A 144179-nucleotide genomic window follows, 5' to 3' on the forward strand; every position below is an offset into this window, starting at 1 on the left:
CGGTATTAAACAAGATAGAACAGGTGCGAATCTGAGTAGTGCAGGTAAAAGCTTTAATAAAGATCACGTTAGTACCTACATTTGTTCTATGTTCTTTGAAAAGCCCTTAATGCACTTACGTTTGGGTGAAAGATAGTGAAAAGCAATGCGTTGATAATTCTCTAAATAGCAGTGTTAATGAAGATATAATTCTCTATAAAATAGAAGGAAAGCAACCACACACCGCCGCTGGAGTTCAAACCCATGACGTTCGAGTTTCCCTTCATGTCTTTTACCTACTGCGCTAAGCAGCCAGGTCTTCAATTCGTTCATGGAAATTGCTCTGTACGATGTAAACTTATTTGGAGGGCGTTCAACAGAACCACCACTTCCCTATCGGCAGATGCGAAACATACTCTTCTACCGCCATCTTGACGAAGATATTGATGAACGATAAGGAGGCAACCATGCGATAGCCCTATGACACTTCCAGCGATAGTAAGATAAATCAAGACTTTTTATGAGATAATTCGAAGTGAGCCAATGGCCACTGACAACAAGTTGTCGATGAACTTTGGAACTCATCTTATGTCTCTTTACAAGATCGTTGTAGTGATGTCGGTGCCTCGGCATTGGGAGATTTCCCCTCCCCCTCCGAGCGGGACCCGAAGCGCGCAATCGAAGCCCATATACAGCAGCCTTGTTGCTCCGGAGACAGAGCACCGGGACGGTAGAAATGCATTGCTCTCCGGTTTTGCATATGCCTGTAAAAGACGGAATATTCTTGGCAGACCCCTCCAGACTAAACATCGCTACCAGCGGGCAGTGCCCCCGCGGGGAGAGGTGGTGCATGGTCTCGGCCCCGTGAAAGTAAAACGCACACGAGTGACGCGGCTCGTAAAACAGAGAGAGGGCGCACTTCGCAGGGGGGGGGGGGGGGGGGGGGGCGGGGCTACACTTCGACGGGGAGGGAACTAGAGTTTGAACGGAGCCGCGACAGGCTAGTGGTTTGATTTCCAGCGGTCGTCTAAGGGCTCCGCGTATTTAAGGGCAGTCGTGCGCGCCTGTCCCGATTTTTAACGGCTTGCGAGCCGTGAGTGTACCTTGCGCGGTACTACTAGTACGTTGCGGCGTACTGCGTAACAGCTGCAGTGTTTTCTGTGCGTGTTGTATTGTGTTGAAGGCAAGCAAATACACGCCTTTGGCGCTACCTTGAACTACGCCGTCTGCCGAGTGCCTTCTTGGAATCCGCTCTCATCCCCAGCGGACACACACACTCGAAGAGAACGTTACTCTCGCCATATTATCTGATTCTGCGTGGGGTCAAGCCCTTACATTAAAACAAGTTTAAGGTAAAACCACAAAAAATGGCAAATGAGAAAGGATGTGCGGCCGAAAGCATCTACGTCGTCTGCGCCCGTCGTGAATATATAAGTTAAAGCAACGTTTTATACATTTACTTCACACTGCACTAGCACACATAATGGCTTATACGTGAATGAAATATTTCTACCTCGCATTGCCTTACACATTTTCATGCGTATGTGATAGGTAAGTATCCTTCATAGTCATTCGGAAAACGTTAGGGGAAAGCCGTTGTCAAGTTCTTAACGGCATAAGTTATGACTAATAAGTAGGTTCGAAGGTGATGTGGATGCAATTTATAGTAGTAATCTGCACCGCGAACATTGCTTTGTACGTTCAACTATAGTGGAACTGCAGATAGAAGTCATTTTGCCACAGTCCTCTTTTATGAGAGTACCTAACAGTAAAAGCAAAGTTACAATTTTTGTACCGCATAGAAATATGAAAATAAGGCACTCTTGCACAATGCTGAAATGATCAAATGATCTGTAAATGAACAAATGAACATAAAACTCAAGTACAACAAGATAACGGACTTCGTTTACATCTTGTTGTCTGGTGTGATGTTTAGGTACAAGCAACTGCTTTTAGCGCATCTGGGCACACTTACCATGCTTCTCCATCCTTATGATTGTAGTCATATTTGTACCTGTCTCCATGAGCAACACTTATCTTTCGAACATTAACGCAAGAGATCGCTCCTTTATTACCCTGGCGTAGGAAACTTCGTTGTATCATCCACATTTTGTCACTAGTGCTCAAGAACTAGAAAAAAGAATGTCGCCACCATAAACACACCTCACGAGAAGAAACGTGCATAAAAAGAACCATTTATTTTTCTTATTTGGGCCGAATAATTCCGGCTACTGCTGGATGCATCATAAGGCACTCGCTATTTGCTTCCGAACAATATTCTGCGGGAGGGCACAAGGCAGATCCCAAATAAGGCATTTTATGATTCACCTAATATATTCGAGAGGTTTAATGTGAAATATATTTTTGACTGAATTACGAGAAATAGAGCATTGCATACTGTATAATAGGAATTTCACTCTCCTAGTTTTCGTATATGTAGCAATTGAAAACGAGATAAATCGAGTGAAACAGGCGTCAACAAAATTTTGTCCTACTGCTCTATCAGCAGGGGTGCACCACCACATGCAAGCAGGTATGTACAATGAGTTGAAGTAGTGTGCTTCACGCTCAGTACATGACCTTACCGCGACTACAATGCTCATGGCACCGACTAAGTGGATTTGTCCTTTGTGTTTTTTTGTTTTGGCATGTGGCAGCCTTTTAGCACATTGACTGCATTTTGATAACCTCTACCTGCCTAAGCATTTCAGATATTGGTGAGCCTTCCAACGCTCGGGTGATTTAGAAGAGTTTATTTGCGTTTGTACTGTTCCAATGTCTCGCATGGCTCCAACAGAAATGCTACATCTTTCCGAGATAGCAATCTTTTCTTATATAGATTATTTTTCACTGCTATATATTTGTGCCTATATATTCTCATGCCTAGAAATACAGGTTCAAAACGAGTTGTGACAACAAGAAAGAGATTTCGTGCGTTGTATGGATATGCACCTTCAATTAGAAAATTGAATAATTCAAGCCATAAGCTAGCACGATACAATGGGTTCCACCTTTCTATATACAGAGTGCGTATCTACAAATGTTTCATCATTCTAATGAATATTTAACAATAATAGAGAAAGCAAACTAATTTTAAATTACACGACTGCAAAAACCAAGGTTGATATTCCGCTGTCATTTTGAATGTAAATCACCGAAGTTTTGCATGTTTGATGAAATAAATATCTGATAAATGTCTGACAAACACTCCTGACTGGTCTATAGATAATTATCTGGTTGATGGAATAAGGTGTAAGAGAGGGACCTTGTTGAGTTTAGGCTGCGTTCCGTTTTATTCATTGACTCTGCATCTACAGGTGCCTTAAGTCGCATGGGTAGAATAAATGAAACCACCTTCTAAAACTGGGGTCTCATTTTCACATAGCATTCCTTCCCAAGGCGCTATCGTTATAGCGTGGTTACCAGATGTATTGAACATGTCGCCACGACAAACTGTAGATGCCATCCTATAACTCCGGGTGGGAATTTGTGGAAACCAGTAGTGCTCACAGTAAACATGGCTCCGTCTCTGGCAGAATGCTTGTTCTGCGAGGGCAACTGAAACGTGATCTGAGAAGCAGGCATACTCTTCCCGTGTGACTATTTATTCCCAACATACTGATTTTGTCGTCTGCTCTTCTGGGAATTCGAAATCGGTGAGGTGGCCTGAACTCGCTTCAGGCTGACCTATACAAGTGTTATGTTTATTCTCGTCTTGCGCTGACCAGGCTCTGTAGTTTGAAAATAGGACAACGAATGGTGTAAAAAGCATCAAAATACGTTGATGGTGTGTTCAACGTCTATAGAATTTAAGTAATATATCGATACGTTTTCTAACAATGTTTCCTGCCCTTGTGATAGGATTTGCGTAAGAGAGCGGCTTGAGACTCGGCCTCTCGTAATTTTACCCCTCAATGAAATTTCAATTCGTTTCATTACTATTTCAGTATTTTGGTATTTTATTCAAGCTGTTTTGGAGACAACAGATTCAAACAAGGTGATGTGCATGCCATGGTGCTAGAATAACGGCTTCAGCTGTCCTATACAACATATAATTGGAGACACCTGATTTTGTAGGCCTTTATTACAGAGAGACAAAACATCACACTCAGAGAAAGAGTGGCACCTTGACAAACAGGTGGCACCGTGTGTCCGTGGAGGTTGCATCCCTCATTTGTCGCACATGAGTCGAATGTTCCGACTGCATGCGGGCTTAAGGCAGAAATAGCTGTGCTGCGATATGAATCAGAGCACCGGTGACAGTTTCATTTAGCTTCTGCTAGCGATATGTCAGCACTTGCCTTAAAATAAACAAATTACGAAATGTTGTGTCTGTAGCCTACGAGATCGTTACATCAAATATACTTCGTACTCTTTATTCTCTCTAACTTGAATTCCGTAATAACATCATACTCATCTAACTATTTACGCCATTCCCCTAAATGTAAGGCAAATAGCCGTGTGTTTGTCGTGTCCCTAATGTAAGCGGTGCCAATAGGTGATCGCTGCGTTCGATATTGCTCGTAGACCTTCATCAGCCGCTTACAATAGCTGGTGGGCAGCTGATTTTTGTTGTTGCATCCTTTGTCGCGTTTATAGAATACTCATCATAAACTTCCTTTCCACTCAGCCTCATCTATATGTCTGTTGCCTGTTCCGGCATAGGTTGTTGATAGCCACGGAAAATAGGCGTTTATAACAGGGCAATTTTACGGCCTTATATTCTGCGGCACTCCTGCCTAGGGCGTCGATATACGTTTAGATCCTTTACTTCCACTACTGCTCGATTTTTTCGGGAAAGCTATTGCAGCAGTTATCCATTTCAGCTGAGGTCCTCAGGTGACTCCGTATAATGAAACAAAGGGTATCAGCGAGGCTTGTTCGCAATTAATGCTCTCGCAAGCCCCCAGAACCGTATTTCAAGTAACGCTTTCAAGAAAAGGGGAAACAAGCAAAAAAAACATATCCATGGTGCCCATCACTGCGGATAGCAAACTTCGGAGATAATTTCAAGTTTCTGTCCACTTCAGCATTCAAGGTCAGCGCTTAGAGCTGAGTGCTCTAGTGAAAGTGCTCCGCAGGTGGCTTTGCCCGTTATTCATTTGGCCGTCACAATCACAGAAGCCACGAAAAAAAAAGTTATTATTTTGTGGCCTACTTCTAGCAACGACACACTTTACAACAATGATCAAAGTCTTTATAGTTTGCCCGAAAAGCCTATTTTATTCTTCAGTGTTACCCTTCCGTCCACTAGACATATCCCACAGGAGTTGGCGCATAGAGAAATTCAAGAATAGTCTAGAGGGTCACGGCATCCAAGCAAATTGATATGGCATAGAACATCAGACAAATCTTGATTGCGGGATCGGAAATGAACACGAATTACCGGATGACCTGTAACATTGTAATGTTAATAATTTTGTCCACAGAAATTATTTCATGGTCTGCGGTACTTTGAACTTGACCTTCGTGTCACAGGTTTGAGCTGCTCTACTATGCACATCGATCCATGTACGTTACTTTAAGTTTAATGAGTCTGATTTCGATAATATGTAATAAAAAAGCAACACTAAAAATTGCCTCTTGTTTAGCTTCGAATAAAACTTGTATAAAACGATAGCGGGATTCTGTCCTTGTTGCTGTCGGTGTTGAAACAGAAGCGGCGACCATATGCTCCTCGTCGCTCACGCCTCCAAGCATCGACGCAGCGGTGTTTCGCAAAGCACTCCTCAGATTGTTATCGCACACCTTTTTGAGTCCTTTCTCTTCACCTTCAAAAACTTTCAGTTCGCAACGCAACATCCTTCGCACCGTCAGCTGCAACCAATCGACGATCGTAACGGGCACGGCTGCTCAGTTGCTCTTCTTCTGAGTCAACGGCATGGCGCACCTCTATACAGGGCATCAAAGCTAATTTTCGCCAAGTGTGAAAAATGAAACATTTGAGGTAGGCCACAGAAACTACTTCTATACAGCAGCCAGCTATCTGGCACACCACAGGTAATTTTTAGTTTCAGTTCAGTTCAGTCGTTCAGTCGTGTCCAACCTCTTCGTGACCCTATGGACCATGTCACGCCACGCTTTCCGGTCTCCCACTATCTTCCTAACATCACATAACTTCATCTGCAGTGCCTCGAGGATGCCATCTAACCATCGCGTTCGCTGCTTACCCCTTCTACGGCGACCCTCAACCTTTCCCAACATCAAATCTTTCTCCAGCGACTCCTCTCTTCTCATCAGATGACCAAAGTAGCTGAGCTTTAACTTTAGAATTTGACCCTCCAATGAGCAGTCAGGGTTTAAGGTCGACAATATTGACTGATTTGATCTTCTGGCAGTCCAAGGAACTCTCAAGAGTCTTCGCCAGCACCACAATTCAAACGCGTCCATTCTTCGGCGGTCAGCCTTTTTCACAGTCCAACTCTCGCATCCATACATCACAACTGGAAAGACCATAGCACGAGTTATACGGATCTTGGTTGGCAGACTAATGTCTCTGCTCTTTACTAAGCGTTCAAGGCTAACCATTGCTCTCTTTCCCAGAAGCAGGCGTCTCCTAATTTCATGGCTGCAGTCTCCTTCCGAGGTAATCTTGGAGTGCAAGAAGAGAAAATCTGTCGCAGCTTCCACTTCTTGTCCCTTGATGCTCCAGGACTTGATAGGGCAAGACGCCATGACCTTTGTCTTTTTAAAGTTCAGTTTAAGCCCAAACTTCTCACTCTCTTCTTGTACGCGCATCAGAAGTCTCTTGAGTTCCGCTTCACTTTCTGCCATTAAAGAGTATCATCCGCATATCTAAGGTTGTTGATACGTTTTCCAGCAATCTTCGCTCCAGCTGAAGACTCGTCCAGACCGGCCTTCCTCATGATGCACTCTGCCTATAGGTTAAATAGGCAGGGCGACAGTATGCAGCCTTGCCTCACTGAAACCACTCAGTAAGACCATGCCCAATTCTGACTGTGGCCTCTTGCCCTTCATACAGGTTCCTGAGGAGACAGATGAGGTGAATTGGAACTCCCATCTCTTGGAGAGCTTGCCACAATCTGCTGTGATCTACGCAGTCAAACGCTTTCGCATAATCAATAAAGCAGAAGTAGATGAGTTTCTGGAACTCTCTTGCTTTTTCCATGATCCAGCGAAGGTTGGCGACTTGGTCTCTAGTTCCTCTGCCCTTGCGAAACCCAGCTTGCACGTCCGGAAGCTCCTGATCCACATACTGCTGCAGCCTACCTTGGAGGATTTTCAACATCGCCTTGCTAGCATGCGAAATAAGCGCGATCGTGCGGTAGTTGGAACAATCTTTGGCACTTCCTTTCTTTGGAATGCGGATGTAAACTGACCTCCTCCAATCTTGTGGCCACTGCAGGGTTGTCCAAATCTTCTGACATAATGTATGCAGAATGTTAACAGCGTCATGGTTGAGGTTTTGAAGCAACTCAGCTGGAATGCCATCAATTCCGCTAGCTTTGTTCTTAGCAAGGCTGGCTAAGGCCCATTCAACTTCACTCTTCAGGATGCCCGGCTCGAGATCAGTGATCACAACCGTCTTATGTTGGGTTTGCACATTCGGGTCCTTCTTGTACAGTTCTTCTGTGTATTCCTGCCACCTCTTCTTTATCTCTGCGGCTTCAGTGAGGCCCTTGCCTCGTTTGTCCTTTATCACGCCCAGCTTAGCACAGAAGCTTCCTTTGATATCTTTAATTGTCTTATACAGAGCTCTTGTGTTCCTTAATTGGCTGTTGTCCTCAACTGCTTGGCACTGCATGTTCAGGATTGCATTTTTATCTCTCCTTGCTATTTTCTGAAAATCTGCATTGAGAACCTTGTATCTTTCTCTTTCCCCCATAACTTTTGCCATCCTCCTTTCCTCAGCTATTTGCAAAGCCTCTTCAGATAACCAGTTTGCTTTCTTGCATTTCTTTTGCTTTGGAACTACCTTAGTAGCAACTTCTTGTACTATATCACGAACTTCAGTCCACATCTCTTCGGGCTCTTTGTCTTCTAGATCTAATTCTTGAAATCGATTCCTCACTTCCACAGCATATTCTAATGGAACTTGATCCAGATTATATCTGAAAGGCCTTCTAGTTTTCTACGTTTTCCTCAATTGAAGCTTAATCTTGGCAATAAGAAGCTGATGATCGGTGCCACAATCGGCCCCAGGCCTTGTTTTTACTGCTTGTATAGCGCTTCTCCATCTCTGCCGGCAAATAATATAATCGATCTGATTCCTGTACAGACCGTCCGGTGAAGTCCATGTGTACAGGCGCCTCTTGTGCTGTTGAAAATGAGTATTCGCTATGGTCAGGTTGTTTTCTTGACAAAACTCTACTAGCCTCTGCCCAGCTTCATTTGGCTCACCAAGACCGAACTTGCCTGTAATTCCGGATATTTCTTCACTCCCTATCTTAGCATTCCAGTCTCCTACGAGAAAAACGACGTCTGATGATGGGGTGCGGTCTAAAAGGCATTGTAGGTCCGCATAAAATCTCTCAACGTCAGCTTCTTCAGCAGTAGTGGTCGGTGCATATACTTGGATAACTGGTATGTTGAAAGGGTGATCTTGGATCCGAAGTGAAATCATTCGGTCGTTTTGGGGGTTGTACCCTAGCACTGCTTTGACCATTCTTCTGTTTACTTTGAGAGCGACCCCATTCCTTCTTTTGGATTCGCGCCCACAATAAAAGACATAATGGTCGCCGGAGTTAAATTCTCCCATTCCGGTCCACTTGAGCTCGCTGATACCCAAGATATCAATGTTCAATCTGTCCATTTCTCGCTTGACGATATCCAGTTTACCTTGCGTCATAGATCTTACATTCCATGTTGCTATGTGATACACCTCTTTGCAACATCGGACTTTCCGGTCGCTTCCCGACACATCCACAACTGAGCGTCCCTTTGGCTTTAGCCCAGCCGCTGCATTCGTCCTGGAGCTACTAGGAATCGCCCTTTGTTCAACCCCAGTAACATATGGGACGCCTTCCAACCTGGGGGGCTCATCTTCCAGCGCCATATCATACATGGTATTGTGACTGGCCATAGGGTTTTCTTGGCAGGAAATACTGGAGTGGGTTGCCATTACCTTCTCCAGTGAATCACATTTTGTCAGAACTCTCTGCCGTGACCTGTCTATCTTGGGTGGCCCTACGCAGCAGAGCTCACGACTTCATCGAGTTTCGCAAGCCGCTCCGCCACGACAAGGCAGTGATCCATGAAGGGGAATTTTTATTTTGCAAATAACTAATCAGTAATTAGGGTGATATTTTTAAATTACAAACTATAGCCTTTAACACAATAAATGGATTTGCAAACTAGGAGAGCACCTTCTGATACTGCCAAAGATAGCCTCTCGTGTATAGTGTTTGCAAACTCTAAAGAAAGCCCGCGAAATAAAAAAAAATATCACGTGATAAGCCCATTAGTGCGCCATGATTGTGCTGCTCAAAACCCTTGCTTCAAGAAAAAAATCAGCTGCGGTCTTATCTCCTCGTCCCCGTTCAGTGAGAGGCCGATATATCTGCGATGGGTTCTTCGTGCGCGTCAGATAGTCCGCGAACGTGACGGTCAACATTGCATTAAGCACACCGGGCTGGCTGCAACCATCGCCAACATATCGGCCTCCCGCTGGGACTGGGCTGTCGGCTCACGACCACAGCTAATTTATTTAACTCAAACCACGATTGAAAGCACCACAATCTGGGGGCACGAATTCTTTACTAACGTAATATTTCTGTATTTCGAAGGCTTTCTTCAGAGCTTGGAAAAACGATACGCATAAGGCTTTCTTTGTCGAAGATAAATGAAACGGCGGTTTCAGAAGGTGCTCCCCAACTTAGAAATTCACACTTATTGTCTAAAGCCTATACTTAGTAAATTAAAAAAATATCCTAAATTCTAATTCGGCAATTGCAGAATTAATTTTCCTGGGTAACAAGTAACCAGTTGTTTCTTTGGCCCATTTCAAATGTTTAATTTTCTAATCCTTGACTAAATTAACTTCTACACTCAATATATACTGGTGACTTAAGTCAGCGTTCGCGTGTATCGCCACGCAGCTGCCCACTCAATAATTTAATTCCCAAGGCAGTTCACCTTTCACATTTGACTTTGACATTGAATTTCGCGAGAACATAGCTGCCCAAAATGGTCGTAGTCAAAGTTCCCAGTGATCGAAAACGCAAGTTGACCTGTGCTTTACCTCTCATAGTGAAGCTATTGCCTCAAAACAGTGTTCATGCCCTCAGTCATACGCTCATAGGACCCCACGAAACATAATGGGCTATAAAGCCTTGCACACACCCCGAGGAATAAGTCGCCTCGTTTTTCTTCATGTTACCTTGCTTATATGTTCGTTTCAGCAGACGCTTGCGACCATTTATTGGAATGTGTAGGAATTATGTTTGCGGTCTTTATACTACTACACTAAAGACAGAGCCGCAGCTGTGATGCCTTTCTTGCGTAGAGCGCTTTCGACTAGCGAAAACGCAATGCTTTCCACTCGTAATGGTGTAGGCTTACAGGATGGCCACCACAGGATCGCATAAGAGGCGCTTTAGCGTTAAAAAACAAGCTTCATGCTAGCCATTCTAAGTACTGCACCCGCAGTCAAAAGACGCCGAAACAGTCCCGTCGCGACTCTTCTTTATTATGATGCGTTGCAAATGAATGACAACCAAACTACCGAATAAAGTGCCACGTCGGTAAAACTAAATCTCCTAAAACTCTGCATATTCTCCATATAGCAATCATATGTGCGTCATTTGGTTCCCACATCTTTTTGAAGGTGTCTCACCTCACGGAACTTTATCTAATCATTAGAGGTGCGAATTGTTAGGCCACCATCTCAACACGGAACTTGCAAGCACGTGGTAACTACCAGCATCGCCGCGGATCTTGTCACTGACTTCAATGCCCGGATTAGCGGGACTTGCTTTTTAAATGCAGTGCCAAGCGACGGCGAATGAAGTTCAAGATTTTCTGCTAACCTCTTCTAACCCATTATCGCCTTTTGGCACCTTTATGCCCACTGTGTAGTTGTGATATTTTTGAAATTGAGCTTTTATTGATTTTGTCTCAAATAATTACGGTTCTTAAAATTAGGGCAAAATAGCTTTTAATCTAAAACGAAGAATGCTATGATATAGTTTGGTAGGCATGTATGCTCTAGTGATATTGAAGCGAAACTTTCACTTCCCTATTATGAAGCCAAGATCGCCGTGTATCGCACAAGCCGCTACCGCGCATGCGCCGTAACAATGGCAATCAACTGCGCTGTTCGGCAGGTGTTCCGGCGTTGCGCTCGCTACAGAGGGGAGGAGGAGGGGAGCGACATCCCAGCAGATGCGCGTGCGGTCTCGGTAAAAAGGAGTTGTTTCTGCACCGTTCTTGCATGCGCCGTCATGGAGAGCTGATCGAGCCAGGGCCGCTCAATGGAGGCGCACTTAGGTGCGGCCCGTCGCTTTGCCCAGAAGAGCCGTATTGGGCCTAGTTCTCATCACCACCGCTGCGGTGCCACCGCTCCGGGACGAGTCCGGGCGGAGAGCTGCGCGCGGCGGCCGTGGCTGTGCTTTCGTTTCGGCGTCCGCGTGGTCGGCACTTGCTCAATTTAGGATTATGAGCGGCGTTTCACGCAGTATGTGATGCTTCGTCCAAGTTTGCTATTGATAAGGTGATAGAGGCAAGTCATCATCGATAGGCTTTTCCAAGTCATTCGTGGTCTTCCGTTTACAACGAGAACGAAGGCAGTCGTGTGCTTGGCTGAGTGCGCACCTATTTAGTTGCGTTTCAACCACTGTAATAACGTATTAGATATTGCAATCTTGAAATCGGACATGGTCTGGGGCCATTTTTTCAGCGTTCACTTTTCTGGAAACTTACAATTCAGGACGTAGCGTTCAACGTTATTATTCTTCAGCCTGATCCTCCCTTTTCACTGGAAATAATATTCAAGTGGGTACCATCACCAAAACATACTAGCTAACACAAACTGTTACAAAAGAAACAACACAAGACAGCCAGTTCAACGACACGCCCGCGGGCTCAGGTAATTTTTTTCTCGTTTGATTATGAAGCCGCGTGATGCACAGAAGACACGCAAGCTTATTTTACAAGCGAAGAACTTTTCTCGAAAAAGGTTTACGTGCAAGCGTGATTTTTTCCACTGTCTAATTGATGTTTCCTGTCCAGTTGGTCAGCAGTGGTCGCATTAGTTTGGTTAGTTCCTTAGTGTGACTGCGGGCTTCTCTCTCGCAAATCAACTCCGGAAATTGCACAAAATAGGGAAGAAGGGATGAAACTAACATGTGGCATAGCTTGCTGCTTCTTATGACCTGCGGGCACTTCATCACCTTGCTAACAAAGGTGCATGGTGATTTTCAGATACCTTAGGCGTCCATCATCAAGAATTTTGATAAGTCCAGGGTTTTGCAGGAATCACAAGGCACAAAGTTGATAAATGGATGGGGGCTAATAAAATAAAATTATTGACACTCTAAAGTAAGCACTAGAAGTTATTTAAACTTTGGTAATATATAAATAATTTAAACACGGGCAGGCACTGAAAACTGAATAAATAAAAATGTTTCATGAAATTCTATAAAACTATTCGTATACTTTCTCTTCTAATGGACGTGCAAGGAAACCAGCCAAGAATGCAATCGATGCTAACTTTATGTTAGCTGCTGGTTCACACCACACATGAATGAATCCAAGCTGACTCGAAAACTCTCTCGCAGCAGACGTGATATGGCAGTTGGCAAGGTACTTTCATAATCACGAATGCCAAGTTTTAGAGCTGCCTATTGTTGATAGGTGCATTTGCAGACTGATGCTTGCAAGATGCCAACCTGTACAAAGCATGGCAAAATGTGTATAATCTCAGTCGATATATTCTTTTTTCTTTTTACTAGTGGTACCTTCAGTATTTTCTCCGAGGTGAAAACTGCAGCCCTTGCGTCAACTTTGTCGTTCCCGCCTTTGAATTGCCTTAGGCTGCTAAAAAGCGATACTATAGACCCGCTTTCAGAGCCTGCTTTAGGGCGTATCGGAAGCTGAAAATAAGATTCGGGTAAATGCAATGCACTAGTAAGGAACACAGAAGACGTTATTGTAAGATACTTGATGTGATCAAGAAGGTCCTTAATTTGCGCCACTGTGGATCTGGTTGTCATGATTGTCACTTCGTACGTTTGTTTGGTTAGCCTTTGCTTCGTCGTGCCTCCGTGGACCTGAATGTCTTCGATATGGCAAAGTCCAACTCAAACCAAGAGAGTCGCTCGTCATCTGACAAATAGAGCAGCTCCTCTTGGTGTCTCCATGGCTTCACTTATGCGATGTTGGGCAAGGCATACCATTTTGATATCATCGTCATAAAAGTGATCGTGGCGCAGCTATCTTGAAACACACATGCTTCAGGATGACACGGGGGTTGTCCAGGAGGAAATGAAGTGTAGCTATAACAAGTGAGGAAAATAAAGCTATTGACCTGCGCACAATAATTTTTTCAAGGTTGTTTGGCTCAACATGAGCCCGCGTGAGTAACTTAACTTGTAATGTAGGCAGTTCGGGAACACGGAGGGGACAGCTGAAGGAAGCAGGATATTTCAGTTTTATGTTCTTCCTGTACTCGTCATCTGTGAGGTGCAGTGAGTATACCAGTGGCTTATCACTCGGCTCCCACCGGCTTCCTTTTCTATCATAGCCCCCCCCCCCCCCCGAGATATGTTTTCCAGCCATGCTGCTCGACCTTGTGAATCGCATGGGAACTCATGGTAACCGATCTTTTCTTGCTTTCGTGGTGCACAGCGGCACACAGCAGTTGCCTGGCATGATGCTGCATACGCTTAGGACGCTGTTGACACAGGCACCAATGACACGCATGCAGAACTATCAGAACGACGCGGTTATGCTGTGTAGTCAAAACGATAACACGCGCCAACCCAGCCAGCGCGTTCCTTCCGCGTCGTCTGCTCGTCCGTGCCCGGCGTGCAGGCGGCGCTTTGTCCTGGAGTGGTGGCGCCCCCGCGGAGAATGACGGCGGAAACTGTAACTTCTCCCAATACGCGCTTCCCCAGCCATTGAGGCGCGACGCGACGGGCCGCACCAAGTGCGCCTCCATTGAGCGGCCGTGATCGAGCAGGAGAGGATCCGCCGACATCTCATGCGCAAAACACGAAATCTGATAGTGCCTCGCTGCGGTGACAAAGCGGTTAAGATGCCCGACTACTGTTCCGAAGTACCCAGGTTCAAACCCGATCATCTGCGTCTGCGTTTCGATGGAGGCGAAACGGAGACGCGTCCGTGTACTGTGCAATGTCAGTGCGCGTTAAACAGTCGCAGGTGGTCGAAGTTACTATGTAGCTCTCCATACGGTGCCTCTTTTAGCGCTCTAGTACTACTACCCCCATTCTTTCAAAAATCGATGTCTGAAGCCGATTTAAACTCTGATCACTCCGAGGAAGTTCAGGTGCCAACAGAAAAGAGTGCGGCAAACACTACGCCTTTCATTTCCTTTAACCCTAATATAGAATTCCGGTGAACACTGATACATTCAACGCAACGCTGGTTGCGTTCGACAAGGGGCGCGCGATGTACCATGTGAAGTAGCAACGCTGAGGCTATCGCACAAAGTGTGATTAGTATCCAACGCCACCGCGAATAAAAGGATTACTTTAAGAAGATTGTATCTTTGAAGCACACGCGATATATGGTCTGGACGCATGCCTACCTGATTAGAATGGCATAAAAACGTTCAAACATTTAGACACAGCAAACACAATCCTTTAAAAATTATCCGCTGCTGCGCGATATTCTGTGATTAACTGAGGTAAACAGTCTTTATTTTAACTTCTTTCCGCTGCCGCTCCCACCTTGCTCCCCTCCCTTCAATGAGGGTACAGTTGTTCACAAAAACAAGTGATAAATACTGTGCTGTTTTCTTTTCAGCGAACCAATGAATATTAGCAGAACGCCTATGAACTTTGTTACGTACAATAGAACATGATTTCATTCGTCGGAACACTCGCTTGCCTGCAGCCGAAGCTTGCTGCATAAATCAATTCACAATTTACAACAGGAATATGATAATGTATCGTTAACATGGTTAGGTTTAGGTTGTCCCTATTCGATGGCTAATGCTCAAATGTGTAAGGAGTATATCACCGCAACGCTAGCCGCTTTCGCTCCAACACTACGTTTAAGCCACTCTTAAACTCACGCAATTTTTTTTGTCATGATAAGTATCAGCCTATCTTAAACTAGATCTAATGATGAGCTAAATGAGCACAACAAAAACAAACACCTTACTTCTTTAGCGTTCTCCAGGGTAAGGTGATTACCTAGTGTCACGACACACAGCTTGAAGAATATGATCATTGAGATACACCTCATTTTTCTTAAACTTCCACCGCTATCTTCGGCAAAGGGCAAGTAATACAGTGCCTGAAGATTTGACGCTAACTATATATATATATATATATATATATATATATATATATATATATATATATATATATATACAACTGTCCTTCGCGTATGTTTCTAAATGCGGATGGTATTTTAAACTTGCGTTATGGGTCAATACGGTAGAATTTCCCTGTGCCGTACGATATCTACCCTGCGCACACCCCCTCAGCATGGTGTCTAAGCGAAAAGAAGCTGAACAATGCTCCTCTCAATAAAATTGAAGCCCTTTGTCACTTGTGAACATTTATTTGAAGAATGTCAAAATAGTTTCATTCAACTTTCGAAACCTCTCTTTATCTGAAGAACGTAGGAGGAATGAGCGGAATACATTTATATCAATGTCCTTTTCAAACTTTGATGCAAGGCTTTATGTCATAAGTTGGAGATAACGCTGACAAAGTAAAGGTTCATTTATCTATGGCTCATTGATTTTTGTTTGCAATGAATGATTAGCTGCATTTCTCCAACACACGGCAGAAATCTCTCATACCAGGCGCATGAACCACTGAGAAAAAGCATTCTTTAGAGCTTTAGCGTTCATTGACTCGTTCTTCACTTCTTTGTTCCCCATCTGGAAGATGGCACTGTAGAGCACGGAAGAAGGAAGAGAAAGAGGGCGGCAAAGATGCTAGATATGGTGAACGGGTTGCAGCTGGCATGGAAAGTTATGAATAGCGGGGTTGTATGCAATTAGAAAGTCGTGGAAATGAAAAATAAATGTTGATATTGTTAAGAGAGCACGTTTGTTGGGCTAGTCGGTCATACATACTTAAAAAAAGGAATTGCGCTAAAGAAGACACGGACGAGAAGAGGGCATGGCCCGTCCATGTCCTCTTCTCGTCCGTGTCTTCTTTAGCGAAATTCCCTTTTTTAAGTTTATATTATTAGTTCTTCACACTGAATCAATAACGTTCTAGACTTGGCTCTTGATGCCGGGGACAGTCATGTCCAGGCTTTATTCTCTAAATTGCTGTTAGGTATTATTTCTAAAGTTTTATAAGGAAATTTCTTGGAAGCACACTATTGCTGTTTGCTGTTATCTCCGCCACCTTTTCCCATAGTTCTTCTGAGGACGGAAGTCAGCCCAATAAAAAGTTTTATTCAAGTGTAACACCAATGTCTTCGTTTTCGCCTGCCTAATATTGTCACCACTACGTGACAATATTAGGCAGACGAAATGGACAGCTAGCTAAGTGTTGTTCAGTTTAGTTTTAAACTAGCTCCTTTGCGGAGATTTCTACACACCGCACACGTTCGGGCAGTGTGTTGACATTCTTAATAAAAAATTAAATATCTCCGGAATGCATAGGACACCTAGAACTGTGCGCTATACGCTCCCATTTGATTTTAATAATTTAATGAACAATATCAATATGTTAACTGTGCACACCATAATAAAGAACTTCAGATGATGAATACTTTACTTTCTGCAGCGTCTCTAGATATAGTTGATCTTATTGTTATAATTCACCGAAGTAGATACACTGTAGAACCTTGCCTCAACTGAAATGTGGATGATGCCCAAATTAAATATATAAACTGTATGCTTCTGTATGACAGCCCGCATCCATAGGCGGGCTGTCATATACAAATATACATTGGCAAAGTCGCCGTTGCCTTTACATCAATGTAATAACAATCCGTTTGCAGTACAAGTACTAAAGCTACTTGATTGTGCGGAAAAGAAACATAAAATTTTATTAAGCGCTCACTTTAAGACGAACAAATTTGCACTGCCTTCCTGAGCAAGAAGCTGTAAAAGAAGACCATAATGAGTCCCTAAAAAGAAACATATCCCTACAATCAAGCGGAAGGCATTGATGCGTTTCGACAGGAATTCGCGGAATTGACTTGCTCAAATGCGTCCTACACGACCGCAGACTAAGGGTTTGATTAGTAGTCGAGTTGACAAAACGAGAAAGGGTTTAAACCACTCGCGACCTTTGTCTGTCTAGCGCCAAAGCTGCACGCTTCTAGTATTTTCCGGTCTTTAAACACCGAAGGCGAGTGGGGTGCATCGTACTTTTCCTATTGTTATCATGTCCCGTCCCTGCCTGATCCGGTCATGCACTGCGTCTTTGTTTTCGCGCAGACATTTTCCTCCCTTGAGCACTGAACTCTACACACCTCGTACGACTTAGGAGAACACATGCATTGTTTGTACAAAGAGAAACTGACATGCGGACTACAAAGGCGCGTTTCGTCGATTTCCATTCTATGCTACGCCGTGAACGTTCTTCTGTGCCATCGGAGCGAGTTTTAGCAGCCACGCGGTCAGCCAGCTCAAACCACTCTTTGGCCCGTAATTTGTTTATAATGAAACATTTATTTCTGTTTCTTAGCGCTGTGCCATCTCTTAGAAGTTGCTGAAATAAATTATCGAAAAACAAGGAAACCGAATCCCCATCAATAGATGTTGTTCACTGCAGCATTGCGGAAAACACATGTAGCCAGGTGTGAAATCAGCGCCCTGTATCAAACGCAGGCCCGCCACGAGGCAGTACACATAGAGGTCCAAAGGAACAGCGACTGTAAGAAGACATCGTGCATTAGATCAAAGGCACAAACGATTGACTGACACGGAATTAATTCAACTCTCTTGTTCCATCGGCTGGTGTCTCCTCAGCAGCACTCGGCGCAACCCCATGTCTGGAATTTTTGTGCACTTGGTGCATTCAGCAGAAAGCCTTTATCAATCACACCAAGCGAAGAAAGCACCCATCAGTATCACTTGTTTCGGCATATTTTTAATTAAACAGAGCTGCTAGCTGTATGTTAACAATTGAAATCCGGGCATCATAGATATTCCAAGGTTAAAAAGAGCATCCTACAATGTAAAAACATCTTATTATACTTTGTGGCTCAACAATTGCCCAAATTCAACGTGACAGCATATCAGGCAAGCTAAGGGGATAGCTTGCTATAATAGAAGTGCTGTGTGGCTCCAGTCATCGTGTAGGTGTTCTGTTTCAAGCTGAACCAAGTGTAAACAATAATCAGAGTGAACTAAAATGCAGCCAAATACATAAAAAGGCATCTTTGATTGAGTGCAAAATGTATCCTATCTTGGCCAGAAACTTTGACTCGATACTATGGATACCTTAGCTGGTCTTCCCGAAATAATGTTGGTTACTGGTGAATGGAAATAAAATTCTAGACTGACGGAAGCTGCGTTTATATTTACATCTTCATTTTCTTTCTTTAATAACGAGCTTAGAAATTTTACTGCTGAATTTTACTCAACCAGTGTGGAATTGCTGGAACAATTTTGACTCTAACCGAAATAGGCTGTATTGGCAAACAGGAAGCCGAAACGGGAAGAGAAGCTAACCTTCAAGAGCAAGAAAATCAAACCAACACTAAGTGATTGTTTGCTTAGTCATCGCTACGCCTACAGCAAACACAACAACGCTCACTCTTAATTACAAAGAGAAAAGAGAAAAGGAGAAAAAAGAAGAAAGAGAAGAACATACAGAAATATATTTTGCGCACACTCCAAGAGCCTGAAAGATAACTTTCCGATTTGTTGCAAGATGCTTCACAAGAAAAAATACATTTAATATGTTAAAAGAAGTTATTTTGAATTGGGTTGAAGGCCCTGATAAGGTTCTACATGATTCCGCTAAGTTCATTTTCTCAGACGCATCCAGGCGCACGCTACAATGTCGCTGCATATGGGCAGACCTATCACGCAGAAAAACAATAGGCATGCGACCTCTCGTGACATTTGTCTCTCTAGCAAAGTTTCACGCTTCAAATGCATTAGGGCTCTAAACGCTGAATGAGAGAGCGGTACATCGTCCTCTCTTTTTTCATAAGGTTATAACCCTGCCTGACGCGCGCACGCACTGCGTCCCTATTTCACGCAGCTGACATGCGCTCTTCTCCGCCGAACGCTTGACACCTCATGAGCCTATACACAACAGCCGTTTTGTTCCCACAGACGAGCAGGCAGCGGCTGCTATTCAAAAGTACGCTCGTTAACTTTGATTTCAATCAAGGCGTGTGAAATAGCGCGCAATGACGGAAACTTCGAGTAGTTAATGTCAACTATTCGTTAGCCGTGAAAACTCTTTTCAGTGCCACAATATTTAAATTTTTTTCCTGCACTGCCTTTTTTTTGGGAGAAGTCACTTCTGAAATACCAACTGCGCAAATAGCCCGTCGGTTCAGCAAATTTTCAAACGTCTGGCCTACCCTTCATTCAGCTGTCGCGGCGATTCTTTGGTCTTTGTTAAGTTTATGAATTTTTTCATTAGACAACCTACCTGCGCCATAATCACTCGTTGTTCTAGACGGTCACTTCAAGAAATTATACGGCATGCCTCTGATTTTTCGAAGTCGATAGTTTGCTTTGATGGAGTAAATAATGAGGATCTGTGATATGATTTCACTTAACTATTGTTTGTTTTGAAGAACAACAGAAACATGCTTCAGATTTAATTATGAAACACTGCCAGTTTTTTTTTTTTTTACCACTGCATATTGCCATCTCCATATGATCTTATTGCCGGCATTTGAAATTCAGCCAAACATAGCAGCTCTTTGTCGTCGAGTTTGAATTTCAGAGCTGCCCAATCACTATTTCGGGTTGCAGCAAGTCTGCGCATCGCACTTGTTAAATAACGCTGAGCTTTAGTCTGGCTCTCAAGCAATGACTTCTGGTCACATAATATGACGTAGAGCACCACAACGCTGTCCGTGTACCCCCTGGTAGTTCTCGCTCATCAAACACCCTGATGGAGGATCCCTTCAGGTCTGCTCATTATGGCGGCATAGGAGATCCGTGCTATATTTAGGGAAATGACTCGATCCTAATAATAAAAACGGCAACTGCATTTATTTTAGCAACGGTCATGTTACACATACCTTTGCTGCGAGTGTTTCAAAAAGCATTCCCGTACACATTGTTATATTTTCGGTGCTGCAGCGGATTCGAGCATCGTTTTCACATACAGACTCGGTCCTGAAGGCTGCTCCCAAACAGACCCGGCCTGGGAGGAAATTTGACGGCCGCATGAGGTACGTAAATTAGAGGGTTACACAGCTTGAAATAGAGGAATAAGGAAGAACGTGGGCAAATTGAACATTTAGTGTTAACTGTAGATTGAACAGAACCTGTTAACGTGTAATAAACTAACGTCATAAATTCTGGCGTACTTCAAGCCCGCATTCACCTGTGTGATCGTACTCACGTTACAAAAGCAAACACTTCTACGAATAAAACAATTTTCTTAACAAAGAACAATGGACAGCTCTGTGGATGAGCTGCACGAAAGAAAGCAATAACATGCATGAATTGGATATACCATGGTATTACTGGCGTTTCTAACCAAAAACAGAAAACAAGGAAAAGGGAGCACAACTCTCATTTGAAAAACCACTAAATTAGATATGCCTGCGCACTATATTGTATTATTTGGTATGCAAACAACATGAGCAATATTTTAAATATAGTAAGCAGCACATTTTCACGTTCGGCTAGATACTTCAGATTGGCAATACTTTCAATTTCTGGATTATCCTGGATGCCTGCCATCTCTAGGTTTAAAGTTACAAATGTACATCTTTCTTTCCTGTAGACAAACAGCTTTCTTTGGGTGCTTTTACTAGCCAAAAGAAGTTGTCTGCTTCATCTCAGTCCGCAAGGAAATATGGGCTGGATTCCTGCACTACGTGGTCCGGCCCAATGATGTCGACATCACGATTGTACTGGCGGGCTGGTTGTTGCAAAGTTCGTCCCCATGGTGGCAGCCTCGTTGAGGAACTCGGCCACATTGCGCAATGACCTTGCTTTACGCAAGCTCTTGCTTTACGCATCGCGGTTAGTCTTGAAACTGCTCCTCTTCTATCATGTGTTGGTCAGCGGGCATCAAAATACGGATCGTGTCCTCGAATAACATGTGCACTATTTCGGTTCCGCTCTTGTTGCGAGAGTGTAGCCTAGCTTCAGCTCGCTCTCGTCGTCTGCATTCGGAAGTGTTTTGGGCACTAAAGCGTTGAACAACTGGTCAAGAGACAAGTGCTGAACAAAGCATGATACCACCTGGTGGCGTTAACAAGCACTGACATAACATCACAAGACTAACCCGACTTCGAACAGATCAGTTTTTATTTCTAAGAAACACGACTTTGATACCATATGTATTACACTTAAAATTACACTCGTAACCGCCATATCATTCAACGAATATCAAATAATAAGTAAACAATTAAGGTAGACGAGTTTGAGGCAAAAGGCTTCACAGGAGGGTAATGAAAGCTCCTGTTTTTTAATTAATATCCACGCCGACTCTTCCAGAGCGAAGTAGACGTTGTAGAGCTTACGCTAAGCACTCCACCTGTTGTAACATGAAGCCGGTCCATGGCGTTCTCGAACAAGTTACCATAAAAACATGGCGATCTTCGCGGCTGATTGCACGGGATGTGTGCTGGAAGCCTGCTCTCGGATCTGTTTGCAGCTGTTGCCATGAACGTCTAAGGCTGCGTCGTTCTCGTATGGCCGGAAGGGGTCGAAATTCATGGGGCTCTCCCCGCAAGATGCAGTCGAGGCGCTGGTGGAGCGGTGTATGTTCCGTACTGAGAGGTACGGCACCCAGCACTGGATTAGTACACGGCACTGCCGCCACCGAAATTGTAAAAAAACATTACACCATGGTAATCGGGATCTGATGAACTATAATTGCCAGTCAAGAGAGCACAAGGCGGAGCCCCGCTTCACTTATTCGCCGTTTTCCCTTATCGCACGTGTAAGATTGTGTCGACTTCTATGGCATGTGTGAATATCAACGACACAATTGCTGCAGGCTCTCAGTCGCTCTGTATTTACAAACGTGCCCGAGAAGTCAAATAATACAAACAGGGCATTCAGTTTGTATAAATAGTGCGCACGAGCACACGGAGACATTTTTCAATGATATAATCTGCAAATTGCTTGTTTTTTACTATTTTCTACGAATAAACGTCCTCCTGGATGCCTCCTTCCATAAAGCAGGAGGAATTCGGCATCCTCTGGTTGCACAACACTGCTGTGTGACGGTTAGAAACCCCCTAATTGTTCAACAAGTATCCCGCCATTTCTATCAAATAATTTTACACATGCAGTGCCGGTAGAGTTATGGAGCTGGACAAAGTGAAAGGTGAGATACGTCTTAGGAATTTCTGACGCAGCTTAAGAGCAAGAATATTTCATCGTGAGGAAATGAAGGTCATGCAAATAGTCGACCGGCAGTTATTGGTGACTATAGATAACGAAGGGTGCTCACCAACTTGAACATTAACCCGCAACTTTACATACGATCTCCTTACTCGGCCTTCAGAAAGCAGCCCACAAACTCACCCTTGTGCACTTCGTACTAGAACCTAGACTAAGGTTTGAAATTAATAGCATTCGTGATGCGTCAAAAAATATTCTTCACAGCTCTAACAGTTTTAAAACACTTAAAGGAGTGAATCGCTAGAGCTCTTAATCATACTAATGGTATTCTTTCCATCTCTTTTCACATAGCGCATACATATTTATGCACGGCAGATGAGTGACCTCAGTTATTGTTTTCAAAATAGAAAAAAGGATATGATTTTATGCTATGTTTTTTATGTAAAAAGGTAAACGGCCATATTTAGTAGATTTCAAAATGGCTTGAATATTCATGTCAGGAAATGATACACCACGAAAACTGACTCAACAGCTCTTGAAAGGACGTTTCCAGATTAAAACATGGCTAAAACGTGCGAAAACGATACGCGGACGACTTGCATGAATTCAACGTGGTTTCGGCATGGATTTTGTACCACGCATCCCAGCCAACTTGCCCAGCGTTCTTCTCTTGCAAGAAAACTACACTCTGTTATATCTATTTCAGTGCCATTAATGACCTTGATCTTTCTTCACGTTATCTACACCTTTGACCGGAGAGCACAAAATGCAATGCTTTATAACTTGAAATTTGGCAAAAAACTTCATGCAGACGAGCGTGTGACCATTATGTTTAAAACGCCACAGGCACGCGTTGAAGGGCCTGTGTTTGGAAAGGCGCGATGACACCCCTCAACTGTATCCTGCCTCCCCGTAGTAGTGTCAACACGGGATATCATCTATTGGACCAAAATGAACATGTCATCAAATTCGACATCGGCAAAATATTACATACTGGAGAGTTATTGATGTCAAGTATTTGACTTAGCAAGGCGTTTGAAGCTTACTTATTTTAACGATTTTTGGATAGGACTCTTGAAAACCCTGTCATATAATATAAATGGTATTTTTCTTTATGTATTTTGTTTCTAACCAGGTTTAGAGTCCTAATGCTTAAACGCAACGACACTCAAGCTGGAAAACAATGGTGCCCTAGACCGCACTACAGTGGCTAGCCATCGACTGCTGACCGAAGGAACAAGGTTCAATCCCGGTCATGACCGCTGTTTTCGAAGGCGGCAAAAAGAAGGCGCCTTTGAACTTACCTATATCAGTGCACGTTATAAGCCCAAGCTTGAAGCAATTAAAGGAGCTCTTCATTACGGTGAAATCACAGTCAATCACCATAAGCGAAACCAAACAATTTTTGAACGAATGGAAATAAATTTTCTCCAGCTGCCTTTATTAAATTTCTAAAAGCATAAGCACTAGTGCCGACACACTTCAATTGGTAGCTATAGCTGCATTATGAATAAAGCGTTCTAAAGTGAAGCCGCATATCGCTATCCTATATATACATATATATATATATATATATATATATATATATATATATATATATAGATAGATAGATAGATAGATAGATAGATAGATAGATAGATAGATAGATAGATAGATAGATAGATAGATAGATAGATAGATAGATAGATAGATAGATAGATAGATAGATAGATAGATAGATAGATAGATAGATAGATAGATAGATAGATAGATAGATAGATAGATAGATAGATAGATAGATAGATAGATAGATAGATAGATAGATAGATAGATAGATAGATAGATAGATAGATAGATAGATAGATAGATAGATAGATAGATAGATAGATAGATAGATAGATAGATAGATAGATAGATAGATAGATAGATAGATAGATAGATAGATAGATAGATAGATAGATAGATAGATAGATAGATAGATAGATAGATAGATAGATAGATAGATAGATAGATAGATAGATAGATAGATAGATAGATAGATAGATAGATAGATAGATAGATAGATAGATAGATAGATAGATAGATAGATAGATAGATAGATAGATAGATAGATAGATAGATAGATAGATAGATAGATAGATAGATAGATAGATAGATAGATAGATAGATAGATAGATAGATAGATAGATAGATAGATAGATAGGTAGATAGATAGGTAGATAGATAGATAGATAGATAGATAGATAGATAGATAGATAGATAGATAGATAGATAGATAGATAGATAGATAGATAGATAGATAGATAGATAGATAGATAGATAGATAGATAGATAGATAGATAGATAGATAGATAGATAGATAGATAGATAGATAGATAGATAGATAGATAGATAGATAGATAGATAGATAGATAGATAGATAGATAGATAGATAGATAGATAGATAGATAGATAGATAGATAGATAGATAGATAGATAGATAGATAGATAGATAGATAGATAGATAGATAGATAGATAGATAGATAGATAGATAGATAGATAGATAGATAGATTTTGAAAGGTGGTTTTTACTGTGTTTCAACAGGGATAATAGCCCTCTCGAAGTTGCACGGCGAACCACACAAGAACACAGCCAGACTAGGTCTCCACAAGCGAGCTCGAGCAGGCCAGCGGCACTTCGTCGTCCTTATCCTCGTCTTCGCGGTATTCTCGCCTACTTCATCGTTGTCTTCGTATATCCTCGTTTAGTTCACTACAATTTCCCCCGGATCGAGGAGGAGCCATCCTGGCGACCTATGGTGAGGGCAAGAGGAGCGGATCGTAGTACGTTTTGAGGCGGCTCACGTGCACAGTTTCGCGGCTGCGATGACGCATGTCCGAAGAGGTAGTGAGTGGCTCCACGATGTAATTCACAGGGGAGGTTTGACGGATAATGCGGTAGGGGCCGTGATACTCGGTTCGAAATTTTGATGACAATCCCGGTGGGGTGCCGGGAACCCAAAGCCAAACAAGGGATCCTACAGAAAAAACGTGTGGCGTCTGATCTTAGACGTGGTAATGCTTTTGGCGGCCTTGAGATTCCCATTTAAAACACCGGGCCAACTGGCGACATTCCTCCGTATGTTTGGCAACGTCTGAAAGGAGAGTACACTCGGAGGAGTCTGGACGATATGGTAAAAATGTGTCCATCGTGGACGACGCCTCACGCCCATAAAGGAGGAAGAAAGGGCTAAATCCAGTAGTTGACTGCGTGGCGGTGTTGTAAGCGTATGTCACGAAAGGAAGAACAGCGTCCCAGTTAGTCTGATCGGCGGCAACGTACATCGTCAGCATATTTCCTAGAGTATGATTGAGGCGCTCAGTCAGCCCGTTAGTTTGAGGGTGGTAGGCCTTTGTGGTCCGATGTATGATGCGACATTCGGCCAGTAGAGCTTCAACGACGTTGGATAGTAATACGCGTCCTCGGTCACTCAGCAGCTCTCGCGGTGCGCCGTGGCGAAGAACAAAATGATGTAGTAAGAACAGGGCAACTTCACGGGCAGTAGCGGCAAGTAAAGCGGCGGTCTCGGCATACCGGGTTAGGTGGTCGATACCGACGATAATCCACCGGTTCCCAGAAACCGTGCAGGGAAGTGGCCCGTAAAGGTCAACGCCAATGCGGTCGAAAGGGCGGGCCGGGCATGGAAGTGGTTGTAAGGGGCCAGAAGCACGAGGTGTGGATGACTTCCGGCGCTGACAGGCGATGCAGGAGAGGACGTATTTGCGAATATAACCGTACATGCCGCGCCAATAGTAGCGTTGAGAGATTCTTTGAAACGTCTTGACTACACCAGGATGGGCACACTGAGGGTCTGCATGGAACGAGGCGCAAATTTCTCGTCGTAAATGGCGGGGAATGACGAGAAGCCACCGTCGACTATCAGTCATATAATTGCCGCGGTAGAGAAGACCGTCTCGTAGGGCAAAGTGTGGTGCTTGACGGCGTAAAGCCCGAGAAGGTGCAGCAGCGTTAGGAGAAGTGGACACGATGTCGATAAGAGATGCGAGCCACGGGTCTTTGCGCTGCTCCGCAGGCATGTCAGCGATGGTTAGAGAGGAGAGGACGGGATCAGCCGCCGTGGAGCAAGCAGGTTCGTTGGAGAGGGGAGAACGAGACAGTGCGTCGGCGTCCATGTGTTTACGGCCAGAGCGATATATGACGCGGATGTCAAATTCCTGTAGGCGGAGAGCCCATCGTGCGAGGCGGCCGGTCGGGTCTTTAAGAGAGGACAGCCAACATAACGCGTGGTGGTCAGTGACGACGTCAAACTGGCGACCGTAAAGGTAGGGTCGGAATTTTGTTAATGCCCACACAATTGCCAAACACTCCTTTTCCTTAACTGAGTAGTTGCATTCAGCTTTAGAGAGGACACGACTCGCGTACGCGACGACGTATTCGTGAAAACCGTTTTTCCGTTGTGCCAAGACAGCTCCGAGGCCAACGCCACTCGCATCAGTATGGACCTCGGTGGGTGCTGTCGGGTCGTAGTGGCGAAGGATTTGTAGCGATGTGAAAAGACGGCACTATGCGTTGAACGCTTCGTCGCACTCGACCGACCACGCAGTTAAGTCATTGTTTCCTCCGAGCAGTTTCGTCAGGGGTGTGATTACCGAAGCAAACTTCTGCACGAAGCGCCGAAAATAGGAGCATAGACCTATAAAGCTTCGAAGTTGCTTGAGCGAAACCGGCTTAGGAAACTCCGCCACTGCGCGCAGCTTGGCCGGATTAGGGCGAACACCTTCCTTATAGACGATGTGCCCCAAAATAGTCAACTCCCTGGCACCGAAGTGACACTTCTTGAGATTCAGTTGCAGGCCGGCGTCAGTAAGGCAAACCAAAACTTGCCGCAAGCATTCTAGGTGCGTAGCGAAGTCGGTGGAAAAGACAATGTCGTCCAAGTAGCAGAGGCAGATGTGCCACTTGAACTTCCGCAAGATGTTATCCATCATCCTCTCGAATGTGGCGGGCGCATTGCGCAGACCGAAGGGCATCACATTAAATTCATAGAGGCCATCCGGCGTCACAAATGCGGTCTTCTCTCTGTCACAGGCGGCCATTGGTACTTGCCAGTAACCTGAACGTAAATCAAGAGATGAAAAGTACTCGGCACCTTGGAGGCAATCAAGAGCGTCGTCTATACGCGGAAGGGGGTCATTGTCCTTGTGAGTAATTTTGTTGAGGCGCCGGTAGTCGATACAAAAGCGAAACGAGCCATCTTTTTTTTTTCACTAGCACCACTGGTGAAGACCAGGGGCTTTGTGATGGATGGATTACGCCACGTTGTAGCATGTCCTCAACTTGCTCATTGATCACGCGACGCTCTGCCGCTGACACACGATAGGGGCGCTGTCGAAAAGGCGAGTTAGAGCCGGTCTGAATGTGATGCGCGACTGTGGAAGTACGGCCGAGAGGTGTGTGGGCGGCGTCGAAGGCGAAGCGAAATGTCTGTAAAAGGGCCACAAGCTGAGTCCGGTAGGTGGAAGGAAGAGCGTCATCGATGGCGGTTCGAAAGAAGCCGTCTGGCAACGAATCAGGCGTCGGATCGGACTGCAGAGCATCAATATAGTTACTGCGGTAGGTCTCGGAGGCGTCCAGGTCAGAGAGAAGGTGGGCTGGTTGCATAGAACCGGGAGATTCCCCACGTAGCAGAGTAATCGGGCGCGGAGACGGATTGTAGATGAGTAGCTTCGTGAAGCCACCGTGAACACTGAGGACAGCAGATGGCAGCGGCAGGTGCTTGCGGTGGATAAATGATGCAGACGGCGTAAATAAAACACTAACGTCTGACACAGCAGGACACAAAAGAGGCACAAGGGCACGGCCTCTGGCGCTACGTCGACATCTTCAGCGATGGTGAGCTTTTGAGGACACACTGAACGGTTGTCGTCGGGCAGTGCGTCACACAGTGCAGAAAATTCTACTTCAGCTCGGGCGCAGTCTATCATGGCATTATGTTTAGACAAGACGTCCCATCCGAGGATCACGTCGTGGGAACAAGATGACAAAACTACGAATTCGACACTGTACAAAATACCTTCAATGACGACACGCGCTGTACACGCTGCTAAAGGTACAATCCTCTCTTCACTGGCAGTGCGGAGTGACAAACCGTTAAATGACGTCGTAACTTTTTGTAATCGTCGGCAGAGTTGCTCATGAATCACTGACACTGCAGCACCCGTATCGACCAGCGCATATACGGACGCATCGATAGAAATCATAACGTTCGTGGGCGAAATATGAGGCCTTGAGCTTTTCGCAGAGTACGCAGTTCTTGCCTCAGGAACCGCGGAGATTAGTTTCCTTCGTCAGCAGGTGGTGGTCGCCGGCGCATTGGTGACAGTGACCGGCGACGCGGAGAAGGACAACGAACGCTGTTCTGTGGCATACGCAGGCGGAGAGTAGGCAGAACGAAGCAGCGGTGGCGAGTAATCAGAAGACGCAGGCTCGGCCATGCGACGACAACATCGATGGGCCACATGTCCAGCGAAACCACAGTAGTAGCAAATAGGACGATTGTCCGAAGTACGCCAAGGGTTGTAATATCGCGGAGTGGGAGGATGGAGCGGGGCCGTTTGAGGAAGCGGTGCAGGGCGTAGGACAGGCTGCATGGGTGGTGACGGCTCAGGCGGTGGCCGCGCAGCCACAGCCGCGTAGGTCAAAGGGGCTGGAACAGCAGGTTGACTATACTGGACTGGTGCTTCGACGTATGTCAAAGGAGCAACACGAGCTTCAGGAAGCGTGGGGAGTGCTTCCGCAACTTGTTGGCGGATGACTTGCTGCAACTTTGGCACTAAAGGAGTGGGAGCGTCAGGACGTTGACGAACGAAGGATAGTTGACGGGCAACTTCTTCTCGAACGAACTGCTTTATTTGTGGCAGCAAGGTGGACTGGTCTGCTTCAGGTGTTAAAGCTGCAAGCGGCGCCGGGTGTGAGAGCGAAGAGCGAGTGATGTTACGGCGTTTGCGTAATTCATCAAAGTTGTGGCATGCGTTGATAACGTCCACGACGGTGACTGAATTTTTAGCCAGAAGCATCTGGAACGCGTCATCACCAATTCCTTGCATATGTGATCGATCTTGGTGCTCTCTGACATTGAAGCGTCCACGCGCTTGCACAGGTCTACGACATCTTCAATATAGCTGGTAAAATTCTCACCAGAAAGCTGTGCACGGCCACGCAGGCGTTGCTCAGCAGCAAATTTGCGCACTACAGGCCGGCCGAAAATATCGGCAAAACTAGCCTTGAAAGTAGACCACGACGTGATATCGGCCTCGTGGTTGCGGAACCGTAGTTTTGCAACGTCCGTTAGGTACAAAATGACATTATTGAGTTTTTGGTTGTCGTCTCAGTGGTTGTGAATACTGACCCGCTCATATGAGGACAGCCAATCTTCCACATCATGGTCGCCGGTTCCGCTGAAGATAGGAGGATCACGCTGGCGCAAAGCTCCAGCGCCGAACACGGCGGATGAGGGGCCGGTTGCACTAGGGGTGGTAGCGTCGGTCATTGCTTGTGTCGGGAGTGTACGGCTGCGGAGCTCCAGGGCGGCAGGAAATGCTCACCTCCACCAAGTGAAAGGGGTTTTTTACTGTGTTTCAACAGGGATAATAGCCCTCTCGAAGTTTCAAGGCGAACCACACAAGAACACAGCCAGTCTAGGTCTCCACAAGCGAGCTCGAGCAGCGCAGCGGCACGTCGTCATCCTTATTCTCGTCTTCGTGGTATTCTCGCCTACTTCATCGTTGTCTTCGTATATCCTCGTTTAGTTCACTATATATATATATATATATATATATATATATATATATATATATATATATATATATATATATATATATATATATATATATATATATATATATATATATGAAGGAAATAAGCCAACAGTCAGCGAGGCCAAGGAAAGCTTTGGGGATGGTACTTTGTCTTTTTTTTTACTGTTTACTTGGTTAATCACAGAAATTAGTAATGTAATCTGTTTAGGGGAGAGATAATTAGACAACAAAGTAGAAGAAAAAACAACGTGCCGATGGTGGGATCCGAACCCACGGCCTCCGAATAACGCGTCCGGTGCTCTTCCAACTGAGCTACATCGGCCGCTGTCCCCCCTGCTACTTTCTTGGGTATTTATGTTGTCTGTATACGAACCTTGAGAGTGTTCACCAGCGCCACCCTCAGCCATAGCGGCGGACGTGGGACGTCCTTTGTTACCGCCAACGTCACGTAGAACGTGATCAAGAGCGAGGGCGAAAGCTGTGCTAGAACCCTCTTACGCTACCTATGGCTTCAAGACTGCCAGAACCGAGACCCCCGTAAGCTACAAGCAGATCAATCAAGGGGAAATGAGGGTGCTCGTTATAATACATGAAGGAAATAAGCCAACAGTAAGCGAGGCCAAGGAAAGCGTTGGGGATGGTACTCTGTCTTTTCTTTTTATTTTTAATGTTTACTTGGTTAATCACAGAAATTAGTAATGTAATCTGTTTAGGGGAAAGATAATTAGACAACAAAGTAGAAGAAAAAACAACGTGCCGATGGTGGGATCCGAACCCACGACCTCCGAATAACGCGTCCGGTGCTCTTCCAACTGAGCTACATCGGCCGCTGTCCCCCCTGCTACTTTCTTGGGTATTTATGTTGTCTGTATACGAACCTTGAGAGTGTTCACCAGCGCCACCCTCAGTCATAGCGGCGGACGTGGGACGTCCTTTGTAACCGCCAGCGTCACGTAGAACGTGATCAAGAGCGAGGGCGAAAGCTGTGCTAGAACCCTCTTACGCTACCTATGGCTTCAAGACTGCCAGAACCGAGACCCCCGTAAGCTACAAGCAGATCAATCAAGGGGAAATGAGGGTGCTCGTTATAATACATCAAGGAAATAAGCCAACAGTCAGCGAGGCCAAGGAAAGCGTTGGGGATGGTACTTCGTCTTTTTTTTTATTTTTTAATGTTTACTTGGTTAATCACAGAAATGAGTAATGTAATCTGTTTAGGGGAAAGATAATTAGACAACAAAGTAGAAGAAAAAACAACGTGCCGATGGTGGGATCCGAACCCACGACCTCCGAATAACGCGTCCGGTGCTCTTCCAACTGAGCTACATCGGCCGCTGTCCCCCCTGCTACTTTCTTGGGTATTTATGTTGTCTGTATACGTACCTTGAGAGTGTTCACCAGCGCCACCCTCAGCCATAGCGGCGGACGTGGGACGTCCTTTGTTACCGCCAGCGTCACGTAGAACGTGATCAAGAGCGAGGGCGAAAGCTGTGCTAGAACCCTCTTACGCTACCTATGGCTTCAAGACTGCCAGAACCGAGACCCCCGTAAGCTACAAGCAGATCAATCGAGGGGAAATTAGGGTGCTCGTTATAATACATGAAGGAAATAAGCCAACAGTCAGCGAGGCCAAGGAAAGCGTTGGGGATGGTACTTCGTCTTTTTTTTATTTTTTAATGTTTACTTGGTTAATCACAGAAATTAGTAATGTAATCTGTTTAGGGGAAAGATAATTAGACAACAAAGTAGAAGAAAAAACAACGTGCCGATGGTGGGATCCGAACCCACGACCTCCGAATAACGCGTCCGGTGCTCTTCCAACTGAGCTACATCGGCCGCTGTCCCCCTGCTACTTTCTTGGGTATTTATGTTGTCTGTATACGTACCTTGAGAGTGTTCACCAGCGCCACCCTCAGCCATAGCGGCGGACGTGGGACGTCCTTTGTTACCGCCAGCGTCACGTAGAACGTGATCAAGAGCGAGGGCGAAAGCTGTGCTAGAACCCTCTTACGCTACCTATGGCTTCAAGACTGCCAGAACCGAGACCCCCGTAAGCTACAAGCAGATCAATCGAGAGGAAATGAGGGTGCTCGTTATAATACATGAAGGAAATAAGCCAACAGTCAGCGAGGCCAAGGAAAGCGTTGGGGATGGTACTTCGTCTTTTTTTTTATTTTTTAATGTTTACTTGGTTAATCACAGAAATGAGTAATGTAATCTGTTTAGGGGAAAGATAATTAGACAACAAAGTAGAAGAAAAAACAACGTGCCGATGGTGGGATCCGAACCCACGACCTCCGAATAACGCGTCCGGTGCTCTTCCAACTGAGCTACATCGGCCGCTGTCCCCCCTGCTACTTTCTTGGGTATTTATGTTGTCTGTATACGTACCTTGAGAGTGTTCACCAGCGCCACCCTCAGCCATAGCGGCGGACGTGGGACGTCCTTTGTTACCGCCAGCGTCACGTAGAACGTGATCAAGAGCGAGGGCGAAAGCTGTGCTAGAACCCTCTTACGCTACCTATGGCTTCAAGACTGCCAGAACCGAGACCCCCGTAAGCTACAAGCAGATCAATCGAGGGGAAATTAGGGTGCTCGTTATAATACATGAAGGAAATAAGCCAACAGTCAGCGAGGCCAAGGAAAGCGTTGGGGATGGTACTTCGTCTTTTTTTTATTTTTTAATGTTTACTTGGTTAATCACAGAAATTAGTAATGTAATCTGTTTAGGGGAAAGATAATTAGACAACAAAGTAGAAGAAAAAACAACGTGCCGATGGTGGGATCCGAACCCACGACCTCCGAATAACGCGTCCGGTGCTCTTCCAACTGAGCTACATCGGCCGCTGTCCCCCCTGCTACTTTCTTGGGTATTTATGTTGTCTGTATACGTACCTTGAGAGTGTTCACCAGCGCCACCCTCAGCCATAGCGGCGGACGTGGGACGTCCTTTGTTACCGCCAGCGTCACGTAGAACGTGATCAAGAGCGAGGGCGAAAGCTGTGCTAGAACCCTCTTACGCTACCTATGGCTTCAAGACTGCCAGAACCGAGACCCCCGTAAGCTACAAGCAGATCAATCGAGGGGAAATTAGGGTGCTCGTTATAATACATGAAGGAAATAAGCCAACAGTCAGCGAGGCCAAGGAAAGCGTTGGGGATGGTACTTCGTCTTTTTTTTATTTTTTAATGTTTACTTGGTTAATCACAGAAATTAGTAATGTAATCTGTTTAGGGGAAAGATAATTAGACAACAAAGTAGAAGAAAAAACAACGTGCCGATGGTGGGATCCGAACCCACGACCTCCGAATAACGCGTCCGGTGCTCTTCCAACTGAGCTACATCGGCCGCTGTCCCCCTGCTACTTTCTTGGGTATTTATGTTGTCTGTATACGTACCTTGAGAGTGTTCACCAGCGCCACCCTCAGCCATAGCGGCGGACGTGGGACGTCCTTTGTTACCGCCAGCGTCACGTAGAACGTGATCAAGAGCGAGGGCGAAAGCTGTGCTAGAACCCTCTTACGCTACCTATGGCTTCAAGACTGCCAGAACCGAGACCCCCGTAAGCTACAAGCAGATCAATCGAGAGGAAATGAGGGTGCTCGTTATAATACATGAAGGAAATAAGCCAACAGTCAGCGAGGCCAAGGAAAGCGTTGGGGATGGTACTTCGTCTTTTTTTTTATTTTTTAATGTTTACTTGGTTAATCACAGAAATTAGTAATGTAATCTGTTTAGGGGAAAGATAATTAGACAACAAAGTAGAAGAAAAAACAACGTGCCGATGGTGGAATCCGAACCCACGACCTCCGAATAACGCGTCCGGTGCTCTTCCAACTGAGCTACATCGGCCGCTGTCCCCCCTGCTACTTTCTTGGGTATTTATGTTGTCTGTATACGAACCTTGAGAGTGTTCACCAGCGCCACCCTCAGCCATAGCGGCGGACGTGGGACGTCCTTTGTTACCGCCAGCGTCACGTAGAACGTGATCAAGAGCGAGGGCGAAAGCTGTGCTAGAACCCTCTTACGCTACCTATGGCTTCAAGACTGCCAGAACCGAGACCCCCGTAAGCTACAAGCAGATCAATCGAGGGGAAATTAGGGTGCTCGTTATAATACATGAAGGAAATAAGCCAACAGTCAGCGAGGCCAAGGAAAGCGTTGGGGATGGTACTTCGTCTTTTTTTTATTTTTTAATGTTTACTTGGTTAATCACAGAAATTAGTAATGTAATCTGTTTAGGGGAAAGATAATTAGACAACAAAGTAGAAGAAAAAACAACGTGCCGATGGTGGGATCCGAACCCACGACCTCCGAATAACGCGTCCGGTGCTCTTCCAACTGAGCTACATCGGCCGCTGTCCCCCTGCTACTTTCTTGGGTATTTATGTTGTCTGTATACGTACCTTGAGAGTGTTCACCAGCGCCACCCTCAGCCATAGCGGCGGACGTGGGACGTCCTTTGTTACCGCCAGCGTCACGTAGAACGTGATCAAGAGCGAGGGCGAAAGCTGTGCTAGAACCCTCTTACGCTACCTATGGCTTCAAGACTGCCAGAACCGAGACCCCCGTAAGCTACAAGCAGATCAATCGAGAGGAAATGAGGGTGCTCGTTATAATACATGAAGGAAATAAGCCAACAGTCAGCGAGGCCAAGGAAAGCGTTGGGGATGGTACTTCGTCTTTTTTTTTATTTTTTAATGTTTACTTGGTTAATCACAGAAATGAGTAATGTAATCTGTTTAGGGGAAAGATAATTAGACAACAAAGTAGAAGAAAAAACAACGTGCCGATGGTGGGATCCGAACCCACGACCTCCGAATAACGCGTCCGGTGCTCTTCCAACTGAGCTACATCGGCCGCTGTCCCCCCTGCTACTTTCTTGGGTATTTATGTTGTCTGTATACGTACCTTGAGAGTGTTCACCAGCGCCACCCTCAGCCATAGCGGCGGACGTGGGACGTCCTTTGTTACCGCCAGCGTCACGTAGAACGTGATCAAGAGCGAGGGCGAAAGCTGTGCTAGAACCCTCTTACGCTACCTATGGCTTCAAGACTGCCAGAACCGAGACCCCCGTAAGCTACAAGCAGATCAATCGAGGGGAAATTAGGGTGCTCGTTATAATACATGAAGGAAATAAGCCAACAGTCAGCGAGGCCAAGGAAAGCGTTGGGGATGGTACTTCGTCTTTTTTTTATTTTTTAATGTTTACTTGGTTAATCACAGAAATTAGTAATGTAATCTGTTTAGGGGAAAGATAATTAGACAACAAAGTAGAAGAAAAAACAACGTGCCGATGGTGGGATCCGAACCCACGACCTCCGAATAACGCGTCCGGTGCTCTTCCAACTGAGCTACATCGGCCGCTGTCCCCCCTGCTACTTTCTTGGGTATTTATGTTGTCTGTATACGTACCTTGAGAGTGTTCACCAGCGCCACCCTCAGCCATAGCGGCGGACGTGGGACGTCCTTTGTTACCGCCAGCGTCACGTAGAACGTGATCAAGAGCGAGGGCGAAAGCTGTGCTAGAACCCTCTTACGCTACCTATGGCTTCAAGACTGCCAGAACCGAGACCCCCGTAAGCTACAAGCAGATCAATCGAGGGGAAATTAGGGTGCTCGTTATAATACATGAAGGAAATAAGCCAACAGTCAGCGAGGCCAAGGAAAGCGTTGGGGATGGTACTTCGTCTTTTTTTTATTTTTTAATGTTTACTTGGTTAATCACAGAAATTAGTAATGTAATCTGTTTAGGGGAAAGATAATTAGACAACAAAGTAGAAGAAAAAACAACGTGCCGATGGTGGGATCCGAACCCACGACCTCCGAATAACGCGTCCGGTGCTCTTCCAACTGAGCTACATCGGCCGCTGTCCCCCTGCTACTTTCTTGGGTATTTATGTTGTCTGTATACGTACCTTGAGAGTGTTCACCAGCGCCACCCTCAGCCATAGCGGCGGACGTGGGACGTCCTTTGTTACCGCCAGCGTCACGTAGAACGTGATCAAGAGCGAGGGCGAAAGCTGTGCTAGAACCCTCTTACGCTACCTATGGCTTCAAGACTGCCAGAACCGAGACCCCCGTAAGCTACAAGCAGATCAATCGAGAGGAAATGAGGGTGCTCGTTATAATACATGAAGGAAATAAGCCAACAGTCAGCGAGGCCAAGGAAAGCGTTGGGGATGGTACTTCGTCTTTTTTTTTATTTTTTAATGTTTACTTGGTTAATCACAGAAATTAGTAATGTAATCTGTTTAGGGGAAAGATAATTAGACAACAAAGTAGAAGAAAAAACAACGTGCCGATGGTGGAATCCGAACCCACGACCTCCGAATAACGCGTCCGGTGCTCTTCCAACTGAGCTACATCGGCCGCTGTCCCCCCTGCTACTTTCTTGGGTATTTATGTTGTCTGTATACGAACCTTGAGAGTGTTCACCAGCGCCACCCTCAGCCATAGCGGCGGACGTGGGACGTCCTTTGTTACCGCCAGCGTCACGTAGAACGTGATCAAGAGCGAGGGCGAAAGCTGTGCTAGAACCCTCTTACGCTACCTATGGCTCCAAGACTGCCAATTTCCCCTTGATTGATCTGCTTATATATATATATATATATATATATATATATATATATATATATATATATATATATATATATATATATATATATATATATATATATATATATATATATATATATATATATATATATATATGTATATATATATATGTATATATATAGGAAGGGGGTTGAAGCTCCAATGGGTCCGGTAGGGCATAGACTTAAGGTAGGTGACACACGGTAGAAAAAACAACACTTTATTCCGACGTTTCGGCCGGGGTCCGGCCTTTGTCAAGGAATGTAGAAAGAAGCTGTCGGTTCCCATTTCTTATATACATGCACAATCGAAGAACACGTGACCAGCTAATATCAACAAATAAACATCAAAATATCAAAAACAAGATTTCACACGCGTGATGTAATGGCGGTGCAAGGTATATAGACAGAATGACACGTGTTGCGCTTAAGTCATGCATCTTAATATGCTGCACAAAGAAAGGAAGATATATCGCTTAAAAGATTGTTGTCACTATCAGCGCACAAAACAAAATATCACGAGGTTAGGATGGGTGGAATACATGCCACACTTAATTCTGCAATATTCAGGAGGGGGGGGGGGTTCATCTACTGAAATATCATTCTCATTGATAGGCGACAGTAGCAGATAACACGTCAGTAGAATTTAACAGTGAAATATAACTGTGATTTAGCGCGGTACACACACACAAAAAAGTAAACAGTCACTGAAATCGCGGCATGGTGACAAAACTCGATTTTGTGCTCAATGCTATGGGGACAAAGAGAAGAAGTTAAAGAAGTTAATTGTTCGTAACAGTGTTGATTACACAAGGAATCATGTGCAAGGTTATTGGATAAGTTGTAATGATCAGTGCATGTTACGGCAGGAAGCAATATGATCGTGAGAAACTGGCAAACATGAAAAAGATCAGTGCAAGTAAAGAATGACATCCTGTGAGGGGCTTTGGGCTGTGACCGTAACAGCGCAAGCGGAGAGGCAAACAGTGCAAAATGGAGGCAATGTCGATTAAACATAATATCTTTTGAGACGCTGCCAAAGGTGCTATCATTTAGTTAAAATGCTACGACGAGAGACAAGTTAGCTTGCCAATGTTCTCATTCAGACCACAAGAAACCGTGTTAAACTTGTGTATTAAAAATGATTCGCGAACTTCGCGTTCATGGTGGGTTCTGAAACCTGATTCCAATAAAGTTACTTGCATTTTTTCAAAGGGGTGCTTGGTAACGTTTACATGCTTAGAGATAGGAAGGTTAGGAAGTGTATTACAATGAGCGTTATGGTTATTAAATCGGTATCTGAAGGGTGTTTCGGTTTGGCCAATGTACTGAATTTTGCAGATAGAACATTCCAGCATATAAATCACGTTGTCCGTATCGCATGAGAAGTTGCCTCGAATCTTTACATTAAAGTTCGATGCAGTGCTGAAAGCTTTCAGTGATGTAGTCATTTGTGCACAAACTTTGCACCGTGACTTGTTGCAAGGATGGCAGCCGATTGGTGCAGTGGGGCTAGTTTTAGACGAAGTTAAAATATCACTGAGGTTCTTGTTACGACGATAGACAACACGGGGGGCTTGCTCATAAATTTCTTTTAGACGATCACTTTGCAAGAGAATACTATGATGTTTCCTTAAAATGCCTGCAACGTTGGGGACCGAGGCTGAATGCGTTAGCACGAGATTGATTCGTGATTGGCCGGATGGTTCCTTTTCCGCTTTGAGGAGAGCTTTGCGATCAAGAAGGCTTGCTCGTTCCACTGCATCATTTATTAGGCGCTCTGGATATTTGCGTTCCATTAGGGTGTTACGAAGGTCGACACAGTGAAATTCAAAGTCGCGATCGTCTGAACATATCCGTTTAAAGCGGACAGCTTGTCCATATGCGATGCTAGTCTTCCAGTATTTAAGATGGTTGCTGTTGAAGTGCAGGTACTGAGGTCTGTCACTGGGTTTCCGGTATAGATCAGTGATTAGTTTGCCATTCTTTATTGACACTGTCACGTCTAGAAAAGCAATAGTGGTTGGAGAATAAGAATGAGAAAAGTTTATGGCCTCATGCACATTATTAAAACTAGAGATGAATGATAGAAGTTCTGCCTCACTATGTTGCCAAATAAAAAAAAATGTCTATAAATCTCTTGTAGTAAAAACGCTTTAGCGGGTATTCTTCGAGAAACCGGTCGTCTAATAAGCCCATGAATATGTTGGCGTAGTTGGGACCAATACGTGTACCCATCGATGTTCCGTTAATCTGGACATAATGTCTGCCATCAAATTCAAAGTTGTTAAGTTCAAGTATTAATTTAAGAAGGATAGCCAATGTAGAACCGTCAATGTTACTGCATAAGTTTCGATCTTCAAAAGCCTTTACAACTTACCGGATACCATCGGAGTGGGGAACATTGGTATAAAGTGACGCAACATCCAGAGTTACGAGCAAGACGCCTTGAGGGATGGTGATATCAGCTATATCAGCTAGGAAATCAGATGTATCCTTTATGTAGGACTGGAATGTGGCTGGAATCTTATTGATTAGAGTGTCAACATAGCGTGACAGGTTTTCAGTTACGGTTCCTATACCGGAAATGATGGGTCGTCCAGGGTTGTTAGGTTTATGAATTTTGGGCAATAAATAAAATCGGCCTGGTACAGGGCTGAGGGGAAGTATTGACTTTGCAGTGCTTTTGTCAATTTTTTCACTCAAGCTAAGACTGGATAAGGTTTCTTCCAAAACAGTTTTAAAGTCCGCAGTCGGATCGCTTTCTAGCAGGCGGTAAAAGGAACCATCTGCCAGTTGCCTTTCGGCTTCCGCGATGTAGTCACTTCTGTTCATGACTACGATGGCACCACCCTTGTCAGCGGGCTTTATGACAATATCAGGTTGTGACGCGAGTCGTTTTATTGATGCGGTTTCTTTTCCAGAGAGGTTACGACAAAATTTCTTTTGAGTATTGTAAGCTTTCAGCACATCATTTTGGACTGCCTTAATATAAATGTCGAGGCAGTTTTCTCTTTGGGTCGGGGGAGTCCAGTGATTTTGAGAGGGCAATTTACCATCTTGTACGGGATCTTGTGGCCGGCCATGGAAGTACTCTTTAAGTCTCATATTGCGGGCAAAATTTTCCAAGTCTTTTAACAATTGAAACTCATTGAACCCACCTGATGCAGGGCAAAAATTTAGGCCGTGTGCCAGGGCACTCTCGTCATCATTAGTCAGGGTGAAGTTTGAAAGATTTACAATTGGGGTTTGAACCTGAGATGGCAGTGGCAACGGAGGCTGGGACTGCGCGGGCCGGGAGATTTTGTCGCGCAAAAGTTTTTTTGGATTTCACGGAGTTAATCTCTTCCCATTTTTTCTTTTTGTACACGTCAAGAGCAGCAAGGTCTTCGCAAGAGAGGTTAAGATGATTAAGCAATTGTTTTTCTGTATTAGCTAATGACTTTAGGGCAGATTGGTGGTGATCCAAAATAATGCGCGTAAATTCCAAAGCAGCCGTTGCCGATATGCTGTCCCATTTTGCACTGTTGCTCTTAGACAGTTTGGACGTTGCTGGTTTTACATTAACGCGGAGACCACGCGGGGCAGTGGAGCATGCTAGGTAAGCCTTTAAAGTCATAACATGCAGTTCTGCACGAATGCGCTTTTCTGCTACTTTTCTAACGCGTAGAAATTCGTTGGAGTATTTGAGGCTAGGCTTTTTCTTAGGAACCGAGTTTTTAAGTCATAAGGGTTTTCTTACAGTGTTCGGGAGTTTCTTTCGAAGGTTGTACTGGCGCTCCTCGGTCGAGGCATGGTTAGCTGAAGACGGAGCAGACGTAGCATGGCCTTTGCAAAAGTTCGACTTAGAAGTGGAAGTTCCGGAGCCTCGAGCCCTATAAACACGACTGTTTAAAAACTGAGTATTACACTTTTGAGGGCAAATATCTCGAGAGTCGGAAACAGTGGGGCAATGAAGGCTGGAGCTCTGGGCGTTGGAAGCTGGAGGGTCGGCATCAGGAGGGCATCTAGATGATACGCTGGGAGCGGGAAAGGCTGCTTCAGCGGGAGCATCAGAATCAGCAGCATCGAGACCAGGTGAGACTGGAGCAGATTTGGTGTGAGTGAAAATGTCGGTAGCGGAAGAGCCAGGGGTCGCAGCGTCGGGAATAGCGTTAGCGGGAGCCGCAGCGACAGAAGTGCCGGAAGCAGAAGCGTCAGCAGCAGGTGCGTCGACGGGGGCAGCCTCGTCGGGGACAGCTGCGTCAGGAACAGCAGTGTCAGCAGTATTTGCAGCAAGGACACCATCAGGACAGACACCGGTAGTAATAACGTTGGCGGCAGTAGGGCTTGAGGTAAAGGCACCAGTAGCGGAATCGCCTGTAAGCGCGTCAACGGAAGCAGCCTCGTCGGGGACAGCTGTGTCGGGAACAGCAGTAGTTGCAGCAGGGACACCACCAGGACAGACGCCGGTAGCAAAAGTATTGACTGCAGTAGGGCTAGAAGTGATGGCACCAGTAGTGGGATTGTCTGTAAGTGCAAGCCCTGTCGAAGTGCTTATCATTCCTGCAGAAGGATTATTTGGTGCGCACTCAATCCATGAAGACGCTTCCACATCTCGAGTGGCTTTTGAGCAGAAATGCTTAATCTTACTTGCAATCAGAGCGGTCCCATCATTGCCTCTCATTGCCACATCTCGAGTGGCTTTTGAGCAGAAATGCTTAATCTTACTTGCAATCAGAGCGGTCCCATCATTGCCCATCATTGCCATTGTTTGCCTCTCCGCTTGCGCTGTTACGGTCACAGCCCAAAGCCCCTCACAGGATGTCATTCTTTACTTGCACTGATCTTTTTCATGTTTGCCAGTTTCTCACGATCATATTGCTTCCTGCCGTAACATGCACTGATCATTACAACTTATCCAATAACCTTGCACATGATTCCTTGTGTAATCAACACTGTTACGAACAATTAACTTCTTTAACTTCTTCTCTTTGTCCCCATAGCATTGAGCACAAAATCGAGTTTTGTCACCATGCCGCGATTTCAGTGACTGTTTACTTTTTTGTGTGTGTGTACCGCGCTAAATCACAGTTATATTTCACTGTTAAATTCTACTGACGTGTTATCTGCTACTGTCGCCTATCAATGAGAATGATATTTCAGTAGATGAACCCCCCCCCCCCCCTCCTGAATATTGCAGAATTAAGTGTGGCATGTATTCCACCCATCCCAACCTCGTGATATTTTGTTTTGTGCGCTGATAGTGACAACAATCTTTTAAGCGATATATCTTCCTTTCTTTGTGCAGCATATTAAGATGCATGACTTAAGCGCAACACGTGTCATTCTGTCTATATACCTTGCACCGCCATTACATCACGCGTGTGAAATCTTGTTTTTGATATTTTGATGTTTATTTGTTGATATTAGCTGGTCACGTGTTCTTCGATTGTGCATGTATATAAGAAATGGGAACCGACAGCTTCTTTCTACATTCCTTGACAAAGGCCGGACCCCGGCCGAAACGTCGGAATAAAGTGTTGTTTTTTCTACCGTGTGTCACCTACCTTAAGTCTATATATATATATATATATATATATATATATATATATATATATATATATATATATATATATATCCGTAAAGACTTTTACAAACAAATGAAAGATTTGCTAAATGCGGGACACACTGCTGAAGAAAGCTAGAAGGCTAAAACTGACAATGTGTAGACGAGGTCTGCCTAACAAAAGGATAAATACAGTCAGAGTATACCGAAAAAAAATTACCAACGCAGCATATCACTTCTCGGTTTATTCATTGCACAGTATCTACCGTTTGGGGCGACTCGAAATCATTTTAGCATCCTTAAATTTGAAACAGACACTCTCTCTGTCATGAAATCTAAAACATTATTATCCCAACAGCTATGGGCAATGCCCGCATTGTGTAGAGACCTGTGATATTTTCCCCATGGTGTGGGCATGTACTCAAAATCATCACTTCCCCCCTTCCCCTACCCCTTCCCGAAAGGCATGGGAGACTGCCCCTCATCAACTCATCAACTGCTCCACACTGGAGTTTCAATAGGGTCATGTAAACGGGCTCGACGCGGGGCCTCTTCATGCGGTGTCCCGGACCACGGACGCCGACCATGTAGCGGGGCCAGTCTTTGGTTCCCAAAATGTAATTAATCAATAAACGTTTCAACCACTACCGCCTCTCCACCGAAATTGTCGCAGCATACACCCAAAAAAGTTTCTGGATTGACTGGCGGGAGTTAGCGCTAGTGAAGGCTTCTCGTTTCAATGGTTGTATTCCATTTTAGGTACGGTATTTATCCAGGTGCTAAATTGGTGTTCTTGATATCCATTTCATGTCACCTGTCCGGGTAATGCTGATTTTTTATTTTGTTGTTTTATGTATACATTACACTTGGATTACTAGTACAACAATGCACAAAATCATCGCCGGCGGACAACGAGTGCATAGCGTGTTTTTGGGATTGGCTGTTGTGCAGCAGCAAACATTGTTTGAATCATCTTTGTTCTGGATTTCATCCTAGTGGTACGGCAGTCAGCCAGAGACGAAGAGATACTTCCCGCGGACTATTGTAATGCTTAACTAACTTCGTACAACACATCTCTCAAAGCAGCGACTGTTGCTATGTACGATGTCGATACAGACACACTGGTCAAAAATAGCCGCTGCTATTATTTGCTCTTGCCGAGCCTCCCTGTTTCAAGATAGGCCCCCTTTTGTTTGATGCTGTTGCAACAGCCATCCGGTGGCGCATACCGTTCCCCCTTGGCTAATTCTTGCGCTTTCACGGTAGTCAACCACCGTTCTTTCTCCCTGGGAGCCATTTCTGTTACACATCCCTCCTTTATCGCAATAACCCTCCAAGCCACTAGCAACTTGTATTTCATTACCCGCCCTCTTGACCGCTTCTCTCCTTTCCTTCCGTTTTCTTTTGTTAACATTGGTAGAGGCTATAGGTGCGGAAGGTGCGATGCGCACGACAATGGCACGAAACAGATCAACGAACCAATACACACTAGAGCTCTAAAAGAAAACTTTTTATTGCTGATCTATGAGCCTGATGTGAGGGCTGTCTTCCGTGTCAACAAACTATGCACCCTGCAGGCCATTCAACGCAGCAAAAATAAGGCATAAAAACAAATCAATGATTTATGCGCGTTATCTATAAAGTACCAAAGAAAACCAGCCATTCAGGCAAAAAAGGTTATTGCCTTTTCCTTGTTCTCATTCCTCAAACAATGTAGAAATAAGTAAACTTTGAAGAGGTATAATAATTTATTTTCACATTCTTTATTGAAATGTGCCGGGTGGAACTTGCTATAAATTTTATAGTGAAGGGGAGCATTGAGCAGGTGTTTCCTTTATAGTAGCTAACTAAATGGCTTGCGCGCGAAACATGTATAAACTGCATCGGTAAATATTGTCTTGATAATAATAATATTAATAATCATAGATGCACTCTGGCCTTATCGTCGCAGGTATATATATACTGATAGTTCTCAGCGAGCTGTACTATTTGCCTGTTGGGGAACACAGTGGCAGAATCTTTGAAATAATGAGCTGCATTTCTATATTCTTTTTATTGGCCCTATGTGCTACAGTTTTGGAAGCGGGTCCCACCATCGACGACGCCAAAGTTGCAAGCAAAGTTGTGTTTTTTCTGTGTAATATCAAACTGCTCTTAGCTCTGTTTGACCTTTTTGCTTGTAACCGGAAAACAGGCGAAAACTGTTATGCAAGCACGCTAACAAGCAGATGAGCGACAGGGAATGTAGACTGAATTTTTCGTGGCTTCCTCGAGCTTCTGAAAAAAAAAGAACCCAAGCAATACGAGGGTTGAAATCATGAACAATGTCTATTGCGCTACTGCGCAATTCCTCCAGGAAGGAAATGTCACGTTCATATACTTTGGATAGTTATTTGTACATGTGATTACGCGATAACATTTTCACAGGCTGATACGTTCAAGGTCCTTCAAAACTGGGAACCGAAATAGGTGCATGCGGGTACCTATGACTTAGACCAGGCTGTGCACATGAAATATTTCGTCTTCTAAAGTATTGCCGATACCATAAGCTTGCCAATTCACTTCCAATGAATCGCTAAATAGCATAATATTATCTTACACAGTCCTTCTATGATAACTAGGCTGAAATGTGGGTGTAATTTCTAGCTTCCATATAAAAATAATAATTTATTAACGTGTCTGTGTGGCCTAGGGGTAAGGTGCACGGAAGTGTCCAGGAAGAGTTATTCTGATATTACTCTCCCATATGAAAGGAGAGGTTCGAATTGGTCGCTATGGCCAAACGTACCTTGGGTAGCCCAGCATTCATTCCGTGCACGCTTATGCCACTTGCAAGCTACCGCTTCCCATCCTCATGATCGTCATTTTGCTCTCTCATTGAAACACAGGGTCACTTGCCAGCTGCTGCCATCCATCCTCATGATCATGATTTTTCTCTCGCAATGAAACACCGGGGCCAAACACAATGTTATATTCAGCAGAGGCTTCTAGGTTATCACGATCAAAAGCCTAGATTCATGCGCACCAAATACTGTATAGCCAAATAGCCAGCCTAATTCATCAGATTAGAGCAACTGATTGTGTTCGTAGCCGGCTGCGCACTGCGGTGTCTAGCTACGAATGCATTCTATTCACTGCTGAAAGCGTACGTTGATATCCCACAGCTCGCAATTTATCTCCTTCCCGTAATAAATAGATTTTGTCCTCTAGGCTGGAATCAAGAACGGTGGCATTCCTTTTTTTATTGAATTATTATGTATTTTATTTATGTATTTTATACATACGGAAGCCCCTTTATGGGGCTATTGCAGGAGTGCGTTATACAGATCTGTTGCAAATATCATACAAAAACAAATAAAGAATAAAATTTAAACATTTACGAGAAATAAGGCCGAGGACAAAAATGTAACACAGAATAGTAATACCAAAACGAGAATGTAGGAATATACTGTAGCAACAGCAAAATCCATAATATAACGTGCAGCTTAATTTTGACAGAAAATCTTTGCATGGCAGTTATCAAATTTTTACAGGGATTAGGTTCCAGAACTCAAATGCACGTAAAAGGAAAAATATTTAAAATTATCAAATTGAGCAAATCAAGGCTTAATGTTAAGCCTATGGTGACGCCTACTGAACCGGGGATTATCTGAAGGAATATATATGGGACGGGAGACACAATACAAAAAATTGACCATGACATGCAGAAACATCAATGACTGAGTGTGGCGGTGAACAGATAAAGGGATTAGGTTCACAGGCGACAAGACATGAGAGGGTGAAAAATGTTGATCATAGTAACGTTATGTAAACCTAATAGATTTTCGTTGTATGCTCTCAATGAGGTTAAGTCACAGCGCTTTTAGGGTTCCAGACACGACAAGCATAATCTAGTTTTTAGGAATTAAAGATTTATACAATAATAACCCTGTCTCCTTTAGCGGAATACTGAAATTGCGCCTAAAATAGCAAAGTTTAATGACTGCGTTAATGCAAAAGAAATAATGTTTCCACCAGGACATGTTAGTGGCGAATATGACGCCAATATACTTATATACGAAACACTGGGCAAGGTTAAGCCATTGGAAGTTTAATTGAACAACGAAGGAAACGTATTAGTAGCAAATGGCATTATCACAATTTTAGTAAAATTTATTTTCATTTGCCAAGTTATATACCAGGTACAGTAGCTGAAAAATTGGGAATGTAGTTCAAATGATGAAAAACAACTTTTGGCCTTTAAACACAATCACTGCCCCGTTTGTGTCTTCCAATTGACTCTTTTGATTGGAACCTCTTGCGACTAAATAGATTCAGTAATATCAGTAATATCTCTGGCATTCCGCGTGTGCTCGCTTACTGGCCGACATGGGATTGTAATACAATCATTGTTGGCGTCAGGAATGGCCAACGTATTCTTCAGGCGCTCGTGATCGGAACGCTCCAACTTGGATGACAGGCCTTAGCTATTGAAGCTTACCTCAAGTCTTCGGAAAAATACAAGCTTGTGATTTCCAAATACATGAGGTAAGCTTCAACTCAGGCCTGGCCTCCAAGTTGGAGCTGTACGATCGGGAGCCCCTGACGAATGTTTTGGCCATTCCTGACGCTAACGATGATTCTATACTGATTCAGGCCGGCCACAATCGAGCACCTACGGAATTCTGGCGACCACGTACGTGGATTCACTGATCTGGATGCTGCGCATAACATTTTCGAGGTTGAAAGATTCCTTTGCATTGATGATGACCATAGCTTCTTTCGCTTCATACCTAGGTATAACGTCAAGGTTCCAACGTTTAATTTGAGCTTATTTTGCCGATACAGAAGAAATGTCGAGCCAGTCGTTACTGGCACCGTGGTTATAGCTCTTTTGTTTTTAAGAACGTGCATGATGCGAGGTCGCTCGATCCCTCTGTTCTAATTTCGTTTTGATTGTATACTTGGTAGATGTAATAAATGCTGGTTTCTGCGCTGCTGTAATCTCCATCTCTCGCATAATTTCTGGATCGTAGCCCCATAAGTAAGCCGTGGCGGCGAGCCACAACAGACGATTCTGCGCTCTACACAGGATCATCTGTTGTTACTTAGTGAGTTTGGCGTGCGGTTCTGGCAGACTGCACCTTTTCTGTCGGTACATCCGGGTACTGTCACGAAAGCTGGTAACCGGGTGGAGTAGGTCTTCCGGCTCATGTGCTGCCCGGGTTGACATTTCTCGGGCATGGCATTCGGCGATGGTGTTGCCTGCTTAAAGTGGAACCCACAAGCAAGGCTTGCACTTGGATAGATTGGCTCAGGCCGCGGTGGAGATTACCCTCTGCGGAAGCTTCCGAGTGCCATTCTTTGCTGCCGGGTCTTTGAGGAGCGCTTTTGGTTAACGCAGTTGAAGCTACTGCGTAGGAGCGCACAATCAGGACACGAAGCGCAAAGCCCCACCTAGGGCTCTTTCTGATCCTGCGCAATACTTTAACAGCCTCCATCAGAGGCGCCCCACGGAGCACCCGCAACCCGGTCCCTGATTAGAGGTGTACACCGAGAGAGGGAATGCTGGTCTGCAACTGGAACGCGCCTCTGTCTCCGACAGCAGTGCCACACGTGACCATGGCTTGATTTCTCAGTATCTTCCGGTTCCCAGCACTGGGGGCTGGTTGCAACGTGAGTTATCGAGATACGCGACCATATAGAGCGCGTCTGCGCTTGCCAAAATTGCGCTTCAAGCACCGCATCTCAACACCATAATTTTTTACGCGCGAAATATGTGCGCACATGGGGTATTTGGAGTTGCTGCTCATATCTCATTGTCTTTATTTCACATTAGGTGCCGGAGTTAACACTTTATTTCGCGCAATGGATTCAGTTAACGAGAGTGCTTTTGGCGGAGCTAGCGAATTAAAAGGCAATGTGCTTCATTCCCCCATTTTGAAGCCTTTGAAGCTGTTGATGTTTTTTATAGAAATGTCTTGCCCACGTATTGGAATTTTGCAGCTGTCTCATTGCTGTTCGCCTAGCATGTGCTTCCAAACAGAGGGCATATCCTCCGACTCAGGTCAACAATCACATCAGTGGAGATAGTATAAAAAAGCTTATACCGGAGCAATGTTTTCTCATGATGCAATGTTTGCTGCAGATCCCATGCTTGTCTTGTTGGCAGTAGTGTCACTATAGCTGTTGAAGTGCTTCCCTGCTGTGTTTGTATACCAATTATACCTGAACTGCTGAAAATGTTAAATGATTTGAACGGAGAGTCTCTTGCAGCCGAGCTCAGCCTTTCCATCATTCCATGATATTCTTGAAGCATTACTCTGAAGACCAGAGCGGTGTCCTATCTACAAATGACAGCTGGACCACCCGGTGAAACCAGAAAAAGTGATGGTGAGTTTCAGTCTCTGGTATACTTCAGTTATTGCACCTGTGGCTTGCACGTACTGCTGTCGCACCTACCGAGTGGACCGAAGGACAGCGAACTGCACCTGGATGCAGTTCAGCGAAGTTCTTTTCCTTACCTTTGTGTTGTCTGAACTCTTCAAACAAATTTTTGTGAGGAGATGCGAGTGCACAACTGCTACATAAATATTGTCCTCGAGCCGTTGCGAAAATGCAAAGACCAGCATGCGGCGGCACCATCAGGTCTCAAAAGAGGTGGTGGTTGTAATTGTGAGTACCTAGCAGTTTTAATTGTTGTGATGTACCCGGCCTTAGCCGAATGAAGAAAAGGCCAGACGGAGCTCCTAGAATTGCACAAAAAATATTGTACCCAAAATTGGCCCCTTCAAATATTTAAGAACAGAAAGGAAACATTCCAAAAAATCTCTAATGAGCTACATGAAATCCGTCATAAAATTTGCCCAGCAATATGATACCCACCAAAAGACAGTAAAAAGGAGGCGCAAAAATGCAAATGACCGCAGCAATAAATCTGCGTGTCTCCCTGTGAGGTCCCATTTGACGATAAATTGAGGACGATTGAGAGCATTGATGGTACTATTGAGGCCGAGGGGCAAAATAATGCGATAGGGCCAGGATTCAAGAAAGAAAGCACTGGCCCCGCACCTCTGCAGAGACCAACGATAGAAAAATAGCTCAACAGACAAGCAAGTAAAACCTGCCACATGCCGTAAGCCACAACACACATGCAACATATGCAGAATTTTTTCCAGAAGTGTCAAATGTGAATGAGGAAAGAGAAACCGAAATGCTACCTGTAGAATCTATTTTAGTGTACTAAATATTATATCCGTTTTGACATTGAAAGCCTGAGATGCTGATGATCTCTGTAAACCGTCATAAGAGACTGTAACAGACAAAAGTTGGGAAAAAACATGTGGGTTGTATTGCTTTACTCACTGAGAAAAACTGTGAACACTACAAGCCCTATGCGGCCTGAGACTTGCTGCACGATGTGCCGAGCGAGACGCTCCATTTGAGAAGCTCCGGTAAATGCATAATATAATAATTGACTTTCTGTGTCACGCCTTGCAACTCGTAATAATAAAGTCCTTTCATAATGCACTGCACACTTAATAATTTATTGTAGCTGAATAGTAATACTGTAACACAAAACAATAAAACACACAAAATATATGTACTTTTTATTTTCAGTGAGAGGCCAACCACACTTCTTTGCATGGTGCCTCGTAACACGCAAACTTCTTCTTAGAGTTTCATGATTATTGTATTTCATTAAATTAAGCCTGCATATGCGAACTTCATGCAAGAGCAGGTGCATTCACACAACAGACCTAAAAGCTGCTGTTTATGCACACTGCATTAGATATAATCGTTTTTTAACTTGTTTGTACTGAGAGTGAAAAACAATGTATATTTCAATGCAACGTCAAGCGAGGTAGAGTTAGGTTAAATATAGAAATGACAACATGGCATCAGAATATTAACATTCTTCAAGCATATAATGATACATGTACAGTATTCTCAAACTGTTTCATTGTAGAGTGACTTTAGTTTACTTATTCTTCCAGTTCCATCTTGGCTTTCAATTTTTCTCTTATTTTGTTCTGCTAAGGTCCTGCTGCTCTCACTGAGTGTTGACACCGTCAAATCGTTTTCATTCTTGGCATATTGACTCAACCTCGAGCCTACCATCACGCATTCCGGCAAGTTCCCCTTTAATTGCAAAAATTGCAAAGGGCACTCCATGATCCAATAAACTTGTAAATAATGTCCAGTGTAGACATACATATTCGCTGAAGCTGACAGAATCTGTTCCTGAAGTTACCGAAAGCCCCATTTCTATCAGAACCTCAGAAGTGAATAACTTGGAATTGAACACTTGCTAACTATGCTCCCCACTTCCATAATCTGTGATAGGCGTCATGAGCTTCTCGCACAATGAATAAGGAGCATCACCAAGTGTATGAGATTTCTTTGAATAAACTTGTGGCAATACTTTTGCAACTCGTGATCTGCTATTCTAGCATCATGGATTTTCCTTGCTAACCCCAGTTGTAACATCAAGAAATAAGTTCTTGTTATCGCATAAGCCCTGAACGGCCAAGGGCAGGTAACGGGGGCCTGTTTACATAAACGAAGCACCGCTTACAGGCCTGAAAACTTAGATATGTAGCTTCCATCAGCACAGACAACTGTATCTGTAAATCCAAACACGTGAAAACCAAAACAGTATTCAGACCTATGTAGCAGTGTGAATACAATGAACTTATTGCAACTACGTGAGGCTTTGTAAAATTAGCAACATTTGCTCAACTAGATTGCTACTAATTATATATAATATTTTTGAGCGCGACACATAGGAAAAAGAAAACAGACAGGGCAATGCATCAGCTATTTAATTAGTATACATCCGATGTCTTATGAAGAAGAAATACCCGATACTCTGAAAGGAGAGAAGCCGTACTTGTGTTTAGATATTCTTTGAATCTGGAAAGGTGTGTTATTTGCTTTGGATAAGTTGAAGAACAAAGGCAAAGTTTGATGCAGGAAGTGTTTAGTAAAGTCCGTCACCATGTTGTTACCCATTTAAAGGCACACGTCACTTGCAGCACATGGAAAGCTGAAAACGCCGGTAATAAACTATATTTGACTTATCCAGCTCATCATTCGGTAGTACGTGGTTGAGCTAATTGCAATCGCCCAGTCACAACCACAATGCAAAGCGTTCGGCAGCATTAGTTTAGGAAAACCAGTGATCCCCCAGGAGAACACATGAAGAGCATATGCTTTACAGCACAGGTGTCAGTGCAAATTTGCCCAGAACAAATTTATTGTGTGTGGAAAATTAAGCTGCTGCTGGCAAAAACTTAGAATATCACTGGAATTGTAGTGCATATACCCTTTAGCAATATATCCCATGCGGCTATACAGTGATTTTTTATCATCTATACCCCCTTTTATATGCCTGACTGAATTTGTTTGCCACCCACAGTGGAGTTTCTGGAGTGTGAGTTTTGAAATAGACTCTAATCAATTTTGGTTGCTGATGCTAAATAGTGATCCTTAGTATGTTACCTTCAGAGGGGATTAGTTTGCTTAGGGAGTTAGCCGCTCATCCTAATCGTTTTTGCATATACTTAACACTACGAGTGAGCGATATGCCATTTAAAAAGTACTATACTTCTTAGGGATCGCGAAAGTTTCCTAGTGCAGAGTATTTTCAGCTTGAATGGCAGCTATTGCAGAGAACCTCGGCGGAAAATGCGTCATAAAGTTAATATTATTATATTTGCTAACATAGGAAAGCCATCCATTTACTGCGAACGCAGCGGATGTGCGGCTCACCAGAAAAACGAGAGGATGTGCTCGATTGACGATTGCGCTGGCAGGTTTACACGGTCATATCTTTGAGGGCAATGACGACTCTTCACGAATCCTTAAGCGAGAAGGTCCGCTACTTGCTTCGATGTGCAAACATTCCTCACGATCTACACTCCTGCCAAAAGATTATTTATGTACTCAGGTCCGAGCAACACAAGCTCATCTCTACGTCAGAATGTGCGGCCACCGTTTTTTCAATGTAGGAATCAACTTCAGATATTTTTGTTGAAGTTCGAAGCTTTCTCTGAACACCTATTCATATACTTCAAAGTCATCATCGTTGCAGCTGTGAGACGAGCGGCAATCCGATTTGGCACTGGTAAAGCTCCGAACGCTGTCGCTGCAATCCTTGTCGTCAAGTAGAGGGACCATGGCAGCAAGGCAACGATACTTTTGGGCCTACCCCTCCGATTGTCACAAATGAAACTAATATTTATTCCGCGGCTTATATTGCCACGGTGTCAGCTGCTGCCTGTGAATTCGCGGAGCTATGGGAGCACGAATGTTGCTCAGCCGCCTTCTTCGCTGCAGTGCTCAGAAAAAAAAAACACAAGGAAAACACCAAGGATATGGCGTATTCTTGCCATGTGACTTTGTTCACCTCCGCTCTTCCTCTGCTGTTTTACAACTGGATGAAACTATTCCTGCCACTGGAAGGCGTCCGCTCTTTTGAGAGGACCTTTAGGAGTGCTTTTGAGGTCTCCTGCTCCCACACCGGAATCCGCCACAACAATAAACTACCATGTGTATGCTTATACGCCAGTCTAAGGTTTCAATGCGGCCACAACATATCTCCGTCCAAGAAAGCTCGACGTCTTTCGGCAGTATATATTGGACAAACGTCACTTCTGAACAATAACAGAGATGTAATAAGGAACCTTGCACATGGCGCTACACCGCGAACAGTGCACAGAACGTCCAGCGAGTAGTCGTAGCTTGTTTTCGCACATAAGCAAGCGTCGGAGCGAGCATTCTACAGTTGTCGTCTTTGTTTTTCTTGAACGTCAGGGGCTGAACATCTCATTTCAGAGCCGAATGGCTGTCCTACGATTTGCCCCCGGGCAAAAAAACGCCATCTTGATGGCTTATGGCAATGGGACGATGGCAGGATCGTAGTGAGGTTTCAGGCGTTTACTGCGTACTATTTCACGGTTGAGAAGACGGGCCTTAGTGGACAGCGTAAGGGATTCAATGAGGTAGGTGATGGTGGATGTTTGTTTGAAAATACGATAAGGGCCCTGGTACTTGTTGCCAAATTTTGGGGAAAAGCCGGGACTGGAGGATGGTGCCTATAGCCAGATTAAGGAGTCTGGATGATAAGCAGAAAGAGATGCAGACCGACTTCGGGTGGCGTTCTGCTGCTGAAGAACCGGGCAGCTGGCGGCATTCTTCAGCATGTATTGCAGCTTGGGAAACAATCGTGAATGTGAGAGTTTTGTCGGTATGGGAAAATGGTGTCCGTGATACAAAAGGGCTCATTGCCGTACAGGAGGAAGTATGACGAGGATCCGGTGGTTACTTGAGTGGCAGAGTTATAATCAAAGGTGGCGAATGGAAGAACATGGTACCCCTTGGAGTGGTTGGAAGCAGTACCATTGCCAGCATGTCGCCCGGATAAAACACGCGACCATGCTTTTCTTTCTCTGCATATGGTTTCGGGAGTTGGTGTAGGGAACGAATGAGCATTCTTGAAGGATAGCTTTGATTACTTCAGAGAGGAAGGCCGGACCTCTCTCTCTCAGCAGCTCTTTGGGAGACCAAAGGAGATGATATTTTTGGTGTATGATGGAGGATGCAATGTCATGGGTAGGACATGGCAAAAGCGACGTTTCGGCGTATCGTGTGAGATTATCAATTACCACGATGATTCAGCGACTCCTGCAAATGTGCTATGAAGAAGGCCGTACAGGTCAATTCCAATATTTCCAAAGGGCAGGGCTCGTCAGATCAGCGGCTGCAGAGGAGCGGCGGGCTGTAGAGATGGGTTTGTGAGGCGCTCACATTTGGGGAAGGGCTGGATGAACCGGCGAAGTTAGCGGTACACCCCACGCCAGTAATACCACTGTCGAAGGCAAGTGAACGTTTTCAATAAACCGGCGTACGCACATTGGGAGCATTGTGATAGTGGGAGAAAATTGCTTAGCACAGGTTCGATGCCATAACAAGCAGCCACGTTTGATCATTCCGAAGGTAATTCGTAAGGTAATGGAGGTCGCCTTTGCTTGCGAAATGGTGCGACTGGCGATGTAGAGCGTGGCAGGGGGTTCGGAACGATAGGCCAAATAAGAAATCCAGGAGTGAAGCAATCCATACGTCTTTATTTTGCTCGCAACTGATAGCGGTGGCTATGTCGCTGGGATGCAGGACGGTATAGCAAAAGTAGTTTGAGACGGCAGGGGAGACGTGAGAGGACATCAGCAGCGGCATGTTTACAGGCAGAGCGATAGACCAAAATGTCATATTCTTGGAGCTTCACAGCTCAAGGGGCAAATCGGCCGGAAGGATCTTTGACCGGAAGAAATTATCGGTGAAGGCATGAAAAGAGCGGCCATACAAGTAGTTCGAAGTTTGGCTATTTCCCAGAGGATAGCTAAACACTCTTTCTTGGCTGGCGGACTAGTTTGCTGCAGCCTTTGTTAGGGTCCGGCTGGCGTAGGCAATAACCTACTCGTCAAAGCCAGACGTCAGGTCAGCGAGTACTGCACCGAGGCTGCCGTCGCTGGCATCAGTGCGTGGGAAATCCACACTGAAATGCTGCAGGATTGGCGGGTTCGTCAGAAGCCGGCGGAGTGTCACGAAGGCTTCATCACAGTGTGGAGACAAGGCTGAAAGGTCGTGATAGGTCAGATGCTTGGTGACAGGATCGAGGATATTGTTGAAATCACGAACGAAGCGGCGAACGTAGGAGCAGATGCAGACGAAGATGCGCAGCTATTGTGCAGTAGTTAGCTTGGGAAATTCTGCCACAGCGCGCAGTTTCTGACGAATTGGGAGGAACGCCTTTCGTGGAGATAATATATGCAGGAATGATGAGCTGCCGAGATGCGGGATGGCCCTTCTTTAAATTTAGTTGGCGGCCAATATCGGTCAGGAATCGCAGAATAATCTCAAGGTGCTGGATGTGAGAGGAAAAATGAACGGAAAAGATGACAACGACCTCCAGGTAACAAAGGCAAGTTTGCCATTTGAGCCCTCTGAGTAGTCGTCCATTATCCGCTCGAATGTGACAGGCGTATTACACAGTCCGAATGGCATATTCAATTCATAGAGCCAGTCGGGTGTGAACATAATGGACTTCGGGCGATCGGCCTGTGCCATCAGAACCTGCCAGTACCCGGAACCCAGGTATGATGAAAAAAAATAACTCAGCTACCTGTAGGCAGTCAATGGCTTCGTCTACACGAGGGAGGGATAAATGTCCTTGCATGCTATCTTGTTCTGTCGGTTGTAGTCTATACAGAATCGGGTGGAATTGCCTTTTTTCTTTACGAAGACAGGAGATACCCAAGAGCTGTGCGATGACAGGATAATGTACCGCTGGAGCATATAGGTCACCTGTTGGTTGGTTGGTTGGTGGGGTTTAACGTCCCAAAGCAACTCAGGCTATGAGAGACGCCGTAGTGGAGGACTCCGGAAATTTCGACCACCTGGGGTTCTTTAACGTGCACTGACATCGCACAGCACACGGGCGCCTTGCTTTTCGCCTCCATCGAAAAGCTGCCGCCGAGGCCGGGATTCGATCCCGCGTCCTTGGGAACAGTAGTCGAGCGCCGTAACCACTGCGCCACCCCGGCGGGGTGGTCACCTGTTCGTCAGTGATACTGCGCTCAGCGGCTGAGTCACGGCACGGAAGTTGGCGCAAAGGAGCATCATTGTCGGTATCAATACGGTGGGTAATGGTAGTCGTGGGCCCGAATGAAGGTTGCTGGAAGTGAAAAGAAACCGTGACTCATTGTAGGATACCGACAAGCTGGGCTAGTTGTAAGGGAGTCAGGTTAGCGTCGATGGACCTGTGAAGAACATCGAGGGAAGATGCCGTAGCGACAGGAAGAGACGATATGGCACTAATATTAAGGTTGGCGGTGTTATCGAAGAAGGGAAGATGGCGGTAGAATCTAGCAATGAAACGCTACTAAACGAGTGACCATGGAGTAAAGTGGTAGGCCAGGGGCACGAATCACAAATATAAATAGCATTTGAGCTACAAAAATTGTCAGCACAGCATGGGGCAGCAAAATAGATTTCTGGTCAGCATGTCGTAATGAGGGTGTATTAACTACAGTGGCGTCGGAAAGGGCAGCACAAGAGTCACAAGCACTGGGAGAGAAGTGGAAAGTCGGTGTCCTCTGCGACGTGCACAGTAGCAGCAGCCGCAGCACCACCACCACTGGATACGTCGAAGAAGGTGTCACTGAAGGGTGATAGCTCAAGTTGAGCACGGACGCATTATAAAACGGAGTGATGATTAGAGAGGAAGTCCCAACCAAGGATGACGCTTTGTGATGAGTGGGCGAGGATGATAAATAGTATTGTTTATGGAACGTCTTTGAAGAAAAAGCCGCTGGTGCATGATGATAATTGTCAAATATCCTGAGCGCTGGTGGTGCGAAGAGAAATGGCAGGAAGCAGCATCATTGAGTTTGAGTCTGCGACAGAGGGCATAACTAAGATCTGAACCGACTGTGCCAGTGCTTCAAGTGCTTCGACAGGAACTCCCTCAATGAACACGGTAATAATGATGGCGGGCACGGAAGCAGGTCTTGAGTTAGTCGCTGACGGCGCAGTTATTGCCTCCGGAACTGCAGCTGTTAGTTTTCCGTATGGACGGCTGGTTAGCGGCGGAGCATCGGAGAACGAGAACGACGGCCACAAAACAGCAAGCAGAGAAAGCGGTGATCGTAACTTCAAAAGAACTGCGAAGGAGGCTCAGGGAACACGGGCGAAGGGGCGGGCAGAAGAACGTACGTCGCGCACGCTCATAGTCGTAAAGACGAGGGCAACAATTGCGGCAAAAACGAGCCATATGGCCGACGACTCCAGGGTGTACCAAATAGGTCGGTTGTCTTTTGTGCGCCAGGGGTGGAAAGGCTGCGTCTGTGGTCGACGAAGCAGATCCGGACGATAAGCGGAGGTAGCAAGTTACTGAGGTTGCGGGTTGGTATAGGAGGGGAGGCGGGCTGCCGAGTGTGGTGACAGGTGGGGTACGTGGCATCAGCAAAACATCAGCAAAGTTCGGAGGAGCCGCGATCAGGGGCTGCTTAGGCTGGAGTGACAGAACCCCAGTGACCTGCTCCGGTGTGACACGGTCATGGGTGGGAGTGTGCAGGGGCGCTAGCGCACACGCTGGTGGGCAAGTACACAGGGAAAGTCGCGCTCGAAGTTCTCGCGAACAAAAAGCTGAATGTACTCAGTGAGCACTGGTGATCCAGAGCACCGTCTCCGGAGAGAGCCAAGCTGGAAACGGTGGAGATGTGAAGGCCAGCACATCGTGTTGAAAGCAGCTTTTTGCTTAGCGTATTGAAGCTTTTGCCGAAGTTGGTGACATAGGAGACAGTTTCTGGGGTTTTGGCGACGAGTATCTAGAAGGCATCATCATCAATCTTTTTCATAATTTTCTTGATCTTATCCACCTCGCTCATGATAGCGTTTATGTGTTTCCAAAGGTCCAAGACATCCTCCTTGTAACTGGTAAGTTTTCGCCGGTTTCTTGTGCCCTACGTCGCAAGCGTTGCTCGACCCGAAGCTTACGGACAGCGGGACGGCCAGAAACGTCGATCAGGCTTGTCTTGAAAGCTGTCAGGTAGAGATCTCATCCTCGCATTAGCGAAACCAGAGGTTGGGAACATCACTCAAATATATTATAATATATAATATATTATAATATATAATATAAAATATAACATAATCACTGAAATAGCCGAGCAGGGTGCCTCCCAGTCCTCCCAGGAAGGATTAGGGATGGGGTGAAGGGATGAGTTCTGCGGCAAACCCAAACCATGCGGTATTTATCAGCCTATAATGCAGTTGAACTTTGAGCTAGTTTATCTCACATCTTGGAAAAAGGCAGCAGAGCAGGTAATACAAAAAATAGAAGAAACATGCACAAACAAAGAACGACGCTGCACTGATAACTATATTGATCAGAACCCGCAAATCTTCTCCCTTCACTTCATGTTTGCAGCCAACTTCTTCCTTATCTTTAACGTCCTGCCGGTAAGCGTAAAACCTAATCCCCTTTTCAACAATGCTGCTGAAGGCGCGCTAACACATTAGTATCCTGAGTTCCTGATTGCACATACTTCAAAACTTTATTTTGCTAACCTGTCCTTAATTCTTCTCAAAACATTGGAAAAAGAGGAAGGTGCATTTATTACAGACGTAGCACGCTGCGGCAATATTGGGCATTAACCTTGCAGTGCACAGCAACAACTGCTTTATTTGCAAAGACCTAAAATGTCCAGCTGACCTTCACAATGTGAATGCATCATAGCAATGTTAAAAAGCACCTAACTTTCTCCGTTAGGTGTGCTCCGTGCTCCAATCATGAATGGTCCGTGCTCCTCTCTTGTATATTTATGTAAGAATGTCTGGCTGTAAGGAATTTTCTTATATAATTGAAATTATTGCTGCCACACTGTGTTTGACTTAGGTGAGTCAGTACGACTTCGAGTGTGACATTATCGAAAGCGCCTTTCAAGTCTAGGGCGAGTACAATCCGGTCATTGTGGGGCTGTTCGAATGGGTTTAGAATTTCTCTTTTGTGTTGGAGGAGGGCGTTCTGTGCGGATCTGTGTGGACGAATTTCGAACATTGTGTTCGCGAAAGTGTGTCTGTGTTAAAGGTACTCTGATAGCCGGTCGCCCACCATAGTCTTCATTCGCTTTCCCACACAGGCGGTGAGAGAGATGGGGCAGAGGATATCCGTGTCGACCGGTTTGCCAGCTTTCGGGTTAAAAGTCACAAGTACCGTTTTCGAATCGATGAGTAAGGTGGTCTTCCCTGTCCAGATTACGTTAATGTATTCGAGTAGGCACTGGTACACCGTGTCAGGCATGTTCGGCAAAAGCTTGATGCTGACCTTGTCCTTATCCGGTGTGGCGCCTCCCCATTTTGACTAGACTAGCTTGAAGATCATGATGCTGGAAATGTGTTTCCAGCTTCGAGTTCTTGCCTGCGTAGCGTAGCGTGGCCTTGTGGTAGAGCATCCGTCTCGCATTCGGGAGGTACAGTCGCGATCAATATGAAGGTGATCGCGCGAGCGTCGACCAGCGGGCCTTTCGAGCTGCATAGCGGCTGATATCGGAATTGAGACGATAAAGATTGCGTTGTCTTCTTTTCCTCGTGGGGTTTTCCGGGCTACAACCGTCACCTCTGTGACTACAGCACCACCTTTTTCCTCTCTTTGTTCTCTGGGCTTCGATTTATCTGCATTGTATATCATTTTTTTTTTTCATTTTTGAAGATATAGCAGGGGTGCGTTTTTCTGCCGTCACAGGTATTAATAATACTGCCACTGTTTCTACGGCCCACATTTGCTGGACTGGTAATTCATAGAAAAAAAAACAGGAACCGCGAAAAGAGAGAGGGAAGCTACTCTGATGTTTCCCTTGCCATGGAGGTTGATGATGTAACGTGGCGCTGCTCCTTGCCTCGGTCACCGCTCGAGCGATCACCTTCATATTGATCGCCACTGTACGGGGTTCGACTCCCAGTGCCGCCGGGTACCCACCGATTTCAAATGGGTACAAGATTTCCCCCGGCCTGGTGCTCGGCTCTTCTGTGGTGAAATGCTTAGGAAAAGGGGTCACGAACCAATATGTTGGTTCAGGAAGAAGAAAAAAAACACACTGACAGTCACCCAATATCAGGTGGGGTCTCGCCCCTCTGTCTTTAGCCCGCGGGTGAAGATGTCAGCGAACATCACTCGCTTTAGTTTGGGGGAGCAGTATGTGTTCAGTATGTGCATGGAAGCATCTGAGCGGCGGAGGCGTAAGATCGTCACCATGCCATAAATAGGGGAGTGTTAGGATAGATCCACTTCTGTGACAGTGTATGATTTGTGTGCGAGCAGGCAGGACGAGGGTTCTCGCTGGAACGTCGTGTAGTTGATTAATTTGGCCGCCGCTCCTGGCTCCTAAAGGGCGACCACGCCGGGCAATGTTTCGAATGCTTCTATGTTTGCGAGTTTTTGCCGGTTTCTGAAGACCCTACCATTCCATTGCGTTATAAATAGTGATTGACATCATTTGAGGGGGGGGGGGAAGAAGGATTGTTGGTTAGTCATACCCGCGATATATTAGTGGTGCGGGCGGAGTCTGGCTTTTGACTCCACCTTACATTATGCCTTGCCATGAGTGATATTTAGGGAGCTTGTACAGACGCCGCCCCGGAGCCGGAAACTGAAGTAGGTGCGAGGTTGGAATCTTCGTTCTTCGAATACGTAATAAGTCGTGAGTATCTTGCGAGACGGGACATACCGTTAAGGTTCCCAGCTTGGCGGCCTCTTTTTGTGAGACGGGACATATTTTGAGGTTCCCAGCTCGACGGCCGTTCTGGGATGATCCTGTATGTATTTGGAGATAGTTGTTGGATCCACTGACGAGCATTTGGCTGCGACGCGGTCTATGGTGGCCTCCACCATGTTTTGCAATTGGGAGGTGAGGCGCGTCTTCATAGCCTTTATAGCTGCCGAAAACGCGGCCGGAAGCAGCCGGCTCACTCTCCATGGCGTCTGAGCACTGGGAACTCGAAGCGGCGGTGAGCGTAGCTTCCAAATTTTGAATTTTAGTGAGCAAGTGCTCGTTCTGTGCCTTGAGCAGCTCGAGTTGTTCGCAGCTGTTGGAGTCCACGCCGGGGACCACGGGAGCGAAGGAAGGTGAGGAGGGGATAGGAGGGGAGGCAACCCCTGCCCAGTTGCTCACCTACTTATGTTGCGGCGCGGAGGCAAGGGCACCGGCAGCGCCGACTGTCTGAATCAAGAAGGTTGTCTGAAGGGCCGGGAACTGTTTCTCATCCTTGACGCTTAGATGCGGTGGGGCCGCCTTATTCTTCTCTTTCGATGTCGTCAGGTTGCGGGAGGAAGAATTGTTGACGTCACTGTCAGGTGAGCCGGCGGCGCTTTTGCCGTGTTCCGCGCTTTCATTGGCTCCGCTAATGGCGTGCGTGGATTTGTGCCAGGTGCGTCCGTTTTAAAGACGCCATGTTGCTGGGCTTGTTTCTGAGCGTCCGAAGCCTTCGGAATTTTGCTGTGCAATCCTGCGAGCCCGTGGGGTGGGCCAAGCCGCAGATTGCACATCTACACATGACGATTTACATTCAAGTGGAGCTGGGCCTTCTGGAGTCAATTCCACACACTGACCACACAGGCCGCAATTTGAGGGGTCCGGGGCAGGACACGTGTCTGCCTGATGCCCAATAGTACCGCTACTGTAGTACCGCACCTCACAGACGCTGCTACAGTACGCTTATATTCGCGTACCGCAACCAGTTCCGAATTGTAATGCACAAAGCGTGGCACCACCTAGCCCCACATAAGTGAGAACCGCGACGTTCGTCTTTCCCAGCTTGCATAGCTCTGACAGCTCGCTAGCTCGCCACTGCACTTTATGCGAGCCGTGTTCAGCGCGCTGAGCTGAGACGCGAGAAGACGAGGTGAGCATGAACACGTTGCCTAAAGTGTGTTTACCCTAGAGCGCAGCCATATCAACACATGAAGAAAAAAAAATCAAAACCCGACAAGCCGCTAAAACCAATTTTACAGTGCTTTCGCACGTGTAACTCGGTTTGCCCTTCATTGGAAACCTGCTAATCGTTATATTTTCCGGGTTGGTTCTACAACACCCGCATACGTACGTTTTCTTTTTTTTGTTTATATCATACTGTGGACGGTCTATTTTATCCCAAAAACTGCGCGTTCTTTTCGTGTTACTACTAATCAATTTCTCACTCTTTCTCTTTCGAATTTAAATTCGTGTGCGCTATTTAATAAAGGCTAGCACTTAATCTGCCTCGTGTCCACTTCTCTTTCGTATGTGTTTGTTTTTTGTTAAGCAGTAGCTTCCCTAAGGAGAATTTTCTGATGGGTGCTACAACTGTGCGGCACGACGCATGGTGGCACTCATCGTCTTTGAGAGCACTACGTCAAGTAGGACAAAAGTGTTGATGGTTGGCGGTTTCTGGCCCTACAGTGCTGGGATTGGTAGGTGAACGCCGCATGAGACGGGGGCCAGCAAGCCACTGAATTTATATCGGTTCTAGGCCTTCATTGCACCCGCCACCCCTTAGGTGGAGGACGACGGATGTTGTGGCGTGCGTCTTCCCTCTTCTTTTTTTTTCTTCTTTACTTTCTCTCTTCTGTCCCCACGAGGCAGCGGAGGTGGCTCAGCTACAGAGACAGTAGCAGGCCCGTGCATTTTCCTTTCCTTCTTCCTACAGCCACAACAGCACCATCATTTCTAACGCAATAATATAGAGTCAGGTCGAATTTTTAGGACGCAAGGACAGGCTCTTGTTTACTAAAAGAACAAGGCAAGGCTTAGCCGTGATTGCGTCAAACAGCCTTTGTACCACTCGCCCTGCACAATGGTCTTAGGCAGCGCAGCAACTGCAGTAAGATGACAACGCGCATGGTGAAACGCACTCGCGACTCTTTGCCTTGCAAACAGGCTTGCAACCTTGCAAGCAGGCTGCTAGAGCGCTCCCATTGCGACACCGGGTGCCATTGTCCGGCACGCGCAGCCCGAGGACTGCTGGTCGCGCGAACGTCTCACGTTTAATACGTGTGTGAGCCTGTGTTCTCCATTTCTGTCGTTAACGCGCTTTACAAGGCCTGCGTATAGGTGCATAGCATGCATCGCTACACTCATTTTCTCTATTCCAGAGCGCCCTACCACACTTTGATAGCACTGTTGCCCCGTTGACGCAGTATCCAGAAATAGTCAACCTGAAGGTTACCACAAGGAAATAACCGTTTATACGCAAAGGTGCCCTGGCACTTCGTGCCCTGGCACTTCGTGTCCTTTGGCTGCACTTCACATGTAATAAATGCAGATATGTTTCGTTTACTGCCTGGTTGAGAATAAGGAGTGTAGATTTTTTTTTATCTTAATGCACGATGTGAGCTCTAAGAGAGAAAACTATCGCTGAACGTTCATAGGGAAAACGTGGGTTTTCTGTTACAAGTGGTTCGTATTTGGCTTTCATTTACCATTTTTCTACGGAATTGTAATCACGACAAATAGCAATCCAGATTGCTATTTCCGGGGTTTCGCAAAAAATTCGAGGTAGAAAACGTTTGAGCGTAGTATGTTTTTCTGCTGTTAGGATCTCCTTGATACCCCAGACATAAACACGATTTCGTTACAAGCACTGAAGCTAGCTCAAACGGTACTCAGCGCTCTTAAAGACACCAACAGCTTTGAAATATAATGTACGTCTTCTGGTAGGAGATGTTAGGTGGAGCACAGCTGCAAGTCAACGTTCTCAGAACTGCGACGGTAATTTTGCAAAGTCCCCTCCGCTTCTCCCAGATGTAACTGAAGTTGATTCCTTCATCTTCAATTGTCACGGTGTCTTATGCTCAACGGAAATTCACGATGCTAGGAGAGCACTAACGTTCCACAGCCTGCATGTTCACATAAATTGGCAGAAACAAAGAGCAAGAAAAACAGCAAGGGTATGACGTATTCATGTAATGTGACCATTCCCCCGCGGCTGGAGACTGGGCAGCGCGGACTGCTCTCGGCTATTCACCAATTCCCATTCTTCAAGTGGATATTACAGCTCCTCCTTTTTTTCTACACTGGAAGGCATCCGCTCTTCTGAGAGCATATTTAGGAGCTTCCTTGAGCGCTCCTGCTTGCCCACTTGATTCCGCCATAAGATTGAAAGACCTTGTACATGTTGACACCTTGCTGAAACTTCAGTGCGGCCCACATGATTAGGATGCATCCTAAACACTCGGCGTCTTTCTGCAATCTATATTATACCGACGTCTGTTCTGAACAATAAGAGAAGAAAATACATTTAGCGCCAAACAGGGGAATTATAGTGAGCGTCTCCGATCAGAAGGAAAAAAATACTGGTGGACTGAAATCTTAGGTAAGGCGTAAATGACAATATATAGGGCAGCACAAACAAGAGCACCATTTTCAACACAGCAGGTTAGCAAGATCAGGAACTTGTCCTAGAAAAGTTTCTAGATGATCCTCACTGTAACCGCATCGCAAACGATCCGTCTTTCATAACACAGAATTATTTATGTGGACAACAGAAAAGGCTTGGAAAAATGGCTTTATTGGCTACTGGAAATTAAAGAGGAAGATTCAACATGTGTCCGTGAACTATTGGTTTTATTCAATAGATGAAAATACGTCATGAAATTGATAGTATTCGATTATTAGTCTAATGAGGAAGGCACCCTCTTGAGCACTGTTTGAAGGCAAAATCTGCGTGGAGAAAAATAGCATAGTCCACTTTATTTTTTTTCTTCACAGCCGATGTTCGACACTTAGAAGGCTTGCAAACTGGTGACTGAGGAAATGTTAATAACTTTTAGAACCTTATACATATCACATAATATTGTCACGTAGTACTGACAAGGCTGTAGACACACAAAGAGGACAGAGGTGTGATAGTACTGAAATTAACTCTTTATTGAGCTGACTTGTGCCCGCAAAAGTACTAAGCAACTCGGCGACGGTTAAAGTAACAAACGTGCTCGTCAGTCGTAGAATTAAGAATGCCTGTCGCACACGTCAACGTTCAATTTAAAGATGGCTCACAACCATTTATATAACGTCTCAAATTGTTACTAGCCCAAACATACCCGCGACAAAGAAACTGATAAAGGTGCGTCCCGCGACATCAATCGTTAACAAACAAAGAATACAGAATTGAAGGTTTCGCGGTATTACTCCCCCTTAAAAAACATCACCTCGATGCTAAAAAAAAAGAGCCACTTAAACATAAACATTGCAATGTTTTAGCACCACACATTCTTTAACACGCAAAATAAGGCTTCAGTGAACCACACGAATTATTTCGGGGAGAGTGCGTCGCCGTTGCGACGCTGTTGTATCGCCGAAATGTCTTCATCTTCATAGTCGAGTTTTCTGAAAAGGCGAAAGACTTTGTATGGCTCCAAGTATCGACCCAGTAACGTTTCACTTAGTCCGCGGCGGAGAATTGGAATCCAAACTCACACCTAATCTCCTGGATTGCACTCTGCGTGGCGTCGATGTAAGTTGTAACCTACGTGTTCGGTGCGCTGTTGGTCTTTAATACGCAGCCGTGCGAGTCGTCGGGCTTCCTCCGCACGCTGCAGGTAGGCGGCGATGTCAAAGTTGTGCTTGTTGGTTACATGCGGCAGCATTATGTCGAACGTCATCGTTTGCTCCCTGCCATTCCGCAAACTTCAATGGTGCTGCTCTGGTCGTCTCCTGGACTGCCGTGTTATACGCGAAGATCACGTACGGCAGGACGGCGTCCCAGGTCTTGTGTTTAGCGTCGATGTACGTGGCTATCATGTCCGCGATCGTTTTGTTCAGGCGCTCCCTAAGTCCATTGGTTTGGGATGGTACGCAGTTGTTCGTCGATGGCAGGTATGACTGTATTCCAGGATAGCTTGCGTCAACTCTGCAGTAAAAGCCGTTCCTCTGTCCGTAATGAGCACTTCTGAGGCGCCGTGTCGCAGGAGAATTTGTTCAACAAAATATTTGCCGACTTCTGCCGCGGTACTATCGGGTAGTGCTGTTGCTTCGATGCAATGGGTAAGGTAGTCAGTGGCCACGATCATCAGCCGAGGAGATCCATCCCAATTTGTTGAAAACGCAGGGTTGGGGGTGGAATCGGGTTCAGAAGTCCCGCTGGTCTGATAGGTGGTGGCTTGCGTCTTTGGCAGTCACACACAACACGTCTTCACGTAGTCGCCAATTTCGGTAGGTAGTCGCAGCCAGTACTACTTCTTCTGGATTCGACGCAATGTGTACGCAAACCGGAGATGGCCTGCTGTGGGCTCATCGTGCAACGCCTGCAGAATTTAATGCCGGAGGGTTTTTAGCACACGAAGCTGCGAGGCCCTGTTCGGTGCGAAGTTCTTCACGAGGAGGCCATTGCTTAACGCGAACGATGATAAATGACGCCTCAACACCGCAGGACGGGAAGCGGTGTTTCTTTGTAAGAAATCGGCTAAAGCTTTCAGGTCAAGGTCTGATCGCTGTTGTGCGGACCTGATGATGATGAGGATGATGATCTGAGACAAAATGGCACAATTTTCAGGGCGCAAGAGATGACTCTTGTTTACAAAAAGAACACAGTGAAGGCTAATCCGGTATTTTCACAAGCCCCCTAAGTACTATTCTCGCCTCACAATGACCCTGAACAGTGCAGCACCTGCAGTAGCATGATTGCGCGCTTACCGGTGCCAAAAATACGTATTCGTCTGTTTTCACCGGCGCATTAAAGGGGGCTCGTGACAAGCAGTCTGCATCAAAGTGATCCTGAACAGTGATGCAACTACAGTAATATGATTGCGCGCTTACCGGTGCCAAAAATGCGTCTTTGTCTTTTTTCACTGCCGCATTAAAGGGGGCTAGTTACAAGCAGTGTGCATCAAAGTGATCCTGAACAGTACAGCAACTGCAGTAACATGATTGCGCGCTTGCCGGTACAATGCGACTTCGTCTTTTTTCACCGGCGCATTAAAGGGGGCTCGTGACAAGCAGTCAGCATCAAAGTGATCCTGAACAGTGCATCAACTGCATTAATATCATTGCGCGCTTACCGGTGCCAAAAATGCGTCTTCGCCTTTTTTCACCGGCGCATTAAAGGGGGCTCGTGACAAGCAGTCTGCATCAAAGTGATCATGAACAGTGCAGCAACTGTAGTAACATGATTGCGCGCTTACCGGTGCCATAAATGCGTCTTCGTCTTTTTCACCGGCGCATTAAAGGGGGCTCGTGACAAGCAGTCTGCATCAAAGTAATCCTGAACAGTGCAGCAACTGCAGTAACATGATTGCGCGCTTACCGATGCCAAAAATGCGTCTTCCTCTTTTTTCACCGGCGCATTAAAGGGGGGTAGTGGTGGTGGTAAGAACGTTTATTACCTATACAAGGGCCTGGCGGTATGTTCGGATCGGCCCATATGGGACCGGTCCTTACAAGCACTAGGTGGAAGTCCCTAGTTTGGGACCGCAGTGGCGGTTGCCGCCGCCCCGGCGCGCCCGACTAAGGCTTGTTGGGCCTGTAAGTTGTGGGGGCCGAGCAGGATCGCCTCCCTGTCCTCCCGGGTTGGGTTCGGGACGGGGGGAACAGCCGGATTAGAGGGGCCGGCCCACACCATTTGATAGGTGTCAGAAGACACCGCTTCACAGTGTGGGCAGCTGCCACTAAAGGAGGGGTCAAACTGTTTTAGTGCTGCCCGACACAGCAATGTACTGGTGAAAAGGCGGAGAAGCAGCCGCTCATCCGCCTTTTTGAGGCCTTTACATGGGCTGGGGTAAAGGCGATGTCTATTTTGATAGTACATTGTGATATCTTTGAAGGTGTTGGCTGGATTAAAATCGGGTTCCTGATCGAGTGGGGAGGAGAAAAGAGCCCGGTGAGAGAGCGCGCGGGCGGCTGCGTTTGCTGCCTCGTTTCCTGCCAAACCCTGATGAGCAGGGGCCCATATAAGGTAAGGGAGTGCGGGGTCCGTATCCCGTATGCAATTTGAGCAGATTTGATAGGCTAGTAAGGGAGTTCAGCCTTGTCTGACGTTCCGACAGGCTCCTCGTGAGTCGGTAATTACGTATTTTGAATCTGAGTGTGAGGCCGCGAGAGCAATCGCCACCTCTTCTGCGTGTGTTGTACTGTGGGCTCTGAAGGTGAGACCGTTAACCGTTTTGCTGTTGTGAACTACAGCGGCCGTGTACCATCCCCTATGGTGAGGGCCGGAGGCGTCCACGTAGTATACACCTGTTTTGTGGGTGTATACTACTGTTTTGTGGGTGTATACGCCGACCATTATAATCTTCGTGTGACATATTGGCTGGAAAAGGTCGCACACCGAGGGCGCGTCTCCACAATTCTGGGATGCGAAACTTGTCTTCCATGAGAGAGGTGTGTTCGATACGGAGTCGAGCATGAAGGCGGCGACCCGAATCCATTTGCGATAAACGCTTTTACTGATTTGTAAGGTGCGCCTTCCGGAGCTCCCGGAAACTATTTACCACCCCAAGGGGTGGTAAAGCCGCCTTAAGACGGCTGTTTGAAGTAGTGATGGGGAGGTCTAGGGCACGCTTAATAATTTTGCGATGGATGACCTCAAGGGCATCCTTCTCTTGTTTCTGTAGGTGGAGATAAGGTGTCGAATAGAGAATCCGACTGGTCACGAAGGCGTTTGCCAGCCGCAAGGCATCTTTACTTCGTAACCCCCCCCGCGTTTGTTTGAAACCCGGCGGACCATGCGGCCCACCCGGTTCCCCACCTTACGGAGTTTGGCCAATGTTGTGTCTGACCGTCTTTGTTCGTGAATGTAAAGTCCGAGTACCCGTGTCTCGTCAGCTTCGTGTATGGCACCACTGTCTAAAGAAAGAGTGATTTGAGTTGTGCACTTTGGCGAGGGGCGGAGGTGCAAAAATTGCGATTTTTGTGGGGAACACTGAAGACCACAGCGGCGGGCGTAGTGGCCTATCGTCGCCGCTGTTTGCAAGCTGGTTTCAATGTCCCCTATGCTGCCATGCGTGGCCCACAGGGTGATGTCATCGGCATACAGGGCGTGCTGCACACCAGTGACACCATCGAGCTGGGCAGGTAGGCACATCATAGCCAAACTGAAGAACAGCGGGGAAAGTACCACGCCTTGGGGGTTCGTGCCGAGTAGGTAAGGACCATGCTCATTATCTCGGATGCGAATGTAGGACTGACGATCCGTGAGAAATTGCTTGATGTATTGGAATGTGTTGGGTCCACAGTCGGTCTGGATTACGTTAGTGAGTATGCTCTCATGTGTTACGTTATCAAGTGCCCCTTTGAGATCTAAGGCGAGTACTACCCGGTCAATATGGGGGCATTCGAGTGGGTCAAGGAGTTCCCGATTGAGTTGCAGGAGGACATCTTGAGCGGATCTGTGTGGGAGGAATCCGAACATGGTGTCCGCGAATACATGTTTTTCTTCAAGATATTCAGATAGCCGGTCCCGCACCATCGTTTCCATGTTTGCCCACACATGAGGTGAGAGGGATTTGGTGGAGGTTACCGGTGTCAGCAGGATTGCCTGATTTAGTAATAAAGGGTACAAGAGCCGTTTTCCATTCGCTTGGTAGGGGGGGGGGGGGGGGTGTCCCCGCGCCAAATTGCATTGATGTAGTCGAGGAGGGACTGGTATTCCGAGTCGGGCAGGTTCGCCAATAGCTTGACGGTGACCTTATCCCTTTCCGCGGCTGTGCCCCATTTCATTTTGGCAAGAGCCGCCCGCAGATCATGGAGCTGGAAAAGTTGATCCAGTTCTGTGTTCTCTCTGCCTGCATAAGAGTATGCTGATCCACGCGGGTCTTGGGCTATACACAGATGCTGGTCCCTGCGTTTCTGTGTCAGTTGAGTCGTGTTGGCAGAGAAAGCATGCATGGCTCTCTGCAAATGTTTCTGTGTTTCGGTTCATGTTTGGGTTGGGCCGATGAGGGCTCGAAAGAGGCGCCATGTGTTGCGGCTGGACATTTGTCGCGCGGCCGTGTTATATCTATCCATCCAGTTGGAGTCGGCGAGTTAGGCCGCGTACTCAGCCGCTTTCTGGGTGAGCTTGGCAATTCGAGCTTTAAGCTTGCGATTGTGTTTCTGGCGTCGCCAACGACGGACGAGGCTGCGACGGGCTTCCCAGAGGTGTAGAAGGTGGTTATCCACGTCCGTGACCGCGTCTGAAAGCTGGATCAGTGTTTCATGCGAGCTAAGGTGTGTCAGCAGCTATTGGGACCATGCTGAGTAGCCCTGCTCGGAAATGGGTGTGTTATCAAGTGAGTCAAAATTTTGCCTATATCTTGTCCAATCTGGGGTACGTGCTTCTGTTGTGGGATGTTTGAGCGGGCGTGTGTATATTGTAATATAAAGGATGCAGTGGTCACCACTGAGGGTTTCCTTGGTGTTGAGCCAGTCTGCGTGTTTTATGTTGCGAGTGAAGGTTAAGTCCGGACACGTATCCCGTGTCACGGAGTTTCCTAACCGTGTTGGGTGGACGGGGTCAGTCTGGAGGGTGAGGCCCAACGTGGACGCAAGTTGCACCACCTTACGTCCGCGCGACTCCTCCCTGCAATACCCCCACAGCTGACTGGGAGCATTAAAGTCCCCCACGATCAGGAGAGGATTGCGACCCGCTACTCTTAGCGCGCGGCTGAAGAGGTCCGCGAATGTCACTCGTTTGAGTTTGGGAGAGCAGTACACGTTGAGTACATGCAATGGCGGGTCCCTGCGGCGGAGGGGTAGGATGGTCGCCATTACATATGAATAATATTTTTGGAGATCGAGATCCACTAAGTTGGCTGTGCATGCTTTGTGTACGAGAATGCAAGACGCGGGATCCTGTTGGAACGTCGTGTAATTTGAAAGTGTGGCGCCCAGGCCTGGCTCCTGGAGGGCAACCACGGCTGGTACAGACTCGAAGGTTTCAAGGTAGAGGCAGAAATTGGCCCGCTTAGTGCGGTCCTTAAAGCCTCTACATTTCCATTGTGATATTAAAGTTGAGAAGGCCGAATTGGAGGTGGGAGAACTCCTTTGATTAAGGTGTCTCGCCATGATTAAACATTTTTTGGGAGGAGGACGAGGGAGTGACCGCCCCAGAGCCAGCTACCTGCGGTACCACGGGGGTGGTGACAGGAGCGGGACAGCTTTCCTCGTTGTCTGAATCAATGATCCGACGGTTGAATTTTGCAGGACAGGATACGTCCCTAATAGGCCCCGACCGACGGAGGAGGCGGGGATTGTTCGAGATGTGTTTTGAGACCACCGCGGGTATGGCACTTATGACCTTGGTGAAGATCTGGTCCATAGCGGTCTCGATCATAGATCGCATTTTGAAGGATAGGCGCTCCTCCATCGTGAAGAATACTGTCACGAGGGCAGGCGACAGCTCCGCGTCGCTCTCCATTGCGTCCGAGTTCTGCGGGCTCGGAGCGGCGGACGCCAATTTTGATTTAAATTTTGAATTTTGTTGAGCAAAATTTTATTCTGTGCCCGGAGGACGTCAATCTGTTTTTTGTAGCCCACATCGAGCGCGGAGACGGTGAGTGGAGAAGAGGGGGGTTGGGGAGGAAAGGAGACGATCCCAGCTCAGTTGCTCACCTGTTGTTTGCCATGTTGGGACGCTGATGCCCGGGCGCAGACAGCGCCGTCCGTCTTGGGGGCTGGGAAGGGGTGGGTGTCCTTGCCGCTGGTCGGTGGAGGTGGAGGCGCCTTCATATTCCCGGGCAGCGTTTTGAGGTCGGTGGGGGGAGCACTATGCGGCGTTCCGCCATTGCGACCTGAAGCTAGATGCCTTGGCTGTTTACCAGGGTGCTGGTTCGCTGGGGGCTCATGGCGTTTGGCCTTGGGGCAGGGAACCGTGAGCTGGAGGAATTTTCCTGCGCGGTCGCGGGAGTTGGTAGGGTGGGCTTGCCCACAGAGTACACAGGACGGAGTGCATTCGTGAGGTACCTTGACCCCGTAGGCGATAGCCACCGTTTGGCCACACAGGCCACAGTTTTCGTTGTCCGGGCAGGGACATGTGTCCGCCCGGTGGCCCACAGTGCCGCACCGCACTCAGGCCGGGACAGTTCTCCTGTAGACACGCACAAGGGTCACTTCAGAATTGTAATGAATAAATCGCGGCACCACTTCGCCCACGAAAGTGAGCGCCGAGACGTTTGAGTTTCCAAGCTTGCGGATATCGGCAAGTTCTCCAGCACGCCACTGGATCTTGTTTTGTAGTGACTCACTGGTCTCGTAGTTGGCTACGGTGATGACGCCGCGACACACATCACCAGTGAATTTCAGCTGGGCGTACAGTGGGAGCCGACCCTTTGGTGAGTCAATTTCAAAATTTCGCAGAAGCTTGTCCGCGACGGGCGGTTGTCGGGTGCCTGCGACGATGCGATTTCGCTCCCACGTCGGGAGCAGGCTGTGTGATGCTGCGGACTGGGTGCCCAGGTAGGCCGCGAAGGCTGCTCCAAGCTCGCCATGTTGGTACACATCCTTGAGAGCGACGTTCACCCAGGGCTTCAGGATGATAACTATATCTTCGGGGTGAAGCCGCGGAAGTGGCTTTGGTTTCCAAACGGGTCCAGTCGTACGTGAGGGCCCGCCTAAAGTGCTGCAGCGCGCGCAGCAGCGTCTTGCTGTGTTGAGGAGCCAGCTAACTTGGCGTCCGCCTTCTTGTAGTTGGCGTTCCGCTTGCGGGAGCGGGGTTGGACTAACTTGAATAGCCACGCGTTCTCGATGGACGCAGAATCTGGGCTATCAGGCGAAGTTGCCGAAATCTCGGCGCAAGACAAGGTGCCCGGGTCGTAGTCACGTTGCAGCTGTTGTGAAGCCATCTTGCCGCGGTTGGGCGACTCACTCACGGCCGGGCTGCGGCGCAGCTGTTAGGCCTAGCGTCGCCGCCACGATACGCAAGTGAAGATCGGCCCAACGAAAGTCTTAAATAGTCCCACCTGTGTGCGTGTGGTTTCCACAGGTAGCTGCCAACTTCACGCAGACAGTCGCAGCTGGCTCATGACAAGCAGTCTGCATCAAAGTGATCCTGAACAGTGCAGCAACTGCAGTAACATGATTGTACGCTTACCGGTGCCAAAAATACGTATTTGTCTTTTTTCACCGGCGCATTAAAGGGGCTCGTGACAAGCAGTCTGCATCAAAGTGATCCTGAACTCTGCAGCAACTGCAGTCACATGATTGCGCGCTTACCGGTGCCAAAAATGCGTCTTAGTTTTTTTTCACCGGCGCATTGAAGGGGGCTCGTGAAAAGCAGTCCGCATGAAAGTGATCCTGAACTGCAGTAACATGATTGCGCGCTTACCGGTGCCAAAAATGCGTCCGTCTTTTTTTCACTGGCGCATTAACGCGGGCTCGTGACAGGCAGTCTGCATCAAAGTGTATGCAGCCAGACATGTAGACAACTGTGATAACGAATTCTTGAAGACGTAGCTTCCAACGGGCAAGGCGGCCGGAGGGTCTTTCAAATTTGCAAGCCAGCGGAGCGCAAGGGGATCGCTTACCACCTTGAATAGTCGGCCGTACAAGTACCAGCGGAACTTTGAAATGGACCAGATGATCGCATAGCACCCCTTCTCGGTGGTCGAGTAATTGGCTTCAGCTTTCTAGTGGGACCTGCTAGCGTAGGCGATCAATTTCTCCTGTCTGGCATTCTTCTGAATGAGAACGGCGCCTAGGCCCAGACTGCTCACTCCGGTATGTATCTCGGCATCGGCGTTCTCATCAAAGTGGCCTAACACATTAGGGGACTAAAGGCGGCGCTTAATTTACTCGAAGGCTTCGCATGCGATGCTTCCCGTTGAAATGGCACGTCTGCCTCTGTAAGCTACGTCAAAGATTCGACGAGGCGCGAAAAGTTCTTGACGATTTGTCGGTAAGGCGCGCACAGTCCGAGGAATCGGCGCACAGCTTTCCTGTTACCGGGCTGTGAAAACTGTGCAATTGCGGCTGTTTTGTGTGGGTCAGGGCGAACTCGCTCCTTGCTGATAATATGACACAGAAACAGGATCTCTTCGTAGATGAAGTGACACCACCCGTTTTGGCCCGTTTGCTTGTTTCTGTTTCTTTTTATCCCGTAGCGTGGACGTCATCCATTTCATCGCTACAACTAGGTGTTCTTTTCTTAATACGGGCCCTCGCCTTTAAACATCTGTATTTTGCATTTACATTTTTATGCACCCTTTAATAAAGACCAGTTGTTAATCTGCCTCATGTGCTCTTCTCTTCCTTGTGTGTGTGGTTTTTCTGCTTCCCTCGAGGTTCACTAAAGAGAATTTTCTGACGGGCGCTCCCACTTGCGACTCAAACACCTGGTGGTGGTAACAGTGTTTGAAAGCGTTCTGTCAACTGGGATATAAGTGTAGACGCTGAACTATTTCCAACACATCAAGATAAAGGCAGGTCCAATTTTCAGCGCGCAAGAGATGACTCCTGTTTACTAAAAAAACAGTGAAGGCTAATCCGGTGTTGTCGCAAGCACCCTAAGTACTACTCTCGCCTCACAATGATCCCGAACAGTGCAACAACTGCAGTAACATGATTGCGCGCGTAGTGAAACGCGCTCGCGACAATAATCAACGTTGCCAATGGACTAGATTTTTTTTTTGCCTCGCACGCAGGCTGCTAGAGCATTCTTACAATCAACACCAGGCGCCGTCTCTCAGGCGCGCGCGGCCCTGGAACTGCAAATCGCGCTGGCGTCTCGCGTTGATACGGGCTGGAGCTAGCATTCATCAAATCTGTCGTCAACGCGCTCAACAACCTCTCGATGCAGGTGTGTAGTATGCATCGCTAATCACATGTTTCCGGTTCATGAGCGTACTACTGCAATTTGAATCACCCCCCCCCCCCCCCCCGCACTGCTCTCCGGTTGACGTAATATCCGGAGGTAGTCTACCATGCGGGTGACGAAATGGGAATAAGAGTTTATACGCAGACATGGGCTCGTGTTTTTTTTTTTTTGTTTTTTTGCTGCGCCCGCATTTTACATTTGATAACTGCACATGTTCCCGTTACTGTCTGGTTTTGTGTATGATGATGTAGATTTTTTATCTTCAACCATTGTGTGAGATGCATGCGGAAAGCAAGTTTAGCGCAGAAGGTTCTTAGGTGAAGGAGTCGGTGTGGCGCGATAGCGGCGCCGTGCATGTACACAAAGCCGACATGCACAGCATATTCCTTACTCGATAGAAACGAACTGTTATTTGTGAGGGCGATGAGCGCTGTGTAATGAAATTTAATCGAGCCTAATAGTGTTGCTGAAGGCTGCGGTAAAAACGTCTCATATTATTCGCAAATGAGCGTATTTTTCGCAGTGAGTATCTACTCCCTGTACCAACCGTAAGTGCTCTCCATATTTGGGAGTCAAAATCGACCCCGTATCACCTCCTGCTGCATGCCGTATCTGCTTCGTTTTTTGGAGAGTGAAAATCTACCCCAAATGAACTCCTGCGACCACCCGCAAGTGTTGTGTTTTCCCTGGACTAAAATTTTACCCTAATCCAGTGTTCTAAATTGAACCTTGTTTAGGGAGAATGTTAGACGACAAGCCATTTTCTCCGGTTCGAGTGTATTCGTTTTTAGTGTGTAGAGCCCCCAGGCATCTGGATGTGTTCTCTGCCGGAGTTCGTGATTGTTGGTATAAAGCCTGATATAATGCGCCTTGCATTTGTGTTGAGCATGGTGTTTTCACATTGTTTTCTGTTTCGTTGCAGCGATATTTTTGCGCATTTTTATTTGTTGCTTAGAAGTCAGTTCCATTTTTGATACGTTAAAACTTGGCACCGACTGGATGGTGCTGGTGTTTTGTTTGTCGTGTTCCGCCTTTGTAATCTGTACCCTGTATCGCTCCTATCTTGGTCCTGACCGGACTGATAGTATCTCTAATAAATAAATAAATCTGTTAGTGTTCTGTAGTCGGCCTACTTGCATTTCCAATATATGCTTAAGGTTTCTTTATCAGAGTGAGTATAGTTTTCAAAAGCCGGTAGAGATAGCACGGTTACTACCTCTTGCACCACATTGCCTTGAATGAAACTTGAACCGCAAGTAGAAATAAATTTGCAGTTGTTTAGAGAAGCATAATAACAAAAACTGCTTACTCTCCTCCTTCCTCCTATCGCAAACTGTGCCTGATTTTTGGCAAATGGGAGGTAGTGTGCCTATGCAATATTTTTTGTCGTACCAATATTTACGCTAGCATTATTGGTGTCATCTTCATATCCTTTTTTTTGTGAATACAATGATTTCTTTTTTGCTCACCCTCCGTCCAAATTGTGAACCGCTAGTATAGAATTTTTTTAAAAATCAGATTTGAATAGGCTTTGCCAATTTGCAAAATATACAAAGCTCGCCTTATCAATTTCATTGAATCAGTTCAAAACAAAGAAGCTTATCTTACAGACTCTCCTCACTCTTGTAGTGTCAATGCGCCATCTCTGTAAAAGTGGCATAGTGCCCTGCGTATTTCATCGCCGTATAGTTCTCCATGCCTTACGCTATAAAGTGTATCTTGGTGACTCAACGATTATCCCTTTATTAGTGTGGCTTAAGGCTGATTCTGAGAAAGCAGGGGCTACCCTGCCAGCGGACGTCAAATTTCAGTAGAGGAAGACCCAAGACCCAGCGTACTGCGCCTTACCAGTAGTCAAATAACAATTGCTGGGGAAGAAAATTTCTTTGCCTTTTTTTCTACGGCGTTTCTCATAGCTCATAGCATGAAATGGCATTAAACCGTTCTTTTTAAATAATTATTAGCCAATTTCTGCAGGAAATGCGGAGATGGCGTTGTCTGCGTTCCAAATGTAAAATGATGTATATGCATCGGCAAACTGTTGTCGCCCGGTGACATTATCGTTCACTGATTGGCGGACAAATTGTATTACGTAACTCGGAACTGCCAGTTGGGCGCGCTGTTATAGACAGCGGGCAAAGATCAATATCCTGCTTTAGAAACCTTATATCCTCGTTATTCACGCTGGCAAGTTTGTATGGCTTGGATAAACTAGGGCGCTGTATTCATGTGTATGGTTTCAAAAAAATGCCAGCTTTTTAATATGTGGTAATAATCTTGTGAGAGATAATAGCGACATAATTAGGCATTATAATTAAACCAGCACAATATTGCACATATGAGAACGAGGATGCGCTAGGGGACATACACACAGATGTCTTTGAAACCTGTATCGTCGTAATCTTAATTTATAAGCTTCACTTCTATAACCACTCCGCTTTCTATTTTCCGGGACAGCTGAGAAGCACCCTGATGAAATAGACTATTTAAGAAACTAGAACGTGTAATTTTTGTTTGAGGTAAAACATAAAATCTGGGCCTATTTCACTGATCATTGCAGTAACATGGTTTAAGACTCATAACTCAACACTATAAAGCCGTACCCACTATCGGAGCAATAATAGTCTGGTTATTGATTCATCGAGATTGCGGTATAAAGATGGTTGATCACTGTGGACATTTAAGCAATATTCGGCCCAAACGTGTTACATGCCCATTCGTTTTCTATCCGTATTATCTAGGGCATATGCACTTACAGCACTGTTCTTCCGAAAATTGATGGTCTGCACCACACATTTGATTTTCCGCGTCTGTTCCAGCCAACACACATGTATACATGATCAAAACTCAGCCAGAGTATTTCATCTGCCATTTTCAGATGACCTCCCACTTATGAATGATGTCTTGCATTAGCACGTGAGTAGACATTTAGTGAAACATTTCTGAGAAAGGAAAACGATTCCGATCCCTCTTTACCACTATATTCTATACGTTACAGGATCGAGAAGGGAATATCAGATGCCCATGCTAAACACTTACCTAAATTTATTTAGGTCACTGCGCCATTAGGTTAAGTTTCAACTTCCGTTGTACATGCCGGTGTACTGCAGTAAAACACGAAGAAATGCACAGATGTGTAAAATTGATTACGGCGTGCACTATATCCTAAAATTAAATTGTATCATATTTTGCTGAGTCATACTCGAACAGAGTGCTTGCAGTATCAAAATAAGGATACTTCTGGTACACTTCTCGTGTAATACAGAATTCAAAGTCAAAAATAAATTGATTGAAAGGAATTATTTCATAGCGGATGTGTGGGCTAGTTGGTTATCATCAAGGTGTCAGCAGAAGTGCTGTCCTCTGAATGTCTTGCTCATGTTTTCAAAGCGCTTTATTCCCATGTTTAAATGCAGCCTGTTGTTGATTGGGTGCGTACAGTGTTTTATGTAACTCTGTTGTTTCATAGCCAGCCGTTCCATAACTATGATGGTAAAGTGATGTTATGAGCAAAACGTGCTACATTCGTTCTAATATTTATTTGTACCATTCTTCATTTCTTTCTTACATGTCTTTCGAAGGATAATTATCAGTAAAATTTAAATTTACTCAAGAAGGGCAATTTGTTTCTGTACGCTATAAATACAATTAAGAAAATAGTAGCATTAATTTAACATATTGTTACGCCCTTAGCGTCGCGACGGAGACGTTCTAGTCGGTTCAGTACGCTAGGTACACACGGCTAGCGGGAACGACACAAGTGCCACCAGACAAAGGTCGAACGGGGCGCGCACACTTCTTCCTCTTCCTTCTTACTTCCTCCGTGCTCTGTTTTAGAACAAGTCCGTAACACTTCCCCCGTCGCAGGCGAAGCCCTCCGGGCGAGTCAATCGTCAGCACGAGGATGACAGGGTTTCAGACGCGCGACGTGGGCAAGCTCAGTTCGTGAAGAACGTCGGCCACTTTTTGTAAGGCGCGCAATCCGATAGGTGAGGTCACTAATTGCCTCGAGGATAACATAGGGACCGATATAATGCGCGAGCAGTTTCTGACTTAAACCACGCTTCCTTAGTGGACGCCAAAGCCAGACCATATCTCCAGGGAGGTAGGTGACGTGGCGATGGTGGTCGTCGTAGCGGGATTTCGAGCGCTTTTGTGAGGCGAGAGTTCTCAGGCGGGCTATCCGGCGGGCTTCTTCAGCCCGGCACAGGATCTCAGCAATCTCAGGTTCGTCATCTGTGGAGAACGGGAGGATGGTGTCGAGGATGTGTCGAGGAGACCGGGCATAGAGGAGAAAGAATGGACTGTAACTTGTTGTTTCCTGTTGGGCGGTGTTGTATGCGTATGTTATAAATGGTAGCACAGTGTCCCAGTCCTTGTGGTCGGCGGCGACGTACATTGAAAGCATGTTGGTGAGTGTCCGGTTGGTTCGCTCGGTCAACCCATTTGTTTGCGGATGATACGGGGTAGAATGTCGGAAATGCGTTTGGCACAAACGAAGGAGTTCTTCGACAACATCAGCGGTGAACTGACGCCCTCGGTCGCTGATCAACACTCGGGGAGGCCCATGGCGCAGTATAACAAAGTGCAGCAGGAAGAGGGAGACTTGGTGTGCAGTAGCCGATGGAAGGGCTGCCGTCTCACAGTAACGAGTGTGGTAATCAGTGCAGATGACGATCCAGCGGTTGCAAGAATGAGACTTGGGAAAACGTCCCAAGAGGTCTACCCCGACTTTCTCTAAAGGGGATCTTGGAGGCGTCACCGGATGAAGAAGACCAGGAAGAGTGCCGGCGGGGCGTTTGTGACTCGCACATTGAGCACAGCTAGCCACATACTTCTCAGTGGTTTCACGCATCCGGGGCCAGTAGAAACGTTCTTGGATGCGATAGAGCGTCCGCGCAGATCCCAGGTGTCCCGAAGTGGGGTCGTCGTGCATAACGCGCAAAACAGAGGAGCGTAGGCTGACGGGCACCACCAGAAGGTAGCGGAGACCAGTGGGAGAATAGTCCTTTTTGTACAAAAGACCACTCCGTATACAATAGGGAGTGGAAGCTGTAGGGTCCTTTGCAGCGGTAAAGAATGGTTGGAGATTCTCATCTTTCCTCTGCTCAGTGCGGAATGTACGGGTATCGGGGAATGGAGGTAAAACCGCAGCGATGTAATGATCAAAATTGTCGGCGTCACATTCCGATGTGGGAAGCGGTAAACGTGAGAGACAGTCCGCGTCAGCATGGCGGCGTCCACTCTTGTACGAAACTGTATAATCAAACTCTTGTAAACGAATTGCCCACCGTGCAAGACGGCCAGATGGGTCACGGAGGTTTATCAGCCAGCACAGGGAATGATGATCAGTGACCACTGTGAAGGGCCGCCCGTATAGATAACAGCGAAATCGCTGAACGGCGAAAACTACCGCGAGGCATTCTTGCTCAGTGATTGTGTAATTTCGTTCCGGTTTGCTTAAGGAACGACTGGCGTAAGCAATAACGTGTTCCTTGTCGCCGTAACGCTGAATCAGCACAGCACCAATGCCAACACCACTGGCGTCCGTGTGCAGTTCCGTTGGAGCAGAAGGGTTGAAATGCCGGAGAATCGGATGTGACGTTAGTAAAAACTTGAGCTGGCGAAAAGAAGAGTCACACTCTGATGTCCACTCGAAGGGAGCGTCTTTGTGGAGAAGGCGCGTAAGCGGGTTAGCAATGTCAGCAAAACGGGGAATGAAGCGGCGGAAATATGAGCACAGTCCAAGGAAACTTCGGAGTTCCTTCACGTTCTGAGGTGTTGGAAACGATGCAACGGCCGCAGTCTTTTGAGGGTCAGGTCTGACGCCTTCACGATCGACGAGGTGTCCTAGTACCAAAATCTGGCGCTCACCGAAGCGACACTTCTTCGAATTAAGTACTAGAACGGCGTTGTTGAAGCAGTCAAGCACGAGAGCGAGGCGTTCGTTGTGCTCTTCGAATGTCCGGCCAAAAATGACGACATCATCGAGGTAGCACATACATATTTGCCATTTTAGTCCCCGTAGGATAGAGTCCATAAATCTCTCAAAAGTTGCAGGAGCATCGCAGAGCCCGAAAGGCATTACATTAAATTCAAACAGGCCGTCGGGTGTGATAAATGCCATTTTTTCCTTGTCGTCATGGTGCATAGGGATCTGCCAATATCCCGATCGCAGATCGACGGATGAAAAATATGATGCCGAGAACAGACAATCTATGGCGTCATCGATCCGCGGAAGGGGATACACATCCTTCTTTGTTGCAGCATTCAGACGGCGATAGTCGACGCAAAAGCGAAATGTACCATCTTTCTTCTTCACCAGAATTACAGGGGCGGCCCAGGGACTGCATGACTCTTGAATAACACCCTTTTCCAGCATATCCCGAACCTGCTCACTGATGACCTGGCGTTCTGTTGGTGACACTCTGTACGGCTTCTGTCGAATTGGGTGGGAGTAGCCTGTGTCAATGCGATGCCGGGTACGTGTCACGGGAATGCACCGTGAACCGCTAGGCTCGGAAAAATAAAATATGGAAGAATACTTGACCAGTAAGGCCTCCAAAGCGTCACGCTGGTCCCTGGTTAGAGAGCGGCTGATCATCCGATGTAGTTGCGAGTCAGGGGCTGGAGCGGCAGCACTTTCGCCGGGTGCATCAGTCACCAAAGCCACCGACGGGGCGTCGTCTTGGCTACAGGTCGCAATCTTCATATTCACAGGCAACACTACTGGTTGCGAAGAACAATTAATGGCCCACAGCCGTGAGCAGCCCTTGACCACCGACAGTAGGCAATGAGGAACCAGAATGTATTTCTTTGCACAGTTAGAATGAAGCGGTGCCACTGTAGCGTCGAAGGTGTCGGAAGCACGGCTGGGGCACAAAACTGGGACGCACACCATAGACAAGGCTGGCACATTGGTATCCTCTGTTACACAGAACACATCTTCGCGGACATGCGGCTTCTCTAAGAGTCCAGAAGGAAGGGACCCATCAACGCAGAGTTCCCCAGAGCGGCAGTCGACCATAGCGCCACACATTCTCAAAAAGTCAATACCTAGAATTATGTCATGCGTGCATCGCGAAAGCACTGCAAACTCCGCTGCGAATACCGTTCCACCCAGGGACACCGAAGCACTACACATTCCCAGGGGACACAACACCTCACCACCCGCGCCATGAAAATTCACATTTCTGTCCCAAACAAACATAACTTTGCGTCCTAACCGCTTCTTAAACGATAAACTCATTATTGAAATGGTTGCCCCGGTATCCACTAAAGCCATTGTCGCCACACCATCCACAAGCACATAGACCGTGTTCTTTAACATAACAACAGATGGAGGAATTTCTTCAGGCAGCGCACAGTCTCCAGCGGCCTGACCTCCAGCAGCCGCGCTGACTAGTTTTCCGGCAAAGGCGATGCCGACCGCCTTCGTGGTCGTGGTGACGGAAAGCGGCGCGCAGAAGAGGCAGGTGGTGGTGAGACACTTCGTTCGGAAGCAGGAGAGTTGTTGCGCGGTTCATTGGTCTGGGGATATTCATACGAAGATGGGGGCCATTGCCAATTAGAGTCGTAGAAACGGTTACGTGGCGGAGCATTTTGGACGGGCCGATCGTAACGGGTGAGTGGGCGGCTGCGGCAGTATCGAGCTATGTGCCCCTCAATGCCGCAGCGTCGGCACACGGGGGCTGTGCGACGAAAAACTTGTTCCCTGGAGGGCTCCGAGGAGACAGGGTGCATTGGGTAGCGAAACTCATCTTCAGGTCTTCGGGTTGGACGCTGGAAATAGCGAGCAGGTGGTGGTTGAGGATGGTACTCATAGTGCTGATCATAGGGCGACAAGAAGTTAGTAGGGCGCGAGTCGTAGCGAGGCGGGTGACCAGGGCTATCGAACCTTGGCGTCGGGCTGTTGGAGTAAGCGTCCGCCTGTGCCGTATTGATAGAATTCACAACGGGCATCGACGGGAGCAAGGAGGGAGGCCCTCGACAGCCGACAACGTCAGAGGGCAAAGATGATGGAGACCGTACAGGGGGCTCAAACCGCTGCAGTTCCTCACGAACTATTTGCCGGATCGTCGACGACAAGTCCATGAAGTTGTCTTCAATGCTCGCCACAGATGGAACGTTGGCGAGCCGCCCAAATTTTGGCGTTATGCGACGAGTCTTCAATGTCTCGAATGTGCGAACATGCCGAATGACATCACAGACGGCGTTCAGGTCACCTTTGGCAATTAGAAAATTATAAACATCATCTGCGATGCCCTTCAGAAGATGTCCTACTTTATCTTCCTCGGTCATATTAGCGCTTGCAGTTTTACATAGCTTCAGGACCTCCTCTATGTAAGTTGTGCATGTTTCCCCAGGTAGCTGAGCTCTGTGCGTAAGCGTGTGTTCAGCTCGCTTCCTTCGTGCAAGACAGTCACCGAAGCACTGCCGCAATTCAGTAACAAAACGGTCCCAGGTGGTAAGAGAGTCTTCGTGGTTTTCGAACCAAACAAGAGCGGTATGGGTTAGGAAGAAAACCACGTTTGCGAGCTTAGCGGCGGCGTCCCATCGATTGTAGCGGCTCACCCGTTGGTAGTGGGTCAACCACTCGTCAACGTCCTCGCCTGCCGCTCCCGCGAAAGTCCGGGGCTCCCGATAGTGATGCGAAGAACTGTTCGCTGCACCCGCAGGCCGATCTTCAGCCTGGATCACCGCGTCACCACGGGCTGCTTGCGGGTCATTGGCCGATTGCATGGCGCTGGTTTGCGGTTCGAGGCCTGCAAGGCGACGACTCCGGCGAGGCTCCAGTTGTGTCGGTGCTGTCTGTAGCGCCAGGGATCGTTACCCGGCTTCTCCACCACAATGTTACGCCCATGATAATAACCCATGCTGAATATTTAATATTCTGTTTTGCTTTTGTTGGAAAGTGTGAGCTATGTAATAGTATGAAACAGATGTCTGATGTATTTTCCAATATCCTCCTTCGTATTTCAAATGAAAGAATTTCCGCACACAAGCATTTGCCAGGCGAATCAGAATACTCACAATTATCACTGAGTCGATAGTGAAATTCCTTTCCACCGTGACAGAACAAGTCTTATTTTTATCCCCGCCCAATACTTTAGTATTGGCGACGACATAGCCGTCTCCAGCGATTGCGCTTACAAGAAAGGAGAAGACTTGGACTTTAATAGTGTCCGGCGTCTTTTCCCCTGGATCAATCTCGAATGTTGACAACGTAGCCGACTTGTTAGAGAATTCATGTGTGGAAATTTTGATTCTGGAAAACAAGCATGCATAATATATTATTCCTTAGATCAATGATGTTCCAGTTCTGCTTCGATTCAGTTTATTATATGCATGCGGGATTTATTTAATATTCCTTCTGCGTATTTTGCGTGAATGAAATGGCACGTGCTACTTATTTCGCTCGTTGCGTTTCTTTCTCTTTAGTTCATCTTTTGTTTATTAGTGGGAAACAGCGCGTTCCCGAGATACAACGGAACTTTTAGCGTTTAACTCGATAGGCAGTGTTCAAAACCCGAAACGGTATTTCAAGAGTTTGTGCCGTTTCTTTTAAATAGCCAGTCACGATGTGGAAATTTAGCTCTTTTGTATATGGTTAACTTAAATCCTTTATTTTGTACTTGGAAGCTTGTAGCATTGTGGCGTGGTGCGCCACAGTTTATTTTGAAGACAAGCTAAATACATCGAAGCCACGTATAGAAAACCACATATATTGAGCCAAACAACACTTTTTCCTATATAATAGAGGAAAAACTTCGTTGGAAAGTGAGCTCTCAGATGCTGAAATTATGAGGTAAAAAAAAAATGAATAAGCGTTAACAGGGGTGCCTAATTCAAGATGTTAGTGAGGTGCAAGTAACATCTCGCACAGAAGTAATTAAATGACATGTACATCAGGAAAAACAACACTGTTAAATCTCCTGACAGTCTGAGTGACGATTAAAATGCAGCTTAAAAAACACTGAAATCTTCACAAATTCCTACTAACTGCACATGAACAGGACTGGTATGGTTTCATGAAATTAATAGCGTGTCAATAAGCAGCATGTAATACTGGGACAAAAAGCAAGAATCGAAGCCAATAGCTCTATTCTCCGGCGTCGGGAGACCAGACCTAACGTCACGAAGTCGTACTTTTATGCTGTAACACCGCTAGCGAAATCAAGAGATCACGAAAAAATGTGGTACTTGTATGCCAAATTTGCTTTCCTCTTATCCCTGAAACTTTAGACCCCAACAGCGCAACCAATTAGTCTCGGTTATAACTCATTAGGAAACAATATGACTAGTAATAAAAAAGTCTGAGAATGACGCTAAATGATATAAGTTGCCTTTTTATATTTTTTTGAAATTGTGTAAACACTTTCTGCGTTTCACAGCATTATATTCACTCATCATACATTAAACTAAGTTACCTGATGGGGCTGGTACAGGTGGGTCACCGCCGCTTGCGGCGGGGGCGCGCCTGGCACCGAATTTTTATCTGTTCAGGCCGTTATTGCACACGCCACCGCTGGTGGTGGACGACGGCTATTGTTGCGGCGCGCGTCTTTCTTTCCCTCTCGCCTTTTTTTCTTCTCTATATTCTCTTCTATCTGCACGAGGCAGCGGAGGTGGCTCAGCTACAGAGCCAGTAGCAGGCCCGTGCATTTTCTTTTCCTTCTTCCTACAGCCACAACAACAACAAACTACGTTTTGCCACTTGATACTCGTGAGTTCAGCATGGGTGAGAAGCAGGAAAGCAAGTGCAGTAGAAGAAACAAAGGTCTTTACGATTGCACCCAGAGAGTGCTTCCGAGCACAGACTTGGTGAAGAAGCCTGCATGGTTCATTCAATCCACGGAGCACAAGACGTATACAGAGCCGTTTGGCAAACGAGCTTCTGACGAAAAAAAGCGTAGAGAGGTGGTTTGGAAGTATAAGAGGCTATTTCTGCAGCCAAAGAAAGCGCTACTCTCAGCCTCGAGGAAATCCATATAATATTAAAGCGAAAGTCATAATTGGCTCGTGAAGTTCCGTGAAGTTCCATAATTGGCGCGTGAAGTTCCATACTTTTCGCGAGATTCCTCGGCATACCGCGGCATTCCACATGCCAATAATTCAGATGATGTCATCATAAAACACAAAGATACGTTCACAGAATATGTGAACGTGTTAATACAGGTTTTTCTAAACACACCGGTGATCTTTGATGCGTTCAACGGAATGCTGGTTTTGTTCGGCAAGAGACGCGCGATGGACTGTGGGCAGCAGTAACGCTTAGGCTTTCGCATTTCTCCGCTGCAGTTTGTGCAGTGCTGCCGGAATTTTTACCTACTCCAACAACTTAAAGCGTCAAACCTTTCTGCTGGTTTCTAATGCGCAAGCATGTGATGGCTGTATAGGCGGATTTCTCGTGGGCATGACTTTGTCAGCCCTGTAAAAGAGGAACTAATTGGCACATCGGAAAAAATGGTACCACAGATAACACAGATAAAAGTATCAATGAAAGGTGTGGAAGTGTCAAATTGATTTTTGCGGTCTATTTAGGCAAATATTGGAGCCAATAAGAATAATAACTGGTTAAAGAAAAGGAAATGCGCAATGTCTGCCAAGCTTGTTTTGTGGACACCTTTACCGCGACGTAAGTGAAGGGAGGAAGATGGGAGTGAAATCAGAGTGAAAGGGGTGCTGTAGTGGAGGGCTCCGGGGAAAATTTTATCACCTGTAGAACTTTAATGTGCACTGACATCACACAGCACACGGACGCCTAATCGTTCGGCCTCCATAGAAACTTTGAGCCAATTAAGTGGTTTACAGGAAAGTCCCAGTATCTGTCATTGCGAAAGAGGAACTAGTTGGTTTAACAAAAATGAATGGTAGCATTGGATGGAACATCAAGAAAATGTGTTTAAGTGACAAAAATGTTGGTGAGGATTGGTTAGGGAATTATTTAGAGACAATTAAATTTGTCGCAGAAAATGAAAGAACCAGTATCCATCACTCTCGGAATCTGCTGACACATCTCGAGGAGAACACAGCAACGATTAGGCGTATGTATTTCTCCAGTGAAGATTCTGCAGTGATCTCTGAAAATGTTCAGCCTGCACTGCACTAATGTTTTATCGTGCCTATGCGCTGCATACCTCACTTTTGTTGCCCACAGTACACGCGTTTTCGAAGCTGTATAGGGAAAGATTTATCAGGAAACAGTGGTTACATAATATTCTTTAAACGTTTGCAGAACGATAACTGCCTTTATTTATAGCAGTAAGCACTATGAACACTACCGCCGCGTGAAGAGTTGAACCACAGCAGCATGTCGCCATTAGGGGCGTTAGCCAGCCCACGCGGTACAGGCACGATAGTATTTTCTACGGTATGCAAAACAGCATCAGACGCAAAATATATTTATGCATAGAGATTGCCCAAGAAGGATATTAAAAGATTATACGAGGCAGAGCGGTTAGTCAAAATATCACACATTGTCTCTACTATTCCGTAGCCTGAGGTGCACAGACATTATTACATTATTTGAACTCATTGCAACACGTGAGATATCCTCCAGAAAACTAATGCATAGGCCAATTCCGGGTCTGTGACGTGAACATTCGTTTACCTTGCGACATCGTCGTTGGCGTCCGTGACCAAGAGCTTTCCTCACAACTGACTGCTATTGTACAAGTTATATCTCTTTAGAGCACAAGAGATTTGCTTCCATCCCTACAAGGCACAAATTTCTGTCAGGAACAGAATTCTGCAGACAAGGCTCATGCTAAAATGAGGTGTGCAGGCCAGTCTGAACAGAGGAGGGTTGCGAATATACTCTAACACAAAAGACGCCCCATCCGCAGTTGGAAAGAATTTACACAAGAGCGGCTGCTGAGACGTCACACATTTTGTTGCAAACACGATTTATTCCTAGTCACGGCTAGGCACCTATGCAGCACACGCCCCTAGCTGCAAACACGAGGTTAGAGTTAAACTGTTCACCTACGCATGATGCATACTGCGTCGTGCTTTGGACGTAAGGTTTTAGCAGAAATAACTGCCGGTACAGCTAGGGCATAATATGAGAGTCGAACGACCCGAAAATTCTCTCGTCCTTGCTACTGAGGCTGCGGAGCACAGCCGACGGATTTTTGTACATCGAATACGCCCTCTACTTCATACCACCTTTAAATAATATTCATGGGTAATTTCTTGACTAAATAAATGTTTTGGCTTGAGTGCTCTTTTAAAATCTGCAGAAACTGCGTCAGGGGTGGTTAATACCCCTAATGGCGACGCGCACGTTGCACCTTCAAAGAAGCCTCCAAAATTTGAACCAATTGCGGAATCTTCATTTCTATATGACAGGCTGCCTATGATCATACTGACCAGACAACACTATTACTCCAGTTTTCGTCTTGAACCACTACTGGAAGCTTTTCCAGACTGTCGTACTAGCTGCCTGTGATCATACTGACCAGACAACACTATTACTCCAGTTGTCATCTTGAACCGCTACTGGACGCTTTTCCAGACTGGCGTACTGCTGGCCCTTGATTTAATAAAGCTGCTGCTATAGTGTAAATAATCTTGGTGTCCCCTGGTAATTACAGTTGTTGACATCTCCGTAGTATTCCTGAGCTACCTATTACCTAACCCCCATGTTATCTTATTGTTTCTGCGAAACTTCGAAAAACGATCCATAGAATACAAGTGTGAGGTCTAAACCCACACCCACAAAGTGTCTCATTGAAGACCGTTTCATTGCCTCGTAGTCTATTTTACGCTTTCATCCCACAAAGCATCGATGAATTCAGGAAAACTGCTTTTAAATACGGCGTTTTCAACTCTTCAACTTGACCACTGCAAAAACTTTATTTCGACAGATCCTCCCATCACTGTGTGTACTGTTGTATCATCTAAATTAGAGCACACTCTATTGAGACTATATGAAAACGTTAGGTACTCGTTCAGAGCATAGGATAAAATTCAGAAGGAAAGAAGCTTAGATACTGGCTCTTAGTTTTCACAAAAGTGTCTACAATTTCACCACTGCATAAAAACTTTTTAAAAATGGACCCCGTATATACAGAATGCACTTCAGATACTCGTGCGTGCTTGGCAAACATCAGAATCAACTCCTGAAGCCGATCGAAAGCCTATACCAATGAATTCAACATGTTTCTAATGGTGCCTAAGAATAATATAAGACAGCCTAAATATATTGACAATAAACATATAACTTGTTCTTATTACGAACTTGAACTCTTCGAAGAGTGCGCTAAATAAATCTCGAAAGAAAATTACATTCACTCATACATCTTTCGAAAATCGTTTTACATGCATCATGTTAGTTCCCCGAATATCTTTTTACTGCATCTGATCATTTGAAACGCGTAACCCATCAGTTGTCGACGGCATTATTATTACGCTCTGTGAGCGCAGGAAAAAGCTATAGAAAAATTATTTTCTATGCTTCAGAAGCATAGACCATTGATCTCAGCATGTGACGAGCATCTCACTATAGTCCCTTGTTGATTTCCGTATAGTTTTCTTACTCACCGAACCTAATTTTTATTTATATCTTACCGAAACCGCATGATTAAGAAAAGAAATTTTTGTTGTGCATGAAAAGCTTACGACGATGCCAGATTTTCTGTTTAACAAATTGTTACACTGGCCCCCTAATTCGTAGAAGCAAAACTATGACATTCTATTTTCAGAAGGGAAATGAAATGTTCTTTAAAAAGCTGGCATTCTAACTCAGATGTTTCGCAGTCTTGTGCAAACAACCTTGAAAAGTGCCTTACTTTTTGTCTCCAGTCTTGCCTGTATATTTGCCTTTAAAATAAATTATTGAAGTCGGCAGAGTGAACCCAAGGTTTGTGTCAATTATATTTCCCTAAGGCAGAGGAAAATATGCAATGACAAGGACGAAGGCAATAAAGAATGTAACACTACATGCATGGGATTTTTACTCAGAAATCGAAGCATTCCGCCTGATACAAACTGCAAGAAACCACTTTTGTGAGAAAATCACAGTTCAAGACATAATTCCTGAAAAAAAAATTCGAGACTCCAGGTTCTGCTCACTGAATATCTAAAAAAATTGGAATACGTTTGACAAAAATTAGGGGCACTAGACCGTAGGCAGTTATTCAGACGCAAAAAGTAAGTATTTTAATTATCATTCATTAACTTAAAATAACAAATGAGTTCCTGGACTCTTTGGTCAGCATTGTATGTTTAACAACATGCAGAGCGATTCATGTTTGTATACCATCTATAAAGCAACTCAGCTTGAAAATTCAAATTTTTATTCAGTTGCACTGCATATTGAAATTGTCATGTAAATGCGCTCATAACAGTGCTTTGTTTGCAAGAAACTGGACCCCATGACAGCCACTTATAAAAAACTGCTAGCGTTTCTTTTCGAAATTTGATGCTGAATATTGCGAAGATTGCATGCAACTCCTGCTTGCAAACCGATATTATTAAAATGGTTCAAGAGGGCTATGTTATCGTTTTGGCATAGTCGTATCAAACGCGGTCGTCCTATTGAGCATAGGATAGGCTCCAGCTGATGCCATGCGTATGAGGCTGTAACGGGAGCAGCGAAATTTGTTTAAAATTCTGCGCCAGTATAGCAACTCATCGAAAAAATTAATCGATTGTCAGCACTGCAGATTAAGGCCCTATCTCATACTATTACAAATAAAGCTATCTAAATGTACGTCAAAAAGGGAAACAGAAAGAGCTGATCAGTTTAAATCAAACATAAAAATCCTGAAATATTTTTATCATTTCGAAAGCTCCTCAACATTGTACCACCGTTCCGGTATATGAGTACATGAGCCGAAAATACTCTATAAATCGAAGAAAGCTATCATTTCAAAATTAAATTATTGCCTTCATGTGTGATGTCCTGGATCCGCCCAGTCTTCATTGACGAAGACAATGCATAATTTTAAATATATAGTTAAGGGGTAGGGTTTATTTACAGAATAGATGGGGGATTCATGAGAACCAAGAACAGTCAGAGAAAGGGTTGTCACAGAACCACTCCTCGAGCATTCACAGCGTCGTCCTACTTCACATGCGCAACGCCGCGCTGCGCTGCGTAATTGGTGTTACATTTGCCCCCGGGGCAGGTGAAGCTCGTCTTCGAGACATTATAGAAAATTGGAATAGCAGCGTTTTATTCCAGCTCCTGACCCAGCTGAGTCTTCGGCGAGCAAGGAATAATCGATATTACCTTTGCGATGACGTAGGTTACTTCACTCAACCGACTTAGAACAAAAAAGGTCCGGCGTATTACGTGAAAGCCTTTATTGCCTCAAAACTGTTAACAGAAGGTTGACAACAGAAGTATGACGCTTTCGAGAGCGAGGAATAAAAATAAATAATAAAGCTTGCATCCACCAGGTATCTAACCTCCATCCCTTGGATCCCCAACCAGCTTTGAGCCCAGCGCATTACTAACTGCGCCGCGCCCCAGATTTTCTTTTGCGTTATTGAAGAATTATGAAGAGCGCTTTACGATCTGGGGCGCGGTGTGATGGCAAAGCCACGGCTCGCCCCAGATCCTAAAGCTTTCCTGAAATTCTTGTGTACCATGAGGATGATAGCGGAATTCCGAGAGCGACAGATACTGCGCCTTTCCATTCCTGCAAACTTTAACTCTCAGAGCTACCAATGAGTATACCACAAGGAGGACGCGAAAGGCAGGAAATTAGCTGCGGCCATAGCCGACGCGGCACTAACCATCCTCACGGAGCCGCTGTACCCTACAAAAATAGGAAATAGCGTCTCCCGAGACACGTGCCTGGACCTTTCGCTAGTCCGGAAAGCTAAAAATTACGAATGGCACAGTACAGAACAAACTCTCGGGAGCGATCACTGCATCATAAAAATCGAATTAGATTCAGACGAAATTCGCAAAATGAGGGGAGCAGTTTGCGTCATCGATTGGACGAAGTTCAGAGAAGTGGCAACCCCGGAACTCGGTGCCGACGCATCAAAATATTAGGATTGAATCAAATTGCTATTTCAAACCAAGAACCGTTTCACGCGCAAACTCCAGACCACCGAAGACAATCCGGCAGTGGACAACCACTTTTGAGAAGCCACGAGGTCTCTTACAAATAGATAAAAAAAAAAACACAAGCGTAAGCTTGAAATTAGAATTGCCGAGATAACTAAGACGCGGAAACATATGCATGGTCTCTAACACCAACTGGATGTCCCGATGCGATTCCTTCCGAGGCACCCTCAGCGCGAAAAGTGCATGGAGCGCTCTCAGGTGCCTCATTGAACTTAATAAATCCAAAGGCGAACATAGCAGGAACTTGATGAGGGCACTCGATGACTTTAAAGGCACGGACGAACAGCTCGCTGACAAACTAAGAGAGAGGTACTTATGTACGAGCGTAGACGAAGATAGAGAATTTAGAACACACATCGGAGATAAAAACCCGAAATTAGATGAAGAATTCGCCTTCGTGGAAATTAAAACCGCATTAAAGAGTATGAGGCGAGGAACGATACCGGGAGATGACAAGATAACGGTCGGCATTCTGGCCAACCTCAATCAAACTCTACAAGATTTTACGACTTACATTAATGATTGCTGGGACTCGGGAGGGCTACCGAATGACTGGAAAATATCCATAGTGATGTTCATCCACAAGCCTGGCAAAAAGATAAACGCAGACAATTAAGGACCGATCTCTCACAAGTCTTGCGCTGTTAAGTTCATGGAGACGGTAGTGAGGCAAAGGCTGTCCGATGGTTTGGAACAGCATGAGCTGCTGCCGTCCTCTATGTTCGGCTGCCGACCATATTTATCAGCGCAGGTTGTATTGCTTCAAATCAATAGGGAAATCATTGATCCCCCTTTCGGGATTTCAGGAGACAGAGACATTTTGGCCCTGAATGCGAAGAGGGCCTTTGGCAACGTTAAACACAGTAGAATTCTGAAACATTTAAACGCCACCAATTGCGGCGAGAAAACATTTAGCTATATAACAAAACTTGTTAGAAAATCGTTAATCTTATATAAGATTGAGCAATGAAAAATTCTAACCCATCTATAAACCCGTGGAACGCCTCAAGGGGCAAGGGATGAGCTCAGCTCGTCACAAGCGATCGGCACTATTTTTTGCTTATGATGAGCTGAGGTCGTCATGGCTTTTCCGCAATGTTTCAAGGGGCTTTTGGCGAGCTCAGCTCTTGACACGGCCGGTCTCGAGGGAGAGCGCGCGCTCTTTCTTACGGCCTTCTCAATCACCGCGGGAACAATGGGAACTTTTCTCCTTGAGTTGCGCTCTCCGCCGCCGCAAGGAACGTGACCTGCTCACTGTTCGCTCCGCGTCTGCTTCAGAGGCGGCGGGTGGCTTTTGCCTGGTTTCGCGCGTTCGCTCGCGAGTTTCGTGGTGAGTGCAGCCTTGAAATTAAAGAACACAGTAGGTAGATGCTGCAGCGGCATGTCGTCAACGTACTACACACGTGAACGGATATAAAAACACTGTCGTTCAGCAAACGTTCGACAAGCATGGCAAACATTGCGGCATGGTAGCTACTTTTGTTCATTATAATCCGAATTTTTCCCAAGCCTGTACAAGAATAGGAAAAAAAAAAACTGAATGTGCAGTGATCACATCGAAGCTTCTTCAAGGCTAACATGACAGCAACTCGTCTGAAGCAGCAAAACAGTATTTCAGCGCTAGATGCGAAACCATTCATGTAGCACCGAAGATGAAAATAATTCCATAAATATGTAATGTAAATTGCAAAATGCTTGCATGATATAAAGTATTAGTATAACAGTCAAAGTAAACGTTGTAGGGTTGAGATTTAAATGTTATTACAATTCATATACTAGCCAATGTGTGGTATTATAAACATTATTTTAATTTTGCAAATAAACATTGTTTTAATGAAATTTTTACATGATATTAAGCTTGTTATGAAAGCAATAAAATGGTTTGATATTCATGACACCACTTGTGCTCGAAGTGGTAAAAAGAGGCCAATAAATGATCAAGGTGCTACTCGATGCAGTGACTTACAAATGAGTTCACCTGCTATATCAAAAGTATGCAAGAAACCTCTAAAGCGTTAAAGGAGAACACTCTCACTGAAGACTCATTTCGAGCACCGTATATAGCGACCCATTGAGGCTCTCTTCGGGAAAGTAAGGTTAATGTGCGGAAGGGAATGACATATGCTAGATGCGAGGGCCGTAACCGCTAGCGGCACATGACTACATTGTCAAGACGGACGTTTCATCTGAGAGCAAAATCAAGTCACTGAAGGAGGTGATGGCATCTCCTACCACTCCATTTCCCACTGTCACATATTCCGGTTTACCTTACATCGCTGGATATATGGTTTAGTTAATCAACTTCTGGTGTGACGCTTGCGCTATTCTTCTTGAAACTAGCGCAGGAATCAGCCCCATGTAGTACGCTCTTCTACGAGGACAATATTCTAGTGGACTGCATTATCCGAAACCAGAGCTTGTTGCCCTATTGGACAAGCTTTTTTTTTTTCGAAAAAGCTGCCGTGCACCTACTACACACAAATGTTCTCGAAGTACTTAAGATCCTGATTCAGTCAGCATTTCAGAATTCAACACTGAGTTGCCCGAAAGGAATTGACAACAGCTATGTTATTAGGTCGGCTTCCTTGACATTTTAAAAATTTCTCAGAATTCTTCTTTTCAATTAATTACACCAGGAAAGTGACAGAGTAGACCGATAGGCCAACTTCTTATGTGCACAAGCTGTTCAGGAAGATTTTGAGACTGAATTTTCTAGACGCAGGTCGCATTTTGATGAATTTATTAATATATAGTGCAATGTGTAACTTTGAAGGACAATTTTTTTATTGTTTGCCGTTCTTTTCGATTCTGCTTAACTGTTTATGCCCATTTCCTTAACCAAAAGTAGTCGCGAGACTACATATGCATCTTCGGTCTTTCAACTGACTGATATGTTTTGAACAAAGCTAGAACAGCCCACTCCACTAGGCAAGTGAAATTTTTACTATACGAGTAAATTTTTGTTCTTTACTGAGACGCGCCATGAAGTTTTGCCGGTGCCTCTTCTGATCTAAACGAAAACGGTAGCGGTTGACGGAATGTCCACCCAACAGTTCACCATGCACTCAGGTCAGGTCGCGCTACACCTAATAAAAGCATTCAAAGACACATTACATAGCCTGGTAAATTTATTTTTGTGCAAAACTTAGGGTAAAAAATGTTGAAGTGTACCCGAAGCTCCATTCGAACGTGCACGTCCGCACTGACGAAGGAGCGAGTGCGTGAGCGGATTGTTGACTGTATTTTATTTCTCGTACACGATAAATGTACGATGTTGATTACGGACTTTACGGATAAACCTTAAGGGGCGAAATGTCAGGACTTGCCGGTTGCAACTAACGCGGACGAAGCTAAACGCGAGCGCGCGTTTCCCTTGCGTGTGAACGGCTGTAGCGGACGAGCAGCAGTGTGGCGGTGGCGACCCCACCGAGGCGCGGCGGGCGGTGGAAACAGACCCCATAGGAGAGGCCGTAAAAGCAGAGAAGCGCTCTCTCCCTCGAGACCAGCCGTGGCACGGCCGCTCAATGGAGGCGCACTTGGGTGCGGCCCGTCGCGTCGCCCAGAAGAGCCGTATTGCGCCTAGTTCTCATCGCCACCGCTGCGGCGCCACCGCTCCGGGACGAGTCCGGGCGGAGAGCTTCGCGCAGCGGCCGTGGCTGTGCTTTCGTTTCGGCGTCCGCGTGGCCGGCACTTGCTCAATTTAGGATTATGAGCGGCGTTTCACACAGTATGTGATGCTATGTGCAAGTTTGCTATTGATAAGGTGATAGTGATGCTATGTGCAAGTTTGCTATTGATAAGGTGATAGCGGCAAGTCATCATCACTAGGCTTTTCCAAGTCTTTCGTGGTCTTCCGTTTACAACGAGAACGAGGCAGTCGTGTGCTTCGCTGAGTGCGCACCCATTTAGTTGCGTTTCAACCACTGTAATAACGTATTAGATATCGCAGTGTTGAAATCGGGACATGGTTTGGGGCCATTATTCTGCGTGCACTTTTCTGGAAACTTACAATTCAGGACGTAGCGTTCAACATTATTGTTCAGCCTGTTCCTCCATTTTCACTGGAAATAATATTCAAGTGGGTACCACAACCAAAACATCCTACCTAACACAAACTGTTGCAAAAGAAACAACACAAGACAGCCAGTTCAGCGACACGCCCGCAGGCTCAGGCAATTTTTTTCTCGTTTGATTATGAAGCCGCGTGATGCACAAAAGACACGTAAGCTTATTTTACATGCGAAGAACTTTTCTTGAAAAAGGTTTATGTGCAAGCGGGATTTTTTCCACTGTCTGATTGATGTTGCCTGTCCAGTTGGTCAGCATGTGGTCGCATTATTTTGGTTAGGTCCTTAGTGTGGCTGCGGTCTTCTCTCTCGCAAATCAACTCCGGAAATTGCACAAAATAGGGAAGACGGGATGAAATTAACATGTTGCATAGCTTGCTGCTTCTTATGACCTGTGGGTACTTCATCACCTTGCTAACAAATGTACATGGAGATTTTCAGATACCTTAGGCGTCCATCATCAAGAATTTTGATAAGTCCAGGGTTTTGCAGGAATCACAAGGCAGAAAGTTAATAAATGGATAGGGACTAATAAAATAAAATTATTGACACTCTAAAGTAAGCAATAGAAGTTATTTAAACTTTGGTAATATATAAATAATGAAAGCACGGGCAGGAACTGAAAACAGAATAAATAAAAATGTTGCATGAGATTCTATAAAAATATTCATACTTTCTCTTCAAATGGACGTGCAAGGTAACCAGCCAAGAATGCAATCAGTGCTAACTCTATGTCAGCTGCTGGTTCACACCACACTTGAATGAATGCAAGCTGACTCGAAAACTCTCTCGCAGCAGACGTGATATGGCAGTTGCAGGTACGACTTTCATAATCACGAATGCCAAGTTTTATAGCTGCCTATTGTTGATAGGTGCATTTGCAGACTGATGCTTGCAAGTTGCTAACCTGCACAAAGCATGGCACGCCAAAGCACGTGTATAATCTAAGTCGATATATATATATATATATTTTTTTTGCTAGTGGTACCTTCAGTATTTTCTCCGAGGTGAAAACGGCAGCCCTTGCGTCAACTTTGTCGTTCCCGCCTTTGAATTGCTTTAGGCTGCTAAAAAGCGATACTACAGACCCGCTTTCAGAGCCTGCTTTAGGGCGTATCGGAAGCTGAAAATAAGATTCGGTTAAATGCAATGCACTAGTAAGGCACACAGAAGACATTGTTGTAAGATACTTGATGTGATCAAGAAGGTACTTAATTTGCGCCAATGTGGATCTGGTTGTCATGATTGTTGCTTCGTACGTTTGTTTGGTTACCCTTTGCTTCGACGTGCCTCCTTGGACCTGAATGTCTTCGATATGGCAAAGTCCAACTTTAACCAAGAGAGTCGCTCGTGATCTGACAAATAGAGCGGCTCCTCTTGGTGTCTCCATGGCTTCACTTATGCGATGTTGGGCAAGGCATACCATTTTGATATCATCGTCATAAAAGTGATCGTGGCGCAGCTATCTTGAAACACACATGCTTCAGGACACGGGGGGTTGTCCAGAAGGAAATGAAGTGTAGCTATAACAAGTGGGGAAAATAAAGCTATTGACCTGCGCACATTAATTTTTTCAAGGTTGTTTGGCTCAACATGAGCCCGCGTGAGTAAGTTAACTTGTAATGTGGGCAGTTCGGGAACACGGAGGGGACAGCTGAAGGAAGCAGGATCTTCACTTTTATGTTCGTCCTGTAATCGTCATCTGTGAAGTGCAGTGAGTATACCAGTGACTTGTCACTCGGCTCCCACCGGCTTCCTTTTCCGTCCTAGCCCTCCCGAGATATGTTTTTCAGCCATGCTGCTCGACGTTGTGAATCGCACGGGAGCTCATGGTAACCGATCTTTTTGTTGCTTTCGGGGTGCACAGCAGCACATAGCAGTTGCCTGGCATGGTGCTGCATACGCTTAGGACGCTGTTGACACAGGCACCGATGACACGCATGCAGAACTATCAGAACCACGCGGTTATGCTGTGTTGTCAAAACGATAACACACGGCAACCCAGCCAGCGCGCTCCTTCCGCGTCGTCTGCTCGTCCGTGCCGGCGGCGCCTTGTCCTGGAGTGGTGGCGCCCCCGCGGAGAATGACGGCGGAAACTGTACCTTCTCCCAATACGCGCTTCCCCAGCCATTGAGGCGCGACGCGACGGGCCGCAAGTGCGCCTCCATTGAGCGGCCGTGGCCGTGGTCTTGAAACGGTACTTTACCAGATAAAACATAGATGGCAGCACGGGTCCCATCGTTGGCGTTTTTCTTGAATGCGATTTTGAACACTAGATGGCGGCATTAATGCATCCCGTTTCTCGTGTTTTAAAGGTCCACGGAAACGGCCCTCAAGAAGACACTGATAAACGCGTTCAATGTGTAGAACGAATTATTTTGAGCATTAAACCAAAGTATAACTCCTTAGAACAAAGCCAGTTATTTATTATTAATTTTTAAAAACAGCGTTTTTTGAACTTCGCGGGCACAGAGGATGTCGTTTGGCGGTGTCGCATGGAACTATTTCCCAGGACCGTGACGTCACGGGCATGTTGACTGGCAAGCAAGCCAGAAGCTGCCATTCGCTACGGCCACTGCAGCCATGACGTCACGGACACACTTCCGGTAGCTGCGAAAGTCGTCTGCTCGTGCGCTGCTCAAACTCTGTGCGGGCTGTTACAGCTCGCCGCCCTTATCGGTTAGGTGGCCATTGCCCATTAAGTGCAACCGAAGCGACGCAGGGATCGGCAGAACGAAGCTTCATTTACAAATATCTTATTTATATAACGTGGTTTCAGGAGTATCGGAGTGTCGTCCGACGAGGCGTCAACAGCACGGTCAAGCACCGCACGATGGCAGCACCTCCTTGACCGCCATAAACGCCGCTGCTGTGGCCCCTCCTCCCGCATACCGTTCGCGACCGACACGGCGGATCGTTAGCACCGATGTCCGAAATAAAGCGTGCTAAAATTTGTTGGCGTCTGGAATATTGAGCCGAATATCAAGTATGAAGCCCTCGTGAGGATCGCTGACCAGCAGCAAATTGCTGGTAAGAACGATAGCCGTGATACAAGCTAGTTTCTGCTCAAGCCAGCTGCCGCTGGTGCATTTCGGCTGATCCGATCTGCTCGTACTAGCTCTGCAATTAATGCGTCGGCAGAGTTAATCCTATAATTATTTTACTATGGCAGGATAGGAATCACTATAAGGCAGTTTCATAAGTAGACGATTTACGACAGCATTGATCATGTTCCAAAGCGTCGACCGCCGCGGCTTCGAAGCGAAACAATAGGCCTAGCGACGACTAGGGACGGTCACGCACGGCGCCGGCGTTCGCCGCGCTCGCACGTTCCACCCCCGCGGTAATTGTGTAACGTACCTCAGCCTGCTCGCGGCATCCCGTGCTGCAAGCGTTGCAAACTCGTGTACTTTCATAGCTAAGGCCGCGTATTTTTTGGCGTTCTGCTCAGCAACACGCCGTTCAAACGATACTGTAGGCACGACAAGGCTTCAGTGCGCAGTCGCTGCGCTGTCGGCCGTAATCGAAGACGTCGGGCGGCACCATATTCTATACATCGATCATTAAACGTGATACAGTGGGCAAATGAATAACTTTGTGAAGCAGACCCGCTCGTACGTTTCGCGCACTCGGGCGCCGACGAGTAGCTTCCGTCAACAGACGCCGTCATAACCTCAGTTAACGACGCAAACCGAGGTCGTCAAGCTCGGTTTGCGGTAACCGCGGTTAGTGGTGCAACCATGGTTTGGTCTGCCGTGTAACATAGGATAACCACGGGTTCGCGGTTACACTAACCGTCGCTGCGCGAACTGGCGAACTCCTCAGGCGTGTGCAAGCGAGGACGGGTTGGCGCGAGTACGCCACCAGCGAGCGGGCGCGCGGCAACCGGAAGTTCGTCGAAGTGACGTATGTCTGGGCGGAGCTTTGAACTTGCTTGTATTCTTTGTTTTTTTATGGCTCCCTTCGGCGTACGAGTTGAGAGGGAAAATTGGAAGGGTCATTTTTAATCGCCGATATCTCTGGTGTTGCAGAAGCTAGATCGAAAATTTTTGCGGAAGAATGATGGGTGGTTCAATAACTATCAGTGTTATGGCGTTGTTTATCCTTCTTTGTGACCCCTTTCAGTGGACCTTTAAAACATGGCATCATGCATGCGTGGATCTGGTACGGGATATTATTCTTCGTCGGATGATAACGAAAGTGATGACGATGACGTTTTTTGTTCTTCTTTGGAAGAGGATAATGATGACATTTTTACCTAGAGCGAGTCAGAAGCGGAAGACAGCAGCGATGACACGATGGCGAGCTCCTGTGAATGGTGCGAGAAGGCCCTCTGCGTATTGCCATGCTTCGAACGCTACCACACGGATAGTGGTCTCATCTAGTTTGAATGCATCTAGAAGCAATGGTGCATCTTTTGCCCGCCAATTCTAAGACACTTCGCATGTACTTTTAAGAATTTATTTTTTAATTTCTCAATGCTCCTCAAAGATGTAAAGTAAGGAGTAATGACTAATAAAATATAATTACCCGTGAGAAATTGTTTCTGTGATTTTTTGTGTGTTTCAAACACGTTACTAAAGCATTTTACGTAATAAAAAATTTCGGCAATTTGCAAACAACATTTTTTTTGTTTATTTGGCCCTTAAGGGGTTAGCGTTGCCCTCATAGGCCTACCAGAAAGGCTCAACGCTGTGGATGACGTACGCCACGCCATCTATGCGGACGACATTATTATTTGGTCGTCCCGGGGCAAGAGGAGGCCGTCCAAAAGACCGCCTCGGTAGTAAAACACTACGCTCTGGAGAGTGGCCTAGAGTGCGCTCCAAATAAATCAGAACTTTTGCACATTGTAAAGCACGAAGACACAGGACAAGACATAGACATTTACATAAACGGAATTCAGATACCAGAGGTGAACACACTTCGGGAATTGGGATTACAAATTGATAACCGGGTAGCAATGCCGTAGCCCTGATAAAATTAAAGTCAACCTAAGTACAAATTAGTTGGATGATTGGCAGGATATCCGGCAAGCACGGTGGACTTCTTGAAAAAGAAACCGTTCGCCTGGTTCAGGCGTCCGTCGTTAGTCGTGTGGTGTACGCGGCGCCCTACATCATACTGAGGAAGAGCGGCCGCGGGACGCTCGACTTGAAGATTCGGGCGGCACTTAAAAGGGCTCTAGGACTTTCGGGCAGAGCGTCTAGGGAGCGCCTGCTCCAACTTGGGACTCATAATAAAATAGAGGAGCTGATTGAGGCCCACAGAACAAGCCAAATTGCTAGGCTGTCGGTGACCAGCACCGGCAGGCAAGTCCTCCGAGACATCAATCTCGGGCTTCTCCCGACCGCAGAAGACAGAGTGGACATCCCGGAAGTGTGAAAAAATACTACGCTTGAGCCGCTCCACAAAAACATGAACTAGGAGTATAATCTGGGGAGGCTCGAAAGCAGGGCAAACTTTATACAAAATAACTATGGCAGTAAGACAGGCACATAATACATGGATGCAGCCAGTTCCACCGAAGATGGCATCTGCAACATAGCTGTTGTGCACGAAGAAAGGCAGGTGAACGGGCTCTCAGTAAAAACTAACGAAGCGCTGATGTTGGAGGAAGTGGCGATTGTAGGGGCCGCCACACACTGCGACGCCGTCTACATAATGTCGGACTCGCAACAGGCCTGGCGAAAAAACGTGCAGTGTAGGATAGCGCCACTAGTCCGCAGACTAGAATTGTCACATACGAAATTCGGCTACTAGTAAAAAGCAGGCTATATGGGTGCCCGGTTACAAGGGAATGGAGGGGAAGGGGACCGTTCATGCGGCTGCCCGAGCATTCCTCCCCCTAGGTTCCGCTCAATACCCCGGTTCTACCGATAAAACCATACAAATCTCACCCACAACTTATGCGGACATTTCAAATTATTTACGCCTCTGCAGGAGGGCACTCCCGGGACGCACCAAAGGTCTCGACAGATATGAGGAGTGCTACATTAGATGGCTCAAGCCGGTTGTTTTGTAAATCCCGCCATACTAAAACACGTGAACCCGACATTCACGGGTGGGTGCAAATTCTGCGGGCAGTATGCTGACCTATACAACATGGAGTGAGCCTGCCAGCAAAATACAAAAATAAAAGTTATAAAACAGAAAACGATGGAGGGCTGGGAGGCGGATCTGTCCAGTCACTTATTTCGACCCATGACGCACGAACACACACACACACACACACAAGTGGAGGCTGCTTTGGATTAGGCGACTACAGTGCTTTCTCTTTTTTATAAATGAGACAGCTCGATAAAAGCTCCGTTCTACTTAGCTGTCGTTGGCCTACCCATCACTTATCGCTATCGTGGTTCGGGCTTTTTGTTCTCCGGCTCAATGGGCTGACGTACTTTTGAGAATATGCTAACAGTGGCATAAGTAGCTCATTTCGAGACGCCGATCGTGAATGCTTTGATTATCCAAAGCGAGTTTGACAGCAATAAAAAAACGAAAGCACATGGCCGCAGTCATGTGGTATTGTTGAGTATTTCTTGAGCTCCATTAAATGCTCAAAAAACGATCACGCGGGAGGTATATTTGTAAAAACACTTGGCCGATTATATTTGACCCCATTCCACATCTTATGGAAGGTCACTTGCCCCTATAGATAAAATTAATGATTGTGGATAACTACTTTTAGTAATTATCCAATTGAGGGGATTATAAAATATACTCTGAGGAGCACTAGATAAAGACGAACGATATGACGGTTTTATCCAACTGGAGTGCTCCAGTTTCTTCATTCCTTCGTTAAAGTTACTTGCAACACACTCTATATGTACATATGCCCTTCTCAAATAACCTATGTCGGGATCTGATAAGCTTCTCTGAAACTTATCATCACTGATCATGATAATTCTCTGCCAGTTGATTGCTATCTACCATACACTCTTCACTGTACAATATTGTACAAATATTGATGTCTACAAGCCTGATTTAGGCACGCCGTATTGATGTGCCTGCGTGCCAATGTGTACCTTGCATATCTCATGGCCCAAGAGTCTGGACTGGGTAAAGTTTCTCCTTCTCCAGGCATCAATAAGAGCCTAAGCTATGTAATAAGGTATCGACATATCGTACAACTCGTCTACAAATGAACAATCTCCCTGTCAATGGATAATTACCGCCTTCCAAAACTCCAGTTCCGTGGGTTTCAGCTTACAGCGACGATAACACATGATTATCGCAGAATTCAGTAATTAAAGCTATCTCATAAAGCTATCGCATTAGTACGATAGCATTAAAGCTATCGCACTAGAAGCTATGAAACGGGGGAAATCAGCTGGAGAGGATCAGATAACTACAGATTTGCTGAAGGACGGGTGCTAGAAAAACTGGCCACCCTGTATACGCAGTGCCTGGTGTCATCGACGGTACCGGAACCATGGAAGAATGCAAACATTATCCTCATTCACAAGAAAGGGGAATCTAAGGACCTTAAAAATTACAGACCAGTCAGCTTACTGTCTGTTACGTATAAGGTTTTTACTAAGGTAATCGCTAATAGAATCAGGACAACCTTAGACTGCAATCAAGCAAAGGATCAAGCAGGGTTTCGGAAACGGTACTCTACTATCGATCATATACATACCATCAATCAGGTGATAGAAAAATGCTCCGAATATAACCAGCCCTTATACATAGCATTCATTGATGACGAAAAAGAATTTGACTCAGTTGAAACCTTGGCGGTGATGCAGGCATTGCGAAATCAGGGGGTACACGAGCCGTACGTGAAAGTGCTGGAAGATATATATAGTGGCTTCACATCAACCATAGTTCTGCATAAAGAAAGTAACAAAATTCCCATAAAGAAATGTGTTAGGCAAGGAGACACAATCTCCCCAGTACTATTCACAGCTTGTTTAGAGAAAGTATTCAGACTTGGAATGGGAGCATTTAGGGATAAGGTTAGATGGAGAATACCTCAGTAATCTGCGATTTGCTCATGACATTGCCTTGCTAAGCAACTCGGCGGATGCACTGCAAATAATGATTGATGACCAAGACAGAAAAAGTAGAAAGGTGGGCTTGAAAATCAATATGCAGAAGACTAAGGTAATGTTTAACAGCCTCGAGAAGGAACAGCAGTTTACATTAGGTATCGAAATACTGGAAGTAGCAGGCGAATATGTCTACTTAGGACAGGTAGTAACCGCAGATCCGGACAATGAAAAGGAAATAACAAGAAGAATAAGTTGGGATGGAGCGCATTTGGCAAGCACTCGCAGATTATGACTATCAGCTTACCGGTATCGCTCAAGAGGAAAGTATACAACAGCTGCATCTTGCCTGTACTCACCTATGGGGCTGAAACGTGGAGGCTAACCAAGAGAGTTCTACTTAAGTTGAGGACAACCCAGAGGGCTATGGAACGAAAGATGGTAGGGGTAACATTAAGAGATAAAAGCGTGCAGAGTGGGTCAGAGAAATAACTCAAGTTACCGACATTCTAGTGGAAATTAAGAAGAAGAAATGGACATGGGCAGGACATGTAGTGCGAAGAGAGGATAACCGTTGGTCGCTGAGGGTAACAAACTGGATTCCAAGGGAAGGAAAGCGTAGCAGGGGGCGGCAGAAAGTTAGGTGGGCGGATCAGATTAATAAGTTCGCAGGGGTCAAGTGGATGCAGCTGGCACAAAACCGGGTTAAGTGGAGAGATATGGGAGAGGCCTTCGCCCTGCAGTGGGCATAATCAGGCTGATTATGATGATAAACTTGCCCTTAGGCGGCACACAGCGTTTTTAAAATCAGAAGTCCTCAGCCAAACCATACATCCCAGTGACGTTTTCTGAAAGTATGTTGTTCGGGTAGACAGGTCGTTAACTTTTGAAATATAAATGGGCACACACAGAGATGGAAAATGAAAACAATTGCCACACTCACTTTTATAAGCGGCGATCCGTTAGTCCTAGTGCAGTGTAATGATAACAGTTCCGCTGAATTTTGTTTTCTTCCATGCATATAAAAATGGCCTAATTCCGCAAAGTTTGTGTCCTTCTGTGCGATGAAGTTATCCTTGCAATATGCCTAAGCAGAAAAAAATTCCAGTGAAGTTAGGCGTGATTCGCCGCACGAAACGGCCAAGCGTCAATGTGCCATATAGCATGCCAATAAGATATTTGTCCTTCCTAAAATATAATACCAGCCCGCTTCAAAAACGGTTGTAAGACAATAGAATTTTGTTTCAATATTCTCGCTTATCATTACTTATCACTTGCAAAAAACAAGATATGTTCCTGATATTTCATACCGCGTTCGTAGTTCTCGTTTATATCTTTTTAATAATTTTTTTGCCAATATAAAATAGGAACAATCCGATCATAATACCTCTACTTATCTCTTTTGCAACACATACCACATATTCAAAGTTGAAATGCCGAACAGCAGAACTAATGTTTATTTTTGAATACTTTGTTCCAAAGGCTAACTTCCATTAGAACCACCTGCCCATTTCCGCCATGTTCATCACCGCACTCCCCCTTCTCGCGTCTGTCATGTCTTTTGCCGCACTAGAAGGCTCATCTCCTTTATGTAATTATCGTCAGTAACATGCCTAACCAACTTGAAATTTTTTTTCTGGTTGTTTTTGCACCACCTGCTCACCTCTATAATGCGCATGAATATGAGAGCAAATAAATGAAACATACAAAACGTGGACCTTTCGTTCTGGGAATAATTGAGCTTAAAATAAAACATTTTGCACAAGGCGCGCTTGCTTGGTCGTAAAGAAAGAAGTGATACTATTTTAGCTTACTTGAACTTAGAGGGCGATTCAACTCCGAGCTCCCGCGATCGCACACCACTTTCGGCCGTTCTAAAGGCAACAGGATGTGCATTGCGAAATACAGTACAACACAGAACAGGGCATTTGTCGGGGATGAGATGTCTATTGGGTCCTTTCCGAAATCCGCTGACAATAATTTCGACAAAGACGGTACATTTTTGGGTAGGGTATGGTGGCTTCGAGGGCAAGATGCGTCCTTTCTTGGGACTTGTCACTGTCGCCGCTCGCAGTCCTCTCTCGTAGAAGGTTCTCCCTGATTTCGGCGCATTTTGTCCATTGTTCTTTTTCGGCAAATCAACGTCGCTTCGGCGACGACTGGAAGCGAGCGACTGCTCCTGGCGGGAAGAGGTAAGTGTGGTGCTCTCAAGCAGTCCTTTCCGGGTACTCGTCCTTGGAGGCGAATTTGTACCCTTCGTTTTCCGCGGCCCTCTGCGCTCAAAGGAAGAAGCAGTTTACACCGCCGCTACACTCCTACTTAAAGAGTAAGCATCACCTGAATTCAAATGACGATAGGCCGGCAACGATATTCTTGCCGCCTTGCTATCGCTACCGCTGCAGGGCCTGCTAGATGGCATGGTCGGCTATTTCTGGCTTTCGTGCACTTCATATCTTCACTGTTGCAGACATCAGCGCGTGCTGTACCCTATGAGTTTTTGCGCGCCAGCCGAGGTGTTAGCGCATAGTTTGCGACGTGAGTGCATTGGTTGCGCCATTACCTCTCTAATGACCGCTCCTCAGTCACTCGGTGTGCCATGCATGAGAAGTCGCAAATTTCAATCCTCGCGACGATCCCATTTCAGGACCAGAATCGGCATACTAGAGACATTACTTCGTGTTGCAGTAGGCACCACTCGTGTGTATGATGGCAGCATCTCCATGCAGTCACACTATTGCGATGACGGCGGCTGCACACACACATACGCACAACGGTAGAAAACACGGCGGCGATGTACGAAGCTCTTATACCTTCAGAGAAGAGTGTCTGCCAATCCACCGCCTGCACGATAGCGCTGCAGCTGACCATTGTCTCGAACCATCAGTTGCACCCATGGCACAGTTGCACTGACTACCCGATGCTTGCGGTGCCGCCAGGATATGCGAGATGACTGGAAGACGACGTATTTGTTCCCAGCGCTCAATTAGGATTTCTGTTTTGTTTTCACTTCGAGCTCCAAGTCAATAGTCACTATAGCGCTCTGCTATTAGGCCAGGTCACTAGAGAAAGAGGGGGCCTAACTTGATGGTGTCTTTGTTTCCGTAAGCCTTTTCTTTTCTCCTCTCTTTGGGGTCGGCGGCCGTGACATGTCAACAGTAATGCTAAGTGTGATCTTCCGGTACTAGCTCGCATCCTCATAACGCTGTTGCTCACTTGTACGCTCTTTTTAGTGGGCGTCATTTTGTTGATAGGACAGTTATCCCTTCAGATGGGTCTTCGCTTAAAACGGGTGTTTTACAGATGAGCCTTGGCTATAGTTTTGAGGCACTAATACTTTTACGTAGCTACATGGAATCGAGGCTGCTCGCATCCTGCCACCCACTTCATCTTGAAAGCTTCACCTCAGTTCAAGGACATAGATTGGCTTGCCTAGCCACCCCTCATTTGTATCTGTCTGGTTTTAGTTCAGCCGCCATAACTTCAACAGCAACTATGAAGGGCCATTCCATTCATGCGCAATGCATACCGCCATCCCCTAATAGTATCGCTCGGAATATAGTTGCGCTTTAGAATGAATTGTCGCCCACTTGGAATTACACGTTGGGATTCGCGCCAACACAGAAAGTCTTCAGACTAGACATAGCTATCACGTGATTCTCGTTGGCCTTGCTTACTGCCTTTTTCAAGGGATCATGCCAGTGCCGAGCGCATTCAGCTATAGCTGTTTCGCCAGACAATACATCCTGCTTTTTTGTCGAAAACAGTGTCCGTTGGAGTATTTTGCTATCTCCCGAACATCAGCACTATTGGCGTGAAGCCTTTCCTCAGTGAAAAGACGATCTCGTCGATGTGCCCATACCCGTATTTGTGCGCCCGAGCGTGTGCCCCGTGTGATGGTTTCACACAGCTATTGCCAGCTTTGGTCACGCTTGACTGCGGATAATAAAACGTCGTGCTCCGCTGCCGTCTCCCCTTCGGTGGCGCACGTACTACGAAATACACGTCGTGAAACCGGAGGTGTTTTCGGTAATCAGCTCTTTGTAAATTTTGAATTCAAGAACAGTTCTGTGCAATTCTTCAGGATCTCTTTCGCTGTAAGGTTTCGTAGCGGATAGAGTTCAGTGATGCCGCTGAATGGCACGTCACCAATAAGAAAAAGTTTGCCCTCTTCCTTTGCTCTGAAGCGGTCCGACAGGACCCGGCGCTACAGTTTAACGCGAATTTGTGCTCACGATCAGCTGAAAAATGCTATACCGTTTTCCAGGTCGCCGCCTTCATTCTTTGTTTACATGAAATTGAACTAGCATCATCTCTCTCTCTCTCTCTACATATATATATATATATATATATATATATATATATACATATATACTTTCCTTCTTTCCTTCATATATATATATATATATATATATATATATATATATATATATATATATATATATATATATATATATATATATATATATATATATATATATATATGTATATATATATATATATATATATATATATATATATATATATATATATATATATATATATATATATATATATATATATATATATATATATATATATTGTAGCATGCGTTGCGCTGTTTGTAGAACCTTTGCCACGCCTTGGACCTTTACAGTTGCGTCCGAGGTCCAAGGCGTGGCAAAGGTTCTACAAACAGCGTCAGAGTTCAGGCTCGAGGTTAGCACACTTCTTCCTCTCACACTTCTGCGCTTCTTTTTCGTCAACGCATGCTACATTATATATATATATATACATATCAGAATTCATTCCTGGACAGGTAGCAGTCCGGCAAAAGTTTTTTCTATGCCTGTGCTCCCGTAATCACCTGTCATGACAGTGCTGCAGAGAAGTATACCTCAGTGGGATGGGGATGACGGATTTGAAGCATCTATTTAGATTCTCTTTGCCTGGCACATTGGCCTAACTCATAACTCAGCAAAGCTCCATCGGCTTAAACAGGAAGCTCTACAACGTACACTAAAACTCGGGCAATACTGCTACCAACGTTAATAATTAATTTACAGCTTGGCATCTAAGGTATTTGGGCTGGTTCATGAGACTGAAATATTTTATCTTCAGAGCTGCAGCAAAATAAACATCATCACTTTGCGTCTGCTAGATGGCTCCGATAGCTGTCTACACATCCACACAAGAAGACGCACCACAACCAAAACATATACACAAAGAAAGCATTGTGAAACCACCTGCAATCACATCATCATCTTGGCGCTCTTTAGCAGAGTCGGTAAACGAATACGCCACACTCTCTGCATAAGAACGCTTCACCATTTCAGCTGTCCAACGTAGGGACACTACAGGGCACTAAGAGAATTGACAACCATGAATGTGAGGAAAAAAGATAAAGCATAAAAAAATGCCAACAAACCTGTCCCAGAGTGTAGGTTATGGTGATCACCAAAAGCATTTTGCAGTGAACTTACGCAAAATAAAAAAAAAAATATTGTAGCGTGTGCAACAGCAGCCGCTGGGCGGCTGCTCATCGAGAGTCTCGTGCACGGACTCGAAGAAGTGCCCCGTGGCGTTCGAGAAGGAGCTGAAGTTAGCTGCCGTCTCTCGGTGCTCCGACCCTGCTCTTCTGCGCCTGCTAGCTCAACCCCCCATTAAAACCCAACCTTCTGGTTACGGGCCTAAACTGCTACGTGACACTGGTGGAGGTGAGGCCTTGAACTACATGTCTCGGGCCTCTCGCAGCCGCTCATCGAGTCCCAACCGGCTTCCGCTCGTATCTACACCCGTTCATCGCTGCAGCCGTCGCCTCCGGGGTCTGGCGCCGGAATTCGCTCCTCTACCTGAACCGACGCCAGCTGACCAGCAGTTAGAGACTTCTGCAATGGCCCAGGCAAGTCAGCATCAGTTGCTGCTTCAGCAGCCTCGTACGCCCCCCAGTTTCCATGGCGGTACTGGGGAAGATGTCGACGACTGGATCGACCAGTTCGAGTGAGTGGCGTAATTTAATCAGTGGAACCCGGCTCAGAAGCTGCGCAATGTGTATTTCGCGCTTGAAGACTGTGCTAAAACGTGGTATGAGAATAGGGAGGCCAGTCTTCAAAACTGGGATTCCTTTCGCCAGCAGCTGCGGAAAACCTTTGCCAACCACGACCGCTGTGATCGCGCACGCCGCCTCCTAGAAGCTCGTGTGCAACTACCTAACGAAAGTGTGGCCATGTTCGCCGATGATGTGACGCGTCTTTGCCGACGGGCTGATCCCGACATGACGGAATCAGCGAAGTTGCGCCACCTGATGCAGGGCGTAAAAGAACCCCTCTTCGCTGGTCTGATTCGGAGTCCACCTCAAACCATCGCGGACTTCATCAATGAAGCTACCCTCATTGAGCGAGCCCTGCAGCAAAGATACTGGCGCACGGAGTCTGCCTGTGGTCAGCCCTTCAGCAGTGTAGCCACATTGAACAGGTCCACTGACGATCACTTTCTGCGTGAGCTGATCCGCGAGGTAGTTCGCGAGGAGCTCCTCAAGTTCAATCTTGGATCGCCTAACCCGACTGCCGTGGCTGTCACCGAAGCCGTGCGGGAAGAAATACGTCAGACATTGTCACCGCCTGAGTCACCGCCTGAGACATTGTCACCGCCTCCTGCGCAACAGCTTCGTTTCGAAGCACAGCCGCCGCCCAATTTGCAGCCACCGTTCTACCAACCGTCCTACCAGCCGCCATCCCAGCAGAGCCTCGTCGTGCAGCCGTCTGCTCCTCAGCCACTGTTCTACCAGCCGCCATCCCAGCAGAGCCCGTCATGCAGCAACCGGTTCGGAAGGCAGACGTCTGGCGCACTCCTCGCCAACGGCCGCTGTGCTACCACTGCGGAGAACCTGGCCACTTGTACCATCGTTGTCCATACCGGGAACTCGGTCTTCGGGGTTTTGCTCGGGATTCCCCGCTTCCCCGGGTCGGCGAACGCCCTCCAGAAATCGAAGAATATCTGGCAACCCGTGCAACCTCTTCGAGCGACAGTACACAGTCTTCTCCCGCGCGCTACTCGTCACCCGGCCGCCATGAGTTTATTCATGTGCCGCGGCGCCGGTCGCCAAGCCCACACCGGGGAAACTGAAGGCGGCGGCCTCAGGGGGGCAGGTAGCTGACGAACGGAATCGATGTCCCGAAGACCCTCCCGTGACGAATCAGCCCGATGCTGTGACTACGATGCCTCCGCCACCCCATGAACCCGAAACTCCCAGTCAACCTCAAGCCGATCACGCTGTTAGCGCCGACCTTTCCGTTCTCGTCGACGGACACCCAGTAACCGCTTTGGTAGACACCGGAGCAGACTTTTCAATAATAAGCAAGAATTTCGCAGATCGGCTCTCCAAGGTTAAAACTGAATGGCTGGGGCCGCAAATTCGTACTGCTGGCGGTCACCTTATGACGCCGATCGGACGATGCACTGCCCGAGTAACCATCGCCGATTCAGCCTTTGTAGCCGTTTTTGTTGTCCTGCCGCACTGCTGCAAGGACCTCATACTCGGCATGGACTTTTTACGTGAGCATGGGGCCATTATTAATGTTCCTCGCCGTACTGTCACGTTTTCGACGCCTGCAACGACGACCGCTGACTCCGAACGACGCCACGCACCTTTACGCATCGTTGACGCGGATGCTACTATGCCGCTTCGTTCGTCTGCTCTCGTCACAGTCAGGAGCAACGACCAGTCCTGTGCTGCCGGCGTTGCCGAACAGAACACAGAGCTTCTGTTACATCATGGAGTCTGTGTTGCACGCGGTATAGTTCATCTGACTAATGGTCTAGCCCACGTGCTGATTACGAACTTCGAGAACGAACGGCAACGCACCGCTAAAGGCACCTCGGTAGCCTACTTGGAAGGTGTCGCAGAAGCAGCCCACGACTACTTTGTTCTTGAGACCAACACGTCTGCCAGCCAAACGCCCAACTTCGACCCTGATGTGAATCCCGCTCTATCACCGGCAGAGAAGGACAGACTCGTCGGGCTACTCTTTCAGTTTCACGACTGCTTCTCATCCGCCTCCGCGGTTAAACAGACGCCCTTGACCAAGCACCGCATAATAACCGACGACCGCACCCGACCAGTCCGACAGAACCCCTACCGAGTGTCACCGCGGGAACGCGAAGTCACTGCTCAACAGGTAGACGAGATGTTAAATGACGGTGTCATACAACCATCGAGGAGTCCCTGGGCTTCGCCTGTTGTACTCGTTAAGAAGAAAGACGGAAGTTTAAGGTTCTGTGTGGACTACCGTAAGCTCAATCAAGTCACAAAAAAAGAAGTCTACCCGCTGCCACGCATTGATGACTCATTAGACCGGTTGCGCCACGCGCGCTACTTTTCATCGCTTGATCTTAAGAGTGGTTACTGGCAGATCGAAGTCGATGAACGTGATCGCGAGAAGACAGCGTTTGTCACGCCCGACGGACTTTATGAGTTCAAAGTCCTACCTTTCGGATTGTGCTCCGCTCCAGCGACATTCCAGCGAATGATGGACGCAGTTCTATCTGGTCTTAAATGGCAGATGTGTCTAGTCTACCTGGACGACGTTGTTGTGTTTTCACCAACGTTCGAGGAACACCTCCAACGTCTCTCCGCTGTGCTACGGGCTATCAGATCTGCCGGCCTCACGTTAAAACCACAAAAGTGTCACTTTGGCTATGAAGAGCTCCTGTTCTTGGGCCACGTCGTCAGCCATCGAGTAGGTCGTCCCGATCCCGCTAAAACAACAGCCGTCACCAAATTACCTACTCCATGTAACAAGAAGACAGTTCGCCGTTTCTTCGGCCTCTGCGCCTATTACCGCAGATTACTCTGCGCCTATTACCGCCTATTACTGGACGGACGAAGAGCAAAAGGCATTCGACGAGTTACGGCACCGCTTGCAGACAACACCTGTGCTTGCCCATTTCGATGCGAATGCCGAGACTCTGGTCCACACAGATGCCAGCAACGTGGGTCTAGGCGCTGTACTCGTCCAGTGGCAAGACGGTGCCGAGCGAGTTATCGCATACGCCAGCCGGACTTTGTCCCGTGCCGAATCGAACTATTCCACCACCGAAAAAGAATGTCTGGCTGTTGTATGGGCGGTGATGAAATTTCGATCCTATCTTTATGGCCGGCACTTTCGGGTTGTGAGTGACCATCACTCTTTGTGCTGGTTAACGAACTTGCGAGACCCCTCCGGACGCCTTGCACGATGGAGTTTACGGCTACAGGAGTTCGACATGACCATCGTGTATAAGTCTGGACGTCAGCGCAACGACGCCGACTGCTTGTCCCGTTCACCTGTCGAGGCTGCGCGGGAAGACGAAGAACCAGACTTCCCCCTTATCGCAGCCGTCGACGCGCTCACTGTTTCGCAGCAGCAACGTGACGACCCGGCTCTCACACCACTTATCAATTTTCTGGAAGTGCGTTCTAAAGAAGTTCCCCGTCTCTTCGCCAGAACGCATTCATCGTTTTGAATGCGAAACAATGTTTTATACAAGATCAACTTCTCTCCGACGGGAAGAGATTACCTCCTCGTCGTACCAGAGTCTCTTCGCGAAGAAATCTTACAGGTATGTCATGACGAGCCCACCGCGGGTCATCTGGGGTATGCTCGAATTCTGGCCCGAATTAAAAATAGTTTCTACTGGCCAAACCTTGCGGCCGCAGTACGACATTACGTGAGGACATGCCACGATTGCCAGCGACGGAAAACACCGCCTGTGAAACGACCGGTTTACTGCATCCTGTTCAAGTGCCAAGATACCCATTCGAACAAGTTGGCATGGATCTGTTGGGTCCTTTTCCAATTTCTGATTTGGGCAACAGGTGGATAATTGTCGCTACAGATTACCTCACGCGTTACGCTGAAACGAAGGCTCTCCAGCGCGGTACAGCAATCGAGGCAGCGAAATTTTTCATCGAACGCATCGTCCTGAGGCACGGCGCCCCGACAGTTATAATAACGGACCGAGGCACTGCTTTCACTGCCAAGCTACTGGAATCTGTCATGCAACTAAGAGGCACTACCCATCGCAGGTCAACCGCCTACCATCCACAAACTAATGGCTTAACAGAACGTCTGAACAAAACTCTCGCCGACATGATGTCCATATACGTGGATGTTGAACATCGGTCGTGGGATAACGTTCTGCCGTACGTCACGTTTGCGTACAACACGGCGCAGCAGGAAACAACGCAAATGACGCCGTTCTCCTTATTGTATGGTCGCGAAGTTTCGACAATGCTCGAAGCCATGTTGCCTCACGACGGCCGTGACCTCGAAGTTGGCGCCGAGGAGTTCACTCAACGCGCAGAAGAAGCGCGACAGCTGGCGAGGGCACGCATCCGGAACCAGCAAGGTCGAGACGCCCAGCGTTACGATCACCGCCACCGTGTAGTGACTTTCGAACCGGGCGATAGAGTGCGGCTTTGGACTCCGATTCGACGTCGGGGACTATCCGAAAAACTTCTGAATCAGTACTTTGGCCCATACAAAGTTCTCCGTCAGCTGAGCGACGTCACGTACGAAGTGCTTTCGGACGGCTTTTCTTCGACTCGTCGCCAGCAGAAATCCGAGGTTGTCCATGTCGTGCGCATGAAGCCGTACTTTTCGCGAGGAAATTAGCGCACCGCCTACCGCATGCTTCTTGCTTTATTTTTTTTTTATCTCTGCTTTCTAATTCATCAAGTTGACACTTTTTTTTTAGAGAGGGGGGTAGTGTAGCGTGTGCAACAGCAGCCGCTAGGCGGCTGCTCATTGCCAAGAAGCCTGTCCCAGAGTGTAGGTTATGGCGATCACCAAAAGCATTTTGCAGTGAACTTACGCAAAATAAAAAAAAAATATTGTAGCGTGTGCAACAGCAGCCGCTAGGCGGCTGCTCATCGAGAGTCTCGTGCACGGACTCGAAGAAGTGCCCCGTGGCGTTCGAGAAGGAGCTGAAGTTAGCTGCCCTCTCTCGGTGCTCCGACCCTGCTCTTCTGCGCCTGCTAGCTCAACCCCCCATTAAAAAACCCAACCTTCTGGTTACGGGCCTAAACGGCTACGTGACAATATACAATGTACCTAACGTTACTAAAACGTGTGCGTCACATAGCGAAGTTGACACAAGACGCCAGTGTGCAGTAGCCTTTTTTTTCTTTATTCTTTGCTACCCAATTCTTGGCCGATCCCCTGTGTGAGTATGTGCCCTAAGTTATTTGGACAACAACAACAACAACAACAATAACAACAACATGCATGAAGTAGCAATTGAGCGGGGATGAGAAAGACAATATCAATTTAGGCTCTTAAGTACTTTAAACAAAAGTACAATTAGTTTTGGCACATCCTGCGGCAATGCGGTGATTGCGTGTACAAGCGATTTCCTCAACACTGATTCCCTCTTCAGTCGAGATATGAGTAGCTAGTTGCTGCACTACTCAGTGATCGTTCCATTCTTGACACAGGCACATTGACAACTGACAACGTTATGAAGAATACCGTATGCGTAGGCCGTTATGTTTGCTCCACATCGAAGTCTCCACACCAATTTTGCTCAACGATGAATACTGGCAAGACGACTACACAAGAAAACAGGAGGGGAAATTCATTGTCGGTTACTTGCCTGAAACATGTTACTCCCAGTGAATCGGAATTCTATCCAGAAATATTCGTATTGTTTGGGGCGTTCCCCTTTACTTTTTTGTTGATGTTTGCTCACCACAATTGAAAGCCCCGTCTTGCCAATACCACCGACTTCCACATAAGCATTACGATTAAATCTGTTTATGCAAAACCGGAACCTGGAAAAACAAAATATGCAGAACATATAATATATGCGACACCGGCAGCGCACTACCGTCTATTGTGCTAAAGTGTAAGAATTTCTCGACCAGATCTTTGCCGTGAGCACTAGCATACAAATTTTTAGGCCTAGTTATACAGAGAAGCTTTGTGTTTTGTTGTGCGGATAGGGATGATGATACTCTGAGATTATAAGGAGAGGAATACCTTTATTAGAATGTCTGTGTCACGCCGATCATTCCTGCTTGATTGTGCTTTGCTTTCCCGATTACTAGTCTTGAGATTTGGAGTCAAACATACGGCTTGTTTTTTATTAATAACTCAGATGGTAGTCTGCGCTAGTCCGGTTTTCATTGTCTTCTGTCGTGTTTTCTTCGTGCTGCACCTCACCACGATGAACCACTGAGTGGTACACACGAAAGCATTCCCCAGTTTCCAAAACTTCATCTCGGACATCACTCGGAGATCTAAAACATGTGATACTTAAGGGGACATGCTAAATTAGGAATGTTTGCTTGAATTTCGTAAGGGCTTCATTAGCGAATTAAAAAAAGGGGTCCGCTGGACATTTTACAGTTTGTAGCTTGGAGCCAATTTTTCTTGTCAATTATTCAGCTGCTAGAAATAACGAGAAAGCTACGACTGGAATACCGCTTTTTGTCGCATTCTATAAAATGATATTTAAAGCAGACAGTATAGTGTTTTTTGCGGAATCTTTCTTTTATCTTCGGTCTTTTCTTATATGGGCGATCAGTTTGTTTTAGGCGTAGGCCTTTCAAGTAACCACATTCCACGGGCACAATGGAAGCCCGTGGAACCACGTTCCACGGACTTCATGCAACAGCAAGTGGGCTGTTGCATGCAAAGCACATGCAACAGCAAGTGGGCTCTAGGTTTAAAAACAACACCAAGCAAATCAGGGCTGCCCACAGAAAACCGTTGTATGTCCCACATGGGCCGTAATGGAGCTAAAAGGAGGGCGTGTCTGCATGATGCCACAATTGGTACTTGTGGAGAATTTGAAAGCACGTGCAACAGCAAGTGGGCTCTAGGTTCAAAACAAAACACTGAACTCAATTTGGGCTGCCCACTCAAAACCGGTACAGGTCCAACATCTGCTTGGCGGGGATAGAAACAATTGTTAAGAATGATTGCTGACGCAACGTAAATGCGGGCTATTGTCGCGAGAAATAATGTTAGCCAAAATGGGATGCCGATTTAATGCTGCTGTCGGCCGCAGCGAGGCTAAAGAGATCGGCGTTTCCGCACACTAATGTGCAAGCATTCTTTCCATCTTGTTTTTGTATTGGACGTTGTCCTAAATCACTGTTATAGAAGATTTGTATGAGAATTGCTAGGATTTTTAGTGGGGTAAAAGAATTACATAGCTTTAGTTCTCGCGCTCATGCAAATCACGCTTAAACTACTGAAACATGCTCCTTGGTAATTGCTGCTCGTTATGTGGTTGCCACGGACCGCCTGCAACTATCAGCACATGCTCCTGGCCCTACGGCGCTAGGACCGGTAGGTCAACGCCGCTTACGGTTGGCGCTAGCCGGTCATCGAATTTTTATCTGTTGTAGGCCGTCTTTGCACCCGCCACCGCTTCGGTGGTGGACGATGGCTGTTACAACGCGCGTCTTTCTCTAACTATTTTTCTTTCTTTCCTATTTTTGCTTCTGTCCGCACATGGATTGCCCCGCCGGGGTGGTGCAGTGGTAAGACGCCCGACTACTGTGCCGGAATTCCCGGGTTCGAACCCGACCACGGCGGCTGCGTTTCGGTGGAGCGAAACGAAGTGGCGTCCGTGTGCTGTGCGATGTCAGCGCACGTTAAAGATCCCCAGGTGGTCGAAATTACTCCGTAGACCTCCACTACGGCTCCCCTTCTCTCTGTCCACTTTCACTCCCACCCTCTTCCCTTCCCCTATGGCGCGGTTCAGGTGTCCACAAAGCAAGTGTGACAGATACTGCGCATTTCCCTTCCTGTGAACCAACCAACCATCTGCACATGGAAGCAGAGGTGGCTCAGCTCTAGAACCAGTATCAGGCGCGTGCATAATCTTTTCCTTCTGTACAGTCGCAACAAAAAAACTAATGCTATTTAGAACATACATGTCCACCAGTTGAACAAGATGGAACATGAAATAATTTGGCTAGGTTAAGCAGCGCTTGTGTCTCGTCGTTCGTAGTCTTTGTGGTTGTGTGTGTTTTAGCGTTGTTTAAAATTTCTCTATTGTAAAAATGAACCAACTCGTCCAAAAAGAAGTGTTAATGAAGTACTTTTCCTCTACAGTGGGTCCTTCGTTTTGTGTACATTCACCTTCTTCCGTCAGCGTTTGTGCCTCGTCGTTTGTCTTCTTTTCTGGTTATGCGTTTAATGCTGTTTAAAATTTTCCTATAATCGAAATGAATCACCTTTTCCAAAAAGAAGTGTTAATGTGGCAAGGTTAATGATATGAATTATAAAATTTAATGTTGTAGCTGTTAGAAAGGGCAGACATGTGTAAAATAGTTGCTTAATTATGTCCATAAATATAAATGAAGAACTTGGACCAGGGCTTCCTATCAATTATTTTCGTCGGACCCATAAGAGAATAATGTCGGCAAGCCAAAGTGCGGCTTGCGCTGTATAATCCGCATCGGTCCTACATCCTTATCAGAGGGCCTGACCGAAATAAAAAATAAATGTTTATCCAGAGCGGCTGCCCGAATTGGTCCAAAGTAGGACCATCTGTGGAGTTGCCGGGATATGAATCTTTGTCAACGCGAGAAAAATGTGAGCAGCCCCGATACTGCTGCCTGCATGACCCAGTCGGAAAAAACTACAGAAAAGTTTCTGATGTTACGACAGACTTTTTGTGCGGTTTTTGACGGGAAACCTGTTGTGACAACAGAACATTCTGTAGTAACATCACAAACTTCTGTAGTTACAACAGAAAAGTGCTACAGAACTACAGACAACAGAAATATACTACAGAAAAACTACAGAACTACAGAAAAGTACTACAGAACTACAGAAAAATCTGATGGTTACGACAAAACTACAGAATATTTTGTCGTAATTTTGACACAGTTCTGTAGTTTTTTTCGACTTCCCAAGTGGCGCCCATCGAGGCTTTGTCGACAGCACACTTCAGTTCTATGTCGGCCCCTGTTGCCGCACCCATATTGATATTACCGAGGCTCTCCTGTATTGCCTACAGCGGACCCACCGGGACCCGCTCCATTCATAGCCATATTTGTGCTGCCCGGGATTTGAGTTATCCAGGGTAAGTCCCGTATTCACAAAATTTGTCATTCTTTCATATTGTTATTCGAGGCGCAGCTGAAAGGCTGTTGAACGCGCACTCATTTCGTCAGCAGGTTTCCTTCCCTCATTCATGGCAGTTTGTAGTTGGGGAGGAGTGTGTAGAAAATTAGAGTGAAATGTAGCATTTTTTAGACGCGAGTGAGTAGGATTCCGCGCAATTCCCGAAGCCGAGTATGCAGCATTTTTAATGTTAATCTTCGGCTTTCTACTTCCCGTGCGGTGGCATTCATCAACATGCAATTCTGTGAAATGCATCTATAACGCAGCGCTATATAATGCACCTCTTAAGAAAAGTTGTTTCGCAAATAAATTCTAAATGACTGCCAAACAGACCACCGATTTATCCAAAAGTTCTGATCTTTGAAGTCGGCGTGAGCCTTGAAAGTGGGCCTTGACCTGAGACCTAAATCAGCAATAACGTACATATTTCGCATTCGGCTACTGCCCACAATCATTCGTCCATTACTGTAGAACCTTCCATACCAACGTTTCAAAGTATGTATATGCAAACTCACGAATGGTCTGTGTAGGGTTGCTGGTATAGGAACAGATGAACCGATATTCCATCTTCGATTCGGCATGGCAATGGTCTCTCCCAATCAGTCTCGTAATTTGGAACCTGTTATAAAAAAATGTAGTTTCAATAACTCCTGAAACCGAGATTTCCGCCCATTGTATGCTTTGATATTTGCTGGTATGTAAAGTTATTTATGATTACGGCTTCTTGGCGCACATGAAAGGTAACAACACCAAGGAAAGTAATTCGAAATTTTTTTCTGCCCCAAAATGAAGAACGTTCAGTAGTTCCTCCACATATCAATAAAGCAAGCGACAATTTCAGCACACATTGGTTTAATACAAAGAGACTCCAAAATGCTTTCAAATGGCAAAGACGAGCGCACCACAAAACACACTTGGAAGAAAGAAAAGATGCCAAGCGCTCGACATAGCTAGTCTCAGCCAGCCATCCAGAATGCAACAACGCACAAGAGACCACAACTGGTTTTGACACGAAAAACACAGCTTAAAAAAAAAAAAACAGTGGGACCCAATCTCTATTACGTCTTCTTCTGTTCATGTGTTTTTCAGTCCGGGGTCTTTATTTCGTGGAAAGGCTGTTGCTTTTTCAAACAAGAGTATGCGCCTTCCTAAGAGAAGTAATGTACAAGAAGGTACAGAGCTTTCGGAAAATGTTTATGGGGAAGTAGTTGTTTGGTTTAGTGCATGGGGTTCAGCGTTCCTAACCGACTGGAACTAATAGAGCGGCCTTAGTGGAGTGTTCCTGAAATTTAACCACCCGTGCAGTTTTAACATGGGGGGACAGGAAAACAGCATATGCACCCCTTGTTTCTCGTCTTCAACGAAAAGCAGCTGCCGCCGCTGCGATTTCCACCCGCTTTCTTGGTTTCGAATCATATCTGCAATGCATGTATTAACAACCCTATACCAGGGCCTTGGAAACTCTCAGTTCGCAGGTACTTCGTTCCAGTTTACGAGTGGCGCGATGATCGACCGCTACAACTCTGATATCCAACATTATCTGATAACTGAAAGCACGAAAAGGTTGAATGCGCATATCGCTTGAGAACAAGGAAAGCTTAAAGCCTGAGATCAATCTTTGCACAGGCTTATCGCTACGTAGTAAGACCGATATTTGCTTTCAGAATTACGCTGTGAAGAATTTTCATATAGTGCCCTGATTTGGTAGAAGTTGATAGTGGAAGACTAGCAACTCCGTTTTGGCTTCATTCTGTGGATATGTGTTTCTAACGTCTGCCATCTACAGTATGCGATAATGCAAGAAAATAACATTGTGGATTACTCACTGCATACAATTGTATGCAAATCGATCGACGCTGTAATAATAAAATGCTGGAGGGCAAATAAAAGCATGACTTTGCAGCAGTGACAGCGTGTGCCAAAACGGTGCATGCCGGCATATATAGAAAATTCGTATTCCTTTCGGCTGCTACGTTGTCCGTAGATGATCAATCAAAGCCAAGCCGTTCACGTAGTGGATTGGCTTTTGTTGCCCGCTAGTGAAGGCATAATGGCCTAACAAGGTGTAAAAAATTTTTTGTTCACTTTTCTGCATTTGAAACGTTTGGCAGTCTCTATATTTCTAATTGGCTCAGAAATAAAACACAATGGATACACTAAGCAGATATAGTGTGAAAACGTCATAGACATGAAATTATATGATTTTGTAAGCATATATATCGAAACTATTATGCATCTCATTATTTACTCTGAAAGACGAATACACTGTAACATCAAAACCGTGTTGCACTAGGACGCCGACGCCCCTCGAATAGGTGACATGAGCTCATAGAAGGTTTAGTTGCGTAGCGACGTCGCCCTGAAGTGGGTTTTGTAAGTCCCTAATCGATCATGAGCGCAGTACCTCAAATATTCTTTCAGGCACTAACCCCGTTATTTTGACGTACATTATAAACGTGGAAATGAAGCAAACGCTTTCCTTACCACAATGCGCTGAAACCGTAGGCACATACCAATAGGATTGAGGATAGCTTGCTCACCATAAAAGCGGCTTTTCCTGCAACAAAACTCACAGGCTAGATCTTCCGTTCCCAACTTAACAATTATCTGCAGAAAGTAAACATTTGGGCAGAAATATGAGCTTGCACTTCACAAATACTACAATTATTTACCTATATGTAAAATCATGTAAGCAGAAAGGAGAGATTTTATTTAGATTATTAAAACTTCGAAATTAGGTGATTCATGTGCCCAATTCAGAAACTGCGGATTCAAAACGTATAGAGGTTTTAATCCTCACTGATACGCTCGGAACAACAAGAGGGGGAGGGGGGGAAGTTGTGTTAAATTATCCTGTTATGCTCTATTCCGCTGGCTCCTTGGGCACCACCGACCGTTCCCAGCCTTTGGTTAGTCATAGTAACTAAGATTTAGGACGTATTTGAACACCATCTCTTCGGTTGTAGCTCGTCAGCAGCATAACATGCCGTAATTGACCGCTGAATCTTCTGAGTTTAATCGTGGTTGTAACCACGCTGCCGCAGTAAAACGACGTAACCTGACACTGTAATTTCTTTTCATTATTCTCTCCTCCGGCTGTTAACCTTCGTTGTTCTACGCTCTCTTTTAAAGGAGCGCACGTTGTGGTTGTGCGGTATTGGGGTGTTCTCAAGGCTGCTGCTCCGAACAACTTCCTGCTTCATGGCATTCAGGATTTCTTGCAGGGGCTGCAAGGCTGCATGAATTTTACCAAGGTGTACCGTGTTTACCTTGTTAAAATACAATTTGAGTGTAATATTTGACAGACTTTTGGGGTTCGCTATGCTGGAAGATGTTTCAATACGTCATTAAACAATCTTACATTTTTCTATGCGCTGCGTTGCCTATGTCCAAAGTAACTTCTCATTCAACACCACTATTGAAGTCTAAAGACTCATCTGCGCCGAGTGCTCGGTAGACACAGCAACTGCTCAAAAAATGGCTTTGACCTCGCGTTGCTGGGCTTGATTAGTCATTTTTTTTTAATACAAGTGACAATCAGTCGATGATTAATTATTTGAGAGACGTGACTTTATTCGAGCAACAGCCCACCTCAGGACTACGTTGCGATTCTCATGGACAAGCCAGGAATTACGACGCGTAATTTTTCCCTGCGTAACTATAGAGCATCACCATTATGGCCTGGTAAGATTCGCATCGGCCACTGTGGTGCCGGGGATATCGTGTTTCTTTTCTCAAATGCCTCTAATAAGCTTTTGCCGTTATTGTTTTATTTTATGCGCCCAAAATCTGACCCTCTACAGGCGCCATGATTGATGCCGCGGATAGTCCGGTTTTCTAAAAAACGCCTTACCCCCTGTGAGCTACTCCTGCACATTAGACAAAACACACTGGCATATATTCTGCCATTAATTGTTTCCGGCACGTCATCAAGACAACGCTGCTGTGAGCGGCGAAACCACAGAACTGTTTACTAGTGTCAAGCAGCCCACATCTACGTGCTTACCTAGATCACGAAATTTCCAATGCCCTTTGTCATCTAAGGGGCAATGGACAGTTGGTAGCCCACTTCAGTACATTGGCTAAAACATAGCCTACCGATGAAGAATTCAGCTTCTTTTCACGTGCGACATCTCTCTGTTGTTAATTGCCGCTTTGACGACTGGATATGACGCTCGCCCTTTAGGTGATATGTCGAATGCTTACTTCACCGCCTCTAATGTATCTGTAAGGGAGCTTGATCGTTATCGGTTCTTTTCCTCATTACCTCCTCAGTGCTCTCGAAACCCGCTTCTCGTTTCTTCATACCTCCGGTGCACATTACAATTTTTTCACATTTTCACAATTTTACACATCTTTCTACAAATTATATTATAGTAATTCTTCCTTTGCGTTGTATCATATCACGCCGGCTCATCATGTATTCCCACGCATTGATCACCAACTGAAAGTGCAACCCATCTTTGCTCGAACCAATCTGTTCTTTCACTCGCCTCTCCTCCTCGCCATCCGTCAATGGAATCTGCTGCCTGCCACCATTGCATCTTCCAGTGATTATGAAACGTTTGTAGCCGGACTAAAAAATCACTTCGAGCTGTAACCTTCATCTTTGCATTTCTTTTTTATGTTCGTATTAAAGCGCTGCTCTTCGAAAAACGTGAATGTTAGGTGCCATCTGTATCTTTATTTGAGTGTTTGAAGCACTAGCTTTTCAACATTTTGCGCCTGGCTATATTGTTAACCACTGTGCAATTATCGCAATTTTGGATGCATTGTTTGTACTGTTGTCCCACTTTCCGCCCCCCCCCCCCCCCCCCTATGTAATGCCCGCCCGGGCCTTTAGGGTATTTGAATAAATAAATATGCCCGGCTCTGGTAGAGTGTGTGCTTTGGGTGCTTCTTGAACGTGTGGTGCGCTATCCAAATCCACAACGAACGATACAAGAGGACCTGTTTATTGTTATATTTTTATTCTCAAGCGCTTAAAAGTTTTGTAAAAGACCTATAAAAATTTATTGAGGATATAAACAACAAGAAAAAAGCGAGAAAGAGCTTCGAAAAAACTGCACTTTTCTGACGTTCTGTAGAAATAAAACAGCTTTTCTTTTTTGGTCATGGTTAGAGAAGTGGCGCTCACATAACCAACTCCATCTGACCCAACCAAAGCCACTGAAAAGGCCTCCGGTAACTTCCGTGCGACAACAGTTTTTCATCTGAGAAGATTCAATTTTCTATTTCGTTGCATGTTTGGACGCCTCGTCCTTCGTTGTGTCTTCTGAACCTTTGGCGCACCCATATCTCACGGCTCAACATATATCCTCATTTACCATTTTTTATAGTTTAGCTGCTAACGCTTCAATGTGCTTCGACACAAATTAAAAAGTAGGTGCTCACTCCTTCACACGCTTCTGCCATTTGCACATCATTATTATAGGTCTCATCTCTCCCCGCGGTAAAACTTGCGATCCGAGCACGCATTGGCTGTTTCGCCAGGTGCTCGAAGCGATGCCTCTCCTGGACACGGCTTAGTTATCAATCGTAAGAGGGCGCATCAATCTCAAGATTAGGTGGTACGGTGTCCCTTACATAATAACAAACGTCCATAGTCTTAAATTGTGTTATTTTCTAACAGGATGCAAGATTTTTGCCTTATTACAATGAAAAGGTCTCACCACTACAAGTTCAATGCATTGTCGGTTTTTAATTCCAGCGAATGACAGCTGACGTGATGACTTCCCCATTCGCTTCAAAGAAAATTGCCTACCTCGCCTGCTGCCAGAGGCAACTACGCTCGACGTATATGCAGTGCACTAGGCACTGATGTTTCCAGGTGCCATTGAGTTATTTCACCCTAATTACGCTTTCGTCGCTTTCGATCCTCACGATGGCAGGAAGTCGTGAGAACGGACTTTGCGTCCAACCTTCCGTTAGAGGTCTGATAGTAACTTCAAGCTGCTCAAGAGCACCGCTAATCTTGTCCCTCGTGTCATCTATTGTCGCAAAATTCATGCCCCTTAGACCGTATCAAGTTCATCCAATTGGACTCGGCCGTCATGGCCTCTGGGGTTGCATGCCACCTCAATCATGGCTACCCAACTTGTCGAGGACATTTGGCACCGGTACCGTCCGCTCGTTGTCATTATGCCCAATAGTATAACACCGTTCCTGAAAGCGGCGATAGTGGTAAGCTACAATTTTTGGCTGTCAAATCTGATTATCCTGCATAGTGACCGATTACGAGCGGGTAGAAATCGATATCTTCAGAAGCTATTGTCCGATGTGCGTTGTTGCATTGCTGCTGGCGGCCCTTGCGTTCTTATGAAACTACATACTTGAGAACTGAAACAGCTTAGACAGCCTTTTCTGTCTCCTCAAGACAACTTAGACGCTATTGTTAAATGACTATACAGAATGTATTATTGGACGTACAAAACCTTAAACCTTCGCCAGATGCAGATGTTCTCAGGAGTTTATTGTTTCAGAATACAAAGGTACAATTATCAGATTTGGCCCGAAACATCTTGTCCTGAGCTCCTGTAGAGATGAACGGATACAAAATTGAATAACGCTCTCCGATTCCCTGTAACAATAACAACCGGTTTTTGTGAGAAGTTCTTTTTGCAATTTCAACCCCTTTACCGCTTAAAGCTTACACCCGTGGTCACCAAAATATTGACAGTAGATATTTTTCTGCGATATCTTGGTATATTTTTATCTCAAGCATTCACAACCTCTACAACAACGGCGACTGATTGAGTCATGAGTGCACCAGCTCAAGATTTCGTCTCGAAATTTAGTCAAAGACTTGCCGCTGAGACACTCATCATTTAACAATTTAATGAATTCTCTGAAAGTCTTCCATCGCGTCATAATTATAAAAATGATAACATATACCAATTCATTAAATGATAATATATGTGTCGGAACGGCACACGCATTCCAAAATAGAAAGGTATATACAATTAAAATGAATGCTCATCCACTTATTAGAGGCTAACAAATTTACCTTTTATCCAAACGTTGTTACCAAAAATGGTATTGAGGTGAATGACAACGAGCCATGGTTCTCAATGATTCACATGCTGACCTGAGCATAAACATCGCAGTTGATTGCATTTCTCTCATTTACGCCATGCTGCCAGTTAAGGCACCACAGTATCAGTTTGTACGAAATAATTCTGTGCTAAACCTGTATATTAAATCCCTAGCCCTGATAGAAGCCTTCTTAACAAACTGCTGTCAATAAGTCATGGGAAATACCATGTCTCCTAAACCGTTTCCTGTTGCATCCGGTGTCTCACAAGGCTCCGTTCTTACATCTTTCTTTTTATATAATTATAACCTCTCGCAGCATATATCTTCTAAATTCGAATGTTTGCTTACGACTGCGTAATCTGTCGCCAATTAAATAACACTATCGATCAAAATTCCTTCCAACAGACCCCTAACTGCACCTAACATTGGTGTGAATATGAGCTCATGATCCTCAATTCAAGCCAATGCAAGCTCTTTTCCTATTGTCCCCACAAGAATCACGGCCTTCAATACAATATCGCTAACGTGTTGGTACAATCGGTATCATTTGTCAAACACTTATCAACCAGATTAGCTAATGGCCAAACAAGGAACTCATATGTTTCTGATAGATATTCAGCTACTAAAAACACTGAAATGTTTCCAACCACGCCTGTTCTTCTCCCCACAATATGTGAAAATCCTCGCGTACAAGCCACCCGTTACACGTAAAAACACTTAAGCACGCGCAACATGGCACCCGTATCATACCGGTCTGATAAAAGGTGTAGAAGCTGTCCAAAATCGCGCTACAATGTATATTCTTCTTATTCGTCTGACGATAGCGTTTCAGCTATAAACCGCGATTATTCTTCATAGAGCGGTAGCGGTGGCGTAGCGGTAGAACATCCGCTTCGCATGCAAGAGGACCGGGGTTCAAATCCCGGTGCCGCGCAATTCTCCACCGGATGACAAAAAAAAAAAAAAAAAAAATCCGCGTGTCGATGGAATTGCATATACAGGTTTGGGGTGCGACCTGATGCCGGTGAACACCTCCGGCAACGCACTCCCTCACCAGAACAGGAGTTGGCCACCCTGGTGCAGTAATTGGCCACAACCTCCTATGATAAGCTCCATAAAACCTCGGCCCTCAGTCACCAGCGGCTGCGGAACAACTGACCACGGCGGCGGTCAGACCTGTGACGCAGCAGGGGGTGCTAAGAAAGCCTGGCTCCGCTGGACAGGCCGCCATTGGAAACTGACCCTGGCAACGTTTAATGCTAGAACCCTAGCTAGTGAAGCTAGTTTAGCAGTGCTGTTAGAGGAACTACAGGGCATGAAATGGGATGTCATAGGGCTTAGTGAGGTTAGGAGGCCGAATGAGGCATATACTGTACTGAAGGATGGGCATGTACTGTGTTATCGAGGTTTACCAGAGAGGCGACAACTAGGAGTAGGTTTCCTTGTCAATAAGTATATAGCGGGCAATATAGATGAATTCTATAGTATTAATGAGAGGGTTGCAGGCATCGTAATTAGGCTTAATAAGCGGTATAAACTGAAGGTTGTACAGGCCTATGCACCTACATGTAGTTATGATAGGCAGTTGAAAGCTTCTATGAAGATGTAGAATCGGCAATGCGAAAAGTAAAGACGCAGTATACTGTACTAATGGGCGACTTCAATGCCAAGGTAGGGAAAAAACAGGCAGGAGGCAAGGCAGTAGGTGACTATGGCATTGGTTCTAGGAATAGCAGGGGGGAGTTACTAGTTGAGTTTGCAGAGCGCAATAACTTACGAATCATGAATACCTTCTTCAGCAAACGGAAGAACCGAAAATGGACATGGAAAAGTCCTAACGGAGAGACTAAAAATGAAATCGACTTCATAATGTGTTCAACCCCCGCCATTGTGCAGGATGTAGAGGTAATCGGGAAAGTTCGATGTAGTGACCACAGGATGGTGAGGTCCCGAATTAGCCTAAATCTGAAGAAGGAACGCAATAGATTAGTAAGAAAGAAACCCATCAACGAATTAGCGGTGAGGGGGAGGGCAGAAGAGTTCAGGATCTCGCTACAGAATAGGTATTCAGCTCTAACTGAGGATGGCGACATTACCCTAGAGGCAAAGAACAATAATTTCAGAGATATCATTACTGAGTGCGCGGTAGAAGTAGGCGGTAGGATAGTTAGAGAGGATACCGGCAAGCTGTCTAAGGAGACGAAAGATTTGATTAAGAAACGCCAGAGTATGAAAGCTTCCAATCCAACAGACCAGATCGAATTGGCCGAGATATCAAAGCTAATCAATAAGCGCAAGGTGGCCGATATAAGGAAGTATAACATGGAGAAAATTGAGCATGCTGTAAAGAACGGGGGAAGCCTTAAAGCGGTAAAGAAGAAATTGGGCATAGGCAAAAACCAGATGTATGCGATAAGGGACAAGGCGGGCAACGTCATCACTAATATGGACAAGATAGTCAAAGTAGCCGAGGAGTTTTATACAGATCTCTACAGTAGCCAAAGTAGTCAGGACCGTAATGAGATTGGCGTCAGGGAAAAACAGTCAGACGTTCCACCAGTGACGAAGGACGAGGTCAAGAAAGCACTAGAAACTATGAAAAGGGGGAAATCAGCTGGAGAGGATCAGATAACTACAGATTTGCTGAAGGACGGGGGGGATATCGTGCTAGAAAAACTGGCCACCCTGTATACGCAGTGCCTGGTGTCATCGACGGTACCGGAAGCATGGAAGAATGCAAACATTATCCTCATTCACAAGAAAGGGGACTCTAAGGACCTTAAAAATTACAGACAAATCAGCTTACTGTCTGTTACGTATAAGGTATTTACTAAGGTAATCGCTAATAGAATCAGGACAACCTTAGACTGCAATCAAGCAAAGGATCAAGCAGGGTTTCGGAAACGGTACTCTACTATCGACCATATCCATACCATCAATCAGGTGATAGAAAAATGCGCGGAATATAATCAGCCCTTATACATAGCATTCGTCGATTACGAAAAAGCATTTGACTCATTTGAAACCTCGGCGGTGATGCAGGCATTGCGAAATCAGGGGGTAGACGAGCCGTACGTGAAAGTGCTGGAAGATATATATAGTGGCTGCACAGCAACCATAGTTCTGCATAAAGAAAGTAACAAAATTCCCATAAAGAAAGGTGTTAGGCAAGGAGACACAATCTCCCCAGTACTATTCATAGCTTGTTTAGAGGAAGTATTCAGAGACTTGGAATGGGAGCAGTTAGGGATAAGGCTAGATGGAGAATACCTCAGTAATCTGCGATTTGCTGATGACATTGCCTTGCTAAGCAACTCGGGAGATGAACTGCAAATAATGATTGATGACCTAGACAGGAAAAGTAGAAAGGTAGGCTTGAAAATCAATATGCAGAAGACTAAGGTAATGTTCAACAGCCTCGGGAAGGAACAGGAGTTTACATTAGGTAGCGAAATACTGGAAGTAGTAGGCGAATATATCTACTTAGGACAGGTAGTAACCGCAGATCCGGACCATGAAAAGGAAATAACAAGAAGAATAAGATTGGGATGGAGCGCATTTGGCAAGCACTCGCAGATTATGACTAGCAGCTTACCGGTATCGCTCAAGAGGAAAGTATACAACAGTTGCATCTTGCCTGTACTCACCTATGGGGCTGAAACGTGGAGGCTAACCAAGAGAGTTCTACTTAAGTTGAGGACAACCCAGAGGGCTATGGAACGAAAAATGGTAGGGGTAACATTAAGAGATAGAAAGCGTGCAGAGTGGGTCAGAGAAATAACTCAAGTTAACGACATTCTAGTGGAAATTAAGAAGAAGAAATGGACATGGGCAGGACATGTAGTGCGAAGAGAGGATAACCGATGGTCGCTGAGGGTAACAAACTGGATTCCAAGGGAAGGAAAGCGTAGCAGGGGGCGGCAGAAAGTTAGGTGGGCGGATGAGATTAAGAAGTTCGCAGGGGTCAAGTGGATGCAGCTAGCACAGAACCGGGTTAAGTGGAGAGATATGGGAGAGGCCTTCGCCCTGCAGTGGGTATAATCAGGCTGATGATGATGATGATGATGATTCTTCATAGATAAATTCAGTTCGTCATTGCATAGCCACTCCTTCACTCTACCACAAGTTCTATTATTCCTCCCCTAATCACCCGTTACGCGCCGCTGCAGTTCAGTGGTTAAGATGCCCGACTACCGTGCAGGAGCATATGGGCTGGAACACGACTGCCGGAGTCTGCGTGTCGATGAAGGCGAAACTGAGTGGAGTCCGTGTGCTGTGCGATGTTATTGAACATTATAAAAACCTTAGATGATCTAAATTTCTTGAGTCAGCCACTATGGCGTCTCTATTGCCTGAGTCGCTTTGGGACAAAAAATGCTACAAACCAAACCAACATACCTGTTACATCACGCCAGAGTCATATATTGCTTCGTACATAATCGACAAGCTTGAAGAGTTTTGTCCACGTGCGCAGACGGTTACTTTTGCAGCCTATTTCCCGCTTTTAGTTCATTGCAACAGCCTTCGCAACCATATCGCTAACATCCCCTGCTCATTACCATTTGCTGAAAATAATTAAAACTGTCTCCGTAGATAAACAAATATGGCAAGTATATTCCCCTTCTCTGCAAAATCCGCCCCTCGGTAATGCACCCGAAGGGTTGATTATGAAGATAAAATGACATGAAATGAAACAGTGTGTTTTGTTTGGAGCAAAATATCCTTGTGTAGAATTTCACACCGCCATTCGTAGATACAACCTACTACACCATGTTTTACCATTTTGCTTTGGACTAATTGTCAGCGCAAGAGATCATCTAGGGACCCCAATCATGATCAGCCGGACTAATTCACCCGGTCCTGTGCTAGCCGCATTGACTTGAACCCACTTGTTAACATTATCCTCCCACAATCGTCAGTCGCCTTTCACTGTGTTTTCCCTTAAAATATAATTTGTTAGCCTTTGTAACCATCGATTATTCTGTCCTCGTTTCTACATGTCCTGCTAATTACCATTTCTTCTTCTCGATGTAGACTACAATATCATTAACGCGAGCTATATTTCTGAACGTTTCTAAGCACTTCCAGTATCGTAACATTACGCGCGCTATATACGATTAGTTAGGCGATTTCACAGTCTGCTGTATCGGGCCAGTTAGAAGTAGTTCACATTGTGTACTAGCGAAAAGACACAAAGGACCGAGGAAAGAGAAAACACGGGCACTTGCAGCCAAGTCAGTAGTACCTGTATCTTCTCGTTCCTCGGTCTTTTGTCTCTTACCCTAGTGTTCACATACAGCAGGTAGAGTACTATTCCCTATGGAGACATTAAAGGCTGTCCAAAGTTTAGACAGAGTTTGCCATACCTGCTGAACCTGCGCACATAGTGAAGCATAAGCGTGCAGTAAAAAGAGGCCCCATATTTGGAATTTGCGAATTTCTTAGGTACACATGGCTATACATCAAAAGCTGGAGGATACATTATTTGTCTGAAATCACAGTTGCATAGCCTTTCGCAGCCGACAAAATGGTTGCCAAATCAATACTGCAGAAAATATAACAATAACATAAAATAATAATACGTATTAACAATGCTAACAAATTTGAGGTCTTCTCGACTGGCTTCAAATACTAAGTACTGGTGTTTTTCACACAAGTTGAGCCTGTGAACTCGATGCTGCAACTTCAGACATATACTGCAAGGAAGCTCCACTTCTCACATCTAAAGCTCAAGGTTATGTTCTTTCTAACCAGTGACGTTAAAAGCATACACCTAACACTTTAACTGGCAAACTGGGCACCTGCGTCTAACAAAGCAAACCGCTGTTGCTTCGCATCGTGGTTGCGTCTAATAAGCTTACTCGCTGTTCACGTGATGTAAACAGAGGCGGTGCTCGCTTTCTCTGAAAGCTCTGAAAGAACCGAATGCAACCACTAGCCGCTGGGGCCGTGAATCAAAACCACCAGGCTGAACGTGACCATTGTGCAGCCTAGATGTGGGCTATTTTATATTTGGATACAAAAAGGCATTCGCGGAATAAAAAAATGGTCTGACACTGAACTAATTAGTTGTATGTGAGAACTCAAAAGGGAGACGGATACTGTGCCTTCTTTCCATAACTAACTAAAATATAAAACAAAACCATGGAGTCGAAAAGCGGCGTTTAAGGGCTATTGCGTTTGCTCTCAAGGTGTAGCTTGACCGTCCCCCTAGTTCACACCATCAAACGCTGTGCAACGTTACTATACCAAGCACAAATGTACGTAGCAAAGCTTTCCCTCGTTTCACTATGTTCAAACCTGTTTTCGTCGATACAATGAGATTCAGCAGCTCTATCGATCTGTTCGCGTTAGGGCATTTCTGGCAGCGATGGACAGACGCCTAGCTGCGTCTGTCTCATGGTATCCTAACGCACGAAGCATTCTGGGGACATCCACAAGCAACAACGCTAACCTGGTTCGCTAAGTGCTGGGATATAAAAGAGGCCAGCGTCACCCGACCAATATCTGTTTAGTCCACAAGGTTTACGGTCTTATGACGTCAAACAGGCCGTTTACGAATTAGCACCTCGCCAGAATCATGCGGCCTTATGATCTGGTACATCCAGTGGAGTCATAAACTAATTTTATAAAAGAGAGCTTCGCCATATTGCATGACGGAGTTCTCTAATGAGACTTAATGCAATCACTAAATTAACACTTTCTCACACTTGCTTCATCCGAGAGCCAGAAGTCTGCTCGTTTATGTAGTTTTTCCACCTGAGGTAGCGCGAGGGCATTTCGACACACTATAGAAGCAGGAAGGAGCTTATGACTTTTGATAATAGACTGAGCACACATATTTAGCCAAATGCTTTGGCATAATTGATGCTCTCGTTAAAACACTGCGGGTAGTAAAAAGAATCGCGCTGATAATCAATGCAGAAAGGAAGCTCTCAATACTCACATCGAATATCAAATGGTAACCTTTTCTTGACATTATTGATCTCTGCTTTGCTACCACATCAGCTGGATACTTCGATCCGGTAAGCAGCTGGAAAGAGAAGTTGGACAAAATTTTTCTTCATTTACTGAATGTGTTCAGACCGATAGGAAGGGCCGAGTTGGTCCCCCATATCTAGCAGCTGGTGTGACGTCACTCCGCCTAAGGTCAAACGTAACTGCGGCCGGGTCACGCGAAGGCTTGAAAGTGCGAGTAGTATTGCTTTCGCAATACAATTCTTGGGCCGTATACCTGTAACAAAGGCTGTACCTCTCCAGGCGGCTCAAAGGAAATTATGCTGGAACTAAATTTATAACAGACAAACTATATCGTATTTCGCCTGTTCAATAAACCGTTACACAATAAAATGACACCTAAATTTGATGATCAATGGCTTTTCTCGGGTAAAGAACAAAAATTGCTAGATGAGTGGTTCCAGGAAGAATATGCATGGACGTCACATGTGAAGCATTTATTAATTAACTGGCACGAACCGTAGGTTATTCATACAAAGTAGCCCATATAGTCCCCTAGAATATAGCAACTTTTGTATATTACATTTTTCTATTCAAGACTGTTCTTTGAGATCATGGTGTGAGGAACCACAACGTATATTAATTACAATAAGACCATAATACTACACAAGAAAATATTGCGTTGCTATTAGATTTATTATTGATCATGGTAGCATTTACGAACTTCCCCTTAATTTCTAAATAACAGAATGTTGAGCACAGACCAGCTTTACTACTGCAAATTAATACAGTTCTTAAAACACCAAAAGCTGTATATCTGCGAAAGGGAAGAAAATTTTGTTTATCCATTCCGACATAATAAATGTCGCTTTCAAAAAAATCAGAACAAACTATGCAAAACAAATATTCATATGCCAAAAGGTTGTTCTTAATAAATTAGAAGATGCAATAAATTACGGAACTAGTATAGATATTTCCAAAAAGCACATTAAAAGGTCTTCATAAGATCCGGAGTTCTGTACGGGGATTGAATATCCCATAAGTCATATTTCTGCAGAGACATATCATAGCATTTTATACTGTCCTGGTAGTTAATCGATTTTGCCTTGAACCCTGTTCCTGTGTATATAATGTTTATTTTATTATAAGTGTCTAGCTATATATTGCATAGTACTAACGAAACTCTCTGTAAATATTAATAATTTGCGTTGTAGATATTAATATGATATCGCGTAATGTAATGTTGCGATTCCGTTAGCTTTTCCCTGCACACATTTTATTAATGCGCATTACTTCAGTTTTGTGTATGACTGCACTTGAGTCGACTGCACAAAGACAGAGACCTTCGCCAGGCTCCACAGCCATTAACCTCTACCGCAGGAACGAATTTGGTATTTACTCTGTTGAAATAGATAAATATATAATGTTAATAGGATCTCAACTAGCAAGCAATATGAGGCCCCCGTGAGGTAGCATTCACAAGCTAGGCTGTAGGAACGGCGCAAATGTCCGTGACGGCCCCTTTAGGACAAATAGATCTTACACTATGTAACCCTAAGGTGTCATATGAGTTGAAAAGAGTGATTATGTACTTAATTCCCAAACCTGTTCAACACTAGAACTTGCGTGCAAATGCAAGGAAAATCTGCGCATTATGTTTGAAAACCTTGGTCCAGCAGCGACGGGGCTACCAGCTCGGAAGCCGAAAGGGTTGAGCATGGGCAGCGGCGAAGCTGAAAAAGAGGGATGCTCTCATTTTTCCCGCATTCTACCGCTGTTTGTTACTTGATTGAACGGGGAACAGAAATAATGGCTTTAAAACCTTTGCTAATCCCATAATAGCTGCTCACCCAAAGGTAATAGGTTCCGCATGGGCTTTGCGAGAGCTACACTTTTTTCAAGGCTTCCTTGAAAGCTAGAAGGTATGTCTTCTCAGGATTCATGCCAGCAAATTCCATACAACAGATGTAACAAGCAGCACCTGTTCTGTGTCCTTTTATCTCAGTTTTCGTCTCTGCAACTGCGCCAAATGAATTCCGAGAGCGCTGCTAGTCGGTCATGACCACCTGCTGCCGACGTGGTCCACGTTTAATGCATTACTGAGGAAGCGACACAGATTTACTTTCTAGCTCAAAACATTGGGTTCTATAATGAGGCAGGTGGCACAAGACTTTATATGACCCACAAGGACCCAGACAGGGTTAGAAAATAACTGCAACTGCTTGCGCCTCAGAGGCCCCATTTTGGAGTGATTAGGAAAACATGCAATAAAGTTCGGCATAAAATTAGAAACAAGGTTACCTAATAGGGCCTGCTGATTGAAAGGCAAAGTGTACCATCAATCCTTTAGAACGCTTTCATCGAGTTGCGTAAGGTGCGCAGTATAGTAGTATGATACTTTACTGAGCTGGCAATAACACCTTAGCATGTTTCACTCTGGATATTTTAACAGCATATGGGCCTAATGAATGCTGTTCTCCCCTCGAGCGCGAAGCAATTCGAGTCATGTCATGATGTAATTGAAAAGATCGGATTACAATTGTTGAGAAGCTCAGCACTAAAATAGTCAATGCAATAGGTTTATATAGATGCAGGGGCAATTGGGACAGGAGAGGTCGAATCGATAACAATAGAGGAAAAGGTGGGACGGGGTATTGAGTGTACGTCTTTAGATGTAGCGGAAAAGGTGAACCGCTGATACAGTAACGAGACTGGAGGTAGAACAGCTTAATGGTGCGGTGTGCGGAAACTCTGCTATTGTCCTCCGTTGGTTTGGGCCAGGACGAAACGGTGCCCTGTTAATAGTGTGACCAGGAGGTCATGGGAAAACTGCTGTCAACAATGCTTGAATCGTTGTAGCCAAATGCGTAAAGCAGTGGAAGGCTCTAATATGGACTCTGCAATTTCAACCTTTTGTAGAAGGGAAGGGAGTAATGTGGCGGAGAGCAGCTTGAGGGTCGCAATACAGTGTGTATTCCGGAAGAGGCAAATAAGGACCAAGGACAGGAGGCCTAGGACAATGCCGAGGATCAGAAAAATTGAGGCGTTCGGTATGTGCAGTTCTTGGACACAAGTGTGCGTTTCAGAGGCCATTAACGGGGAAGGAACAGAACGTAGCCGCAGAATCCTCGAAGAGCCAGATAGGAACCGTCCGTGCAGGCCACTTAGGGTAGAAAAGCCTGGGGAATGGTGATCCGCGGCGATTTGACAACAACCAGCATGAATGAGAGGAGACATAATGAACAGAATGGGGAGGATTCGAAGTTTGGGAGCCGGGACATCAGGCGGAGAACTGCGTGTAAACAGAAATGGGGAAGATGCCCGCCTGAGTAAGTAACGACTGATCCTGATGGGTAAAGGAAATCTGGGCTAGCTGAGAGCTGTGCTGAAGATTGGTAAGAGACCAGAGAGGAGGAAAGTGACAAGTGGCAAAGAGCGAACGGGTAGAGATGCTTGTAGGGATGTTTAGAGCTGCCTTGGGGAGGCTCGCAAGTGTGGTCTTGAGGGTATCTAGCCGAGCGTCGGTGGAGGGAACGTAAGGTACGATACAGAATAGCCTGTTGAGGGCGAGTACCTGTCAAATATGAGCCTCATGAAGGCCTGATCGCAAGCTACTGGAGATGGGTTATCGAGTGGCTGGTGGCAACGGCGCAGTGTAGGATTTGAAATTTCTTGGTGTCATGCCAAAGGAAGCCAAGAACTGTGCACTTAGTGACGACAATAATGGCAGTGCCATAGCATTTAGGCGCGTTTGGAGGGTGATGAGTGCGCTAGTACAAACAGAGACTAATATTCTAGGATTATTCCTAAGCAGTAGAAAGACGAGCTGTGATGAGGAAGGCACCCATGAGTTCTAGGGATTGCTGCAAGGTATCTTGCACATGACCCGGAGAGCCAGACAAAATTCAAGGACTTATATAATCCACACAAAAGACGTTCTGAAGGCCAGAAATTTAGGCTAGTAGAACGGCAATATACAATTAAAGTTTGAACAGTGTGGTGAAGAGAACTGTGTCTTTTGGTAAGCCTTGTGTTAGTTTTGGGGTAGGACAAACGGGTGTCTATTCGAACGTGAGCCTCTTGTTGAGAGCGGGTTGGGAGGGAGGTGGCTGCTTCTGGCTCTTCGGGGATGAGATTGGTAGGCATAGAGGTGACACACAAACTCTAGCGGGAAAGCTGAGCAGAAAAATGTGCTTCCCACTGATTCACCGCCATCATCAAATTTATTATTGTAGTCAGCCCTGTTTATGCCCCCTGCGCCAAAAATGAATAAAGGTTTTAGCAAAAGTTTTAAAAACCGCTGCAGGTAACACAACTGTGGGAAATATCTATAGATTGTTTACAATTTTCAAGCATATTATATGATCTTTCAGGCACATTCTTGGTTGTATAGGAATGGTGTATATTGATTGGAAACCATGTTTGCGAGCAGACGTAGCAGATCAACAGTAAACACACACGAGCATCCTTTCAAATTTACTATTAGAAGCACTAGCCATCCCTGCTTGACAAAGAAGGGCCGTTGCTGTGGAAACCATCACTGTTCTTTTTTTTAACATACTGTGGTCGTCGTTTGCGGCAAAGCAAATTTCTGACGTATTTTTAGGTAATCGGGCAAAGAGGAGATGCATGTGTGCTCGACAGACGAAATGCATGCGAAGCGCGTAACAATCGCAGGGATAGCCGGGCTTACGATATCAACTCAGAAGAGGACGCATATGTGATGTTACAGTAGGTACGCGACGCAACATACCATCAGAAATGTTCCAGGCGCGACGATTCTGCCGTTCTTTATAGCGCCTACTCCACGCTGCCATCTTCCCACGGTCTACGTTGCCAGCTTCAAACCATCTTTATATGCCAGATTTAGCAAGTAAAAATTATCTGGCAACCAATGAACAGTATGATGATAGTGGCAATCACGCGGTCAGCACTCGACCGCATAAAATGCATTGGCTGAACGAGCAGCTTTCCCTCTAGAGTCTTTGTATTAGCTCTATGCTGGTAGGTCACCGTCGCTTAATTGCGGTGGGGGCTAGCATGCCACTGGATTTCTATCTGTTGTAGGCCGTGATTGAACCCGGTAGCCCTTCGGTGATGAACGATGGCGCTAGCAAAGTGCGTCTTTCTCTCCCCCTTCTTTTCCTTTGTTTCTTCTCTATTTTCCTTTCTGTCCTCATGAGTCAGCGGAGGTGGCTCAGCTACGGAGGCAGTAGCAGGCCCGTACATCTTATTTTCCTTCTTCATAAAGTCGCAACAACAACAGCCATTAGTTTGAGCGCAAAGAACGACAGATGAAGTACACCTTTAAGCCACACGTATAATGTGTCTATTAATAAGGTTAACACTTTATGTATGCTCATAATTGCGTCTTCTAGATGATGGTTTTTTAAAATTAAACATGTTGTGCAACCAACAGGGTTTATAATTGCGATTTTAACACACCAGGTGACAGTCTGCAACTAAATGCTTTATGTTCCCTTTAAGTGTTTGGTATAACTTGCAAATAAATATCAATATAACAATTTGTGCTCACGTCATCTACACATAGCAGATTTCCCTCATTGTTCAATAACTTTTTTCAACGAATTGTTCTTGCACAGGTTTTGAGTGTAACAATCATGGCATCAAATTTAACAATAAGATATCTTGGTCGAAGCATATTAATTTCTTTTCCAATGCAGAAAGTAATATGCTTTGGTATATCGGGTGCACTTCAATAATGCTTCAAAGAGACCAAGTTACTGTCTAAATATTTAAGTTCGTACAATAATAGATTGTACTTCTCCTTTCTCGAATTCCCTTAAGCACTGTGTCCTTAAGGTCTGTGAGACATGCAGTAAAAACTCAAGCCGGCACATATATCGTCGCTGTGATCAGCATTTCTCAACATATCGTGCCCGCTTATGTATGCCCAACGTGTTTATCAGTACAGCGTTTCATTGTGTCACTGCATGCTTTGATCAGTTCTTCGTATCATGTCTCACATCACGTCTTTGATTATTCAAGGATTCCATGGTCAAGCATGAGTCGCAATAATCGTAATAATAATCCTCACTTCGCTGGTACAGGTAATTGCAAATAAACTCTCTTTCCAGGCACAAATGAAAACTGGAACTTATTTTTGGGACTGTTATGTCACTGTGATTAGAATATTCTGGTTAGAAATTAATTGTACCTAATTGAGGAACTTAACTGCAATCACAACTTGCTACTTTATCACTATTTTACTCTCATATTATCCTGCGCTACTTTTTCCCTCTGCCTTACTTTGTGTCAGTTTAGTTTTTATAGTTTATTTTATATTTGTATGAAGATTACCACAAATTTGCTTAACCCACTCGTTGAATAGTGCCAATAAAGTGCTGCACTATGTATAAATAAATAAAAAATTACATGTTTACCTCAACCATATTTATGTTACTTGCTTAGATATGGCATACGATAAGCCGCAGTAGATCTGCACCATTAGGAGTATGTAGGCTACCTGGCAGCGGCAAAATTCCGCTCCTTGTCAATATTATACGACATTGAACGAAAAGATGATATTTTTCTAGCCAATGTTTAGGGAGCAATATAAGCTAGCCAAGCATTTCTGCATCTCAGAAAATATTATTTGTTTGTAGAAACATTTCAGAGTTTTATCGAATTTTGTAATGCGAAATATGAGAATTTTATACGTATATTTGTTCTGCAATATTCTGAGTGCAAAAATGTGACAGGCTCGTTGTCATACATGCGGAGATGTACCCCGTAAACATTCCTCAACTGACACACTATCATTGCGCAATATAGAATTCTTTAGCGGCTTGAAGGAGGCGCTTTCATGACACCAGTCAACTCTCCACGAATTTCGAACGAGCTAGATTAAAGGACGCGTAGTCGTTTTACTCTTCATCGCAAGCGTATTTCTCAGCGAGGATTTCGCACATTCCTCAAGCTTGGAGTTCCCGAGCCCACCAGGACATCTTTATTGGCCCTTGTTTGTTGATAACCTTTCAAATTTAATTTTCAACCCATGCATTTAAGGAGAAGGTGAATCACTTCCTCTATTCTTTTGTGTCACTATTACATAACAACTAGTCTCAAACTTGCATATCACACATTCGTAAACTACCACGTTATGTAAATGACCAGCCAATACAGTTGTAAAATTCCATTTTGACCGAGCCATCCTAACAAACTGGCGTTTTATTATTGTCTTGAATGGTCCCAGGTATGATTCTTAAGACACATTCCCATTTAAAACCTTCTCAGTTGACATTTGTAGAGCCGGGTAGAACCATATACCAAATCTATGCTTGAAATCTACCGTGACCTGCCCACAACCTTAAAGCAAGCTCTCAAGTTTTTGCTCACAGTGCTAATAGTGCCCCATCCTCATTTTCTGCCGATTTCAACTTAAACTTCTGTCTGCCCCCTTTGCCACTGCTACCCATGCAACTCTTCAGGCGCTAAACCAGCACTCCGCACAGTGCTTGCGATAGGGTCGACACGGTGGGATGCTATCCTGGGCACATATAAACATCGCCTTTGAATATGAGTCATCAAAGATTTAAGTGGCCCCTTAGAATCCCGTTTCCCCAGCATCTCTTTTAACTATATGATCTAATAACTTAAGGTCGTACTTAAGATCCCAACGCTGCCGTCTTTCAACATATTCTAGTTGCTTGTATTTTCGAATACTATAATCAGTTGAAGGAGGCCAAGCAGAATCGAGCGATCCAATTGTGTCTGCTGAATATGCGAAATAATACCCAATGGCCTACCTTATAGCAGCCTATTGATTACAACAACGCGGACTCCACCCGAGCCTATAACGAATGTTAATAAAATATAGTGAACGATGCTTCGCACTGGATGGTCACTGAGAATAGTACAGCCCCAAAACACCAGAATTGACCACTGAGGGCAACACATGAGCAAATACAAATAGATCTGGTCGCTGTAGATCTCTCTGCTACAATTTGTATATGCGGAGCTATACGACATCACTATCAGAACATTTATGAGGAGTGGTTAGCACTTTCAGTACAAAGTCGGGTTGACTGAGGAACTTTGATGGTAGCTGAATGGTGCAGCAGAATTTTGGGTGGGCTCGTTGTTAGAAACTAGGACAGATCGGCAATATCTGAGAGATTACAAAGACAACTTGCAGAACGGGAATAAGCCGCAGATAAGGCCCTTCAAGGACATCTATTTATGGTCCAATATGTGTTTTCGAGGATAGATGCTATATGTATCAGAGCGTTTGGTACTGACGGAAACTAGTTAAGGTAACAAACTGGATTCAGTAGCTTGTCTTGAATTGTCTGTAGCGCACAGTTATCCCACCCTTTCAAGGCGAAATGTTTGACAAATTTATACGAATGTCAGAATCTTACTCAGGCCGATAACAAAAAATAGCGATCACCAGCAAAAAACCTCTCGAAGGTGATGCGCATTTAAATAAAATTCACAGCATTCACTTCAGTGAAAGCCGTATGCAAAAACGGTGAACAACTCATAGTCGCAAAACTTCGCAGTAACAACACATTAGTATTGCATAGTTGTGGTGCCTTTATGACTGAAGAATGGGGAGAAAGAACGTTGTGAAGAAGTGCTGTCTTGTTACTAGTTCTTGACAGCGTCTTGTTGATATGATCCTTACAAATGGCCCTTGATTTTAACCTGTAGACTTTTAATAAACATACAATAAAGTCAAGACACAAAGTTAAAGACGGCACCTGGGGTTGTTTGCTTACGCTGATATATGAGAAAAAATTATACAAAGAGGCAAAATATATTTTGGTTCTTACCGGCATGATGACGTCCAAAAGATTTTGTGCAGAATCTGGCACCTGAGAAATGAGAACAAACAGTTATGAGCAAAATTTTTTAACCGAACAAATGAATAAGTAGAATTTATTTCCCTGTAAAATATAAGCACGGATGAATATATGTACCTCTCCCTCATCTCAGAAATGGCAGAGGCATTGAAATTTCTCGCAACCACCTAAACAAAAAAGCTAGAAATTATAACCGGATACCACAATTTCCGTAATAATTTCAGGCCAACAACAGGGCGTCCAACGCAATTGGATATGCAGGATCTCTAATACAAAAGGTTGCAAAAATACCTAGAACAAATTCTGAATGCAAAATATATATTTTTTAAATTCAAGTGCATAGCCCAACAATGTGCCAGGCGACAGCACAATGTGAAAGTATGTTGAATAACAAATTACCTATTTAAAGCTATCCTGAAACGTAATCCTCGCCAAATTTAAAAATATCCAGAACTTACGGAAAATTCACAGTGTTAGCAACACTCCTGCCCAAATATAGACCTAGATTTCCTAACGAAGTACCCTCAACATTATCTTGGAAGTGTTTCCAGCACGCAACCTTTGAGTCATGATAACATCATCTTTCCATTTGTCCAGTATTCTCAAAGTGCAGTCATTTATTTTCCATCGTGTTATGAAGCTGCTGTGGGGCAGAGGCGCCGAGCCTTGCGTAATATATTGCCGGAAGGGAGCTTTAATCTTGCGAGGGCAGCTTGCGAGGAGATATAATGCGCCCCATTGCATCATGATGCCGCAACATGAATGATTTATTAGCACCTTCTAATATTCATCTTCTAATGACAAGTGAAGAGGAAATATACTCTGGCAGCTTTCCCTCACGTCACTTAACTTTTGTAATTGATTACATTTTTATTCACACCGCCTGAAAAACATAGATAAAGTAAACAAGCGTACCAATTTAAGCATTTTGCACTGCCTAAATAGTGTGGAGATTTTGGTAACACATGTGGGCACAATTACAAGAGACAAACATGATAAAAATAGAATTTGAATTTTGTAACGTTCAAACACGACTTTTAGCGCTCCTAAATTCTACGGCTTAGTGGATATCTGGGTTATTGTGGTGCCGGTGAAAAGTTATGTTGCTAATTTCCGGAATTCGTACAAACAGCCGATTTTCTTAGAGTCTTACAAATTTCCTGAAGCTGCAAAAACAGTCGAACTTTTAGAGCTTTTGAACTATTTTACTTTGGTTGACGGAGTCAAAATATTTGTTATTGCTTATGCAGAATCCTAACATGTCAGCGTTAGTTTGCTCTGTATCTCCAAAAAGAATTCGATACGTGATGCGGTGGCCAGCACTAAGCACATTAATTGCGATTCCTAAGAGATGAATCAATAATGTGTCATCTGCAAATGCTAGTAAAATGGGATCTTTTTATCTTAAAGCATATATTTGAAAGAGAAAAAAAAAACTTTCTAGTGAAATTTTACATAGTCTATATTGAAGGGCGTAGCGTAGGATTGAATTTGTGCGCAGAACTTTTGGCCCCCGAGAAGGAAGAAATCACCATCGAAAATCATTCACAGATACAGAAACGTCGGAGTGCCGCAGGAGCTGAACACCTTTAAATAGCGCTTTTTATAGCTCTGCCATACTTACCCTTTCCAACAAAAATAAGATATATACACGAAATTCAATTCCTAGGAAACCAACCTAGTATTAACTTCTCAATTTCATACGTGTGTATCATGCACGCATGCCAGAAAAATAAAATAGTCGCATAAAAGATGTTTGAAGACTACCACACGATTAGTGTTTATCAAAAATTATTAACTGCATCATTCTTATATGTGGAATATTCATTTGTTCGTGAATTTGAATAAAATGATGACATCGTAGATAAATTATGCAGCGCGCACCACGGTGCTCTGTATTAGATTAATTGGTGTCAAATATATCTTCACTTTGAAGACGCGCGTGTAGAGCGTATGCACAGTGGAGCACAAATCTCCAACGTTTTCAGGAATATAATGCACGCGTGCGTGATATGTCGCGAATAGGACTGCCCGCAGCATTTGAATGAAAAATTAGTAGTTTGGATCAGATCCCCGAACAAAATACTCGCAGAATTTAGCGAACGCCCTTTACTTACGAAGAACTGTATCAGTCGATGCAGCAGCTCTCCTAGCACAAACACACTCGACTGACTCGCGAGGGCCTTCAACGCGCAATAATGCGGATTTCAATCATGCGATTTGCGCAAAAGCACGCACCTGTTCATTCCATTGTTCTCTACCAGTAATCTT

The 144179-nt window shown here is 45.5% G+C and overlaps 1 long non-coding RNA gene across 1 annotated transcript; it reads left to right on the forward strand.

The window, feature by feature from the left end:
- The first annotated feature begins 44501 nt into the window (after window positions 1-44501).
- On the forward strand, window positions 44502-100329 carry LOC146181566 (uncharacterized). The gene is made up of 3 exons (XR_014700451.1): window positions 44502-44654; window positions 48798-48914; window positions 100261-100329. It is a non-coding gene; the product is annotated as an uncharacterized LOC146181566 (long non-coding RNA).
- Window positions 100330-144179: the final 43850 nt, after the last annotated feature.

The sequence above is a fragment of the Amblyomma maculatum genome, chromosome 8 (assembly GCF_055883805.1).
Source record: "Amblyomma maculatum isolate TAMU_Amacu chromosome 8, ASM5588380v1, whole genome shotgun sequence".
NCBI lineage: Eukaryota > Metazoa > Arthropoda > Arachnida > Ixodida > Ixodidae > Amblyomma > Amblyomma maculatum.